General features: G+C 49.5%; 3 protein-coding genes across 11 annotated transcripts; 1 reads left to right on the forward strand and 2 right to left on the reverse strand.

Moving 5' to 3' along the window:
- Positions 1 to 10,827: 10,827 nt before the first annotated feature.
- Positions 10,828 to 37,485, reverse strand: LOC130154296 (aryl hydrocarbon receptor-like). Of its 3 annotated transcripts, none has more exons than XM_056350274.1 (11): positions 37,335 to 37,485; positions 37,043 to 37,230; positions 24,221 to 24,327; positions 19,349 to 19,438; positions 18,286 to 18,391; positions 17,911 to 18,041; positions 16,882 to 17,084; positions 16,660 to 16,769; positions 16,185 to 16,326; positions 13,919 to 15,533; positions 10,828 to 12,448 (listed from the first exon to the last, which is right to left on the reverse strand). In XM_056350274.1, the coding sequence occupies exons 1-11, from the start codon at positions 37,373 to 37,375 to the stop codon at positions 12,293 to 12,295; spliced, it is 2,889 nt and encodes a 962-aa protein (XP_056206249.1). In that variant the 5' UTR covers positions 37,376 to 37,485; the 3' UTR covers positions 10,828 to 12,292. The 3 variants fall into 3 exon arrangements, with proteins under 3 accessions (XP_056206249.1, XP_056206248.1, XP_056206250.1); XM_056350273.1 differs by having other exon boundaries at positions 18,268 to 18,391; XM_056350275.1 differs by lacking the exons at positions 37,043 to 37,230; positions 37,335 to 37,485 and having other exon boundaries at positions 18,268 to 18,387; positions 24,221 to 24,237.
- Positions 37,486 to 39,050: 1,565 nt separating this feature from the next.
- On the reverse strand, positions 39,051 to 77,544 carry LOC130153468 (aryl hydrocarbon receptor-like). Of its 7 annotated transcripts, none has more exons than XR_008823393.1 (10): positions 63,792 to 64,931; positions 50,598 to 50,716; positions 46,726 to 46,815; positions 45,489 to 45,606; positions 44,864 to 45,006; positions 44,534 to 44,724; positions 43,898 to 44,007; positions 43,330 to 43,471; positions 40,603 to 42,889; positions 39,051 to 39,531 (listed from the first exon to the last, which is right to left on the reverse strand). XR_008823393.1 is itself a non-coding variant. In XM_056348309.1 (10 exons), exons 2-10 carry the CDS (start codon positions 63,892 to 63,894, stop codon positions 41,035 to 41,037), a joined length of 2,871 nt encoding a protein of 956 aa, XP_056204284.1. In that variant the 5' UTR covers positions 63,895 to 63,979; positions 76,814 to 77,544; the 3' UTR covers positions 39,051 to 41,034. The 7 variants fall into 7 exon arrangements, 6 of the variants coding, with proteins under 6 accessions (XP_056204284.1, XP_056204282.1, XP_056204283.1 ...); XM_056348309.1 differs by adding an exon at positions 76,814 to 77,544 and having other exon boundaries at positions 39,051 to 42,889; positions 63,792 to 63,979; XM_056348307.1 differs by adding an exon at positions 68,176 to 68,249 and having other exon boundaries at positions 39,051 to 42,889; positions 63,792 to 63,979.
- Positions 76,323 to 119,440, forward strand: NDUFA10 (NADH:ubiquinone oxidoreductase subunit A10). Its single transcript, XM_056348312.1, has 10 exons — positions 76,323 to 76,475; positions 77,554 to 77,722; positions 78,325 to 78,540; positions 79,321 to 79,407; positions 82,676 to 82,797; positions 85,417 to 85,496; positions 89,246 to 89,300; positions 96,273 to 96,358; positions 104,487 to 104,595; positions 118,978 to 119,440. Exons 1-10 carry the CDS (start codon positions 76,395 to 76,397, stop codon positions 119,044 to 119,046), a joined length of 1,074 nt encoding a protein of 357 aa, XP_056204287.1. The 5' UTR covers positions 76,323 to 76,394; the 3' UTR covers positions 119,047 to 119,440.
- The last annotated feature ends 21,025 nt before the right edge of the window (positions 119,441 to 140,465 follow it).

Here is a 140,465-nt window from a genome sequence, read left to right on the forward strand (position 1 = left end):
AGCCTCTCCAGCTGCCAGCTCAAAACCAGTCACTGAGGCTGGAGGTGCTCACTCACTGGGGGTGACGGCAGGAATTTAAGGGACTGAAATTTCAGTGTAGCCAAACCAAATATAGACAAAAGCATAAGATGATGGCTATGTTATCACATCAGCGGAGGGACTTGCACTCTCATGGAGTAGGAATAGCTGTCCTTTCAAGAGAGCCCCGCGGGCTTTCTCAAAATTGTGAGCAGTTTCTTTTTAGAGGCTGGTGCCACAGGAGGAAACTGAGGACCCTTTTTCATGTTGAATGAAGCCTTCAGTTCCCCCCCAGATGGGTCCTTGAAGATACGGAGCAGCAGAACGGCTGTACTTATTACAGAGACTGCACCGAATGACACGGGATGGCAGTATGCTGCATTCATACAGCTCTGGGCTCACCACGGGGCTGATCTTGCATAACGCAATACACCAAGGCTAGGACACAGCAGCTAATAAGGGGCCAGTTTTAGCAACTGCACAAGCACTTGACAAGCAACAGCACCAGGCCTTGCACTATGCTGTTTTTAACCAGACAGCAGAAGAACTCAGCTGTAATTAAGCATGGGAAAAGATACCTTCATCAGTCTATGCCATGCGTATCGCTCTGAGTCTGTCCTGGAAGAATCCTTAGCACCAAAGCAAGTCCTGCCCTTAAGGAGAGGGGAAATAACATCGGGATGGAGAGCAAACCCTGCGTTGCCCAAGCAGATCCCTTGTAGGCTGGGCTCCTCCAGGCAGACTGTCAGCTCAGATCCCAGGAAGCAGATCCTTGGAGTGGCTCATAAGAGCCAAGGCAGCTCTTCTGGCTCACAGACTCAGTGACACAAAGCAGGACTGTTTGAAAGCCCACATTTTTCCTGGTTCATAGAATTGTGGTAATTCTATGGTTCCTAATGACATGACATCCTCAACACACATGAAGCATCTCTCAAGCCAGCATGCATTTCACTTGTGGAAAGCAACAGGCTTAGCAGTGGATACTATATTTCTAGGGACACTTAGTCATATAATCCCTCCATGGGAGACAACACCAGAACATCAAACCAAGTGGAGAACCTAGGTGTGGTGGGTTGACCCCTGCCAGCAGCCAAACACTTACCCAGCCTTTTGCTCACTTCCCTCTTTGCAGGATAGGAGGAAAATAGAAGGAAGGTGAGGAGACTTGTGGGTTGGGTAATAAAAGCTTGGCAGCAAAACCAAAAGCTGTATGCATAAGCAAAGTGATAAGAGCAATTCAATCTGTACTTCCCATTGGCAGGCAGATACCCAGCCACTGCCTAGAAAGAAGGGCCTTAGCATAACAGTTGCTTGGGAAGACAAATACCACAACCACAAATGTCCTCCCTTCCTCCTCCTTTCCCTGAGCTTTTATTGCTGAGCATGACATCATATAGTATGGAATATCCCTTTGGTCATCTTGGGTCATCTGTTCCTGACTGAGCAGTGATGTTCATGTTGCCCATACATGAAGAGCTCCTAGTCCATTCTACATCACACAACATTCACTGGACAGTGAAATGGTTTTCCATCTATTCTGTATTCTGATTAACTTATGAGCACTCAGCTAGATTCATTGTTTCTTGAAATTCAGAAGGATGCTTTTGGTCCTTGAGGTCATACTGATGTTAACTCACGCAGATCCCATTCCTTCCACATAGAAAGCCAGCAGAAAAACATACACACCCAATGAGTTTTAAACAGCTGGACAGAAAGACCATCGTCTTGCTTTTTTTCCTAGCCACTTTCAGCTAAGCTTTGAAAAAAAAAAATCATTTATTTTTCAGATGGAGAATTTCTGATGTTTCCTTTTCCTATTTAAAAAAAATCTGATCTTGGCATCCAGTTTTGTAGTTCTGAGCACTTTGCCTTCTACCTTAGCAAAGGGAAGTCAGTTGCCCTCAAAAAGAAGATAAATTAAAATCCCATGCAGTCAGCCTCTGCTGCCCGCGCCCCCCCCCCCCCCCCCCTTTTTCCTTTCCCATAGATTAATAGAGTTTGGTTTCCCAGTATTTAGGGCATACCATTATCTGCATGTAAGTGAGCTGTTACCACCTGGAAAGCAGGTTGTGGACTGTAGCAGCTGACTCACAGCACAGCAACTGTCAAAACACATCGAGAAATGCCCCCCCAGCCCAAATGATCAGGATAATCAGGAGGAAGAGCAGAGCCAAGGGGATGCTCCAATCCCCCTGGAAGGGTGCCCACTGCTTGGTCACCTCATCACACAACCATGCACCTCTTCCTCAGGGCAGGTGAGTCTCTACATGCATCCAAGCACGCCACAAGCCACAGACTCTTGGGATCCTGAAGCCTGACTCTTCAACCTCATCTCAGCAGAGAGGAGAAGGACACCCTGGAAGCCAGACAGGGTGTAGCCACCTCCTCTCTGTTTTGCCCTTTGCAAATTGACTTGCTCTGTGCCCTCTGCTCTGCTTAATTGATCTGCTGCCCATCTCCAGCAAACAAATTGTTCTCCTGTCTCATTCATAATATGCTTCAAATAAAGTGTGCTTCTGCCTGAGTGAACACCCTTTGGGGGTACTTTAAACTGTCACAGTGCATAAGGCTTTCCATGAAATCTGCATTTTTATAGTGCTGGGTCTCCACAATGGCCCCTGGAGCCACACTTAATGTATTTCAAGAGATGTAGAGAATTATCTTGCTTAAAGAACTTGGTTAGGAAGGCAAAGCTAGCTATAAACCAAATTCTTTCTGTCCTCCCTTTCCCCCCAAATCAAATGAGTTTTGCTTTTTCATCCTGAAAACAAAGAAAACCAAACTCAAAGAAGTGTTTCTTGATCCAGCTCTGAGAACCCACCAAATCAAAGCATGACCTAGTTGAAACAGCAATGATTCAAATCCTTGTGGCATCTGAAGACCAGCAGCTGTTGCAGTTGATTCATCCTGGTCTTGCTGCTTGAGGAACATCACTGAGGAAACTGGTGAGGTTGAATACACCCCAAAGCATGCTTCAAACAAGTAGCCAATGTACCCAGGAGATACAATACGCAACTGAAATCCCATCACAAGCTTGTAATGCACTCCAGACCTAACGATGGTACAGAAATACTGCTGAAGGAGCAGCCATCACTGCTGATGAGCAGGGAGGAGCTCAGATTTGAGCTTCTTTGCACCTTTCTCATACTTCCAGGACACAGACCAAAAACAAGCAGAAGGTGCCCAAATGCCATCCAGTCTGCATTTCTTTAGTGATGCCAGACCCCTCTGAAGAGCTTGTGTGCTAAGGAACTCAATGAAACGCTTAGAGACAAGGGGTCTAGATTTTGCTTGTGTTTGCACAGATTTAGAAAGTGAACCAGCTCCAACACATCTATTATTAGCACAAGAAAGCCCTAAAATGTTGTCTGTTTTGCTGACAATCTTGCTAAGAAGCATCTTGCATGAGAGAGTGCTCCCATGTTGGTGCAGGATAGTTTTGGGGAGTAAGGAACTCCTCAGCATCAGGAGGCATGGATCCAACTGCTCTGTTTTTGTGTTTGAATCTGCATATAATAGAAAAAAAAAAAAAAGACCAAGGTCTCACAGCCTTTTCCCAGGAGCTCTGAGATGGGCAGCAAAGCACAAATGCACACCTAGCAGCATGGAGCAGTGCAAAGGTCTTTCACCTCGATTGATGCTGGCAGCTTCTCACCACGCAGTCTGCCTTGCTCAGAGCCAGCGAAAGCAGATTTGGAGCATGGGCTTGGCAGGATATTACAAAAGCTGGGATCAGGGCTGCTTCCCAGCTGGAGTCTAAAATAACTATGAGATTACCTCCACAGGGGCACAGCCAACACGTATAATGCTTGGCCTGTTCCTCTCTGAGCTTGCCACAGTCTTGCCTGGCTTCCCTTCCACCTTTCTTCAAAGCCTCCTTCACTGCAGGAACTTTATTCCTGCAGAGCAGAAAGAGAGGGCTGAGCTTTTCCTGAGTCTCCTCCTGCTCTCCCTCAGGTGCCATGTCCCATGGGGGGATGCTCCGGAGGGCCCCTCTCCCTGCCAGGCTCTCTGGCTGCCAGAGGCTGCACCATCCAATGTCCCACCAGACTCCCAGGAGTGCTCCTTTCCTGCCTGCACTGGGAAAAAGATTCCTGAGTCAACTGCTACCAGGCATATGAACACCTTGGGAAAACAACTTTGAAATTAACTGCAGGCAAGTACTTGAAGGGCAGGATCAAATCTGTAAATCCCCGGGGTCAAACCCATAAAATCTCCTCCTTCTCCACGTGTGGGAGAGAAGCTTGTTTCTGTACAGGCTGCTATTCAGGGGTAAAGCTGACCCAGCAAAATGCTGCTGATCTCCCTTTGGGGGTAAACTGAACCACATGGGATCACTGTAACTCAGAGTGCACCTCAGAAGAGTCCAGCCCAATGTGTCTGTTATGCTCCACAAATTAGCTCAAATAACTCTACCCACAGGAAGGCAACAAGATCTGAGCAAAAGCAAGGATCTTCCAAAGACACTACACACTGCGACAGCCTCACCAGAAGCAGAGATGACAGGTTTGGTGTCACTTCTGTCCCTAGGGTTGATGTAGAGCTCATTCCACCTCTGAGCTCCTCCACTTTGTGTGCAGATGTCGCATTGTTTGTTTGCTAGATCCTTTAATGCTGGGCTCTGCTTTCTGCAAAGTAATACCAGCTATTGATTTTGCAGAGGGCCAATGTGCAAATGGATTCTCTTCTCCCTCTAGAGCTGCAATTCCCTTTCCCGTGTGTGGCCAGGCCACCATCAGATTGGGCTGGGAATTATAAAACTAATGCTATTTCATACTCAAGCCAAGGGTTTTTCTGGCGTGAACTGTCCTGTGAAAAGGCAGCAAGCACAGAGACACAAACTGTTCTTGGGCAAGTTTGCAAGAGCCGTTTCCTCCCCCGGAGAGCCAAAACCACTAGAGATAGCTGGAACAGCTGGGGCTGGAGCCCAGCATCAATGCAGAGGACTGTGCAAGGTAGACATGACACTTGATCCACCTGTTCAGTTTGGAAATCCTCTCAGATGTGTTTGAGGGTTTAGCAACCACTGCTAACAGCTGGCCAGGAAGAAGGGAATTAATGATTTGGTGGAGGGGGGGGCAGGGACGGGATTCAAAGCAAACATGGGACACCATGACACCAAACAGCCCTGGAACACCTCTCTGCTCAGTGGAAAGACATGTGGGAGACATCAGCAACGTAACAACAGCAGTACATCTGTTAGCAAAAGCAGGAGCTTCTCACAGTTGCAGAACAACAACAGACTGCCCGCATGTCAGGAGAAGGGGTGAGAACAGTAACACACGGTTGTAGCCAACAAACAGTGTTAAAGTAATCAGGCATTGGTGACTCCAACATCAGCAGATGCTAGCTAGAGTTTAGCATAAAGCTAATTCTGTTCATTCCGGAAACAGCAAAGTCTCAGGAGAAGAGATCCAACAGACACAGCCACAGTGATGCTGGGGGGGTGTGTCCAAATGAACAAAGTAATGCAGCCCCCCTCACCTCCCTCAGGAAAAGGGGTGAGTCTGCAGATGCCAAAGCTTACGCTCCTGAGGAACCATCCCATCACAGCTGCACATTAGCCAAGCAAGAGCAATGACAGTGCTCCTCCATGAATCAGTGCTGGAGAAGGATAGGTGCTCCTTCTTGGCCTCCCCAGTCTACTGGTGTTGCACTGGTGAGCAAGACTGGCACAGGAGAGGATGACTTCACCCTGTTGCCATCTTTCATTACAGGTATGTCAGCAGGTCGGGTCCTTGCCTGTCTTGGACACACTGTTGCTGGTCCCCAGGCACCTCTGGTGATTTAAATCGCTCCCATGTAGGTGTTCCTCCTGCCCACCTAAAATTAAAGTCCCTTCAAACTTTGCAGAAGGTAAGAAATATAAAATGAGAGCTAATATGCTCTGGGTCGAAAAGAATGTTTCACTGTAGGTTAAACAGAGTGGTGAGTTTTGACTTCAGCTTTCTAAACCCCATTAAGTAAATTGAAGTAAGTTTCAGCAAGAAATAATTAAACAGAGGAGCTGAAAACATTTCCTTTAGAAAGATTTCATATTAGAGTTAAGATTATTTTTTGTGGCGCACACATATATCAAACATGGAAAGTTTCAGCCCATCCAAATCTAACTTTCCTAGGTCCAGAAAATAATAATAATGATGATGGTAATATAATAATAATACAGCAGCAATGACAACAACAATAACAACAACAACAACAATCCCATTATTCAAAAGTACCTCCTAGCCGTGAGCTGGTCATTCCTTCCAGGATGATGGCTGATGTGCTCCATCATTCTTTGTATCAGCAGTCAGGCTTGGAAAGTCTTTGGACCTACCAAAAGGACACACAAATGTCTGTCTTTGGGCAGATGACTGGTATGCCATCATACAGGAAAATCACGGCCACAGAGGGCTGTGTACACGGCTGGCCACTCAGCTCAGTATTGGGTACAAAGCATTGCACGTTCAGATGTTCTGAAGTGCCCGCATATTAGGAGGGTCTTTTTACTTTGTCTAAGTTGTTTTTTTAATTATTTAAACCAAAGTGAAAGGTGCCTCAGCTGTTCTCCAGGAACACACTAGTTAACTTCACACCCCCCGTCCCAGGTGTCGGCTCTCCTCTCTCCTCCTGGTCCACAGCTCTCCTCTCACCTGCCACAGGAGCTCAGCACACCTCTGGCATCAAGCTGCAGCCAACGAAGAGGACATGGGCCAGGCGTGAATGAACACCACCTCCCTACATCCTCCCTCATCTCTATTTAATGCATGAACCATCAGAAAGCATTCTGCTCTGCTGCCCACGGCTCCAGCCCCTATGTATAATGGATGGTGCACGTACGTGGTGTGGGCAAACACCAGGCTGAGCTTTTATAGAAATATTTACCTTGTTCTCCGCTGCTTTGGGGCCCTGGGAGACATCTGCTCCTGGCCTCTGTGATGCCGTCTGGGGACCAGTGCTTTCAGCTGCATGGATGCAGGCAGCAGCAGACGTTACCTCTCCCAGCTGGCTCAAGCCAGGAGCCTCCTTTTGCTGCAGGCTGTGACTCGCAGACCCCTGCCCTGGCTGGCATTTGCTGCAGCTTGGGAAAACGGTGGGCATGAAGGCGAGGGAGGAAGACGCAGAGGAAAAAAGTAAATCCCCTTTGCTCTCCTCCTCCCTTGTGCACATGCCATTAAAAGTGCTAAATCTGCTCCCTCCCCAGTGATAATCCAGCAGGGCTTGAACAGAGCCCTGACACTCTCACCATTGTTCCCAGGTCAACCACATCCCCTGTTGGGGTGAGAGGATACCAGGGGCTATTCCTTGAGAGGGCAATGGGGCTCACCCAGGCTCAGCCCCTCCTTGCTGCTGACCTCCATCTCCCCCTGCAAGGTGCTGCATCTCATCAGTGCCGGCAAGGCACTCAGACCACAACTGAACCTAAATAAACCTTTGCTTGGGCTGTTCAAACATTAACTTGACTAACAATAAGTTCTCTTGGATCCACATGTAAGTCACGTGGTTTTGGCTGCTCACAACCGCACCAAACAGTCACCAGCAGGCTTGGGCCACGGAGGCAGTAGGGCTAGGAGGGTGTAGGCTGAGCAGAGTGCCAGGTGTAGGGTTTTCACCTCCCTAGTACAGCTGGAGCAAGACCACCCAGAAAAGTCTTACCCTGCTGCCAGGAGGCACCACAGCTCTTCCTGCTCTTTCCTGGGTGGATCCAAGCCCAGAGCTACATAAGCATCCCCAAATCTCTTCATACTCTTTTCTCACACTTTCCTCAGGCTCATCTAGCTCTTCAGGGATGAACACACCCCACGAGACAGAGCTCACTCCAAGTTTGCAAACAAGAGCGTAACAGCCCACCTGCCTGACCCCCCTTTCCTACTGCCACGGCTCAGGGCAGGCTGCAGATGCCGGGATGCCGAACGGTGGCTTCTCCTTTGCTGCAGCTCACGTGGGAGGTTTTGCTCCAGCCAGGCTCCCCGGGCTGGTCCTGTGTGTTGCAAGTCATTGCCATAAAGCCCTGGGGAGGACAAGCAGCAGCTGGTGGGAGGACGGGCATGAATTATGGATGTGCCAGGCTCCTTGGAGAGCAGAGGGCACCTGCTGCAGGGCACCTCCCACTGCAGAGATGATTGCTTTTGCTCCACAGACCTCAGAGAAACACAGCACTGGGCAAATTGACACTGTGGTCAAGGAAATCACAGCACCCTGGTGCCAAAGTTCTCCCTAGCTCACTTTGGCTGCTGGAAAGCCCTTGGGGCTGTGGAGACAAGTGGTAAGGAAGAGGAGAAATCAGTCAGGGTATTTGGCAATGGTATGATTGCCTGTACGTCCAGGACCTGGCTCAAGGAGAAAGTTTGCTAGCAGTCAGGTTGTTCTCAACACTTGGTATTCAATGGACCATTGGAATTCAGTGACCTGCAGCTGCAAGGATGCTTTGGTGCCTGTGCCACAGTGCTGAGAGTGGCCGTCCCTCCATCCCCGCCAGCATGTGTGGTGCTGTCCATAGCCAACTCCCTAGGAAAGAAAAGAGAGAAAAAGCAGAGCAGGGCACAGAAACTGTAAAAGATCTAATTCTCCCAGCCTGTCTCCATCAGATTTAAGAAAAGTTGCAATACTGCCTTGTTATGGAAAAGCAGGTGCCAGGTGGGGGTGGGAATGTTCTGAAATTTAATATTCAGCAAACCAAACCTGTGGTTTTTCTGACTTCCAGATTTTATAAAAAACATCAGAGGGGAAAAGCATCAGCTGGTTTATCTTAAAAGACACTTTATATTATATAGACATTTTATAAATTTATAAATACATACATTTTATATTTTGATAGATCTCTGTATAACTATATATGCAAGGCTGCATGACTACCTCATAGAAAACTTGGCACTTTGACCCCCAACCCGAGCAAAGCTCACATCTCAAACTCCTCTATGAAAGAGAGCTTTCCTGGCCTGGCCCAGAGGAAGCTTCTAGTTCTGCATATTGCAGATACCTTCTTAAATCAGGTCATGCTGGTTGAGCAAAAAGCTTTTACAGAAGTCTGTTGTAACCACACGCTCATCCTTCTCCATCAAATATCTCAGTTAATTTCAAACTTGTTTCTGATTATTTTTTTTTTAACTGGAAAAACAAAACAAAACAACCAAAAAACCCACCCAAATATTATTTTGCATGAAGACCACACTGTACAATAAAAGCAAGCTTTTCACTTTAAAGCAACCAGCTGCCCTTCTGGAGAATTTGCCCTGGTCCATATAAACCCACCTGATCTGACCTGCTGGTCTCTAGTTATCCCACCTGATTCTTTCTAAATACTGGCAGAATATTTGCTTTTCCCCCCATTCCTTTAAAATCAGCAGATACTCAGATCATCAGATCAGAGACTCAGCTGATTCTTTTAATACCCCTGGGTACTAGCTCTCCAAACCTACTGAGATTTAAATATTCAGTATATCAGCTGATTTTAACCTCCTGGCTTCTCACTATCCCACCTATCACCTCTCTCCACGTGCCTGTTGATTCCCAAAGGACAGAAGGGGCACAAGAAGTCTGCTTTCTCTAGAGAGAAGTCACAAGCTGTCCCACTAGCCCTCTGAAATGCCACATCCCCAGGGTGTACAAATCCACAACCCACCTTGACGACCGGGTGGCATCACCCACTGGAGCTGGCCACAGATGCTCCCACAATGAAGGGACGACGCTCATGACCTGGACAGGCAGCAGCTGTGCCCACTGCATGGCCCAGCCCACCAACCTCTCCAGCACTTTGGAAAGTGCTCTCCAGGTACTTGTGGGGCTGCAGGCATGTCCATGGCAGGAGCTGGAAGATGGGTGCTGTGCACTTAACATTCCAAAGGCTATGAGTGTTGCTGCGGTGCAGTGGCTGCAATCCTGGCTGCTCACCATCCCAACGATGCCTTCACCTTCAGCTCTTCTAGGCTACACATCCTGCAAGTGGCAGTCCCCAGGATCAGATGGGACAGCAGCACTGAACCAAAAGCAATTGTACACAGAGGAAATTTTTGTTGCCGAGGGATAAGCATCACCTAGAAGCAGCTCAAATCTCCCTGAGCAGAGGGCTTCCTACAGGCAGGGCTGGCAGGAGCCAGAGACTAGTGCCCAAACCAGACTGCACACCAGACTCGCATGCAAGCTCAGCTGCCCCCTTCTTCAACCTTGCAAACCTCAGCTCTTCACCGAAGGCAGTGGACAAAGGTCCCCAGGCTGGGCTCTCTCCACCACATGACCTGGGCAAACTCTCAGGAAACAGGTAAAGCAGGTACAAGCTAAGAAAGCTCCTTTGTAGGAACCCTTGAGGGGCTCTGCCTTCCTCTGATGGGGGAAACACTCAGAAGAAGGTCTTTAACCACCCTGATTGCACAGCTTGCAACTGCCTCTACCACGCAGGGGTGAGCCCTGCCTCTCTCCCTTGCTGCAGCTCCTGTCCCGGGTCACCAGCAGCAAGACCCGGGCTCCAACACTGCAGCTGGCCAAACCCTGACATGCTTGAGACTGGGAAGAGACACACAACCAGCAAGGGAGATGGCAGGGGCTGAGGTCCAAAACCATTTATTGAGACGAAAAGGATAAAAGTTCACATGAAACCAAAGCCGGAGACGCGGGAGGAGGGATGATGCTTTGTCAGGTTTCTTAAAGGGTCACTGTACTTCCGATCTTTTGAACAGCCAATTTGTCTCATTCCATAGGATGCTACTTTGGGAAGGTAAGAGGGTTTTTTCCTCCACTGGAGTGGCATAAAAATAAATCTGTCAACTCATATTATATACATACATATGGGCTGTACTTATTTTCTGTGGGAAAATATCACTCTATCAGTACTTAAAATTAAGTCTCATTATACTTTTTTTTTTTTTAGCTTACTCAAAACTTTTTTTTTTTTACAGTAAATCTGAAATATTCTCCTTAGGTTAGGCAGCTCCATTACTTATCTGCAATCTTTTTAGGCACAGATGCAAGGTATGGCTTACATGACAATGCCAGCCTGCTCCTGCTGTTTGCGAATGACTCTGCTGCCTGCTCAGGTACTTCGGACCCCATCACCCAGGAGAAAATTTGCTTATCAGCCTACCTGGGCATGTCACATACAGTACAGCAATACCCAGGGTGTTTGCTACAGGAGCTCTAATCTGGATCCTAACAAATGGGAACATCTGGGACACAGGAAAAGCTGGGATGGGGAAGGACCAGTGCAACACAAGAACACAAATCAGGGTTCACTTTCTTTATAAAACAGGCAATATCTGTACAGTTTGGCCACAGGTGTCTGGCTGGAATGGCAGGATATTTAATATCAGAGGTTAAAATCTGCCTTCTCTCTCTCTCTTTTTTTTTTTTTTTTTTTTTTTAACAGACGAGTCTTGCATCTGTGTTGGATCATGCATGTAAATGCAAAGCTTTGGTAAGCTGGAGGACATCAGCCATCAGAAACCTGCCTGTCTTTTGGGGTGAGGGCTGCCTTGCACAGGCACCGCTGGGGACTACCAAACCATGGGAGCCAAGCAACAGCCATAGGAGCAGCCTATGTTTCCAAAAGCCTGGCAAAACGCACCCAAAAATGTACTCAGTTAACAGTGGAACTGCAAAGACTGGTGCGATGGAGAGCTTGCTCACTGGCTTCACAGCAAAGTGTGGGATTTGCCACACAAACATCACACCTTCAATGCAGAAACCTGGCTGGTGATAGAAAGCAAGCCTGTCTTTCCTTTCAGAGCAACAGTTAGTCTCCAAATGTAATTTAAAAGACTGCAGCAACCATAACAGGCCCCAACGTTTCTAAGTTGACTCCCAGTAAGATGTGCAAGCACGATGGGCAGACACTTGCCCCACCAGGGAAACACGAGTAAGGAGGTTGGGTGGGTAGGATGAGAGACAACAAGTGACAAATGTGCTCCAAGATCCTCCAGCTGACCAAGAGCCACACAACTCTTGAACACCATGAGATAAAGATGAGGCTGCGTGAACCGGCTGAACCCCATCACAGCCCAGCTTGCTCCTGTGCCCTAGGGAAATCTGCCTTCCAGCCCTGCTGCCTGTTACTGCACTCCCCAGGCCAGGGACACCTCCACAGAGCTGGCACCGGGAGCCTCAGCAGGGGCAGGATGGTGGGAAGTTGATAAAAATTTTTTTTAAAAAAAAAAGAAGCAAAAAGTCCAGCTGAACCAAAGCGACCAACTTCAATAGCAATGGCAGGACATGTGTGGCGGGGAAGGCTTGTCATCTACAACTTGAAGGCAGCTGCTTCCCCAGGGAATAGTCCTGCTTTGTCCATTCCAGTCTTTCTCTCCTAGAGACAGAAGTCACCGCTGGAGGCATGAGGGTGATCTGGCAGCGCTTCTGCCCGGGGATGTGGCTGGCAGGGGGGAGCCAGGCTCCCCCCCAGCATTGGGTGGTCTCCAGGGTGTCCCATGGGAGAGCTGGGCAAAACACAGCTGCTTTCGGGCTAGGAGAAGAGAGAGAAAACAGCGTGTTGAAGCATTTTGCAGGGTTTTACTAGCACTGGTCAGGCTGATGCCCAGAGGAGGCTGGTCGGAGGGGGAGCAGGTCTGCTCCTGCCATACCACCCCTGGTGGTACAGGGGCTTGGCAGTGACCCCATACAGGTCCCCACACCTTCCCCCAGGTCCTCTCTACAAATGCTGACCCACTGCTTCATTGACAAGAGACTGAAAGCACACAGAAAGCAAGTGCATCCAACCTCCTCAGCTAGCACTGACTTTCACCTACTGACCTGCTAACTGACCTCTGCAGAGCCTGCCCAGGTACCACAGCCCTGCAGCTCACTCATGAAACCTGTCTGTAGATCACCAGCACCTGGACTGCATCTGAAGCAAGCACCTGGGTCTTGCACCCTTGCTACACTCCTGGCAAGCCAAAACCACGCCAGCCACACAAGGCAGCCACCAGGCACTAGGGATGTGTTGGGGCTGTTCGCTGGTCCTACAAGCTCCCAAACCTCTATGCAGGGCCGGAGTCAAGTTCTTAAACAGAGCTAGAAAGTGCCTGGTATTGGAGGAGATGGATAACGGGAGGACTTGAGGTTAATGCAGAGATGCCTGTGAGACAGCAGGGCACCCCTCCAGTAAGAGAAGATGTCTGGCACGAAGCAACAAGCTGCCCTGGGGATAGTAATCACCAGAGCAGGGCTGGGTAAGCAGGGAGGCAAGACAGAACCCAGACATCTCACCCTGCTTGGTGGTGCCATGGGCTGGGGAAGCACCGCTGCAGGGACAGGCTCCTCCAGGACTTAGACCAGCTCTCCATGCTGCCAGCCCCAGCCCAGAAAGCTGATGGTCCTTACAGACATGCACAGCATCTGCATCAGGGAGAAGGGAAAGGGCCAGGCAGCTTTCACTCCCTATGCCCTCCCCAAGCAGCCCCGCTTTGGGCTGTTGGCCCCAATTCCAGGGGAGTCACTTGCGAGGACAGGCCCTGAAGGGCACTGTGACACTCAGATCCAAGGCTGCAGACCTCGCCTTGTGATGCTGGAGGGCTAGCACCAAGCCAGACAGGCTCTCAACAGGGGTTGTGCGCAGGCCAGGGTACACTTCCACAAAGGAAAAACCTTATGGTACAGAAGATCTTCATCTCACATGTGCTTTGTACCACCTATCAAAGCTTACCAGCACATGGCTGGAAAAACTCCCTGTACAGAAACGGCAATTAAACAAACCATATGGAAATCAGACCCAGAGACAGCCACCTTCTAAAGGGAAGAACCCACACTCTGATGTTCTGCTCTTCAACTCTTAGTGCAAAGGAAAGCTCCTAAAGTCTTCCTTTCTGGCCGCACACCAGCTAGACCAAGGCGACTCCTGTCTACCAACCAGACAACGCATGCCTCCCTGTACTGAGACCCGCAGGAAATACCAGCCCAGAAAACACTGAGCACAAGAGTGGAGAAAGGCCCTTACCCTGCGCCTGCTCTCCTGGCACAGTGTGGAGGCGTATGTCCCGTAGGAGCTCACAGGAATCTCCAGAGGGCTGCCGATGCTCCCAAAGCGCCCTGCAGCTGAGCTAGAAAAAGGGTGCTGGGGCATGGAGGGAACAGGGCTCAGATGCTTATCAGGAATAAGCTCGTATGAGGAGGGGGAGAAAAGACTGGAGTATGGAGCTATCTCTTCCTGGGATCCCCCACTGCTGCTGCCCACAGTTTCAGCGCTGCATAATCTGTTCAGGTTTAAGTGTACTGCTGGCGCCCCAGGCCCTGGACCCAAGCAGCCCTGGTGCTGGGAGATCAAGTCTTGGCTGATGCCATAAAAAGCAGGCTGAGCTGGGGACCCCAGGAGCGGGGAAACATAGTCCTGCCATGGGCTGGGGCTGCTGCTGGGAAGGAGGTGTGGAGTGGAGTCAGGGCTGTGACTGCACAACCCATTCATCAGCAAGTGACGGTGTTTCGGCTGGCTGGCCGGTCCCACACGGCCCTGGCTGGGCAGGGAGAAGGACTGGCGAGCATCTTCTTGGGTGGGCGGCATGGCCAGGAAGTCACCCTCCAGCTGCCGAGCACTGGGTGGCTCCTGCAGGCAGGGATCTGTTGAGGGTGAGCTGGGCATCTTGTCCCATGGGGTGCCCCATGTTGGCTGGAGGAAGCGGAGCAGAACCTCCTCCCCAGCTGGCCTCCACTGCACGCCGTCACCCAGCTCTTCCCCCTCAGCCAGCTCCGGCAGCAGCGGGGGCGGCTGGCCCGGCACCATGTGGAGGGGCTGTTCCCACAGCGGGGCGGGGGGCTGGCTCGGGGCAATGTTGGGCTGCACCACATGCTGGGGCAGGTACCGCGTGTCCTCATTCTCTGTGTGGGCCTGGTATGTAGCAGTGCCTCCACCTGGGCTTGGGGATGTGCCTGGCAGGGGGCAGACCTGTTGCCCTTCCTCGTGCTTGTTCACCAGAGTTGCGTGGATGTAGGAGAGAATCTCGTTGCTGGCCAGGCAGTCGTTCAGGGACCGGGTGCGGTCAGGGTCCATATTGACCATCACCATTTTCTCGTCCAGCAGCAGGAGCTCCAGGTCCTCAGCATTCAACCCCAGGCCCTCCAGTGCACTGAAGAGCTCATTGTTGGAACAGCTCTCGTCACTCTTAATTGAGAGTGAGTCCAGAGTGGCCAAGAGTGGGTCCTCCTGCTGCACATCCACCAGCTCCTCTTTGAGGCTGTCCCCCCTTGAAGAAACCGGAGCAGCGCCTGTACTCCAGGTATCTCTTCCTGCATCCAGCAAGGACACATCCTCTAGGTGGTCCACAAAACTGCTGCTGAAGGAGTGGTTAGATGTGGGAGCTGGATGGGAGGCGTACACTGCCTTGTCCTGTTGCATCATGGCACCCAGCAGAGAACTGGGGTCAACACCATTCTTGTGGGAGCGCCCTCCATGGGTTTGGGTGGTCTTCTTGGACTTGCTGGTTTTCCCTTTGCTCTGCAAAGGGTCGTGGAAGCCCGGGAGAGGGTAAGCGCTTTGGTATAAGAGCGCCTCTCCTGTAGCAAAGGTAAAGGGAAGATGCATGGACCGTTTCCGAAGGTGCTCTCCTCCTTCTTCATCTCTGCAGGGCGGGAAGAGGAGACTGTGGGTTGCACGTGCACAAACACACCCTGCAAAGTGCTTCTGCAATGGATAACTATGATTCCTTCAAGCCAAAGCCCTTTTGCTCTGACCAGCACACATGTGCTGAGCAGAACCACACACACATGCATTTATGTACAGCTACACACACTCATACATATTTTTATATACACACACACATAAACCCACATATCTTTAGCATAACCAAGATGATACATAAAACACAAAAGGTAACAGAGCTCTGCCAGGCCCAAGTCACACCTTTTCCCTTCTCATCTATGCTGCAGTCACCCCTTAGGACAGGGATGTCAGGCTGCTGCTATACAGCAGCCACATTTGAGGTCCTTGCTATTCCTGCACCCACATGTCCGTACAGCTGCTGGAGAGCCACCACCAGTCTCCCCAGGGCAAGCCTGGACCGGCACCCAGTACACCAGGGCAGGGGTGTGAGGTTGCCTTGCAGAGGGGGATATGACTGAACAGCATCAAAGCACAGTATCCTACAGCTGCTCCTTTAAAAGGCACAAGAAACAATGACAAATCAAACATCTTGCCCTGCTTGGGGCATCCCAGAGCCCACACTGATGGAAAAAGTCACATCCCAGCCTGGGCTGACCCAGACGGCACTTACACAAGGGGTCTCTGCGTGACAATGATGTACTCAGGCTTGCCGTTCTTGTAGACGAGCCGCGCGTTGGCCTGCACCCATTTCCAGCGATTCTCCTTCGTCAGCAGGCGGAAGACCGTCAGGCCACTCTCACCCGTCTTCATCACTGTCAGGAGGAAGCACGCATGCTGAGGGCTGTCAGCACGTCACCAGAGACAGAGCTGCCTCCAGTGACACTGCCATTTCCATCTGGGATCATAAGCAGGTGGGGGTCATAGCAGCAGCATGGCTGGCACATGCAGGGGACACCATCCCAGCTAAATGCCCCTCACTACGCTCCACCCTAAGCTCCCCACAGTGGCAAAAGCATCACAGTAAAGCATAAAGCAAAGCATCCTATGGGAAGAGAGCTGCTGGGTTCAACGTGGCAGCCAACAGAGCTGCTCATAGTCCCAGCCCACTCATCAGCCTCAGAGGCGGGCACAGAAGGGACTCTTACTTCTGACGTGGTTCTCAGCACAGTACAGCATGTCAGCAGCATGGACAAACTGGTAGCCGGTGCCACACATCCGCAGCTCCGCCTCAGTGTAGCCCAAAACGATCTTCCCCCTGTGAGAGACCGAGAATGCACCCAGCCCAGAGGCAGAGCTGGGGTGGGACATCACCCAGGCAGGGTATGGAATGGCACACTGGAAGCCCCCAAATCAGTTCTGCTGCTTACTTGGCATCACACGCCAAGGGGGTGAAGTCCAGCTTGTGCTTCGTCCTGAAGATCATGTTCTTGGTTCGGATCTGCAGGATGGATGGGGGCTGCAAGGGTGTGGAGATAGCGAAGAGAGCAAGCTGGGGTGGCAGTATGGACCCGTCTTCAGACTTTTTGTTCTGCCCATGAAGGAACTTCAGCCTGCCTTGAAGGTTTAAAGCCTGGGAAGAGAAGTCACACAGTGTCACACAGAAAATTGGATGGAGAGAGAAGAGAGGGAGGAGAGCTGCATGGAAAGCAAGCCGTCTTGCTGCAGAGTTGATGCAAACAATCCTTGTGACTAGTCTCTTGCAACTCCAGTGCTCCCCACTAAAATACGAGGATCAAAGGGATCCCACGCTGAGCTCCCCACAGCAGCAGCCCACTGCTTTCTTCCCCTGCAGCTGCTCACTGCTGGCCTGGGGCTTGAACACACGGCAGTTGCAGGACAGAGCACACGCTGCAGTTGCATCAGGGCATCATGCAATGCACCAGCTGCTTTGCATTATAACTAGGCTATTTCACAGCCCCATCAGGAATCATAGATTGCTTGTAAACAGGGGACAATCAGGACTCTTTGTATTGAGTTTCCAGACTAAAGCAGTATGAGAAGGAGAAACAGGGCTGCTGAACCCATGGTTATGAAGGCAAGAACCCCATCAACTTGCAGCAGAGAGGAGGAGGAATGAACACCACCCACGTGGTCTCAAGACATGCCCTTAACAAAAACCTAGCAAAACGTGTAGAGGAAAAGCACTTTTTGTTCAAGATTCAGCATCTCTGTGAGGAGAGGAACAAAACCCACATGGAGAGGCTGTAGGTACAGACAAAACCTACGAAAACCAGCAGAAATACCTCCTTGTTGAGACAGACAGGTGCTGTATATGGCAGAAAGGAGTGCTGCGTCTTTCAAAGCCAACTTGTATGCTTCAGTAGTGGCACGAACCCCCTGGGGCAAGCCTGCACCCCCCTCCTGCTATGGAGGTCACAGCATGGGTCTGTACTCACCAGGAAGCCGGAGGAATTATCCAGGAGGCAGCGAAAGCGGCACACGAAGCTCCTTTCCAGAAAGGAGGAGTTTTCTGGGGGCAGTTGATCTGGTTTGTAGGCGACAGCAGAAGAGCCGAGACTCTTCCCCCCTGGGAGAGAGAGGGACTGAGAAAGGAGCAACAACGATCCCCCCCAGCGAGGGCTGGAGGGCCCCAGCATCAGGCACTGCAATAGTTTGCACAGCACAGCAACAGAAACTTGGGGAAAGCCATAATGTTTGGATGAAGCCGTGGCAGGGAGCTGGCCTCCCCAGTCTATGTGGGGAGCTACACATCTTGTGCCAACCAGGATGCCTGGCTCCCAGCCTCTGTTTACCTTCTGGAGAAGGCTCACCCTCGGGTGCGTGGGATGGGTTGAGGGCCCAGTGGAGGTTGCGTCTGAATTCCTGCTGGTCCTCGGTGTGGATCAGCTCGAAGACGCTCTGGTGCATGACATCTGTCTAGAGGAAAAAAGCAGCGTGTGAGCTCTGCAGCCTGTCCCCAGGCACTAGTTTTCACATCCCACTTGGAAACAGTCTGTCACAGCCCCAGTTGGCCATATCTTATCCAGTTTCCCTGGTTGCTCAACTAGGTCCCTGGCTGAATGAGGTTGGACATCTTCCACCAGAGCTAATGCTGGTGTGAACAGACAACATATCTGGCTCTAAGGACGCCTTGCCCACGTTGAGGCAGACCTCCTCCCCATCCTAAAGAGCCACTAGCATCTGCAATACAGCTCCCCTCTGATACACTCATCTCTGTAATGTGGTGTCCTTCAAAATCCTAGTGCTGACTTACAGGATGAGATGAAAGCATAGGTTTGGGAATAAACCAGCAGCAAAGCCACCCCATCCCACCACTGTTTTCGAGAGAGCAAGGCATCTGCTCCGGGACTTGCTCGCTCTGCCCAGGTGGACAATTCTTATCTACCCCAGATGTTGGGGAAAGCCAGATGTGTGGGAGCAACACCAAACCACAGTAATTAAGTAGGTAAGTCCCACTTCCCCGTAAATCTGACCTAGTGCCTTCCAGCTTACCCGGGTGCCCAGATAACCACAAAGCATTGGAGCCATATGGGATTTACCAGGGGTCAGCCAGAGGCAAACTGGGTAGGGAACCCCAGACATCTCCCCATGGCATCTCCCTCCCACAGCGGGGCCATGAACCTCATAGCCCATCAGGGTGGCTGGTGGAAAGCATCTGTGGGCTACCAAAGTTGCTTTGATGCCTCCCAGTGACCACAACTGGCAACACGGGGTCCAGATTTACAAGATGAAGGAAAAGCCCCATGCAGCCACCCAAGACCCTGTGATCCCTGCAGAGCTTCCTCCCTGCAAGGAACTTGGGGCTATTCTCCACCACCAAGGAAGAACCCACTCTGCATACCCACCGCGGCAAGTCAGAGGTGTCCCACCAACCTGATGAAATCCCAGATAGTCCTGTATTGTATGCGAGGAGTAAAATATCAGTCCTTCTGATGTAACCACCAGCACGAAGCCGTTGAGCGCCTAGGAGAGGGAGGAGATCAGCAGGTACACCCCATGCTCTCATCACCCTTTTCTGGCAGGATGGTGAGCCTCATTCTGCTCAAACACTGGTCACCCAAGTCCTGTCCGGTCCCAGCTAGCAGGCAACTGAGCCACTGCTCCACCAAGAGAAAGGTGTAAGGCAGGAGACAAAGCACGGGAAGCCCTGGAAGGAAAGGACACCCTTCCCAATGGCATCTCGCTGTTGTAACCATGGGTACTGCCCTGGCTCTCACGAAATCCTCCAATGCACTGGTCAAGCAGCTTCTTTTCATACTCTTCCTGCAGGGTGGGAACAGCACCAGGTACCTCCCTCCTTGCAATTGCCTCTACACACGTACCCTGCCACGATGCCAGAGCACGTGTGCCTAAAACACAGGTCTCTGCAGCCCTGACACGTCTGCTTTACCGAGCAGAGGTCAAGGCCTGCAGCTCATTCGCAGGTTTTCCTCTGCTCTGCCTTGCTTGAATAAACTCCACCAACTGAAGGCTGGCTGGACAAAACCGGGGATCAACACCGGCAGAGCTGTTCTCACCGTGAAAACAGATGGTACCTTCTGCTGGGTTTCTCTGAGGTCACGTAGCTCTTCTGTACAGCTGCCCAAGCGTATCCTAATCCAAACTGATGGAAAACTTTGCTTCCATCCCGGAAGTGTTCACTCAGACTCAGATTTGGACATTTATACTCATCCTATGCGAAGAGCAAATACAAATCTCAGAACTGCTTGCAGAACGAAACCGGACACCATCAGGCACTGGTCCATTCTGGTATTCTGGCGGAAACAAGCTTTTCTGACAACCTTGAATCAAAACAGCGTTTCATGTCGGCTGCATTTAATGTTGAACCGCATCTACCTGGGTGGCTCTGCTCACGTGGTTCCCGTCCTCCCCACCACCCAGGAGGGTCTGGGCAGCTGCACGTGGCTTAGGACAGCGTGAGGCTGGAAATGCAGCAGGGGGATGTTCAGTGAAGAGCAAACCCACCGCAGATGGCTGCGTGCTGCCAGCGTTGGCTGCGCATTCCCTGCTGCTGCTTGGCCCATGCGGATGGGGATACTCCTGCTGGTTTGGGAGAAACCCACCCAGCTCCTGCCTTCATTTGCATCCCTCCTGTCCCTGCCAGGTGCCAGGGGAGAGACCTGGAGAAAGACCGTGGCATGCCTACCTGGGCTGTCTATGGACAAGGAACAAGGCAAGAAAGGTGTTATCTCCATTGCTCTCTCCCTCCTCCAGCATCCATCAATCACCCTGCGGTTGAGGTGGCCAACCCAATGCTGCAAAGAGCCTTAACCAGTGAAAATGGGAAAGGTGAAAACTAAAGAATAAGAGTATGGGTTTTGAAACCATAGCAAAACCATCTGATTTCTGAAAAGCCATTTTCTTCCAAAACAGGAGGGAGGACAGGCTGAGTCTGATCCCTGGACTTTGGGGAAAACCACAGAATCACTGGTCGACCTCAGAGCACCTTCTCCTTCCGGCAAATAAATTATTCACCCCAAACTCACAACCAGCAACAACCTGCTGCAAGGCACTCATCCACCCTGTACAGCACTGTCCTTCCAAAGCACCACACAGCAGCAAAAGGACCACGCATCCGTGGTCATGGCGAAAAGGGATGTCTGCAGCCACCTGTGCCTGGGATGCATGTGTTAGCCACAAGATGCTCCCAGCCATGCTCCTCTTCCTCTGGAGCTCTCTCTCTGCGTGGTGTGCAGATTTACACAACGGCAACAGTCTGTCCTGGAGCACACGCTCATTCGTGCATGCCCTCCACCCAAACAGGCTGAATGCTGTGCTCTGTTCTCACAAAAGAAATACTCAAGCTGCTTCACCCATGCAGGTTTGAAGCGCTAAACCTGCCCCACAGAAAACAGCAAATGCAGCCATCAATCTGAAATTTCTGATGCATTTTTAATGTTACACAACTTACATATTTTACAGTTCACTGGCCCTTCCATCCTCTCCTCGAGCTCCAGGACTGCAAAGTCAATATCCAAGGGAGCATTGCATTTCCTGGCAGAAACGGACTGAGCTGCTCAGAGCCTTCGTCTTCCTCAAGAAGGGCTCATCCCTCAAATTTGGGAAGTAATTTGGGTGTTTTCTCTGAGCGAGCAGCCCCAGGGCTAGCAGGGAAGGACACGGTAGAAGGGACCAGGGTGCTGGCTGACAGTGTCCTTTGCACCTGGAGATCCATGCAGTTTAGAAGGTGCAGAGGAGCTTCCCTACCAGTTTGGGAGTGTAGCTGCTGTCCCAGGAGCCCTGGCTTTTCATCCCTGTTTTCTGGCACCAGGCAGGAGCTGATATGCAGAACATTGCTACCACAGGCACCAGCAGGATCCAGGGGAGTAGCCCTAAGTGCTGCAGGCACACAGGCACCGCACCAACCTTTGCCAACCATGGGGAGCAAGCCTTTCTGGCACAGAGCCCCATGCTTTGAAGACCTTGTCATCACCTTGCCAGGGCTGGGAGCAGGTCCATGGGAGTCTCCCCCTGACCCTGAGTGGAAGGCATCACTCTGTGACTCACTTTTCCCCAGCTCTGAAATGAGCCCGATAGACTTCCAGTAAGCACCTTCAAGCCCATGATGCTGCCTAAGAGCAATGGCCATGAAAACCCAAGGAAATCACCAGTTTAGCTTCCCAGAAGCTGCACAGCTTTCACTGTCATGACAGCACTACCCGGACACCCCTCCCTAAGGGCAAGAGGTCCCCATGGGGACACTCCTGCCAGCCTGAAGCAGGAGCCCTCTAGAAGGCAGGGATCTTCCTGCAGCACAGACCCCAGAAGCCCCATGGCTGTCCAGAGCCAAAAATGTCTTGTACCACTGACTTGGCTGCAGGCAGGGAAGCCACAGTAGCCAGCCCTGGCCTGTTTCCCCCACTTTGTAATGTATAGACATCAGGATTAATTAGGGTCTAGCGTGTAGTCTCAGCCAAGTCCAGCTATTGTTGCTGCCAACTCCTGTTTCATTGTCCAGGTCGGTGTTTCTCCCCCCTCGCCTTCCCTTTATTCTGGGCACAAACGCTCTCTCTATTTACTGGGATTGACCTCAGTGTGTGGGAATCTGCTGCAGAGGTTAATTAGTGCTGCGAAATGCACTTTAACCCTTGAGCAGCTTCAGAGGCATTACTCTGCTGCAGCAGGAGTAAGCAACATCTTGCAGCACTCTCTTCTTCCCTCAGGGCACTGACCAGCAGGCAGATTCAATACCCTGCAGCCAGCAGTGTGTACCTGCATCACCGTGCACCTGGGCAGAGATGCTCCACTCAGTTCTCAACCTTGCTAAGGTCTTAGTACTGTTAGAGGGATTTTCATGCTCAAACTCAGTTTAAGTTACCTTCCTCTTGCTGAGATTGCTCCTGGAGAGAGCCTTGGTCAAAAGGCCAGACCAAAAAAAGTAAAGCTGGGAAATTAGGGGAGGGGAAGGGAAGAATCTGGGTGGACCAAGAGTTGAGACAAAGGAAGTTTGGATGTCAAAGGTGACACACCGGGTGGCAGTAGTTGTATAAACATGTAGGAGCGTTTCCTTGGGGCGCAGAGGCAGGTCCTGACTCCCTGCCACATCCAGCAGCATGCATACAGACCCCCGGGAGAGCCAAACCTAAACCCAGAGCATTTAACACCCAGCTCAGTACCTCTAAAAGGATGACATCAAACTGGGAGGAATTAATGAGTAGGACATCAACCCCCAGCATTCTCTGCCAAGCACCGTTTTGTTATATCCACAGCAGAAAACCCTCAGGTTTTTGGTTATTAACCAGCCTAGCTTTAGCATTTCTCTCACTAGACACAGATCCTGGCTCCCCAGCTCTCAAGCAGGACAGTAATTACACTTACTGTTGAGTGAACTTTCAGGAGTTGGGGCTGGCCAGCGTGCTTGGCCCGCTCTGGACAACAGCTAGGCAGGGGACAGTGCTGCAGCCTGTGCTTTGGTGCCAGGCGGGAAGGGGAGACCTGCGTCCTTGCAGGACCTTGCGCTGCTGGAGTCTGACCTCTTCCTATTCACTGTGCACAGGCTGTAGACAGAAGGTCATCTCCTGGCGTCTCTGAATAAACCATGGAAGCAGCAGGCTCAGCCCAGCCACGCTGCAGCATCGCCAGCGTCGCCTCCAGCATCACCAAAGGAGCCAAATATATGCCTCTCGTAGAGCTCCTGGGGTACAGCCACATACCCTGTGTATATGGGCTGAGCATATGGCCCATCAGCACCTGTCTAGGTGCTCAGTGTCATGCATCACTGCCTGAAAATCAGGGAAGACTTCCATGACATTTTCTTCCCTATTTTCACCAGCATTTGAGAAACACCCCTAAGTCGGCACCAGTGTGCTCATATCAAAAACCAAACTTAAAACATCTTGCTCTGCTTGGCTTCCGTGTTACACCTATGGCCCATTTACATGAGAGGGCAGAGAAGCAGAAGAGCTGAAACTCTGTGCTCAGAAATTCAGCGCTGCTTCCACCCAGATGGAGGGTTTATTACACACAGCCAATTTACAGATGGCAATTTTCTCCAGAAAGGACGGGAAAATGAGGGGGGAAGCAACACAGTTTCTGCCCCAGGGACCTAAAGAGGTCTTAAACCTCTGCTCAGTCAGAAGCACTATGAGCTACGCCACGTGAAATCACTGCTGCACCAAAACACCCTGAAATCAACAACAGAACAGCCTGCTCTTTGGGTAAAATTCAAAGGAGCTGGAAAGGGGAAAAGAGGAAAATCACTCGAAGGCATCTGCCAGGGAGAGGAGTCCAACGAGGAGCACTAACCTGCAGGAGCAGCTCACCCTCCGGTACTGCTGCTGAGCCCGGACCTGCTCCGTTGCCGCAGTCTCCGTCCCTCTCCGCTTCTTTGGCACCATGATTCTTTAGAGCAACTGCACAAAGCAAAGGGAAGGGACTTCAGTGCTGCAGTAACACACGCAAGACACCACCATGAACTTCCAAAACATGGACCTGGCTGCAATGCTGGACAATGCTGTGCCAGGGGAAGCTGTGATGTAGTTGGCCCTTTGCTTCACCCCTCAAAAGAGATGATTTTAATAGAACTTTTCCCCATCTTCCAATACCCTCAACTTCCCCCCTCCCCTTCCCCGCCACTCTTAGACCTTTAACAACCTACCAGTAAAGACCTTAAAGCCACAGGTCATGAAATCAGATAGGCATCAGCAGAATACCTATGAGGTCCTGTGTTTACTAGCAGTTACTTGCAATCACCAGCCCAAAAGGACATGTTCAGTGAGCTCACCAGCTAGCAGTCTCCCTTATCATTTAGCAGTAGCAACCATGGAGGTCCCCAATCCCAGCCTGGACACAGAGTCAATGCCTCACACCACTCCTTGCAAACAGCAAGAGCCAGCCCTTGGTGCCAAACCACGCACACCCCGCTGGCTCTCGGGGCATGGCAGCAGCTCTGGTCTTGCTGGGGGAGTCACTGCACCCAGCATGTCTTTGTGGTGCTGTACTAGAACTGATCAGCTCATGCACGCCCTGACTGCAAAGGACAGCAGACCAACAGCAGCAGAAGTCTTTCCTACATAAAAAGTGTTGCAGCAAACCTCACCCTTCCAGGACAAGGAACATGCTGTTTTGAAGGGTACAGTCCAGATAGCCCAGTCAATGATGTCACATTACAGTTCAGCAGCATGGCGAGTTTATTGAATCAAATTAAGGCAAGCCACAGCTCACAGTAGGAGAAAAACAACATGGAAAAACACACACGTGGATACAAACGTAGACACCCGAGATCACTGGCAATGTGATAGTGATCAATGCACAATAAACACGGATGAGGAAATCCATCACTCAGTCCAACTAAAAAGATGCATCTGTAAATTTTGTACTGTAGTCACCCAGAGAACAAATCCGAGGGATATTTCAGCGTGGATAATATTTAAAGAGTAAGATAACAACAAGCCCGTGCATGGCAGGCCTGTCCAGGAGACAATGGAGATTGCAGCAAAGCCAGGAAGCTTCTTGCAAGCACCATTGGGACAGAAGACAGCATCTGGCCACTGATAAACTGGCTGCTCCTACCAGTACCTGGGAGGAAAGGTGTGAAGCACCAGCAGGTGCTACCACTGCAGCCTGCCTGGTGCGCTCCCTTGCTCCTGCTCAGGGAGAGCAAAAGCTCTTTGGAATTTGCCTTTCCCAGCTCCTGTGCTACACATGCCAAGGGGCTGCCATGCTCAGACGCAACAGGAGCATCAAGTGGACCCTGGAAGTAATTTAACACCCCATGAAGCTGTCAGCGGGAGCAAAGCCGCAAGCTGAGACAGAGCAGCAAGTCAGAAGGCACAACACACCAGCCACCAGCACGTAAACAAAACCAGGCTCATAATGCTCATCTCACCCTGTGCTTTGCCAAAGCAGCTGCCGAAGCTCAACACCTCCATCTGCGTGGAGCAGATCCTGAAGGAACGAAGCACCTGCGTGCAGAAGCTCATGGGCAAGCAGCTTCCCAGCCGCTGCAAAAGGCAGATGCTCCAGACGCATCTCTGAGCCTTCCAGGACCACGAGGTCTGAAGCTGAACCCAGCAGAACCTGTGTTTGCAGGGCACCCACGAGCGGAGGGACTGGTTCGGTCTCCAAAGCGGAGTCCCCCCATCTGTCAGCATTTGTCTGCTGGGAAGCCAAGCACATAACAAAGGCACACCACCCTCTCTTCTACCACCACGGCTCACCTTCCGTCCCAAAGTCATCCGTGCCCTCAGCAGGCATTTGCCAAGCACTGGCTCACAGGTGGGTAGGAGCAAGGAGGAATGCTGCAGTCTGCAGAGCCTCACTGGTACACATGCGAGGCTTTTTGGGGTAAATGTTCTACACCAGACACAGGACCATCCCAAAGATTGACTCTGCTCCATAACCAAATGCAAAGCACGTCCTGGTTCTACTACTGATTTTAATTAAAAGAAGAAAAAAAAAAAAAAATTGTATGGCAGTGAAACCTCTGCTTCTGGTAGGTCTGGGAAATTCCCCTTGGGCTCGGCCTGCACAGATTATTTCAGGAGCTATTTGAACGCTGAGGGGCTGGCATCCCAGGACTGAAGTTACAGCAGGTGTTTGTACAACAGCATGTCAGTCCAGAGCTTGCTGGGGCAGACATGCACGCACTGCCACGTCCCGGCTGCTCCCCCACCCTGCACACCATCCCGCTGCAAACGCTGCTGCCCAGGGACTGCCTGTGGTCCCTTGCCCGGGTCAGAGACCACCAAACCTGCCCAAAGTCCTGGGTATGGGCGGGCTACCGGGTACAGCAGCATGCAAGCACGGTGGCCGCAACACCCAGGCAGGGTCCTGTGGTGTGGAGGAAGCAGGTTTCTGGCAGCGCCTTTCCAGCCACTCACTTTTCTGATCCCTGGGAGCAAAATGTAGGAGCTATGAATTATTAAAGGTCTTCAGTCCTCCTCTGCTAGCTCCCAGACTGCTGTGCTGGAGGTGCAAGATAAAAATAAACCTGGATGATAGCAGAGCAGCGAAAGGGTGCTGCCCTCTGTTCAGAGGTCTGGTTTAATGGTTTGATGTTTCACTGCAAAAGGAAAGCAACCACTGCCTAAAGCCAGGCTTTGCTATCACCATCTGTGCTGCCCCTAAGCTGTGGGGCTGGAGGAAACACATTAAAAATCGGAGGATGGCCCACTGTCCTCCGTGCAGGTGCCTGCCACTAAATCCAGCTTGCTCCTGGAAACAGGATCAAGCCACTGGGGCCAAGGGGTTGCTTTCATATAAATCGGAATCTCCATGGGGATTTTCCAGTGACCTTCACCAAACAGCATGTTTTCCATCCGAGCCACCCAAGGAACCCCAAAGACGACATGCTCTTGGCTGGGGACATCTCAGGCTGGCCTCCTGCCTGGTGTCCCCCGGCTTTGTCTCTCCATAAATAGCCCTGCGCAGCCCCTCGGGTCAGCAATTCAGCAGAACTGTCGCAGCGCATCAGGCTGACGGAGCGGAGACGAGCCGGAGAGCCACCGCGGCATCCTCCCCGCCTGGCCGGCTACCCCGGGGAAGGGCAAGGCAGCAATGGGGCAAGCTCAGCACCAGGGAAAGGTGGCCTTCCCGACAGAGCGCATGTCTTCATGTCGGTGAGGAGACAAGGTGCTGTCTTTGCCCTCACTGCATTACTGGGAACAGGTATTTGCAGGGGGGGGAAGAAAAGGCAAAAAAAGGGAAAAAAAAGAAAAGAAGAAAAAAAAAAAAAAGAGAGGGAAGTAGCTTCTCCTGGGCTCCCTCTCTCATGCCACCAGCATCACCTTTGCCGCTGGCAGCGGTAGGAGGAGGAAGGTGAGGACAGAGAAGTCAGTCACCTGAAAGCAGCAAGGCTTGCACATTTTTCTTGCTATTTCTTCAAAGAAAAAAAAAAAAAAAAAAAAAAGGAAAAAGAAAAAAAAAGGAAAAAAAAAGGAAAAAAGGGAAAAAAAAAGAAAAAAGGAAAAAAAAAAGAAAAAAAGGAAAAAAAAGAAAAAAGAAAAAAAGAAAAAAGAAAAAAGAAAAAAAAGGAAAAAAAGAAAAAAAGAAAAAAAGAAAAAAAAGAAAAAATAGAAAAAAAAAGAAAAAAAAAAGAAAAAAAAACTTCTGCCAGGACCTGCAGGCTATTTTGCCACAAAAAGCTTTTTAGCTGAGAGCAAGAAAATCTCTCCCCGCCTGGCCCCATCTCCGAGACAAGCCCCCTGCCCACCTCTGCCTCCCCACAGGGGGATGTTTTCTGCATGGTGGTGGTCCTCACGCACAGGTGCCCACATTGCTCACCCAGTCTCTGCTGCCTGGCCCTGTGCTGTCACCCCCCAGGAGCAGCAGGGCTGAGGGGGGCCAAGGGAGTGGATTTCCTCCCTCCATCTCCAGGAGGGTGCTTCCCCCGGCACCCAGCCTGGGAAGCTGTTTCACGTGATGCTGAAGGGACACCTCGCCGCCTACCAGGTTTGCCAGTGAACTCCTGAACCTGCCAGGGCTTTGCAGACCTGAGAAATATCGGCACCAACAAGCGGGTATTAACATTTTTGTGAGGATATCTCCCAGCCCCCTTCCCTCCACACGGCAAGACCTCCACGTGGGAGCAGAGTTTTGCATTGGCTGCTGACTGTGAAGGAGGAAAACGAGACGACTCTGTCCCAAACCCACTCCAGGCATTGATGCAGGGAAGGCAGCAGAAGGAAACCCAACGGCTTCATGGCTCTTCAAGAGCAGTGAGGGGTCGTGTCTCCCCACCACTGCTGGCATCATTTAAAGGCGGTGAGAAAACACTAGACCCAGCTGCAAGTAATGGCAGAGACATCTGCATGGCAGTTATTAGTCTGAGCAGGACCTGCCAGGGGAGAGGGGAGTTTCGGTAATGGTGCTCCCTGCAAGCATTCTGCCATAGAGCTCAACACCCTAGCACACATCAGTCATTCTCTGGGGGAAGGAGAGACTGATTGATTTATTTATTAATTAGATTGCCTACTATCCACCTCTCTCTGCCATTTGTGCCAATTCCCTGAAAAGCAGGTCCCCCACTCACATGGGAATAAAAACCTTACTACGAGATACCTCCAGATCTTCCTTTCCCACCCACCTCTTCAACTCCAAGACACAGGCAGATGGACCTGCAGCTCTGCTGTTCTGTACACACCCTCTTACGTTAAATAACTCCTCAAAATTGTTTTCCTGCACTTTACTGCAAAGAAGAAATACAATACTGGAAATCTAAAAAACACCCTCTGGGTTTCTTCTGAATAAACTAGAAGTTTTTTCATGTTTAATATAAACTTTTAATTTAGAAGAGTCACACAGAAATGTGGTTTTGCCCGCTCTCAGAATAATACTTTCCTTTAAAAATAAAAAAGGGTGGGGGTGTCCCCGTAACATAAGAAATGTTTTGCTGATGAGCTCACATGGGTCCCAGGTTCCCTACCATCCATCTCCCTCCTCCCTCGGCTGGGCAAGGTCTCTCTGCTAACAAGGGCTTGCATTGCCTGCCGCCCTCCCTGGAGGCACTGCCCTGGCGATCCTCCAAGACCTGCCACATCCACCCCTGAGAGCAAGTGTATCCAACCTAAAAACGCCAAGGGAGAGCCCAGCCCTACGCTTCCAGCACGACACATGAATTCTGCAGTGCTCCGGTGAAATCAGCACAGGAGCTTTCATTTCCACCAGTGGGAAGCCCCCAAGTGACACAGCTGTGTCTCAGCAGGAGCATGCAACGCAGAGAACAGCAGCATGATACTAAGGGAGCAAAATTTGACCAAATGCCACCTTGATTGCCACGCTCAAACTGGTGGAAAGTTAAACTGCTGTTGTGAAGGCAGGTGAAGTACTGCAGCCTCCTCTTTGGCATCTCCGATGGCACCTTACGCTGTCAGCTTGCCAAATCTGATCACTGCTCCGTCATTTAATCCACATGTTTTACAGCAAGCTTACACATTTCCAACTGTTTTGAGAAGCAAAGAACAGAAACATGCACTCAGTAAAATGTATCCCATTCTGTTTTGTTTTTTTGGATCTTTGGAGGTTTTCTTTTTTGTTACTGTTGAGCATGAACTGAGCTCTTACCAGTCAATTCAAAATTATTCCACTTCCACATAAAAGGAAAACTTAGTGGATATAGCCAGCAGCTCCTCCGATGAGGAGTGTCTGAAATGCGTTAGAAGGAAAGAGCATAATGGAAATGGTGAGAGAAGCAGGCAGAGATTTGCTGAAACTAAGCAGCAGAGCCATCTCCTCCCCAGCTTGATGAACCATCAGTTCAGATCTCACCGCTGAGCTGTACAAAGCCCATTTTCTAGGAACTAGCAAATACTTCTTGAGTTTCTCTTTGCTTATTCATAATGGATATTATGGTCTTACTTACCATTTCATAATACCTGGCCCAGCTCCCCGTTGACACAAATTTCATTAAATAGATGAATTATTTATCCCTTGCCTGAATGGTGTGGATATACCACCTTCCGTCAACATGTGTGGTGAATAATGGATGTCCTGTTAAAAGATCTAATTGCACTTTTAAAAGCAAGGAGGCTTTGACGATGTATAGCTTTCTGTCGTGTCACCAAAGGCACTTGTCTCAAAGGGAGAAGCATTTGCAGAGGTTTAAACCAGGATAAAGATGACAAGGACCTGCCAGGCTTTCCCTCCTTCCTGCAGCATCAATAGCAGTGTGAACTCTCCCGCTCCCACCACTCATTCCCCAGGAGCTTTAGGTGTGCATTTCCCACCTTGGAACCTTAATCTGGAGTTTCTTGCCAGCTCTGCTCCCACACCTGCGTTTCTAGGAGCCTTGAGAGACCTGAGCTGCTGGTGGGCAGCAGAGCTGGCAGCCATCAAGAGCCCAGTGCAAACCCCAGGAACCTCTGACAGCTTCCTACCAGCTACTCTCGTGAGAGCCATGGAGAAGTATTTGGCAGGGAAAGCACACAGTGGGAAAACTGCCTACCTAAGGGAAGTCACAAGACTTTTCCAGCTTAAATTGCTCCTCCAAGGCCAGCTCATTACCTAGGCAATTAAGAGAACAGGACTAGGCTTTATTTTCTTAAACCGTGCCTTAGGCTTTATTGCTACAGCTATCTGCAGTACGTGGCCAACAGCTCATAACGTGGGAGAGCAGACCAAGTGAACAAACGAGCAACATTACTCATCTCTAAACACATCCAGAAATGCACGTCCCAATCTCAAGACCTCACCTCTAAGCAGAAGTTTCAGGGGCACTATTATATGGTCTATAATAACTATGTAATTTAAAGCACTTTTCCAGTCTGACCCAACTGCCAGGGAGCAGCTCGGGCACTTTTTGGGCCATCACAGCTCTAGCAGTAACTGTCTGGATTTGTACCATAGTTTAAAGGGTTAAGCTCAGCCCTGAGGCTGCACCTCGATCCTACAGGTGGCCAGCTAAGATTTTAAGAGGACTCCAGGAAAACCCCCAAACCCTCAACACCCGCAGGAGTGTTATTTTTTAAAAAACACATGAGAGAGGCAAACTGCTTCAGTTTTGGATCCACGACACTGACCTTCCTTCCATATAAAACATACCATGCATAGCTCAAAATCACATACAGCCCAAAACGAAAGCTGTGCCTCCTCTCTGATCCGCGATGACAGACTGTGCAGCTGATAATCCATCTTGAGCCAAAAATTTCTAACGCCACAGTACATGCCAAGGTATTTTCCTCCTCTCCTCCCAGCCAGCGATGCATCCAGAGTTGCCCAGAGGATGTGCCTGGCTGCTGGCAAGCCCAGCTCTGTGGGTAGGATGCTGCGTACAGGCAGGGGTGCATCTGCATCCCTGAGGAGCCCCATTTCAAAGCAGAGACAGCCCCTGACCGGCTTACAGCAAGGCTCAGCAGGGGGGCTCAAATGCATCTCTTGGCATCACGGACTGAGCTTCTCTTACCCCTGCTCCTACAGTTTACAAACCTTAGACGTAATTCAGAGCCTCGGGAGAAATCCTGTGAAACAAAGGCTGCAGGTCAATTGCTGAATGTCGGTGCCAGAGTGACCACCCGAAGCCAAATGGCCGTGTGCCAGGCAGCGTGCTGCCTCCTCCCCAGGTGCAGTTTGGGGAACGGCTGGAAAAGCCATGCTGCGTTGTAGCCCTCCAAAACAGCACAAGCCCATGAAAGCCCAGCTGAGGTCATTTCAGGTGACTGCAGAATCCTGGCAAAGCCCCAGTGTGCTGGCACTTGGGAACAGAGCCATGGGGACACAGGTCTGTGAGAGGCACAGGACCCCCTGGGGACACCGAGCTGGCCTGCAAGGGCAAGTGAGTGCTCATCGGGGGCTAGCTTTCACACTGCAGAAGCGCCAGGCTGCCTGTAGGATGAGAAGCAAAGCTTGGACAACCTTCCCAGCACACTGCAGGAACAAATTGTGAGAGATACTTCTCGAGACTGAGCCCTTACCCATTCTGAGGCCTGCCAATTGTCTTCCCACCAGGTGCTTAAGTGGACCAAGCAACACAGATGTTATCCAACAGCCACATGACAAGGTATCTTTGAGGCATCTTCCTTTTTTTCAAACAAATCATCAAGCAGGGTGAGACCCAGCGACAAACCTTCCCCTGGAGCATCTTCCCTTCTCTCCCCCTTTCCAGAAGGTGAGGGAGGCAGAAGAAATGGGGACCCCCACATAAGCCAGCAGTGTTTGCCAGGCCCTAGTATCAAGGGGAGGAACAGGGAGGGATTACAGGGGAGCAGCCTGCCAGGCACCGCCGGGCTAAGCCGCTGGCGCTCATCTGGTATGACGTGCTGTGCAGACCCCGGCACGGTGGCACCGGCTGCCCAACAGCAGGACACGGGGGCTAGGGGTGAGGGAGGGCAGCATGGCAGGAGCAAGGCGGCTTGGCTTTGCTGCACTGCTCCAAGGACAGTCCTCAGCACCAGAGGGGAGAGAGGAGAGGGCTCCTGGGCTCGGGGGGAGATGCAGACCAGCATGCCTGGCTCCTCAGCTCTGGGCAGTGGCAGCCCTGCAGCACACTCCCACCCCTCCCGAGCCATACACGATGAAAAAGCCTCCTGCAGGACAGGGAGGAAGGTTAAGGCGGTGAATGAAAATTAAAAATATTTGTCTCACCAAGGAGGAATAAAAAATTACAGCACCTGGGGGGGACTGTTGTGAAGGAAAAGAGACCTGGATAGGAAAGGAGAAGGTAGAAGCCCGTCAGCCACTGATGTTGGGATAGGACCCTCGATTTGGGAGCCAGCTTCAGCTCCTTTTGGTCCTCCTGGTCCAGGCTAACGGTGCTGGGTTCAGGTCAGTGCCACCTCACCCAGCAGGATGGGATGTGGGATGGGCAGGGCTGGGCTGGACCATCAGCCTGGTGAGTCCGCCAGGGAGGCGGGACTTCTCTCCCAACGTCTCCAGCTCTTCCGTGGCCCGGCTCCCCCACCTCCGTTCACCTCTGTCATGGTGAGCAGCGTTCCCATGGGCAGCATTTGTATGCACTTTGGGCTGCAAAGCCAGGCAATGGGGTAAAAGAAATGCACCTGCACGTCTTGCAGAGGACAGCAGTGCTGCTCCATCACAAGAGAAGCCCTTCCACCATGCCACAGATCAGCCCTGGCATGGTGGGGTGTGCTTGCCAACCATCCTCTTCAGCCCTGTGCCATGCCACAGGAAGATCTACTGTCCTGGGGCAGACACTCTGCAATCCCAAGACATTTTGCTTCTCTGTATCCTAGGGGCCAGAGGGTCCTTCAGATGGTCAAAATCAGAAAGAACCTCCCGTCTGACATCAGGACGCCTGTCCACATGACTTATCCCAAGACTTGTCTAAACTGTGTTTTATCAAGTATTACCACACAAGACAAAAAGCAGTGCCTCCTTCCAGGAGGAGACCATTGCAAAGAGCCAACATGGCCAAGAGCCCTCCTTCTCCAGAGATGCTGAACACACATGGCAAGCACCTGGCACTGAACTGCATCCCAATTGGTTAAATGGAAAAGATTTGCCAGACCGCAAAAAAGGAACGGATTTAGTAAACAAACACACGGATGCTCTGGTCCTTGGGACTTTCAAAGACCTGTGGAAGATCAGCACCTGGCATCAGGGGCTTCACCTCAGAGACACCCAACCCAGCACTTGGCATGACAGCCTGAGGAAATGTTTGTTTAGGCAAATAACCCTGCTTAACAAAGACAATGTTTGATGATCTCTAAACAACTCCAAAGATTAAATGACAAAACATTGAGCAGCCTTAAATCCTCTGTTTTCCATCACCTAGTTGCAGGCCTTTAGTCGTGCTCCCAGACAGGCAGAAAGGGAACAGGGGCAGTCATATGAAGTGTAAAAATCCCCATGTGCCAAGGAAAAACATGTCTCTCAAAAATCAAAGACCTCTTGGCAATATGTCCCCAAACTGATGTTCAAAACACCGCTGTTCAGACAAAAGCCCACGCAGATGCTTCTCGCACACAGTATCTTGACCATCTCTGACAGCTAAACATCAGGTTTGCTTCCAGTGCACAGTCAATCCACCCCGACCTGTGCAGATCATTTACATTACAGTGCAATCTAAATGCAGGTACATGTTTCAAGAGAGCTGTGAAGCCTGCTCTGCGTTTTGAGGAACGTATCATATGGTCAGAAGGTGATCAGGAGCCTGAAACAAAACGACAGAAGCTCCCAGAGTTTCTACCAGCGACCAAGATCTAGAAACCATTCGCTTTTTGATCACTTAAGCCCATACAAACTTCCCCATACAACGATGCATAAATCAAGATGCCAAAACGACATTAAAAAATAATTAGTTTTCAAATAGCCAGGAGGAGACATTTCTGGCACCCAACAAATTATTTAAGATGGGCTGGAGAAAAGGCAGCTGGCATAAACCTGCTGGGTGAATTGCTGTCAGCGATCATCGGCACCACCCGAGACCTGCTCCAGGATGACATGCTGCAAGGATGTTTCTCCTCACAAGGCATGGCAGCACACCCCAGTTTCTGCCCTTGCTTTTCCTTGATCTTCTTTCAGGGAGCCCTCAAGCAGGGATGCACTCGAGCAACGGAGGTGCCAGTTCCTCCTTCCTCCTGCGCCAATACAAGGGTTTGCACCGCCTGTTTCTGAGCTGCCTCCAGACAGCTCTGGGACAGGCTGAATGCTCTCAATAAACACAAAAAGACCCCATACCACTCGTGTTTTATGATACAATCTCACCTGAGACTTGTCAGCATTCAGCAGCTAAAACTATCTCCTCAGGATCCCATTTCACATTTCCAAGGATGCTGAGCCAGAGTGGGAGCACAGGAGCTCACCCGGCTCGGCAGTGAGCAGGCAGGCAGAGCCCAGCCACTCCAGCCATGTCCTAACTTTATTCCCTGACAGACCTAGGGGAAAAACCCTTAAACATGCAGGTGACCAAAAAGAAAGAAAAAACAAAAAGGAGAAGAAGGAATAAGCAGAGTATTTTGAACAGGAGCCTTCCTTAAGGTGAACTTCATCTCAGCTCCAGCACAACTTGTCAGAGAGCAAAATCACTCTGGCATTTGCATCAAAAGGAATCAAGTCACTTAAAAAAAATCCGATTTCGTAGATGGGGTGGGATTGCCCAGAGCTCCTTTTAAGGATGTTTTTTTAAAAAAATAGCTCTGCCATCACTATTTGCATCTAAAAGGATGGGAAAGCCCATTTTATTACAGTGACCTGCCTTGAATCGGGCAGAGGCAGGTACCATCCCACGGCTTCAGACACACCAATGCACTCCACGGTTGGAAGCCGGCACCACGAAATCAGATTAGATGGAATGACAGAAAAGGCAAAATGAGAAAGAATCTCAAAATGAGGAATTTTGCAGTTTCTCACAATGCAAAACCGAAGTAACCCACCATGTGGGGATGCAGGAATGGCACACCCCAGGACACACAGCTCTAGCAGGGTGCTTGTGGAGCAGTGGGACTGTGTCCTCTGGGCTCATCCCACGCTCAGCTTTTCCCGGCTGAGCGGGCACAGCATCCCAGCACAATCACCCTGAAAAGGGCGACAAGCCCCAGAGCAACTTCTGCTGTGACGCTTTGCAACAAGACCAGCCGTTTCAAACCTGCTGATTTAAGGAATCACTACCACTCCTCGTTTTGTAAATTCGTTGACTGGTGAACTTTAAGTTATTAATATTTCAGGGGAAGAGCAAGGCCTGCACTGCGCCATGGACTCCCACCCCATGAACAAGTGTGCTCTCATGGGGTAGGGAGCCTTCAGAAACACCAGCACCACGCTGGTCCTCCTCTGCTTCAGAGCACTGTCACAGACGATGGGTTTGGGGCAACGCGTTCATCATTGCAAAGGCTGATGCAGTAGAGCTCCTTTCCAGGGCAAAACCAGCGTGGAAAACACAACCGATACAGTCAAACAAACAAATTGACCTGACGCTGCAAGGCAAACAACTCCTCTCTGAGGCCATTCATTTTTCATTTCACCCCCTCGCCAATCCTACAAGCAGGGTTTAAAAAGAGAATGGAAAAGGGGAAAAAAAATCCCAAACAAAACAAACCACGTTCAGTACATTCAATGATTTGCAATTAAAAAGAGAAATTATGGTGTTTCTGAAGTCATATGCAGCATTCCCAAGCCACTGCTATTTCATTAGGCAAATCCAGGGCTGCACAAATACCCTCCTGTGGGCTCCTATTAATTACAATCATAGCCCAATGGAACACAGTCGTGCCTTTAACACGACCTGATTTAAACGGTTGCCAAATAAACTGTAACCACATCACAGGTAATTACTATTCATTTTCAGCACACTAAAAGTATTTCACTGGTCTATTATAACGGGGGAAAAAAAAAAGTCACTGGCACGGTGAAACTTTCCAACTGGGCTGCACAACACACCGCTGCCCTCCCAGCTGCGCCCGCCGGAGCCTTTGCCCAGCACCACGCAGAAATCCAGCCGAAACCTCAATTCTCTACTTGGGCAGAACCCCCAAACAAAACCAACTTCATCTCTCCAGATCCCTCGAATTCCGAGCAAAGTGCGAGCTCTGCTTTCGCCCAGGCGCGATGCATCCTGAAGCCTTGAGGCTTATTGCAAAGCAAGAAAATCTGGGGTTAGAAAAAGGGGGAAAAGCAGTTCTCGGGAGGGAAGGGGAGGGATGCCGAGGGGGGGATGCTCCCGGCGCGGTGCCTTACCGCTGAAGAAGCTCTTGGCTCGGAGGTAGCCGGCGCTGAGGCGCAGGACCGACAGCTTGTCCAGCCCGGCCACCACCTCCTCGGGGAAGGGCAGCAGCCCCGCCAGCCGCTCCAGCTCCCGGTTCAGCCGCTCCCGGTGCCGCTTGGACGGGTTGGAGGTGCCGCCTTCGGCCGGCCCCGGCCGCACCCTGCCGGGCAGAGCCGCGTTACCGGGCGCCGGTCCCGGTCACATCCGTGTCCGCCCCCCCCCCGTCCCCCCTCCCCGGGACCCTTCCCCTCGCCGCCCACTCACGCCCGGGGCACCGGCTTCCTCCGTTTGCGACCCGCGTACATGGCCGGGGCCGGCAGCGCGTCCCCCGGCAGCCGCCGCCGCCGCAGAGCCCCGAGCGGGCTGCGGCCACCGCCGCCCGGCCCGCAGCCGCCCGCGGGGAGAGGGAGCGGGGCCGCCCCGCCCCCGCCCCCGCCCCGGGAGAGGAGGGGCTGGGGGTGGGGGGGAATGGGGATGTGGGGGCTTGAGGGCATTAGGAGGTGATGGGTGGGCGGGTGTGAGTGAGTCGCGGGCTGGGGGGGGGATGTGGGAGATGATGGGTGGTTGGAACTAAGGGGGAGACGTGGGTGTGACGGCTGGTGGATGGAGGGTAAGGAGGGATGGTGGGTGGGTGGGGGTAGGTGGGGATGTGAGGTGCTGAAGGGCATTGGGAGGTGAGGGGGATGTGGGGGGTGGCGGGTGGCTGGAGCTAAGGAGGAGAACATGGGGGCGATGGGGGGTAAGGAGAGATGATGGGTGGATGGGTGGGTGGGTGGGTGGGGGTAAGTGGGAATGTGGGGGGCTGAAGCGGATTGGGAGGTGAGGGGGGTGATAGGTGGTTGGAGCTAAAGAGGGATGTGGGGGTGATGGCTGGTGGATGGGAGTGAGGGGGGATGTGGGGAGAAGGACGGGTGGGTGGGGGTAAAGGGGAACATGGGAGATGATATGGGGCCGACAGGGACTGGGAGGTGAGGGGGGATGTGGGGGGCTGAGGGGAATTAGGGTGTGAGGGGAAATGTGGGGGGCTGAGAGGAGGATATGGGGGCAACAACAGCTGGATGGGAGTGAAGGGAAGAAGGGGGTATGGGGATGATGGGAGGGAGGTGGGGATGGGGGCAATGACAGGCAGGTAAGCAGGGATGTGAGGGGCTGAAAAGGAACTGGGAGGTGAAGGGGACATGGCAATGACAAGGCAGATGGAGGATGAGGGGAGGAAGCAGAGCTGTGATCCCCACCACCCACCTGGGCGAGCGGTGGGAGCACTTGTGTCACTGCATCACCCTGGCATGCTGGGATGACTGTCAGGGTGACTGGGTGCACATCAGTGTGCATGTCCCTGCGCATGAGAGCGCCTGTGCACATGCGTGCGTGGCAGTGACACCCAGGAAGCTGTGCGTGTGTGTTGGCATCACAGGTGACCATGCCTCTGAGCCCCACCGCTGCACAGGGCAGTTGGGGGAGCAACAGGGGGACACTGTCACACCTCTGCTGCTGTGCACACCCACAGTGGCTGGGGACAGTGAGAACGTGTGTCACACACCTGCCCTGGGCTGGGCACACATGGCTGCACTCTAACCTGGAGGCAGGGTGTGCGTGCATGCACCAGGCATGGTCACCCTGTCTCTGTCCTTCCAAAAATGCTCCACCAAGTCACAAGCAGCAACAGGGCCAGAGCACGAACACCCAGGGCAGCAGCCTGTGGTTTCTTTGCCTGTAATATTGGAAGGCACCCACATGGCTGCATTGCCCCCCAAAATTACCCTGTACAAGGCAAAGCACAGCCCTTCCCCCATCTGCGCTCCCAGCCCCATGCCTCCCCGGGTGCAGGAGGGGGGCATGAGCCAGGACTGTCCTCCTTCAGCCAGCGCTCAAAGCAATTGGACTCTGGGTTAAGCCAAAAGCAGGCTTTTTCAAATACTTGCTCAGTCAAGAGGGAAATGAAGAGACACTGTTTCAGGTCAAAACAAATCATCAGCGCTATACAAAGCAAATCGCCCTTTAATACGTAACCAAATACAGGGGGTGAGTTTCAGGACATCTTTTTCTCCTCAGCATCATCTGTCTGCCAACAGCAATACAAAGAAATCATAAAGCGTAAAATGAGACACTGCCACGAAAATAGATGTTATATGCACACACACAACGTAGGAGGAGGTAAGACACAAGTAACGCAGCACCAGGGGTCTCTCTTGGCCCCAACCAGCAGAGCCCGGCAGGGTGCCCCCTCCCCAAGGCACACCTCTTGCAGGACCCTGGCCTGGGGCCATGCACTATTTCCCATCATCTTACACGTGCCAGGACAGCAAAGGCTGGTGAGTGGAGTCCATCCTGCTGCTTTTTGGGTCCATTGATGTGTAAGGCTCCCTATCATCACGAGTCAGCTCCTTGCCCCACCCTCGGTGCTCCTCCAAGGCCACTTCAGAGATGTCTGGCACATCTCCAGCATCGCTTGGCTCCCAGCCTGCAGCCAGGACACTTCCTGAGCCCCATCTTGCCCTGTCAGCAGCCCCGGGAGCCCCAGCACAGTGAGACAAAGCAGGGCACAAAGCAAGAGACCTAGGGAGATCAGGCCACCCCACGCCAGTACATGTGCAAGCCTGCTGCTGGGCTAGCCCTGCACTGATTACCTGATTTCACTTGCTCGGCAAACTAAACGCTTAATGGTGTGAGAGGCAGATGTGATGCTCAGGGTGGCAGGTGCGAGGGGGGAAGATGTGGAGGCCCCCAGTTACTCTGACCAAGCTGGCTTGCTGTGTCTGACCTTGAATCACACCACACACCTACCACATACCTCCCATCAGGTTTCCCCTGATGGATCTGGGAGAATTTGCCCCATGGCAGGGGGGAAAAAAAAAAAAGAAAAAAAAAAAGAAGTCACATCTTAGGTTAAAAAAGTACAAAAGAAAGAGAATTCAATGAAGTGGTTATGCTGGTCTCCAGGACAAAGGTTTGAAAGGCACAAAGTTGGTCCAAAGTGGAGAGGTAGAAGACGGTCACTGCATCCCTTTCTGCCGTTCTCACTGCTTTGGCAAAACCACACCACCCTGAGCAACTGCAGGAGTAAACCCCATCACCCCTCTGCCTGACGGCACAGCGGAGAAGGCAACGACAAGCCAGTCACAAATGCAAGGGGCGTTTGGTTGGAGCTTCCCCACCCTGCTGCCCAGAAAGGTCACAACAGCTTGATACCTGCTTCTCCCAAATTCTCCAGGAAAGCTGCTGAAGAGCCCAAAACCCTGACCTGCCTCTGCTCTCACCAACTCCACCTCCCACAGAGACCCTTCAGATGCTGCTGAGCTTCTCCAAGTGCTTGGTAGCATCCCCTTTCCTAAAGGAACTACATCACCATGAGCTTGGGAGGAGGAGGGGAGATGGAGAGCTCAGGAGGGAGGGAGCAAGGAGCAAAGCAGAGGGACTCAGGCAGGCTGAGATGATGCAGGGGACTGAACAGCAATGTGACAAGGGTGGTCCACTCATACAGGTGATGAGGAGACCATGCTGCATTGAGAAACAGCAATTCAGTGCTACACACCTGTAAGGCAGCAGGTCCATCTGCAAGAGGCTGCAATGAGTGCGCAGGCCAGCAAGCAGGGTCCTTCCTCGGACCCCGAGTCTGAGAAACCTCCCCACTGGCATGGCTGCGTCTCCCTGAAAGTATCATAGGAAAAAAAAAACCAAAACCAAAAGACAAAAAAAACAATAAATTACTTCATCCTAGACTGCCTGAAAGCTCTGCTAGGGCACCTCGTTTCAGGCACTGGAAGAAAAAATCCTGAACAACCAAGAAGCATGGAGCACCACTCACAGATGTGCACGGCCAGAAGAGCTCGTAATTGCAGGTGGGTTTTCAAAACGTGGCTCCTAGTTCACAGTAAGGCTTCAAACCAGGCTGCCCACGAACGATGCTGTGCCTGCATTCCCCTGGCACCACCCCTCCCTCCATCCATGCGAGCTGGTGCACCCCTCAGGTCCTGCAGCCCTCACACCTCACCTTGGGCTGGACCTCGCAGGCGCAGCGCGGCTGCCCGCCGGCAAAGGATGCTGATGGGAAGCCAGGGCCCCGCTCAGAGGAGGGCAGTGCTTCTGCACCCACCTTTGCAGGGAGAGCTGCTGGGCACCTCAAAACTGAGCCTGGTGAGGAACATGATGCTCCACGGTGGCTCTCACTGAGGCAAGGCAAAGCACCCAGCTGCTGGGGAAGGGATATTTTAGCAGCATCCCTAAGAAAGCTGCTCTCAAAAAGGCTACTTCTATACTGGCACTCAGGCAGCACAATGTGGTCCAGCTGGTGGGTGCTGGGACCCGTGTTGGACCCCAGCAGGAGCCCGCTGTGTTGCACTGAACCTGCCCTGCTGCATCTCTGAGGAGCTGCCCCAGCCTGCAGCAGCCACGGCTGGCGCTGCGTGAGCCACTTGTCCTCTCGGAGCGCTGCCTGCTCCCCTGCCCAGGAAATGCTGGGCTCTAGGTGGGGTATGAGCGGCTGTTTGGGGATGCCACCATCCCCTGACAGCTGGCTGACTCCTAAGGGTGCTGATGCTCGTGCAGGGAGAACAGCCTCCTCATCACAGAGGTCCCCAGCCCCAGAGAACAAGGATTCATGCAAGCCCTGTGCAGGGCAAGGAGCAGGCTGGGAGGGCAGTAACCACAGCCCAGCCCCCAGGGAGCTCTCGGGGCTGCCAGCCAGCAGAGTTTGTGAACCCATGTGCGTTCCTGACACTTCCAGCTGCTTCGGAGCTACGGCCATCCAGGCCTCTGGTGGGCAACATCCAGGAGAAGCACTCTGGCCCAAAGCATTGGCTGGGTTTGCCTGGACCAGGACACTGTGCCACTGAGTCACCAGCGTGTTTGAGTGCAACGGAGGTGGGCAGCTTGAGCCCACCAGCTTGCACCCGGGCTGGCTCTGATCATTAGGAATAGTGTTATCTACAGGAGCAGAGGTAGCAACCTCTGCCTGAAGCACTTGTCCCGGGTTTGCCAGCTGAAGTGCTACAGAGGACTTGCTGCTGGAGACCAGGACATCCAGAACAGTTCCCCCCATCAGCCTGGCTGAGTGAAACGGGACCTGCTGTTCTGGCTGAGCAGTGCTGACCTCAGATGTAATGGAGACTAGAGAGACCACAGCATCTTGGCCTTGTGCACCAGGTGCCTGGGGCTGTGGTGGGCCTTGAAAAGCTGAATTCATTGCCCGGCAGTGCTGGAAATGAGCCGCAGCACTGTTTTCCTCATCGCAGAGTGATGCACTGCAGTGCGGGAAGTCCATGCTCTTCCCAGCATCCTCACTGAGGAGCATCTGCTCCTCATAGGGCACCACCTTGGTGGCCAGCCTCTCGCCACCCTCCTGAGCTGGCGGCTCCTCTGCACCCAAGCTGAGCAGAGCCTCCTCCCAGCGCTGCAGTTCTGCATTGTCCACGTTGAGGCTCTGGAGGGTCTGGCAGATGTTTCCATTCACCTTGCTCTTCTCAAAGAGTGTTTCTATAACAACCAGGAGGGAGTCGCTGTGCTCTCTGGCATCACCAGCTTCCTCATTCTGGCTCAGTCCAGTGGGCTCAGCAATGACATCTGGCAAGGAGAACTGAGGCACATCAGTGTGGGAGATGTATATGGATGCATCTTGCTTCATCATGGCCCCAAGAAGAGAGCTGGGGTCTACCGAGCGCTGCTTTGAGTGCGAGTTTGCTTGTGTCTGCAACTCCTCCTTAGCCTGGAAGGAGTCCAGGAATTCGGGAAGGTCATTCCCGTACAAGACTGCTTCCCCCGTGGCAAAGCTAAAAGGCAGCTGCAGGTTTCTCTTCCGCAGATGTTCCTCCCCTTCTTCATTCCTTCAGGGCAGAGGGGAAAAAAAGATGGAAACAGCATGAGCACCTCCTCTGAGCCAGGCAAAAATCACCCTGCCAACCGTGAGACAGGAGCTCACAGCCTGCCCTGGCTTTTCTAAAGAAAAGGGTGCTGGGCTGAGCTGGCTATGATGATGCTGGTGGAGGACCAGGGCTCTGGGGAGCCCACGGGGAGGTGTGCGTGGCTGAGGGAAGGGCTGTGTGTCCAGGGCTCACCCCAGGCAGGGTGAGTGTGTCTGCAACCCCCTTGTCAGAGCTGTTTCACTCATGCCCACCTGCTACAGGAGGGCACGTGCTGCAAAGTGCCAACCATGCAACCCAGCCACCCTTTCCTCCACCCTCACTGCTTCCACGTGCCTCGGGCAGCACCACGGCCACCCACACCAAGAGCAGGCGAAGGCAGCTGGGGATCTGGTGATACTCACGACAGGGCTCGCTGCCGGGCAATGATGCAGTCGGGTTTGCCTGCTTTGTACACCAGCCGGGCATTGGCCTGCACCCACACCCAGCCACCTTTCTTGGTCAGCAGCCGGAAAACCGTCAGCCCGCTCTCCCCTGTCTTCATCACTGGGGCAGGGAGAGAAGAGAGGCGGCACAGACACGGTTACTCCGCGGGCGCAGACAAATGGCACGTGCAAGAGGCCACAAGGTTGAGCATCACCTTGCACCCGTGCGACGGGGGAGGAAGATGCAGGACGCAGCCAGCACATGATGCCACGTGCTGTGCTGTCCCTCTGCCAGCTCCCTGAGCAGGTATGACACCCAGGAGGGGAGAGCCTTTATCACAGCCGCCTCAGACCGGGGACAGCCCACCCGCTGAGGAGCAATGGTACTGGCACAGCCAGAACTGCACTGGTACCAGGGAGCCGCTGAGGAGCAATGGTACTGGCACAGCCAGAACTGCACTGGTACCAGGGAGCCGCAAGGGCTCCCACAAACGCACCCACCCCGACGGCCCCTCCAGACAGCGCCGCTGCTCCCCCCAGCACTCACTTCTCACGTGGTTCTCCGCACAGTGCATCATGTCAGCCACGTGCACAAACTGGTACCCGGACCCCCTCCTGCACAGCTCCGTTTCCGTGTACCCCAGGACAACCTTCCCCCTGCAAACAGTGCAGAAACACAATGACACCAGGAGTGGATCCCCCACTTGCATCCCACCAGCCAGACGTGATCCCCTGCCCAGAGCGCAGGCAGCTAGCCAAAGCCTCCCGCTTTGGGGGGGGTGCAGCTCTCCATCCTGGGCTGAGCCACATCCCCTCTTCCACAAAACCACCCATGCTGGGTGTTTGCTAAGCTAAACCACAACAACCAAGAAGCACTGGTGCCCAGTTAATCTGCTCCCCATGTTGATGGAGGGCGGCAGCAGATGGAGTAGAGGTATTTAAAGGATGCGTAGATGTGGCACTTAGGGACCTGGTTTAGTGGTGGGCTTGGCAGTGCTGGGTTAACAGCTGGACTCAATGATCTTAAAAGGTCTCTCTCAACATAAAGGATTTTATGATTCCATGGCAAAAGCATCAGACACCTTGCTGTGGGAGCTGGGTCAGAAGTGCCCTGTTCCTACAGGCTCTGGTTTTCTGCCCAGCGCCAGGGATTTTGCCACGAGGAAGGTGAGAGATGTCCTACCGGGAATCACAGGCCACGGGAGTGAAGTCCAGCTTGTGCTTTGTCTGGAAGATCAGCATCTTGGTCCGAAGCTCCAGGATGGAGAGCGGCTGGAGGAGAGTCGCGACGGCGAAGAGAGCAAGCGGTGACTTGTCCAATGCTGACTTCTGCTGCCCCAGAAGGAATTTCAAGCGCCCGCGGAAATTCAAGGCCTTAGAGGGGATTAGAAAACGTGGCTGTGAAACAAACAGGGTGATGGGGACTGGCTGTGCTCCCACCCCCGTGGGACACGAGCGGTCCCTCGGGAACACACTAGGGGCAGAGGGGTGTCCGGGTGCTGGGCTGCGTTACCAGAAATCCCGAGGAGTTATCCAGCAAGCAGCGGAAGCGGCAGGTGAAGCTCCTCTCCACAAAGGAGGGCTTCTCAGGATTGAGGTGCTGGGGGCTGGACACAGCGCTGCATCCAGCCAGCAGCGGCTGCTCGCTGGGAGAGGCTGGGAAAGCAAAGGGAAAAGGAAGCTTTCCAAGCTGTGCACCTCAAGCTCATGGCCACCTGCTCCTGGTGAAGACTGCTGCTCAAGTGAACCCATGATCTTCACAAGAGGGGTAAGACCTTGCCATGGGAAATTACCAGTTCACAACAGTTTCTGGTCCCTTGCCTCTCAGAGAGGAGCAAGGCAAGCCGCCCTCACTGAAATAGATGGATTTCAAATGCTGAAAAGCTGAGAGGTTTGAGGGAAGCATCCCTGCCCCTCCAGCACAACAAAAACCAGCACGTCACCACTGTTGGCTGCTTTTGGTGGCAGGTGGCCATGTCAAGCCCCGCGGTAAGCTGTGAGTTCCAGAGGGAGGCTACGGGATGCTCCTTAGCACAGGGCTGTGCTTGGTGGCTATAAATGCCACCAGGAGGGTTTTCCAGCAGAGGGTGGCCATGCAGATGTGGCTGGCTGGTCCCCAGGGACCGCCCCACACTCACCATCATCATCAGCAGGCTGGGTGCTGCCAGGCACCGGGGCTCTGTGCAGCTGGTGGCGGAAGGCAGCTCTGTCGTCCGCGTGGATCAGCTCATACACGCTCTGGTAGATGAGATCCGACTGGAATGACACAAGGGGAAAAAAGCATCGACTTCTGCCCAGCCTGGCAAAGATGTCTGGAGGAGGACAGGGCAGTAGGCTTTCCTTTTATTTCCTAATTATTTTTTTCCAGACTTATATGGGGTTTCTTGCTATTTGAAAAAAGGGTTTTATAATTTTTTTTATTCCAAACCAGTGGGAATCTGTATCCCAGTGCAAACCATCCTCCTTTGGTGGACCACCAGGAAAGACAGACGTGCTGATGCTGGGAAGGTTGCCCTCACAGCAGAAACACCAGCAATTCCTCACACCTCCTGCTCCCAACACAGCCCCCTTCTTCTAGGGCCATGCCTTGGACCAGCCTTTCCCATCACGGTCCTGCATGCTGTGGTGGTCAGCACAGTCCTGCTAAGCTCACAGGTAGCTCAAGCCACCAACTGCCATGTCCCGGCCCTCAGAAACACACCATAGCAGAGCCTCCTGCTTAACCAGACATACCAGTACCTTGAGAAGACCGGTCCCTGACTGACAGCTGTTTTGACTTGGGGCATCAGCCCACGAGGATCCCAGTGAGCTGGGAAAGGGTACAAACAGAGGACAAAGAAAAAACCACATCAGTGTCTGCAGGTGCAGGAGGAACCCATGCAGTGAAATGGGTTTAGCAGTCTCACAGCCCTCCTGTTGACTCAGCCCTTTGGCCAAAGGAGCTGAACATCAGGGGAATCAGAGCTAACAGGGTGGATATGGGGAGAGACCTCCTTTTCCTTGGCATTCCATGTAACCCATGGCACTTCAGGGCACTGACACTTCTCACCGGCAAGATACCCTCAGCCCTCCGTAAGTGGGAGCATATGGGCCCAGCAGCACGAGACAAGAAAAATCTCACACCCCTCTTCCACACAAAGACAAGAAGATACAGAGCCTGCCATTGCTCAGCTTGCATCTGTTCCCACTAAAGTCACAAGCATGTTTGTTGGCTTCCACAGCCCCCAAAGAACATGACTCATTTGAAAACATACATCAAAAATGACCCGAGGGAGCCGTGCAGGGAGAAGAAAGCCCCTGGCATGGCTCTCAGCGCCTCCTTCCCAGACCTGGAGTGCATCCATCTGTTTACAGCCAGGAAAAAACAGTACCCACCTGATGAAAGCCCAGGTAGTCCTGCACAGTAGGGGAGATGTAGAAGATGTAGCCATCTCCTGTCACGGCGATGACAAATCCATTGAGTGCCTGAAAGCAGAAGTTAAGCCCGGAGTTACTCTCCCTAGCTTCAATCAGCTGAAAGATGAACGTCTTCAGGTGTTTCTTCAGCATTTGGGGACAAAAAGGGACCTTCTTCATCAACAAGAAACCCACAAAAAGGAAAGCACCTTGTGACCATACAAGACTTTTAATTCTGGTTAGCTGGAGTTTGGTTTTTTGGTTGGTTTTTTTTTTTTTTGTGGGTTTGGTTTTTCTTTTTCTTTTGTGTGTTTTTTTTTTTTTTCTTCAGTGTTAGCATGAGCAATGATCCAAGCTGGACTGACACCTTTTTCTAGAGCCATCACTGAAGCCCTCTCACTGCAGGCCAGCTCCTGCACCAGGAGGTACCAGCTAAGCTGAGGTTTCATGGAGGACCTAGAGTTAGTTACCTCCTCTCCGGCTGTACCAGCTGGGTATAGCTATACTCTTCTAGCATCCTGATTTTCTTTAACAAATCTGCCTATAACTTCAATAATAAGTGGCAACTGGTTGTGCAGAGGGAAGGACGACTGCCCTGAGCCATGCAGGACCCTGGTGACTCCAGGAGGAGCCTAGCATCGGTTCAAGCGCAATGGAGCCTCCAGAGATAGTAACCAAACTGCAGCCAGTCACTGACCTGACCTATTTATCCACTCATTCATTTTAAGGATGACCTCCAAAAACACTTCAGGCCTTGCTCCTCACCCTGAATTTTACAGTTAAGAGGTTATACCAGCTTTTTCTGCATTTCTGTATGTCTTCTCACAGTTTCTCCAATCACCCCCCAAAACCTGCCTTTTAACCCTTAGCACCCGAGGACATTGCTGTCCCTCAGACTCCTGCTCTCAGCTCCAAGGGTACATGAACAGCTCATCACCGAGTACACGAAGCAAGACCAAAGCCAGTCACTGTTATCATTCAAAGGTGGTAACCGAGCTCAAAAAACACACCTACCTTGAAAGCAAAAGAGGTGGGAAAATCTGGAAACTCAGATCTCAGATTTGTGAAATCCCCGATGTCACATCTGTGACGCCTTGATGTGGCACAGCCTGGTCCGTACAAGCGTGCAGACTGTTCGACACCTCTTTGAGGGGCAACAGCTTCCTGTTCTCATCAGTATTCCATCACACAGGACCACAACCTCTTCTGATTTTGTTCTTGTTCCTGACAAACAACTCAAGAGGTCCCATTGCTCGAGATGTTTGTCAGGAGCAAACCCCATTGCCCCTCACATATGTCCTGGCATTGAACTCCCACTACGAGGCACCATACTGGGAAAATTACTCTCTTCTTGCCGATATTCTAGATGGCTTTAAACACAACCCCCCTAAATCTCTATAAAAAAAAAACCCCACACCTTTGTGCTCATACCCTCTGCCAGCTTCATTTCTCACCTTGCACTCTGTGATTACATATGGATGGCCTGCAGCTAAATCCATACCCAACTGGTAGCTCCTTGCTTGAAAAAGACCAAGCCCACACCAAATTAAGAGAAACTATTGCAAAACTATAGGAGATCATGGCTGGGATGGAGGGAGGGGAGCTCACACATCTAGTGAATACCCAGAAAAAGAGGCAAGAGGAAGATCCAGAGATACCTGGTGGTTTCTGGCTGTTTTCCTCCAAAAGGAAAGCACTGCACTAGATAGTCATTCATACCCCCTGCTCTTGTCTGCAATACATTTGATTAGCGAATAGAAGGAGAGAAATTAGGAAAAGAAAACCCTAAGTGGAACTCTGTTTAATCAGGATGCAGGTAGAAGTCTCAGCAGATCCCATAAGCATCAGGCCAGGACCTGCCACAACTATGGACTGTGCCCTCGCTGCCCAACTCTGCCACGCTGAGCTGCCCCCGGGGGGGGGACCACGGGGATGTGTCGCTTGCTTCAGACCAAGCTGGAGAGGAGGGTCCAGCTGCCCATGCTGCTCCTTCGGCTCTGCTCACCCTGTGTCCCCACGCAAAGAGGAGGCAGGAGCAATCTGCTGACACAGCTCATGCATTTGCCCATTTACAGCGACGCTGGGGCTCGCGTGGGCTGGCTGTTCTCAGTAACTTGGATCATTTGAAAGGTTGCTGGGTTGAGCGTGTTGCCTGATACTATACAGATCCAGCTTGCATCGGGACTGGTCCCTTTGTGTGCTGCAGCCCCCTGAGGGGCCCTGAGTCAGAGTTTTCTGCAAATTACAGTATCTGATTAAAATGCTATTTGGGGAAAAAATAAACCAAACCCACCCCCAAAACATCAGGCAGCTCAGCTGAGGGATTTCTGTCACATTAACACCTCATAAGCTCTCCAGATGCTTTCAATCACCCAAGGCTGCCAATGCTCTGGTGGCTCAAAAAATTGCCATCATAGGTCCAGCTCAAGCCCCCAGAGAGCACTCGGGAGCAGCTCCGTCGTGGGACTGGGACAACCACAGGCTCCCTCCTGGCCATTGTGTTATTCCAGCTGTTCCTCTGTGACTATCTCACTCGCAGACAGCTGCGATGGCTCCTGGGAGCGAAGCCCACATGGAAGACTTCATGTGGTCCAAGCTTCATCGCCAAAAGTCACACTGGGCTCCCAGGAGTCACCACCTCAACAAAATCCCCCAGGGGCTCTGCTCACACCTGCCCGTCTGTAACAGTGGACGTTCATGTAAGGCTGTGCAGGACAAGGCTGAAGGCACCAAAGTCAGACTTTAAGGAAAGCCAAGCATCTGTTAACTAGCGTTTGGAGAGGTGGAAGAAGGGAGAAGAGGACTGAAGGCCCAGAAAGCACAGACACATGTGATGTCAGGAACACAGCCATGAAACAACTGAGGGTCTTGCATGGACTTGCCCTGCAGCCCCAAGGAGCAGCATGTTTTAAGTTGACATGCCTAGATGTTTACTCAGCGACCAGCCTTTCCATGTGACCTTTCTATCCCATTTCTTTCCAGCTTATATTTATAAATTACAGCCCAAACAGCAGCATTCGGACCAGCTGATTCACCAGCTCCTTGCTCTCCGGAGTTCATTGGCAGCGATTCCATTAGACACACACTGGCCTTTCTACAAAGCAAAGCTCCCACCGCCCACTGACTTTGTCCACCACTGTCTTCCAAGATCCGTCTTCCCTTCTTTTCCTCCCCACAACCTAAAAACTGAACCTGGACTTTTTCCATCCCAGGCAGGTTGTGAACTCATCCTAGGGAGCTCATGCAACACCCCAGGCAGGGCAAACAGCTCCTGCTGGGTGTTTTCTCCTGCAGCTTTTGCCATGCCCCTCTCGGCACTTAGTAGAGCACAAGGAACCCTCCACGTTGGAGACAAATCAGGGAAGAACCCCTACACTGCTGTACGATACCCCTGCACCTCCTGGTTGGGACGGGTGAGCCTGTGCACGCTGGATGCCAGCTCTGGGCTCAGTGACAGCTAATGCCAGCAGCCACAGGCAGCACCCGATGGCTTTGCGGGGACACAACCCCCATCCCTGAGCCCTGCTCTGCTCACAGATGCAGTTTATGGCTCAGCCCCTGCAAAGGCCCCTCAGTGTAACCAAAGGGGCATCAAACTGCGGTGCGGGGTGGGCGGGAACAGGGACCTGTCCCAGTCAGGCAGCGTCACTGGTCCTTGTCCCATAGTGCTCAGTGCCTGCCAGAAATCACAGCAAAGCAGCTCCCGGCAAGGCAGGGTCTCCTCTTGCTCCACAGATGGGACCACGTGCTCCACAGCCGCTGCATGGCTCAGCAGAGGGGACCAGCCACCGGGCCCGGCAGATGGCAGGAGTTAAGGCAAGACCCCGAATGACCGAGGTACGGCAAGATACCTGGAGCAGCAGTTCCCCCTCAGGAAACAGCTCCCTGTCGACCTGCGGGTCAGTCCAACTGTTCCCTCCTGGGCCCCTGGGCTGATCCAGCATGCGGTCACCAGTGTTTGTAGCTGTGGCTGTGAGTGAGAGGGCAAGAAATCAGAGTGGAATGGGCAAGCTGGGAGCCTCTCCCTCCTCCTCCTTCCCACCCCAGGGCTGCTCACGCACAGCTGCACCATGCTACCCAACACACACGGAGCCAGGTCAGAGCAAGATGAGACCAGCAGGAACTTTGTAGAGCCATGCCCAGCTTGCCCAATGCTTCCTCCAAGAGATGATTACCCCTGCCTGGTCCCACTTCTGGAAGACCTTGCTTCTGCCAAGGTCTGCGACAGAGATGCAAAGGATAGAGGGGAGTGCTTCTGGGCTGCCCAGGCTAGGAAACACTACACAACACAGCAAGAAGCCTTCAGGTTAGAGCCTGGTAGAGCTGAAGTTGGCTTCAAGCCACCCCAGTGCACCATCATATGCTTTCCTGCCCTTCACGGCTGAGTGGCAAACTCTCCCAAACCATCTGAGATGCCAAAGCCCCAATATTTCCCCCCCCCACCCACCCCTTTCCACCTTTGGCTGCTTGGAAGCAGAACAGGGGGTTGGTGGCCATGGCTCTACCAGTAGGACACCTGAGCAACTCTCAGCTCTCAGGACTTGCTGCCATGACCCCCCAGGCCAATTCACCTGCTGCCTCACGCTTCCTCACTAGATGCCTTCAAAGCAACACCCATGGGTGCAGCCAATGTGAAGCCTCCTGCCCTGGCTGCAGGACCTCGAGCATCACGGGACACACAGAAAACCAGTTGTTCAGGGAACAGGAACGAGGACAGTGGCTCCCAGGGACTTTCCCAGCATGGTACTTCATCTGCTGGGGAATTATCATTGCAAAACTCAATACAAACTGAGCTTTCAACAAAAGAACAATTTTCAGGGCGTGTTTTTGTGCCAACTCGACCAAAAAACCACAGGACAACCTCAAAGCGCCCCCCACACAGGAACCACCATGCCCCTGCCACCACCAGCAGCTCCTGCAGTGCCCTGGGGTCAGGCAGAGCTTGCACTCCCTGCATCCAGCCACCTCCCAGCAAAGCATCGCTGCCTGCCCCACCTGAGCCCGGGGTTTCTGATGGTGCTGCATGACCTTGGCAAAGGGAATAGGTCTTCTGAATTTGGGGGAGAGGTAGGAAATGAGGAAAAACCCCAAACCATCCCAACTCTGACCACACATTTAATCTTCACCATGACTGAACCTCTCACCTCATCACTGAAAGGTTTTAAAGGTTTGGGTTTTTTTGTTTTTTTTTTCTTCTCCCAGTAGCACCAAGTTCAAAGCCAAAACCATTCCAAACCTAAAAAAAGTTTAATCTGAAACTGCCAATATGAGACCTTTTGCTTTTCATCATACCATCAATATGCAAAAGCATTTTCCCTGACAGATCTGCGTTTTTGTATTAAACAGTTTGAGATCAAAACATCACTCTGATCTATCTACCTGTGGAGCCTGAGTGACAACAAGCTCCCGCTTAGGCAGGCTTCCAGCAGCCAGGCCCACCCTTAACGATAATTAGCGACAGGTCTTGTATAAAGGTGCCACAAAGGAGCCACACGCTCGCAGTCACACAGGTTTAAGCAGAAGGGGAGAGGACGCTGCGAGCTCATGAAGCAGCATTAGCCTCAGTCTCTATTATCGCTGATAGAAGTGGGCGCCTTCAGCCTCCCCCAGGCCTTGAGTGCTCCTTGGTGATGCTCGGGCAGCAGTCGCATCTTCTGCCCTTTCCATCCTGCACCCTCGCTTGCTGGAGGAAAGCCCAGCTGGTGGGCAAGCTGCCAGGGGACATGCCTCATTGCCCCTCACATAAGCTCACATTCCTGTTTCTGCATGGGGCAACCCTCTGCATAGACACTTCCCAAACCAGCAAGAGGAGGATCAGCCAGACCAGGGGATGCGAGGCCCCTAGGAAAGGTGAGGTTCGATGCCAGGAAAGCGGTCACCGTGCTCAGTTTACTCATCAGTCAAGGAAAGGCACGTCCCCAGGAGTTTCAAAAGGCAGGTTTGAAGCAGTCACCGAGCAAAAAGCCTCCTCACACGACTGCCAAGCAAGCCCCAAAGGAAAACATCCAAAGCCCATCTGGACCATTTGATGCTCCGTGGGTATGGCTTCAATTTGCACATGATGGAGCAGAATAGTTTCAAAATGAAACATCAATTCTTTTTTTAAATTTGAATTCTTTTGAAGGGCTGACTCTTCTCTGAAGCATTGAAATAAGGCAAGCTGGCAGAGAAATTCAAAAAGGAACCAAGTTCTTCCAAAACAGAGCTCCAAAAGAGCAGAATGCGTTTTGAGGGGATGCACATCCCAAGAGCACATGGTCTCCAGCTCTCTCCCAATATCCACCAGCAGCATTTGCAGGGAGAGCTGCAACGATTTGCATTCTGGAAGCCCACAGCAGCACTCCACAACATGAAACACTTATTTGCTCATTTTGTGTTTTCCAGCAGAACTGTTTCTTCCAATTCCCTCATCAAGCTTAGCAAGGGGCTTTTAATCTCCCATCAGAGATGCTCACTACCCCTCCTTTCAAACACAGAGTGGTCCATTTCTGCACAGCTGAGCTAGACAAACCTGCAGAACCACTCTCTCATGGGACACACTCTTCCGAGCCGGCTTGGGGAGAAGGCCTGGAGTACTCAGAGGGTAGGAACCCAAAGAAATGGTGTCTGCCAACTGCTTTGCCACCAAGTATCGCTGCACTGGGGTTGCAAGGTCCTAACTGCGGGGTTTGTGGATTGTAACTGGTGCTCCTCAGTATGGGTGGTGCAGAACAGCTGGTGTTTACATCCAGCCCAGTCCTCACCATCCACAGCCAGAGGCCAAGGAGATGCTGAGGCCAGCGCTTGAGGCAAAATACACGGCTCTCCCACCAAAATCCAGGAATGTGTCACATGAGCTCCCCTTACTTCCATCATCAATTCAACATCTGTGGCCTGGTCCTGTTTTTGCAGAGGGCTTCTCTGCTTTGAGACAGCCACCCTGCTGGGGATGGACAGTGGTGGAGTGAGCATCCAGCAGACAGGCAGGGCTGAGGCTGCTCTCAAAAGCCACAGCCACTCCTCAGTGGTCTGGATGATCCAAAGACCTCCTGTACCCATTTTCAGGTGGTGACCCTCTTCATGTTCAAAAATGTCATGACTGGGTGTCCTCCCTCCTCAACCAACAAGCGGGGAGCAAAGTGTCCCCTGTGGCTCTCCCCCTCCAAACAGGTCTCTGAACTCATCCTTGGTCAATCTGCCAAGAACCACAGGGGTCGGGAGCAATCCCAAGAGATGCCTGAGCACATCCAGATAGAGAAATCCAGGCCCACGTAACCACCATGGGGTACAGAGGCTATTCCCAGACACTTTTTGACTTGGAAAGGAAAAAAGAGAATAATTTTAATCAAAGTGCAGAAAAAACCCACCCCATCTGCAAAATGGGTAACCTCATGGGAGGGAGGATCACTCCTGAAACATCCCCCATGTGCTTGAGACAAGTTACTAGTCTCTGGGGCATTTTACCAGCACATAAATCCGTGCTTGCCAGAAACAACTTGTAGGATGATCACCCTATGACAGGCAATGCTGGCTCCATCTCCCAGTGACACAGGGTGATGGCTTGTAGCCTCCTTCCCCTCCCACAGCTCCCCAGCACAGCTGGGTGAAGGCAATGCAGAGAGCATCTCTGGGGTGTGCTGCAACTCCAGAGCAGAGCTTGTGGCAAGGACAAGCTGGAGCCAGAGCTACCAGGAGCAGGGAAGACTGAGAGCCAGGGCTCTCCACCTCAGCGGAGCAGGCTATGTGATGGGGAGATGCCACCCCCTGGAATCCCACCGAGCACCCTGGATCCCTCAGCACGAAGAAGTCACATCTCCAAGGGGCTGATGGCTAAGATGCACTGAAAACGATTGGTGGCAGGAAGAAGAGGAGATCCCAATCCACTGCAAGGCAGGAAAAAGCAGGTGGCAAGCCATATTAAAAGCTGGCTAATTCACCCCGTGCTTAACATACTCATTGTAATGGACTGTTACATGCTGAGACTCCTTTCCACATGAAGCAGCTGAGACCACAACATTAATGGGATTAAAAGAAACAGGTCCAACATGCGTATGAGCTACAATATACCCACAGTAAAAGAAACGGATACAAGGATGATGCATGTTTGCTGTTTGTGCCCAGCTTTTTCAGTCTCCTGCTGTGCATCTTTGGGAATTAATGCAAGACTGAAAAGACCACAACAAAAGTGATCTGTGGTTACCAGACAAATTCTAGGCATTTGCTGCAGCAATTTGGTGATCGTTTATATTTTCAAAGTGCTTTTGGTGTGTAATGTTTAAGAGAGGAGGGGGAAATTCAGCTCTGTCCTGAAGCCCTACACCAACCAGAGCACTGGAGGAGGCTTCCTGCTGCTGGTGTGATCCCCAAAGACTGGAAGGCTTTCATTCAAAAGGAAGCCAGGGGAGATGTCAGCCACAATCAGTAACATTTTCAGTATTAATGAATCAGGACATTCCTGTACATCCCCAAGAGCAACCCCTTTGGGTTGGCTTTCTTGCCTCTGCAAGGTTTCTTAACCCCTGCAATTTGGAGGAAAGACCTCAAGCATGAGAAAGAAAGAGGAACAAAGCAATCTAACCTCCTTACTTTTTGCTCATCACATTCATGAAGAAAAACACAGCAATGCACCCATGGAGGCCAATACATCCCTTGCCTCTGGCATAGTTTTGTCACTAAGAAAAAGTTACTCGTTAAAAATCCTGGAGTCAGCTACTGCTCTCATGGACTGAGCTACGCCGGTGGAGATGACAGACTTCACCCATGGCAAGCATTTCTAACAGAAGCCAGAGATGCCTGGCATCAAGTAACCAGGAGCCTCCAGTTATTCCAGCAACAAGCCATGCACAACATTTTTCCTCCTGGACCCGATCCCAAACCCCATCAAATTAGCACCAACCTTTGCCTCAGCTGTTTAACAAAGGCATCATGCCAAGCAGAGCAGGCTCATGCCATCCAAGCAAAACAGGCAAATGCCAAAACCACGGATTATAAACCTATTAGAAGAAGTCACCCCGCATTTTTCCAAGGAGCACAGAAATGCTCAGGGGAGGGCTGGCAGCCTCGAAGCCCACGCCAACCTCTCCAACCTGCTCCTGCTGCTGCAAACGCTTCCTCACGGTCCTGCAGGATCTTGCCCCGGGAGGGATTTAAGCTTGACTCCTTTCACTGCATCAGTTACCTTGGGTCCAGACCCCTGCAGCTCTGGCCCATCGTAACAGCAAACAACGAGATGAATAAAAAAAAAGCTAATTTAATGCCGACTGCAGTGAGGTTACCCAGAGAAACCTGGTGCCAGTTGGCCCACAGCGGAGCACTGCAGGGTTGCACAGCAGCAGAGGTGGGAAGGAGCCTGGCCAGATCTACTACAACAACCCTCTGCTCCAGCAGGGTCAGCCGGAGCAGGCTTCCCAGGACCACGAGCAGTCCCTGGCACAGACAGCAGATGGAGATCTTGGATCTAACCTTCCTAACTGCACCAGTGCAGGGATGGTCAATGTCTGAGACTGCTGGTGGGAAGCACAGACCTTGGAGGATTCACCCTGCTCTCCTCCATGGGCAGGTGACTGGAGACCCACCAGGATTTCAGCTCCTGTGGTGGCAGGACCATGCCACCCAGCACATCCACATGGGATCCATCTCTGCTCTGGCACCTGCTGGTGTTCAAATGCCAGCCTGCAAACGGCAGGTCTAGGCCTCACTGTGGAGCTAAGGGGATGCCATCGTGGCTGAAAGGTGGCAGCCAGGATCACTGGGACCTGGCACAGATGAGCTGTAGTCTAGCATGGACCAAGCAGAGGATCCCTTCATGGCTGTCTGGAGAGCCTTAGGTGCCCAGGGGAAAGGCTGCATCTTGCAAGACCTTCCTTAGGTTCATCCTAAATACGTTGCAGCCAAGACATGGGTGCAGTCCAAAAATACATCCACACGTGTAAATGCCAGTGGCAACACTCCCTGCTCTTCATAGCCTGCGACCTGCCACCTCTGGTGCACCAGCATGAAGAACAGCCCCTGAAGCTGGTCCCACCTGGACCACTTTTCTCCACCAAGCCAAAACACCCGATAACCTCGTAGGCAACACCTCCAGGCCTCCAGCTGTGCTCGCAAGGTGCGGAGTGAAGCCTGCGAGGGAGACGGGCTTGCCACGTGTCGGTTGGGTCACAGCTCCCGCAGGATGCTCTCCCTTATGCCTGGGCAGCAGCCCAGATGGGGTGTTTGGTGGAGGTCTGGCAGGAGATGAAACGGAACAAGGAGACATGTGTGGACCACACTTTCTCAAACACACGCACGCACACGTGGAAAATGGTGTCTCCTGCCCCAGGCTGAGCCTGGGCTGAGCGTGGGCCAGTGGGCTACAGGGAAGTACGCCACTATTTGCCATTTGTTCTGCACTGTTAGTCATCTCAAGCTTTGCCAACCTCCAGAGCATGGTCTTGTACCAGGAGAGAGTTTTCCACTGGTTCTCTCTATCGTGGACCTCACCACCTGGGTGATCTTAATCTGGGAAGGGGGCATGGCAGCACGTACCCTAAAAACATCCTTCTCCACCTTGCAGAGCATTTTAAGCCCGAATTTCGTGCTGCTCTCCCCCTGGGCAGAGCCACATGTGCAAACCCCAGCATCTGCTGCTTTTGTTACACAAACCCTAGGAAACGAACCCCAGCACAGATCTCCAGCTAGCTGGAGGTTTTCCAAGCACTCAGCACTAAATAAATCCATTCAAGCTTTCATGAGATCTCACTGTTTGCAGCAAGCGGAGCTCCTGTCACACCACACAGAGCCCAGAGCATCATGGCAGCCAGCAGCATTGCTAACATCGACACAAACTTTCCTCCTTTGGGCAGTTATTGTCAAGGAGACTGGGATCAGCAAAATCACTTCAGATTTATCTGGGAGACCATCAGATATATGTCCAAGTGGCAACCACTGCAAATTGGTTTGCAGACAGAAGCTCAGTGCAGGTCTGGTGGTGAGGTTCAGCCATTTTTTTATGCAAGTGACAAAACCTTTAAGTGCCCTTAAGGCAGGTTTTGATAGCACCAGAGTTGCCATTGCCATCTACCAGCACTTAAAGGCTGGATCTGATGAGCAAAGCTTGGAAGAGACCAAGCCCTGAACTTCCAGCTTGCCATGTTTTACCCATTTAACCTTGGGCAAGATTGAAACTTTGCTGATGCTCAAAGCAGGCTCTGACCCTGGGAGCATGGAGGTGCTTGATCTAGTTGAGGAGAAGAGCAAACACAGGTCCCCATCTGAGGTATAGCCAACTGCAGAGGGCAAGCTGTTCCCCTAGGTGGGCATCAGCCACAAGCAGGTGACAAAAGCATGTTGCAAAGCCAAGGAAGGGGGAAATCCAGACTTCTGGGTCTATTCCTCCTCCTGACTACGGGGAAGAATCAAACCCAGGGGACATAGCCACCACCACCCTGCTGGCACTTGGCACACATCATCCGAAGACCACCATGGCTTCAGACACACATCTGCCACACGCCAAGCCTGAGAGTGCTGCCTTCAGCTTCACCAGCGGTGCTTTGTGCTACTCCCAGGAGAGCAGGGAGACCAAGCCTGCCAACTTGTGTACTGTAGAAGAGCTTGGCTAAAATATAATGAGATTTTAGCAACCCATCTCAAAGTCCAGTCCCGCCTGAGCCCAGGGGAAGGAGCTGTTCAGGAGCTGACATTCATGGCCAGCCCAGATGATTTCCCTGAACACCCAACTTCAAACTTGCATGCCAAATTTCCATTTGTTGTAATTTTTTTTTTTTTAATTTGCACAGGGAAGACTGTGATACAAGGCAGGAGAGAGCTGTGCAACATCTGCAGCACTTGCACCAGGGGCAGGCAAGTTACAGCAGATGTGCATATGCCCCAAACAAGCCTGTGGATGCATGGAGCTTCAAGAGCTTTCCTCTCAATACCTGAAGCTCGTAATTTCCAGCAAATTACAAGTTTTTCCTCATTTCTCATTAAAGCACAGACAGAAGAGAGAAAACACTTAAAAGCAAAGCAGATTTAAAGATGATCCAGTGAATCATTACCCTGCAATAGCATCTCCTGGTTTCCAAACAGCCCTATGCTCCAGAACCAAGTTCAAATCCCAAAAGCTCTTTCAACTTGCAAAAATTAGATCCTTGTGACCTTCCAGCTGTGATCCTGCTGCCTGCTTATCCAACTGCAGACCCCAAGCATAAATCATGATAACCATGATCCTCCCCAGGTGGGAGAGGGGAGGATGCAGAAGCTCCCGTGTACCTGCTGCTGACCTTGACCCTTACTTTGGTCATCATCCTTGCTGTGCCCACCGACCAGGTCTTCCTCACACCCCAAGGAAGGTGATGGTGAGCGAAAAAGCAGCAACACAGGGATATCCAGGAGGAGATATTTGAGTTTCATATCAGGCAAGCACAAGAAAGCCTGAGCTTGGGAACCAATTCCCTGGAGAGTTTGGCCATCAATTTATTTTCTGCTTTGAGTTTGTTGATGAGGCTGGGCAAACAGCAGCAGGAAGGGGTACCCTGGCCAGTGCACACCCTGCTCAGCACCAGCCCACTGAGCAGGGCAGCCAGCCAGCCCAAAGCCTGGCCAGCTCAAATGCCACTGAAGTTTCCCTGATAACTCCAGCAGGTGTTCCACACCCTTCAGGACAGCGTAGTTCTCTCCATCTGGAGAAGGAAGTGTGTGGATCCTTCCACCACCCCGAGAAGCAGCCAGCCAAATACCCGTCACCTCTACACCGTCTTCCTGAGATGGTTTCCAAACCAGCAAAAGCCGTATGAGGGGCACCAGGATAAAATAGCAGCCGATGCAGGCAGGCCAGGGAGGACCAGAGGATTGTTCAGAAGCAGCAGCATCCATCTCATCTCTTACCAGTCTTTCCCCAAACATTTGAAAACAAAATAAGAAAAGCTAAGAAACTCGCCATCAGCAACAAAAAGCCAAACCCAGTTTGGTTTGTCTGTACCCCCAGGAGCACGAGCACGCATCAGGCAGTACGGGAGACTTAGAGCAGGGAGGGAGAGCTAGCAGAAGGACACCAAATGGTGGGCAGCAGCTAATTCCTCCTGCCTTTCTCAATAACCGCTCTATCTCCTGCCCCAAAGACTTGAATACCTGCTCCAAAGACACAAAGCTAAGAGGAGGCAGAGCCTCAGATGGGCTTGTGGCACACGCTGCATTCCTTGCAAAAACCATTCTAGCAGTACATGGGATTTTTACTTTTAACCTGTGACACAGCCTGAGCAGGCATATGTCCAGGGTCACCCGCCGGCATCCACCTCCCTGCCAGACTGGTTATAACCACAGACTTCGGCTCCACATAGACTTTGTTAACTCTGCCTAGGAGAAAGGGCAAGTGCCTCGACCCAATAGAAATGCTTGAAGAAACAAACCCTCTATCAAAACAGCACTCGTTAAAGCTGCCTGGACACAGGCAACGGGCTTGGGCTGCTGATGGAGAGAGGTCAAGCAAGCAGAGGACAGGGATGCTCACGAGGTGATGCCATGCTCTCCTGCTGCAGGAGAGGAGCCTGCACAAAGCAAAAAGCAGGCAACAGCAAAACGGAGTGTGAAAGCGTGGCACCAGGGCTTTCACCATCTCCCCCCAGAACGCCTGATGTGATACACCATGAGCAGGCTGCCGGGTCTTGCGGATGACATGGGTCTTCATCAGGCAAGGCTCAAACCAAAGTCGACCTTGATGAATCAGTGGGAAGATCTGAAGTCAAACAAGATGAACTTCAGGGCAGACACGAGCAAAGCAAGGGGAGGGAGCTGGAAATCACAGGCACAGTGGCCAAATGGGAGTAATTGGCCTGGCAGAGCAGGTCTCCAAGGAGGGGCAAGGCTGCCACCGAACGTGAGCCCATTCAGTGATGACTGCTCTTCCAAAGCAGCTCTCACGCTGGGAAGCACATGCTGAGCACATGCAGCGGGAACCGCTCCTGCTTGGAAGCGGGGCACCCAGCTGGAGAGCTTGGCATAGGGGTCTCCTCCTGGGGACCAGTATCCCCAGCTGGAGAGGGCCCTGGGAGAGCTCCAAGGGACTGGGCATGGGGCAAAAGCTAAAGGAGCCAAGTTTATTCAGTCAGGGGGTGTTGGGCGGAGAAGACACAATAGGAGCCTCTAGGTATAGAAAGATGCTGATGGCTTCCTGCCCTCCACATGCTCTGCCTTCACCAGTCCACCACCCATTCCATCAAGCCCAAGACACTGGAGGTGAAACACGTCCTTGTCCGTACATCTTGACCCCTGCCATGCCATGCCATGCACAAACACCAGTCCATGCCTCCCCCAGATGCAAGAGTCACCCCAGCCCTCGAGCACTGCTCCACAGCATTTTAGCAACTGCTTTTGTAAGTAGGTTATGAAAGCAAACCCTGGCAGCCTTTCAGGCTTTATTTGCACTGCAGCCTGCAGTTCAAGTCCTGCTGGCAGGCAGGGGAGCGTGGTGACTGACAGGCATGCAGTGACCACCCTCCCAGCCAGGCTCTGCAGCCCCATTCTCCCTCTCAGCCCAGGCACGTGCTGGGTGCCACAGAGTCTGGCCATATCAGTAAGGATGTCCGATTGCTGCCTTGTTTTGAGTATCAATGGAGAAAGCAATGCAGGTTAATGCTATATCAGCACCGCCTTGGACAGAAGAACCTGTCATATTCCCAAAACATCCCATCTTGCTAGCACTGCCTTCTTTCTCAGCTACCCATCCTACATCTCAGACAGGCAGGGAGTGAATCCCGTTTCCCAGGTTTGACCCCCAGAAAGCAGGCGATGGAGGAAGAGACACTCAGCAAGGCCTGCTCTCAGTCCAACCTCGCCTTTGAGGAGCACAACACCATCCAGAGCGCATCCAATGCTGTGCATGCAGCAATCACCTCTCTTGTGCAAAGGCAGCCAGCACAAGACATTTTCCCCTCCACGGCAAGGTGCCTTTTCATGCTTCCATCATGTCCTTTGGGGTCCTGCTCCAAGGAAGGACCTCCTGGGTCACAATCCTTCTGTCCCAGCCAGAGTCAGCCAGTACCAGAGCAGGCTCAGCACAGCTTTCAGCAGCTGGCACCTCCAAAGATGTGCCAGAGGTGCTCAGAGAACAGCTACCACCACGAGAGAGGCCAGCCCAGCCCCTGGGGTCAAACAGTCAGCATCTCCAGGGCAAGGATGAGGGTTTACCACACTCACAGCCACAATGGATGGTCTGCCAACCACCAAGTCCTTTGCAGAGGCAACACACTGTTGTGATGCTGCAACATTGCCCCAGGGATGGGAGTTGGAGCGGGAGGGAGCTGCTCTGGTTCCCACCTGAGAAATCAGCTCTGCCAGAGAGAGCTCACCATTGCAACCCCATGTGCGAGCTACAGCTTCAGGAGTAGGAGCTGAACCATCTGCAGCTCCTGGGCCTGGGAGAAGCTCCTCAGTGGGGTACAGCACGAGCACATCAGCACAAAACTTCCCTGGGCTATGGCTCAGGTGAGAGGGTGGCAAGCAGGTCTGTGCACCCGAGATAGCTCGGCTGGCCTCTTTTTTGCAGTATCTTTCTTGCTCAAAGATGGCACTGTATCAGGTGATGTGTAATGTGTACAAGGCCCCCTGCTCCTCAAACCCAAGGTCTGTAGAATAACACTGGAGCCCCAGCACAAGTGTTTTCACCAGCAGTATCTATCTCAGATACATCAACAACTGCTGAAAAAGCAGAGGGCAATCACTGCTTTGACCTGTGAGCAGTAGGTAGGAGCCACATGCACGTGATCGAAAAACACCCCCAAAAGCCCCTGGAGCCAAGAGCAGAAGCAAAGTAGCACCGATGCCCAGCCACAATCACTTGCCCACTGTGGTTGCTGCCCTGTCCCCGGGTCTCTGCAGCAGCAGGGCTGCAGAGAGGGAAACGCGAGGAGATCTGTTTTCCAGGCGTATCTGCGCAACCTTCCATCCTGCAAAAATGAACTGGGGTCCCTGGGTATAAGGCATCACACTCAATCTCATAGAAATGCTAATTAGGAGAAGTATAATAGACCCACCACAGCTGAGCGCAGCAGTGCCAGGGTGACAAGCGCAGCGGTAAACCACCACCATGTGAGATGCCCCCCTCCAAGGAAGGGGAGAAAAAATGAGCTAACAAGGTGCCAAACCCAACAAGGGCCTTAGAAACAGCCTTGTTTAACCTGCCAGCCTCAATGAGCAGAGCAGCCCTGTAGAACACCTCCTACCCTCACCTGCCCATCAGGGACAGCAGCCCACAGATTCAATTTAATTTAGTTATAAACCACAGTTCCAGTTAGATGAGGGAAATGCTGCTGTTCAGCAAGACACACTGTGTTACCTACTGCTCCCTTCTTCACCAGAGCCTGGTGGGAGTAGGATGCAGGTGGGGTTTTGGACATCAAGGAGGGTTAGTATGGCGGCTAACGAGAAGCAGACAGAAAAACTTTGCAGGAGGCCTCAGCTGCTGGGCAGGCACCCAAGCTGCTCCCCTCCACCCACGGTGCCATTTCTCTGCCAGACACCCCCTCCGAAAGTGATGGGGCCAGGGTCTTCTGCCCTCAACACCCCCACAAACTCTCACTTGCCTGCCTGCTCTTCAGCCCTGCCCCTCAGTTTCCACAGCTGATCTAGGTGGTCTCACTTGCCCAAGGATGTTGCTTTTCTGAGACACCAAACACCCGTAACTGACTGAAGAGGATGAGACTCAGGCATGCAGCATCCAAACCTGAAGGTGATTCCTTCCAGAGGGGACACAGATAAAGCCTGTTTCATGGCAGCAAAAGATGACCTGAGGGGTAGATGTCCCATGAGCATAGCACCTCTCAGCAACCATTGTCAACTCCTCCACATTTCTGGAGATGTGGCACTTTCCTCCCCACTTGTTCCAGGGCATTTTCAATCCAGTACCTCAGCTAGAGGTGCAACACTGATGCATTAACATACAAAGGCCTGGTACCACAACTCATCATCATCATCCTACCTTCAGGAGACACAATTTTCCATCCCAAAGCAAGGATAGCTTGGGATGGGATGTGAGCTGAGCAGTGGCGATTGACCCCAGGGGCTTTTTTACCCCTCGCAACACGGACACTCACCCATCAAGTAGCTCTTCACCTTCAGGTATCCGACAGTCAACCGTAAGATGGAGAGTTTATCAAGCCTGGTGCGCACATCTTCAGGGAAGGGCAGCAAACCCATCAGCTTGTTCAGCTCCTGGTTGAGCCGGTCTCGATGCCGCTTGGAGGGGTTGGACTTCACACCCTCAGGGGGTGGTGGTTTGGGGCTGGAAGAGGCAAAAGAGAGTTTAACCAAACAGGGCCTGTCTGACAGGTTCTTTCCAAATCCAGCATTGACTTCCGTGCAGCCACAACCGTAAAACATCAGGTGGCCAAGGTAAGGCCGTGGGGCAGCAAGAGCAAGCTCCAGCAAGCCCACAAAGCAATGGCAGGAGGAGACATGGCCATCCCAGCTGGCCACCTTGTGCAGCCCCAGGCATGATGTTCTCCAGCTGGAGTGTGGGGTGATCCTCAGAGGGGCACCTTAATGTGCAGCCTGGCTGAGACAGCTCAGCTGGATACTGCAGCCTTGCTCCCTTTCTTGCTCCTGCTGCTGAGCCCTGGCAGGGAAAGGGACACTGAGGGCAGAGACCTACACACCATCGGAGCATCTCTTGGAGGTCTGGTTAGACTTTTCCACCCACACTCTGCTCTCTCCGCCCTTTCTCCTCTTCTCCCTCATCCCATACCTTTCCCACGCAGTGGGTCTCTCCCTGGCCGCGCTCCACGTGCTCACACCAGGTCCTCACCACAGAAAGCACTTACCTTGAATTGCTCAGGAGATTCACATCAGCTGTTCCACCTGCCCAGGACTGAGCAGCTCTCAGCCAGGTCTTGGCAATGAGCACATTAAATAGCAAGAATGGAAAGCAGGAAGGTGCAAAAAGAGATTTTTTATTTTTATTTGAATTTATTTCAATTAGCTTCTTTTAAGTTTCCTCTGACTGCTCAGAGCTTGGATCCGTTGCCTTAATTATGAATATTACCAAGAGGAGCACATGTGAAAGTTAGTGACAGGACAAAGATACTGCATTGGGTGGTTTCAGGCACCGCACTTACAAAACAGCATTTTTTTAAAAAAAAAAAAATAGTAGATTTTTAGAAATTTTTTTTCTTTCAATATGCTGATTTCTCATCCTTTCAGGTAGGCATTTCCAACCTAATTTCCAACTTGGCACCAACCCTCAGTCTGCAGGAGCAGGGTCCACAAGAGCAGCTCTTGTCTGTCTGAAGCTGACAACGGGGACCCGTCTCTATCAGCTGCAGTTATTTCACATGCTACAGCGGTAAGAGGTTAGTTAACAACTTTAATGAGTCCTGGATGTCACATTGTCTCCTGTGGTTTTTAATGCCAATTTGAATTTTCTAAATTGAAGAAAAACCCTTTGGACCTGCCCCCCCTCCCCCCCATTTGGTTCGACTGCATCCCCTAACATGCAGCTCATGCTGTTTTGACGTAATTTGTCTAACCACAAACTCCCTTTCTGCAGGCATCCTTGCTTCACAGAGTAGCTTTGGATAACAGGATCTGCCAGTATTTAGCAGCAATTTAAGCTTTCCCCTCTACTATCGCTCTCAAATCTTGTCTGGCAGGGCTGCTCGCATGTGTGACACGAGAGGAAATGAGCATTAAATGAAAGGCAGTGAGGTGCCTGTGGAATGTTCATTGCACAGAGCTACAAAGGGGTCTTCCAAGCATGAATGGAAAATTGTAGTATTTTTCCAGAAAAACTCAGTCGTGCTGTTTTGTAACATCAGCGTCAGAAGGGATATACCCTGCTTCTCAAAGAGGATGGGCACAACTCATCACCAAACCTGCCCATACAAGCTGGGCAAAACACACTGGCACCAGTGTTTTTATGTACTCAGTGTGGCTTCAACACTTTCGAAAACACAGTCACTCATCAGGAAGGAAAAAATTAAATAGTTTTACTTTGATATGACTCTGTCTCTGATTAAAAAAAAAAAAAAAAAGAAAAAAAAAAAGAAAGAGAGGCAAAGAAAGTTATTCTGAGTTTACTCAGACATCCTTTAAAGAAAAGTCCTCTGCCCACTCACTATCCAAATCTAGTCCACAAACAGCCAGTAAGAAGTAAAAATGAGACTGGACATGAGCAAGGAGTGCTGCTCTGTATGGCAGTGGGTAAAACACAGAGGTCTAATGGGGTCCCTTGGAAATTTTGACCAAGCACTGAAAATGCTCTGGCTGAGACACCTGAGGTGACACAGCCAGCAGCAAAGTGCCACGTGGTTAAAGGAGGACACCGCAACATCTCTGTTCCTGCGTGTCCCTGCAGCACATAGGGTGTTTCAGGGCCACCCTTGGAGAGGGGTGATGATGAAGAAGAAAGATGAAGAGGAAAATGGCTCTGGCGATGCCGGGTGGCTCTGTTGACAGGCTGTTCCCATAGGCACACTGCTGTACCCTGTGCCCAGGCACTCCTGGGGCTGGAGGCTTCACAGTTCTTCATCCTCATGGATGCCACAGCAAAACAGCTTCCAGGTGCTCATAGCTAACAAATCTGTTCACACTCTGCCACGCAGTTATGAAGTTCCCAGGAGCTCCATGCAAGCCAGCAGGCAGGGCCAGGAGAACTGCCAGCACCCATCATGCACACTTGAGGTATTGACTTGAGCACAACCACATTATTAGCCACCAGAGAATCTGCACAGGTGAGCCCTGCAGGAAATGTTTCCCACTGCTCACAGAAACAGCGAAGCTTGGTCTAGTTGTTTAAAGCCTGTTTAAATTCCCTGCCTTTGGGACTGCCTCCATCCTCACTATCCAGCTGCCCCCTCTTCACAGGGCAACGCACTGTGCACCGTGCAAGGCTGTCCCAGGAGTGCTGCTCCCCCAGCACAATGCACCGAGCCCTGCCATTCAACAAAGCAGCTGAACACCTACACAAGAAGCAAGGAAAAGGCATTTGAAAGAGGTCTGAGCCCCCATTCTGTTTGCAGGAGCCCTAACGCAGCACATTATGAACTGGGTACGGTGCAAAGCTCCGCACGGCCGTGCCATGGAGTCCACCGTGAAGCTGCTGAGAAAAACTGCTGAGAAAAGCTGCTGACCCTGCTTAGACGGGCCAGCGCGGAGCTGCAGGGAAAGCTCAGCTCCCAGCGGGGCAAAGGCTGTGCCGCTGCTGCAGTGTTATTTTTCCCCAGCTGCCCTTTGAACGGGGCACCCAGCAGGAAGTTTATCACTTTTGCAAGCTGGCAAGTGCCAAGTGATACTATTAACAAACAGCTGAAGTTGCCTGAGCTAATATACTGTCTCCAAATTTTTATTAATTTTTTTAATAAGTAAAAAGCTCTGGACAAACTGTAAAGGGGCCAGAGAGCTCCCTAACCTCACCCTTCCCTCCCAGCCTGGCTGGCTGCACATCCCGCTGCCCTCTGCCCTGCTCCCCTTGGCCTCTCCCAGCAAGACCCTGCCACAAGAAGTGCTCCGTCACAGAGGAAATCATCTCTTCTGATTCCCAAGGCTGGCCCTGCGGTGCCAGGGACTGAGGTCCCTCCTGCTCCAAAAAGACATCTTCTCCCACACCCTGAACCACACAAATCCAGCCCAAACTCTCAGTCTGGCCACACCAGCCTCACCACGGGGCTGGAACCACTACTTCGAGGTGAGCAGGAGAAAGGTTTGAAGCACAACAACCACCCTTTGCGTTTTCACACTTTTTTAAGGCTCCCTAATAACCACTTAAGAGAGGCTCTGGCTCACCTTCTTACCATAGATTTATAACACTGATGCTCCTTCCTTCACCCCAGGCTTGGGCTCAGCTCATCTGCCTCCCAGAGCTATACACCCCCTTATCTCCCGTACACCTGGGAACCTGAGGTAAACAGGCTGATGCAGCTCCAGAGCCAGTATGGGGGAGGCATGAGGGTCCCACAGCCAGGCAACTCCAGCAACACATCGGGGGTGGGGTGGGGGGGGGCGTTATGCAGCAGCTATCGAACGGCATGCTAATTAATTATTGAGGAACAGCAATCTTTTGGTAAATAGTAGTTGCTGTGCATTTGATTTACGCTGGCCCTGCAACTCAAACCGGAGGAGAGCTGAGCATCAAAATGGGCATCTCAAACTCCCCGGCGAGCCCACCCCCCCAGCAACACGGGGGATGCAGGATAAATTCCATCGGGATTTTTATTTTTTCACCAGCATGCCAGAGCCTACAAAGCATTAGCTCCAATTAACCCTAATTAAAACAGAGCAGCCCAAGCACGCTGTCCCCCCATCCCTTTCGCTTCTCCAGCTGCTCCCATCCCCACCACCACTTTGCCTCTCACAAACCAGTTTCCACCCCCCGGCCTGCCCCAGCTCCCTCCGCCCTCCCAGCGCCTGCCAAACTGCCGCCCCCGGGTGGTACCAGGGGAAAGACCCTCCCCGGAGCACGCCCCCCCCCCCCCCCGCACCCACCTCTTCGGCACCGGCTTCTTCCTCTTCCTCCCCGCGTACATGCCGCCGGCAGCGCCGAGCGCGGGGCGGGGGGCGCGGGGCGGGGCCGGGGCCCGGGGGGCGGGGCCGGAGCCCGGGGGGCGGGGCCGGGGCCCGCGCCCGGGGGCGGGGTTGAAGGAGGGTCCCGGCGGGGCGGCCCCAGCCCCTTCCCCGCCCCGGGGACCTCGGCCCGGCCCCCACCGCCTGGGGGGGCGGCTGCGAGCAGCTGGGGTGGCGGGTCACCGTGCCCGGGAGTGCCGTGCACAGGGGACAGCTGCCACCGTGCCCGGGGGGGGTGTCACTGTTCCCGGGGAGCCGCTAAATCCTGGGAAACACGGTGCCCATGGGCCACCAGCCACAAGGGGCCACCAAATACACCATGGCCAGAGGGTCACCATCCTCAAGGGGCCACCAAATGCTGGGGAACACGGTGCCCATGGGCCTCCATCCCTAAGGGGCCACCAAATCCTGGGAAACACGGTGCCCATGGGCCACCAGCCACAAGGAGCCACCACATACTGGGAAACACTGTGCCTATGGGCCACCAGCCACAAGGGGCCACCCAAATACTGGGAAATGTTGTGCCCACAGGCCACTGTGCCCGGGGAGCCACCAAACCCTAGGAACACCATGCCCACCAGCAGGTTACCATCTCCGGGGAACCACCATGTTCTGGGAAACAACATGCCCATGGGCCACCCAGCTCATGTTGCTACTGTGCCCATGGGCCACTCTTTCTGGAGTCACCGTGCCCATGTAGCCACTGTGCCCTGGTGGCACGGTGACCCTGGCTGGACACTAGGTACCCACCAGAGCTGCTCCGTCAGTGCCCTCCTCGGCTGGGCAGGGGAGAGAAAATACAACAAAAGGCTCGTGGGTTGGGGTAAGGACGGGGACATCGCTCAGCAGTTACCGACATGGGCAAAGCAGACTCGACTTGGGGAAATTAGTTTAGTCAATTATAAATTAAATCAAACTAGGATAATGAGAAATAAAACCAAATCTTAAAACACCTTCCCTTCACCCCTCTCTTCTTCCCAGGCTCAATTTCACTCCCAGTTTCTCTCCTCCCTCCCCACAGTGGCACAGGGGGATGGGGAATGGGGCCGTGGCTGGTCCCTCACGCACAATCTCTGCCGCGGCTCCTCACACTGTGCCCCTGCCCCAGCCTGGGTCCCCCCGCAGGCGCAGCCCCCCAGGCCCAAGGGGGTCCCCAGCCCTGCCCCAGCCCGGGTTCCTCTGCCCATGGGCCACCAGCCCTGCCTGGAGCTGCCCCAGCATGGGCTGCCCGTGGGTCACAGCCCCCTGTGGGCACCCCCTGCCCCGGGGGGTCCCTGCTGGGCTGCGGGTGAGGGTTTGCTCCCCTGGGGGCTCCATGGGCTGGGGCCACCATGGCACCCCTGGCACCATGGGCTGCCGGGGAGCCTCTGCCCTGGCACCGGGACACCCCACCCCCACCCCCCTCCCGCCTCCTGTCCTGCCCTGGGGGGCTGCAGGGCTGCTGCTCTCACATATTCTCACTCCTCCCTCCAACTGCTGTTGCTGTTGTGCAGTAGCTTTTCCCCCTTCTTAAACATGTCATCCCAGAGGCGCTGCCACTACCACTGGTGAACTTGGTCTTGGCCAGCGTTGAGTCCATCTTGGAGCCAGTGGCATTGGTTCTGTTGGACATGGGGGAAGCTTCTGGTAGCTTCTCACGGAAGCCAGCCCTTTAGCCCCTGACCAAAACCTTGCCACACAAATTAAATACAGCCCAAAAGTCACTGTGTGCACAGCTCACTGTGCCTATGGGCTACTGTGCCTGTCAGCCAGCATGCACAGGGGGACACCAGATCCTGGAAGCCACCATGCTTATGGGCCACTTCTTTTTTCTGCAAAAGGTGACCACTTCAGAGCAGTTTCCATGCTCCTCTCCTGCTGCAGGATGATGTTCATCCACAGGCTCCATGTTGCTGGTCTCCATGCACTGTGTTCCGTGTCTGTGTGGTCCCTCCTGTGGCATACCCACCAGCCCCAGTCCCTTCCAGGGCAGCCAGGCTGGTGTAACACAGGAGATGTAGTCCTGCCCCACAGCCAGAGAGGCAATGCAGAACTGGAGTCACCTGAATTACTGCTCTTTTTCAACATTGAGGTTTTTTGTTGTGCAGTCACCAGTGAAAAACAAAGAACTGAGCAGAGAGATGCAATAAAATCCCTTATTGTCTGGCTCCGTGGAATAAACCTTTCTATTTTCCTAACCCTGCAGGTACCCTTAGTGCTATGACTCCAGGGCTTTGCAAGATAAGCCTCCCCACCTCCCAGAGCCTGATCTCACTTGTCCCTCTCCAGGAACAGCCAGCCTGTTGCCTCTCACTTTGCATTTCCTTGAGTTAACACTGCCCAAAGCTTCTGCTCTTCCACCCCAAAGCCACCTTCAACTGCTGTTGTGAAAACAGGAGTGACAGACAGAGACATAACACCTGACCATGCTTTGGTTTTTACCATAAATCTCTTGTCTTTAAAATCAAACCTGTTCATGTCCCAGTGGGAGGAAAGCATGGTGGACAACACTGTGTTTTCACAGCTGCATTGGTGGTACCGGCAGCTACGTGCCACGGCACAGAGTGGTGGCACGTTGGGAGGTGAGTCTGGCTGGTATCCAGCAGCAGCCACAGCAAGACTAAGAATGGGACAAGCAAATTTGATATTCCCCTGAGGAATTTCCTGGCCTCCAACTATTTTTAGCCTAGGTGCTTTCCTTAGCCAGATATGGCTTCTACCCAGTAATGCTCTTCCAGGCTCCCCTTGAATCTGCGTGACCGTTTAGCACCGTTTGGCAATGAGTTGCGCAGTCCGACTCGCACTGCACGAATGCCCACCTTCCCTGACCTGGTTTGAAAGCCTGGCTTCCGCCACTCACGTGGTCACTTGGGTCTTTGGTTTTCCTTGTTTGCCCTCCTCTGAGCTTTTTCTCATTCCACCGTGTCCCTTCTGAGGTGAGAAGGACAGCAAAAAACCTGTGGATTCGTACTGGTGCCAAATGATGTCCTTTGTTTTCCTTGCTCCACCTTTCCTCACGACTTTCCCTTTTTGATCCTTGCTGAGTTGACATTTTCAGGGATGAGACACCTCTCCTGAGCGGCGAGGCGAGGCTCAGAGCCCCATGTGTTATGTGTAGGCGTGAGCCTGCCTGTTCCCACCTGCATCACTTGTGCTGTTACCTGCACTGAATGGGACCTGCTATTTTACTGCTCCATCCTGTAACACCCCTTTGACATCCTCCCTAGGACGAGTAAACATCACCAAATGCAGCCTCCTCACCATTCACACCCCATTTAGGACACTGGTGTCAAACAGCAGAGTTTCCAGCATGGATCAGGCAGAGCTTGACCTCCTGGAGCTGTGGGAATATCTCTCTTATTCCCACGTGGGTACAGAGGAACACGGAGAGATGGTCCCTGGGGTGTCAGCTCGTCCCCTGCTCTGGTCACCCCTTCAGCATCCTGACAGCCCTACAGCCTCCACTGCCGAGTTTTTCCAACCCTCTCACTGGAAAGACTTGCCTGACGTGCCAGCACATTGCAGACAGAGCTGTAAAGGATAGAAAGCCAGACCCACACACATCGTATGTGGTTTGGTTTTTTTAAGCTGTTTGCAAATTCCAGGGATAAATTTTTGAAATGACACTCGATCACTTCTTGCCAAAGGGCAAAGCAGAAGCAGCTAATGATATAAAAAATGTCCCAGGTCAGCAAAGCTGATGTCAGTTTGATGGGAAATGTGTTAATACATTTGTTTATAACCTTCCTAGACCATACATAGATGCACAGTAATTTAGCCATGCTTTTAATAAGGCAGGCAAAGATGCAGCCCAGCCCTGGAAATTGCACTCCAGTGTCTCCATCAAGTGGAGAAGGGAAGCTGGGGGAGGAAGGTGTCCCAGCTGCCAGCACCACGGGCTGCCCAGTTCTTGGGTGTCTCGGGGGCAGGCAGGGCTGTGGGAAGGCAGTTTCCAGAGGACATCCCTGGGTCCAGATTTCAGCCACTGTGAAACTCAGCTGCGCAGCTCTACCAAAGCAAAAGGCAGAAATAAGTGTCTGTGGGTTTATAACTGTTTGCCTGTATCCATCTCTCCTGCAGACTTGAGGTTGGGAATAGGTGACAGGTGGAGGGAGAAAATCTGGCTGTTGTGCTTTATGAGAAAAGTGCCTAAACCTAATCATGGCAGAGCAGGGGCAAGCCTTCACCCAGTAAAAGCTGGTAGAGCTGCCTTGTCTTTGATGATATTCATCATCTCCAGCACGGTGACTTCTCACAGTCCCTTGTACAATAGTTAGGAAGGTCAAAAGTCTGTTACTGGCTTTCACCAGGGCACTGATCTTTGGCCATCCAGTGCAAGAGTATCCCTGGAGGTAAATCTGACCATAATGGCCTGAGCTCAAGGACAAGAAATGGCAGCAAGGAAACCCTCTTGCCCAGTTTGGAAGCCATGGAGATGCTCAAGCTGGAAAGGAAGAAAATAATTCATCTCTAGTATCAAAGCAGGTCCAGTGTGTAATTGAGGATTTGTTGTGCTTGAGACTCAGTGCTCCGCAGAGTGATGGCATCCCCTCCCATCCCAAATCCCAGCCAAGGAGCAATGGAAGCAGGGCTGTCCTGGGGGCTGGATAAGCCATAGGTGTCCTCTCTGATGAAGCACCCAGGGGAAGTGGCGGTGCCATGGGCAGCCTCTGGTGACAGCCCTAGGCACAGCTCAGCCTGGAAGAGCCCAGGAGCAGCAGGAGATGGAGGGTGAACATGAGAGGAGGCTGCAGCATAGCTCCAAGGTCCAGCGGGGAGACAGGACCAGGGACAAGGCTACCTGCAGCATAGATCCAAGGGCTGCCCACGCACAGGGCCATTAGAGAGGGACACACATAGACACAGGCAAAGGTACAGCCTAAGCACAAGTCTAGGTGCTTGAGGCTGAGATTAACAAAGCCTACAGAGCCGTGAGCAGAGCGTGAGGTTGGCTGGTGCTTGCGGAGACCTGGCAGGTCATCCACCAACATCCCTCATGCAGGTAGATGTCCCTTATGAAGTGCTATGCCTGTGGTGGGTCACCATGGGGCTTTGTCAGGGTGACACCAATCTGGGGCAGGGACAAGGCATGGGGGCTCGGAGCTGAGACAGAGATGGGGATTTATAAAAAGCCCCCAGAGGCTGAGTGGGGAGGGGGTGGGGGTCAGTGCTGAGGACCCCCAGGTTTGGGAGTAATTATGGAGCCCAAGGTCATAGGCAGGCAGGATTTGGGGGAGTGAAGGGGGAAAAGATCCAGGGGAGCCATGGGGGCAAGACCCTGCAGCACTTGAGGGCCAAGGCTTGTAGTAGAGGCAATGAGATGATGAACTGGGAGCCAAGGGGGACCTTGGCACAGGCAGGGCCCATGCTGATGTGATGCAGCCCCACAGCTTCCGCTGGATAGGGCTCAGGACAGGGCTGGAAGTGTGGCCATCTCGCTGGCAGTACCGGCAAGGAGCTGCCCTGCCTCCCCCACAAGCTACGCCAGTCCCTAAGGAGACAGCAGGCTGGGAATTATGTGATGGTTGAAAGCAGGAGATAAAGAGATGAAGAAATGTGATTATGGAGGAAGAAGTCAGGCAGAGACTGATCACAGGTTAGGGAGCAGTGCCAGCCCCTGCCATGTCAGCAGAGCATTGCAGGGACTAACCCTGCAGGTGACAGTGATGGTTTTCTGCCCCCCTGGCTCTCCGAGCTGGCCCAGAGTGGCAGCAGACCTGCTCTGCAAGGCAGCAAAGGCAGCACTAAGCCTGCACTTGCTCCCTTTTCTGGAAGAGTTTCTTTTCCAGCAAATTAAAGAAATCTCAGCCCAGGGAGCGTGGTCTTAGGTACCAGGGAGATACTTGGCAAGGGGCACAGCTGTCCCTTCCTGCTCTGACGTCTCCTTGATCTGGCTCCTTCCCCCACCACTTGTTTCATCGAGGCATTTCCAAGCTCGGTCAAAAGCTGAGTGTTAGAGAGCCAGAAACTCTGGTTGATTCAGAGATTTCTCTGCAGTTTTCTGCTCCTTGACCAACACAGGAGGTCAGGCTGGCCAGGCAGATGGATATTTTCAGATGCAAAGCAAATCTGCTCTGCAAGCTTCCCAAAGCAGAACAGTTTCTCCAGCTTTCCTGTTGGCAAACATGGAGCAGCAAAACAAGAAGTAAGGGGAAGCAAAACTGCCACTGGTCACTGCAGCAGTATGGAGACAGGAGCGGCTTCTACAGAGAAGATGCTTTGGATGTGATACCCCCAGATGTGAACAGCATCTTGGCAGCCTTTCCAAAGTCTCCAGCAAGCCCTGGGAGGTATGGGGACCTGTCGGTGCTCCTAACACAGCTCCACGGGACAAGTCATGGTGGCGGGCAGGGGGAAAGCAGCTTTCCTTCAGCATTACCCAGCCCCATCTTGTGGCAAAGATCAGCAAAACCTCCAAGAGCAGCGGTGAAGTCCGCCACCACCACGTCTGCCTGCTGGGTGGGCATTAGGGTGCTTTCCAGGTGTCTTCTCCTGCCCTAAGGTTAAAGCATCCCTTCTCCTGCAGCACCCCCAGGCCCAGCTGCAGGCAGCAGTGGTAGGGTTGGCCCGAGCTGCAGCTGGCCAGCTCCAATGCTTGCATGAGGAGCTTGTCCTTGGCTGCTGCCACCCGAGCACTGAGCCTGCTGCGGGATTTGCCCAAACAGGCTGGGTACATCTTGACTGCAGAAGCACACGCTGGTGAGTTGTCCCCCATGTCCTCTCTGTGCCACCTCATTGTAGCCTCCATTCCCAGTCCATCTTTCATTTCTGGAGGCCATCAATGTTATTGACTCCCATCCCTCCTGAAGGAGGCCCATGCAGCTCTGCCACAAGCAGAGAGCAACAGTGAGAAGCACCAGGCAGATGCTCTTCGCTCTGCAGAGAGTTATGAGGGTTCTCTCTCCATGGTGGCCAAGCAACCTCAGGCTGGCAGCTGGTGGCATCAGAGAGTGACAAATGCACATGGAGGCTGATGGACCTTCACCATCCTCTTCTTTGAGAACAGCGAGAATCCAGAGAGGGAGGGGATGACTCTAAGGCGCTGGTATGGAGGGTGTCACGCTGTCCCCTGCTAGCAATGGCTAGCAAACACAGCCCAAATCAAAGGCCCAAAGCAGAGGGTAGGAAGCATTTTAGATGGGGAAGTGGGAACTGTCCCAGGTCACCAGCTCCCAAAGAGCTGGAGAAGGAGGTAGGTCTTGGTTTCCACCTCTTTGGCTGTGTAAATCCGGAATGCTGTGGGTAGCCAGCCACCGGGGCCTTCATTCTAACGGCTGGGTCCCCACCAGTCTGGAACGGGGAGCAGTTTTTAGGGTTAGGGGTTTTTAGGGTTAGGGGTTTAGGTCCCGCCATGAGTCTTGCAGCCCCCTGCCGGGTAGGAGGTGAGGCTGCCTTGGGTGCCCCGGCGGGGGTGAGGAGGCAGGGGGGCGCCCGGGCTGCACCCTTCGCGTCCGACTGTGTGAGCCCACACGGCGGCTGATGGGAAGCGACACGACGGACAGTGTGCCTGTCATGGCAGAAAAGCCAGGAATAAGCAACTCGCATCCCCAGAGCTCGAGCCCTGGCAGTCCCACTGCCCCTGACCCACGGACCCAGCGGGCAGGGGGAGCGTGGGGGGCTGTGGCACGAGGCCGCCTGCCCATTTGGGCCGAGGGGTCAACGCCCGCGGAGCCACCAAGGACACCATGCAGCCGTGTCATTGTCCCACCACCGGTTCTCCTCCCAGAGCCGTGGGACTTCCCGAGGGAACAACGTTTGCCAGGGAAGCGACACTGGAGGCGTGAGGGAGCTCTGCTTTGCCGGGCACAGCGCGGGAGAGGCGGGCAGCTCCCTGCCCCTCGCCCCCTGCCCGCTCTGCCTGTACCGGGACCCCCCAGGGCCAACCCGGCGCCCCCGGGCCCTGCCTCCCGCCGGCGGGCCACAGCGCGGCTGCCCGCCCGCCCCGGCTGCGCTCCCAGGGGCTGGGCAGCACCGGAGCGGACGGGGGTGTCACCGCGGGTGGCGCTGCCACCGGCCCCCGCGGCCAGCGGCGGGAACAGCCGCGGCGGGCACCGCGTGACCCCGGGAGGGGGCGTGGCGCCGCGGGGCTATCCGTGACGTCATCACCCCGCGCCCGCAACTTATCGTCGCGGCGGGGCCGGCGCTGTCACCTCAGCGCCGCCATGTCCTTGTGGGTGGCCAAGCTGGGCCCGGCCGCTGCCGCCGCCGCTCGGGGCCGCCTGGGGAGCTCCGTTGTACCGGCGGTGAGGGGGGCCGGGGAAGGGGGAGGGCCCTGTGCCCAGCCGCGTTCCCTCGGCTGCGGCGGCCGCCCCTCGGCGCGGCCGGGCGGGCTCACCTTGGGGTGCCGGGGCCGCTGCGGCCTGTGCTGCTGGCGCCCTCTCCCCGCCCTTCAGCAGCGGGGCTGGGCTCCCGGGCCGGCCTCTGCTCGCTCCCACCGGCGTTCCTGCGCTCCTGGGAGCGCTGGGGGCCGCCCTAGGGCGGGGGGATGCTGGGCTGCCCCTTAGGAGGGGATATTCCCGGTGGGCCAGTGCAGGGGCGATGGAGAGGAGGTGAGATTTAAGGTAAAGGCATGAGTAAATACCTGAGACCAGAGCGTGGTGACCCAGTGACCTTCACCTTGGGAATGTGGTCTTTGGTGGTGCAGGCGGAAGAATTTTAAACAAAAATAAAATCTCATATGTGTAATGCCACTACGTTGCTCAGAAGAAGACTTATTCGATTTTTGCCAAGGTTTCTGGGCAGCTTTGCTGAGCAGGGCTCAGTAAGGTGCTGCTTTCAGCTTTATGGGTGGTTATTTCTTTCCACCTTTGCCCAGATACTGTCTCATGCAGAAATGAAGCTGGAACTCGCCTGAGAGTCTGGGAGGAAGTTCTGAGGGTCTGGGGGAGGGTTTAATGTTAATATCTACCCAACAACAAGCAAACAAACAAAAGTACAAGCAAAAGTTTACTGTTTGATCTCCCTTGGGAATGCAGGGCACGTCATGTCTCTGGCCTTCAGTAAATCTGAGAAGTTTCTGTCGTGTAGGTTCAGAGTGGAGTTCTGGCAGAGCAGTCCCACTTCAAGTTTTAAAGGCACTGAAAGTTGTTTTATGGTTTCTGCCTTCTCAGCCTTGCTTTTTCATGAAGAGCTTCTCAGCCTAAATATTGCTTCAGTTGTGAAGCTGAAATGGCAGCACTATACTGTATGAAAATTCCTTGCATTAGATGTGCGAGTATGTATCTTCATGCATGTGCAGAAGGTCTGAAAAAGCTGCATGTTGAGCATGCCCAGTTCAGCTAAGAAAACTGAAAATTTAATTTTGGTGTGTTTTTTTTTCAGGCAAGAATTCATATCAGCCCCAAGTGGAATTTGGAGTATGGTTGGCTGGCTTATATGTTGGGAGACAGAGCTATGAGAAAGTTCACTGAATACAGCAAAGTCTTTACAGTGGAGGGAAACTTATCTTCTGGGAAGGGCAAGCTTGCAAAACTAGTAGCAGAAAAACTAGGTATCTCTTATTTTACCTATTTCTGTAATAGTTAATAGAATTTGTCATTACGGTTGTCATTCTTGTGCAAAGAAAGTTAGTTCACCAATAAACTCTTGAATTATTACTTAGGCAGTGCCACAGTTGATGTGGAAAGCTTATTGGTAAGGGGAGAGTAAAATGTTGGTGAGGCTTGAGATGAGGATGGGATATTTGTCAGATCCGTGGGATGCTTGTGTAGGTATGATTTGTTTTGAAAAAAATTCAGTTCTAATGAAGTCATTTTGCTCACTGGGCTCCTACCTCTGATAGAGTCACTGAGCACCTCGAGAGGTAGGATTTTCTGCATGGGTGTACACCAGAGCATCAAGGGGATTAGAGGATTGGTGGCAAAAAGATTCTGCGTAGAATGATAGCTCAGCTCGCACTGGGGAGGTGGAAGGTGGCAATACTTCAAATTTGGGTTTGTCTGCCCTCTGTGATGTGATTGACCAAAGGTTTTTGTGCTGTTTTCAAGAGTTGTTCAATGTAAAGCTATATATTTGAGCTGCATAGATGTTTACTGTAAAGGAACAAAACTTATATATTGATTGGTGCTCTGTTGTGGGTTTCTTTTTTGTCAGGGATGAAATACTTCCCAGAAGCAGATATCCATTACCTAAACAGAATCACGGCAGACGGAACACTGCTGCATGAGAAATTTAATGGTTTCTGTAACCTAGAGAGGTTTTACAATGATCCGAAATGCCCTGATGGACACTCTTATCGACTGCAAGCTTGGCTGTTTGGTAATCGTGTTTTACAGTATGCTGATGCATTGGAGCATCTGCTGAGCACAGGTTAGATTTCACAGTGAATAAATTTCATTTCTGAATTAACATCTGAGTGTAAGTTGCAAGTAAGCTGTGTAAGTGCTTTGCTAATACCTGCATTTTAAAATGGAAGGCTCTTGAATGGTTAAGCTTTTTATATTTTTTTCCCCCTTAGTGAGTACATGTGAGCAGCCATTTGGAAAAATACTTTGCATGTTTTCTGTTGGAACAGTATCTTATATCCTTTCAAGCAAAGGAAATATGTACACATTACCAAGTTCATTAGTTTTCATTTGGCAAGCCCTGATTATTCTCAAAAAGGCATTTTAAACATACCAAGATAGCTTTGTGTTGTATGGCCTTTTTAAAACTCTTCCTAGACTTAGTTCCTAATGGTGTCTTTTGTTCAGTCTTTATTTCATTAAATACTGTTGTGTGGTGGTGGTGTTACAATTTGAGTGTCTTCTGTTGAGAGAAGATTTCCTATACCAACACTGATTTACCTGTTGCTTATGCTTTAGTAAGTGTTTCCCAAAAAAGATGAAAATATGTGGATACCAGAAAGTTTGACACATTTAAGTACTCTAGTAATAGGTACAGTAGGAGAATATGTGGGTGAGACAGGCATGTTCAGCATACGTATCCAGTATGTTTTAGTGAGCCAAAAGCTTGCTCTTTGATTTTATTTAAATTTTCTAGAAAAGCATTCAGAAAATTGACTGTAAGAGAAGTATTGTCTATAATTTTAAATGTTTCTGCCAGCAGTCTCTTTGAGCCTTGCTGACTGGAACCTCCTTTCAATTGCAGGACAAGGTGTAGTGATGGAGCGCTCTCCCTACAGCGACTTTGTGTTTCTGGATGCAATGTTTAAACAAGGCTATATCCACAAGCGATGTAAGTTACTTGCATGCCAAAGGAAGTTGTTTTGCTGTAATCTGTCAGAAGTGTGGTAGTTTAGGTTTTAAAAAAGAAACAAAAAAGCCTGCTTGGAAGATGGTGTCCTTTAAATACTCAGAGTTGTTTGTAAGGTGCTTAGCACCTTGCTGTTCTGTGCATCAAGGACCAACCTCCAGCCATGAGACTTCCAGGTTTTCTTTGAGGCTTTGGTTCTGCTGATATGTTAAAGAACATGTATTCTGTGTATTGCTCGTGTCCTGTCAGCCAGAGACTCCTGTAGTTCCCTGAACGTGTGGTGAGGATGCTGATGAAGACTAGAGGTCCTTTGGGGAGACCATGATCTTGGAGTATTAGGTGGGAGGTAAATAATGGGCCAGCAGGGTTTGTCCTACTTGCCTTAAAGAGCCAGGCCTGCTCCGAATGTCAGAGAAGACAAATGTTGCCCTTGTCTTCAAGAAGGGCAAGGAGGAGGATCCAGGGAGTTACAGGCCAGTCAGCCTCAGCTTGATCTGATGGAGCAAATCCTCCTGGAAGCAATGTCCAAACATATGAAGATGTTTAGGTGATGGATAATAGTCGTCATAGTTTTATGAAAAGGAAATCACACTTAAACAGCTGCTAGTCAGCTCCTCATAGCAGGCTAGCTCAGTGGATGAGCAGAGAGCAGTGGCTATTGTTTATATTAAGCAAGGCTTTCAGTGCTGTCTCTCATAACCTCATCACTGAAAAACTGATGGTTTAGTTATGCAGGCAGTGAATTGAAAAGTGGCTGAACTGCTGGGCTCAAAGGATTGTGATCAACAGTGCAAAGTCCAGCTGGAGGCCAATAACTAGTGTATCCCAGGGGACGAGGATGTTGCTCTCATCAAAACTGGAGTACTGTGCCCAGTTCTGGGCTACCAGTTAAAAAAAAAAAAGATGTGAACTTACTGGAGGGAGTCTAGCAAAAGCCCTGAAGGTCATTAAGAAAGTAGAGCATCCAATGCATGAGGAGAGATTGAGAGAACTGGGGCTTTTTGGCCTGGAGAAGAGAAGGCAAGGCTCAGGGGGGTGTATAAATCCCTGATGGTGTTTATGTCTAAAAATACTTGACGGGGGAAAAGTACTGTGTGGATCCAGTCTCTCCTCAGTGGCACTTCGTGAGAGGACAAAAGGCAAAGGGCCTTGAAATACAAGAGGTTCAATTTATAAGAAAAAAAAACATTTTCTACTGTGAAGGTAGTGAAAACTTAGAGCAGATTGCCTGGGGAGGCTGTGGGATCTCTATCCTGGAGATACTCAGAACACTCGGACACAGTCCTGAGCCACTTGCTCTAGTTCACCCCATTCTGAGCAGACTGGCTGAGCAACATGATCTGTGGATGTTCCTTCCAACCTGGGTGTGATTCTGTGGTTTGGGGTTATGGGTGGTGAGCTCCTGAGCAGTGCAGTGTTACTGTGCTGGTGCCTTGTGGACAGATGCATAGAGTCTCCATCCCTTGGCTAGGAATGGAGCAGTTGTGAGACACATAGGAGACCAGCCACAGCCAAATGTGCAAACTTAGCGCTGAGTTTGAAAGTATGTAGAAAATAACCGTAAAGCCCAGTCATCAGCTGACCCTTTAGTAAATTGCTGTTGAAATTCTTGTTTCTGCCTGTTCTTAGCAAATCTGGCATTTTGACTACTCATCAGGTGAAGATAATTGTTCCCCTGACTGCCTCGTGCTGCTTCAGTCCTGTTTGATTTGGCTTAGATTTAGGAGGTGTATATTTGTTTTTTAACACCTGCTGTAAGTTGCAACTTGTTGCTGAATGTGTTTGAGAGCTGGTTGTAATGAACTGTCTTACTGCTCTGTGATGGTGAGGCAAACAAAGCCCAGCGACCCACAATTTCTATTTAATATAAAATGCTAGTAATAAGTAATGGATTGCTGGAATCCTTACACAGCATACATCTTGATTAGAGGTACTGCTGACTTACTGTGGTGCCAAGCACAGTGGGCTTTAAATTTTTCACAAGCTGTTTGAATTTGAAAGCCTGGCACTACATTTCTAGCTAAGCCAATGAGCCTTATTGAGGAAAGCTTGCACTAGATTTAGGTTTAATGGAGCCTGTGCTATTCGTGCCATTTTAATTTGAATTGATGCTTCCCCTGAACCTGTGTGGCTTCCTAATCACCAACTATTACCCACAAAATGCTTTAGGTTATTGATGTGGTAGAACCACAGACCTGACCAGCTCCTCTCAGATACATTTTTCTGCATGGGAAGGTGAGGTCCTCCAAAGGGCAGCCTGGTGGTTGTGTTTTTGGAGAGAAGATCTGCTGTTGCTCACGTGGAGCACAGAGCTACTGAGTAACAGTAGTGCACAGCATGCCTCCAGTACAGGTGAAGAGGGACGTTGCTGGATTGGTGATGCCTTAAAATATTTGGTTTTCCTCAACATGATTTCTTGTAGGCATTGGAGGGCAAGGCAGATGCCTGCCTCATCCTTGGGTTTCCCCCCTTGTAGAAAATAGAGTACAAGTTCTTGCAAAGTCTTCTTGAAACATGTGACCTTCTGCTGAAGCGGTATCATGAAACAGCTCTTCTGCGGGTGGTGAGGCTTATTTAATGTGGCATTTTAGAGCCACCGAGGGCGCATGCGTTTTCAGTTCTCTTCCAGTAATCAGTAATGACCTCTGGGACTTTAGTTGTGTTTGTTCACCTTTGCCACACTGTCATCTTTGTAGGAGGTTGGGGCCATTTATTTTGTGGATGAGGCTGTGGCAGAAGGCAGCCCCAGCCGGTGGTCACCTCAGGTGACCTGAGTGCTGCAGTCTCTCCTTGATGTTTTGAGGGGCTGTCTCTAAATAGATGGTGGGCAAAACCTAAGTTTCTCTAAACTTGTTAGAAATAAACCCCCTCTTTGATAATAGCTGCTGTTAGATTCTTGTGACAGTGCATGCAGCTTCTTAGTTTAATTGTGTTTTACTTTCTGTTTCTGGAAGAGTGTTTATTCTAAAAACTTCCTGAATCCTATTTGAAGAAAACCCTACCCTAAACTTGTTGTATCAGCCAGGAAGAGGAGATACAAATACAAAGGTGGAGGATGTGGTTTAATTGCAAATAGAATGTGTTTAGCAAGTGCAGGAAAAACCACTCAGGAAATGATTGAGGGTTCATTACGAGACAGATTATAATCACACTGTTCCTATTGCACTTGTCCTCGTTTGTGAAGTGTGTATGTGTTCAGCTGGGCTGCCTTTAGCTCTCCAGTGTATTTGGTTCATTTTTTTTTGTACAGGTCTCGATCACTACAAGGAGATCAAAGAGAACAGCATTTGTGAATTCCTGCCACCTCACTTGGTCATTTATATAGATGTACCTGTCCCAGAGGTGCAGAAGAGGATTCAAGATAAAGGCGAGGTAATTTTATGTCTTGCTGCTGTTGCTGACTGTTAATGTCTGTTGTAATCAAACCTTTATGCATGAGTCCTGTGGGCTTTGGTGCAGAATTCTGCTTCTGAAAAGGTTCTTATCCTCTTAGGTGTAAGAACTGTGTGTTGGTGGTGACTGTGTGGGTATTCTGGTATGTTTTCTCTAAAAAATGCAAAAATCAACTTTTTGACTTGCAGCAGTATGCTGCCATTTCTGTACTGAGAAATTGTATAAAATTCACCAGCTCTTAAAAACCAGCCTCTGTAGCTGCCACATCAGGAGTCATATCCAGGTAATGTGCTTCTTGCAATACACTCTAAGATTATCTGTACTTTTGAGTATCGGAAGACCCAGCTGTGGTCCCTGTCTCCAGCTTCCCCAGCCGACTGCTTTTTCAGACCCACACAGTGTCAACACAGGTCACTTGTGATCAGCAAGTTCAGTTAACTTTCTGAAATTAAGAAAATTACTGTTTGGTGCTTTTGTATTAACACAGTGAAACCACCAGTTTTAAACTGAACACTAATTTTGTATAGGTATTCCATGAAATACAAAATTCAGGGTGTTTTCTGGCTATTCTGATGTAAAGTTGATGAGAAGTCCAGTTGCTTCTTGTCACTAGTGCAACTTCAGTCTAGTCTGAGGTCATGGTATGTGACTCTTACCTATTACTGATCTTTGACAGTTGTGGAACATTCTCACTTTTGCTCTCGGAACCCTTTGAGGGTGGCATAGTTTCTCTCCAAGATAATCTGTTCTTGAAGCCGTGGTATTGGATGGAGACTACTGGTAAAAAGAAAAGAAAATAAACTTAGTTCTGTAGCATTGTCTTCAAATTACCTCTCTTTATATCAGCATATTAGGTGGCTGGCTTGTTGAAATAGTCTTGGATCGGAAAAGCTGTAGGGTGCTTTTCGATAATGACTAATCTAAAGAAGGTTTTTGGTCTGGGTCTTTGCATCCCCCTTCTGTGATACTTGGACATGTGCTTGTAAGTAGTCTCAGATGTGTTATGACGATTAAATAATGTTTACCTTGTACCTTGTTCAAAGGCTATGGAAAATTTCGTCGAGTGAAGTATTTAACTGTGGAAAGCCTGATAGATTAATAAAGAAAAGCTTTCTTGTAGGAAAATTGTCGGGTCTCTTAAATGCTGGTGATGCCCGTTTCTCTCGAAGTGTGTGTGTGAGTGTGCTAGGGTGACCTAGTAGCATTTCGTTTTGTGGTTTCCTGCTCATTTAAGAGGGAGCCTGATGATTGCCAAAGGGAAGCGGCTTCAAAGCCGTAAATGGAAGGCTGCCCTTGCCGCTTTGTGATCTGCATGGCCTGAGTTGCTTAGTCTGCTGGTTGAATGGCTCTGCCCTTCTGCCCTCCAGCAGTTTAGGCCATGACTGAATGTGCCTCTGCACTTTAATGAACAAGATACTCTTGTACTGGAAAACCATAGCGTTTTTCTTTTGGCAACTTCAGTGACAGAATTAGAAACTTTTTAATGTATCGTGGGAATTTGAGTTCTTTTTCTTTTGTAAGCATAAAAGTTGGTGGCATTTTTGAGACCTTTAGGCAGAAATTGCTGGTGTAACTTGTAACTTTCTGACTCAGTGGCACTACTGAACATTGTAGTGCTTGTTTTGGGGATGGTATTTTGGGGAATTCTGCCGCCTTGGCAGATGGAATGTTTGATGTTCAGCATGCTGTTGTTGCAGGGCACTGGAAAAAGAAAAGCCCTCCAGTAGGCCCAACAAGCAGAGACACAGATCCTTCCAACATAATGGGCAACTTGAATGAGCATTTCAAGCAGGAAATGTATTTTAATTTTAGGATTGAACTGAAGGAGCAATGGTAGATTAGAGAAACTCCTGGCATTTTGCAAATGTGGCATTGAAGTACACTGTGTGGAAGATGAACTGTTTTAACAGTAGGTATGATATCCATTGAAACTTTAAAGAAAGATTTTGGACTGGATGGTTGCCCATGCACTTGACTTAGACAGCAAATGAGTGCATGTTGGCCCTCGCATTGAAAAGGCAGTCTCAGACAATCTTCCATTTTCTGGATGTTTATATAAAACTTCCTTGAATGGGCAGGTAGCTGAGATTGATTGGTCCTTGGAAAGCTGATCTTTTTGAGGCTGTTGATGTATGGTTCTCTTAGTTTATGTGAGCCTCAGGGCAAATGAGGTGATTCCTGTAACAAACTGAAATAAATTGGAAGAAACTTTTTCGCTTTTAGATTCTTCTGTTAAACCTGACTCCCTTTCTTTCTAGATTCACAAGCTTATCAAAAGAATCTTACTGACATGGCTAATTATTAACACCATGGGCATAATAGTACAAGGCAAAGCAATGATTAACACAGACTGACTTGTTCCTTGGGGTACTCTAGATATATTTACTGCTGTGTAAAAAGTTCTAAACACTCCAAGTGTGTCTTAGTTCTTTGAATTTTCATTGATGTGTACATGGTTCATTCAGATGTTTCATTGTTAATACAAGAGTGAACTCTTGGCAGATATTGTGGCAGTGCCTTCTGTTTAGGCTGGAATCTGTACTGGTGGGAAAAGAAAGAAAAGTAATTTCACATCATTGTTTTCTGTTTGTGTTTTAGCCATATGAGAAAAAGGTGTCTCCTTTGTATCTCCAGGGCATTGAGGATGCTTACAAGAAAACCTTCTTACCAGAGATCAGGTTAGCAAACCAAAATGTTTCATCTAAGTCTGAATAAAAATGTGTGCAAATCATAAAATCTCTGACAATCAAATAAAATCCTGTTGTGAGAAATCGTCCTTGTGCTACGTGGTATGGTATTATGTCCTAATGACTGGGTATTGCATTCATGGCATAACAACTGTGCGTAATTGTGTTGCAGTGCTGGAAGAACAAAAATGAAGCCTTTTTGGGTGTGAGCTTTGTAAAGCTGTTTTTTGACTCTGAATAGATTCAGAGTGTGGGAAGTGTTGTACAATAGTAAATTAATTTGATTTCATTGACCTACCTTATATGTTGCAAAACTAATGAGCCCTGATGTGCAGTGTATTTTTTTTTTTTTTTTTTCATCCCGCTGTCCTGGGCATTGTGACTTTGCTGTCATGGAGTCAGGTACAAGGAAGTATAAATGTTTCCATAGTTAAGAGCTCTTCAGGGGCAAACCCAGGAGTCTGGTCAGTTCGCATCGTGGAAACAAGTTCTGTCTCCCTTTCTGATGCTATTTTGTATGTGGTTGTCATAAACACCTTTGCTTCTCTTTGTGGTGGCTGGCAACAGTGGTTAGTGTGCTTTCTTGGAGCTATAGCTATAGATGTGGTTTTGTGTTTGCATGATCTGAAGAGAGTGTGATGCAGTATAAGGCTTTCTCAGGCCTTTTTGGAGAGTTTGGAATTTTTCTCTCCTAAAATTTCCTTTCAGTTGTCACAGCTTTGGCTAGCTTCTTGTCAGTGGTATGGTGGGAGAGGTGAAAGGCTTTCAGGTAAGGGACCGTTCCCTTTTGTAGTTGTTTCTCTACCTCATGAGGCATATACCTGATGCTCTTACACATTTAAAAAGGATTTGATGGGTTTGTTGGTGCTGGTAAATAAAGACTGCACTGCTACTTGCTCTCAGAGTTTAAAGGTACTTGTCTCTGGGTTCTCCTGGCTGTCTCTGTCTGGGAAGCAAGGATGTGTGCACTGTAAACTTGAGATGAGACTGTTATAGTTTGCCAGCTATCCAAATTCTTATAGAAGAGCTCTATCCAAAATCAATTTGTCTGAAAAATCTAAAAGTACATGAATGTAAAGTAGTCTTGGTCCCTCAAACAGCTTTCTGGAAGGGAAACTCTTAAAGGTCACAGAGCCAGACCTACCTTACATCAAAACAATCAGTAATTGTGCAAGGTTCAGTGTATGCATGGAGCTGATTGAGTTGCATTTAAATCACAGTAGGCCTTCAGGTGTATTGCAGCCTGCTTGTTTCACCTTGCTTTCTTGCTCCGTCTCCCAGGGTAAATCAGTGTAATTGCGCTGTCAGCAATTGAACTGGATAACTTCGTATTGAGCTTGTCATTCATACAGGGCAGAAGTTGTTGGTGCGGTGTATGGTCAGCTGCTTCCCAGTGCATCCCCCACAGCTCTTGGAAGGGAATGAAGGGGGCTAAGGATGGAGAGGGAGGGTGGGAGGCCTTGGGACTGTCATCTCCCTGAGGGCAGAACTGTTTTGAATTCACTGGCGAGAAGAAAAATGCTGCTTGTTCTTTGGATCAAATTGAGCTCCAGAAATATACCGTAGCGTTTAGTGAGGCTAAATCCTAGACCTGGTCCTGCTGTGATTTCAACTCTTTCCCCTTTGTCTGTACATGGTCAGTACGCTTACCAAGCAAACACCCTCTGGTTGTCATCCTCATCAGCAGATGGGCTTACAATAGCTTGTCAGGTCAATCTTTGTGCTTGGGTCTGAAGAAGGATGTCTCTTTCCCCTTGATGTGGGGGAGTTCTGAATGTGTGAAACTTTAGCTTTGTGCATCTCTGGACCTCACTGATGGCTTGTATATTGGATAAATGTACAGAAGCTTCACCTGCTGGCTTGCGGGGTGATGCAGTGAAGAATATTTATGCCTGGTTCCTAGTCTGTAGGCAGACTTAAGTATTTGATTCCCTAACTCTTGGGGATGACCAAAATCTGGGTCAAAGAGGCTAGAAAGAGTTATTACAGACTGTTGAACAAACTCCTTCATGCTTTCCATGTTCAAGCCTATGTTTGCTTGTTCAAGCTTGTGTTTGCTTGTTCTCTTGCTTTTCTTGAAATGCAGCAGGAAAACAGACTAGTTTGTCACTTAACAAAATTCCTGTTACCTTGTTCCATTTATTTGGAGCAGCTTGATGCTGCTTGAAATGGTGCGTTTTATAATGGATATCTGGCTGTCTTAAAATTGGTGCTTCCTTTCTAGTCCAGCGTGTTTATGAATGTCTTTCAATGTTTCTTTGGGTAGTGATTTGTGAGCTTGGTGCTGTAGCAAGTAGTACCTCATGATTTTGAACAAAGAGCTCTTGTTTTTAGATTTTTCTTTTCCTGGTCCAAAGCCCTAAGATTGCTAATGTTCTCTTTCGTATCCAATACTGCTTCCACTGAGCAGCTGTCTTCTCTTAATGAAAGCCCTAATAATCTGCAGAGTATCAAGTGATTTGATCTGCATTGTTAATGCAATTGCCAGTATAAGACACTGGTGAAGTCTGACCTTGCCCTTCGATTACTGACAGTTGATATTGAAGATGTGGGTTATGCGTGCTACGCTGTCAAGCAGCTCCCTTTTAAAAAGAGGTCATTTATTTTCTCTCTGTGACTGAAGAGTTGTGGGAGGCATTCTGCTTTGTTCTCAAGTTGAGAACAAACTCTTAAGTAATTCCCCTCTCAGGAGCAACAGTTGAATGGCTGACTAGGAGCCTAGGGGTCTGTAGGAATAAAGGCATTTTATAAATGAATTTTTATACTAGAGTTGTTTTCACTGACCAGTGTTAATGCAGACCGGGAACTAGTTCGGACTGCTGCAGTTAAGTTGTTTTGATAACGTGACCACTTAAAGTAACTTAGATTGCCAGCCTTAATCCTGATTAAACTTGGAAGTGGTTGTGCTAAGCAAAAAGTCTGCAGATTCTTCTCCATGCCCTTCTGCTTTGCTGTGTTTGTTATATGTTTGTTTGCTATACTGTGCACATTGGGCATCCATTTTATTTTCTCTTTAAGTTTTTGTTCACTGAAGGAAAGGCCTTCCAGGGTGGCTGGAGCAGGTTTGGCAATGACTGTTACTCAGGGCAGCTGTGCATATGTAGTAATGAAACGTGTTCATATGGGAACTCCTATTGTGGCCCTGCTGTGCAAGTGACTTTTTCTGAGAAGGTTGATGTTTGAATAAGAAAACAATCTTGTAACCGGGAAGCTATCACCTGTCTTAAATGTTTTTATACTTACAGAGTCTGCTGCCTGCCTTTGTATTGGTTCAGTTAGCTCAGTCTTACTAAATAATGATGAATGAAGGTATTCTTTTCTTTGAAATTAGCCACAGGTGTTAATGTACTTCTGAAAAGCAAGGTCTAATGAAGTTTCTGGTTGGGCTGGTTGAGAATTTCACTTGGCTTCAAATAGATTGGGCAGTTGTAATTGGGGCATGTATCTGTACTAGTGAAATGGAAAAAATTCATAGGTGGAATTTTTCTTTTGTTTCTTTTGAACTGAAACTATGTAGATAACACAGGCCCTTTGCCCTTTAAAAACAGTTTTCCACCAAGAAAGAAGCAACTTACAGGTCTAAGAGGAATTCTGTTGCAAGAACTCCATAAGCATTCTAAAAAATTGTGATTATTCTGGTTGTTTTTGCCTTTTAACTTCATTTCTGCTTCGTTTCAGAATAGGGGAAAAGATGGGTAGAGCAGTTGTCAGGGAAATTAAATTTTTTTTCCTCTTTGCAGTGAGACCACTGAAGTCCTGCAGTACACAGCAACTGAGGCAGAGGATGTGGAGAAGGTAAGAGTTTGTTGCATATATTGATTGTTTTTCTTTTAAACTTACAAGAGTGAAATGTAAAGAGAACATGTTGTCCTAGATAACAAACTTGTTAACTATTTAATGCATTTAGTGTTTGTTGCTATAACAAAGATCTGGGCTGGGTCTGTACTAGAATATTTTGATGAGTACATGTCATTTTGTCAGGAAAGGGGAAATCTCACCTGCCATCCTTTCTGCCAAGATACCTGGCTGGCTGAGTAAGCAAAACCTCCTGTAAGCCACATGATTATCACTACCATTTTTTAGTATCTTTTGTCTGCTGTAACTTATGCTGGGTGTTTCCAGATTTGGTTTGTTTTTTCCAAGAAAATTCTGTGAGGGAGGTGAAAACAGAGTAGCCTGAGTTCTTGCTGGGCTGTGCAGTGTTTGGCTGTTCAGTCAGCATCCCTCTTTGAAGTGGCTGGTGGGATGTGCTAGGCTCTTCATAGCTCAGTTTGGTTAATATCATCAGTTCCCAAAAGGTGAGTCACCCCCAGCATTCAGCTGAGGCTTTGTCTACCAGTATAAGGTCTGTCTCTGTTGGCTTTGTCATTGCAGCTTCCTGTGATCCAGGCTGGTATATAGGTTCCTATGTGATAAAATAGCTGTTTTCTAAAAGTGCATCGTTATTTGGTTGTAATGAAGAGCTGAATAAACAGAGCTGTTATAAGCTTTGTAACCCGGGGTTATTCCTTTGTATGAGCTAACATGTGCTATCTAAACTGCATTTTTTTTTTTTTCCCCCCAAATGTTTTTGCCAGACATGTTAGTCCTGGACCAAGCCAGATAAATTGCCCTCTCATTGCTAGAAATAAGCCATCTCTTATGTGATAAGATTAACCTGAGATCACTGCTTCTTCCCACTCAACTGTGTCATTTCTTGGAGTAGGTATAATATATTTGCCTTATTTCAACAAACGTTCTTGCTCATGGAGGGTCACTAGTGGCATAACAAGCCTTTTGCTTTCCCATTGTTAACTTTTCTCTGTAGCTGCTGTCCCTTGCTGGAAAGAGCAGTGAGGTTTTGGTAATCCTGGACAGGTTTGTAGTGGGTGCATTTCAGTTCGAGGGATGAAGGTTATGCGGCAAGGCCCTCAAAACTCACTCAAATTCTAAAATAGCAGTAAGGATCTCAGCTGCGCACATTAACTGAAAAATAATTTTTCAGATAGGTCTTGCTGATTTTTAATATTTTCATTCTCTGTGTTTCTTGTTTGAAAGCTCTGATAACCTTTCCAGAGTCCACTTAATGCTCTCCTTTCCTCTGTTAGAGACGAAAAGAAATATGAGACTGGTTATATTGTGTTCTGCTTTAGGAAGTAGATCCAGAGCTTTATACAGCAGTATGCAATTAATTCCTGATTCAGCTGGGAAGAGAGAAGTGGCAGGGTGATTACTTTGAGATGGAAAACTTACTAGTTCGGTGAAGGGGAGAAGTTTGGGGAAGCATAATGGGGTTTCCCAAATCAGATGTGAAAGGAAAGCAACATTCATTTTGGTATATCAGCACTCGTCCACCCACCTGCACTACATATGACACTCAGCAGGTAGCAGGCCATCTTACTGGAGGGGTTTGCATGGAGTTCTGTGTGGGCGCTTCCATCTTGCTATGGGACATGCCCTAGAGCCTTTCCTAGCTCAGCTTCCAAGTCAGTGCTTCACTAAAGATCCTTAAGCCCAACCTTGGCATTGATAGCAAGGGAGGTTTCTGACTGCTGACTGCCTTTGTGAAGCTCTCAAAAAAACCCCAAACAAAACACATTCGAACGTTTTGAAGTGTTGCACAAGGCAGCCTGTCACTGCTGTGCCCACTTGCTGATGGACTGGGTTTGACAGGGATCAAGTTAATTTTCTTTGCAAGAGTGTATATGGTGCTGTGCCTTGGATCTGACCAGCACAGTGTTGATAACGCACCAGTATTTTAGCTATTGCTGAGCAACGCTTGCGCAGCGTCAAGGCTGTCTCTGTTTCTCATTCTTCCCCTGGCAGTTAGGCTGGGGGTGTGCAGAGGTTTGGGAGGGGATGCAGCTGGGGTGCCTGACCTGGACTGACCAAAGGGATATTCCACATCCTGTAATGCTGAGAGCAGTCCTGGGAGCAAGGGGCTGGAAAATCTCCTGGATCTTTCAGCTTGGGTCCTGCTGTAGGAGTTGGCGATGAATCTGTTTCGGTTGAAGTCTGCAGTAAACTTTCTTCTTTTAAGACTGACTTTTTTCAGAGGAACGAAGTGTAGATTTTAGTTAGCCTTGTACATTAAAATATCCTGCAACTAATATCCTCGTGTTCCCATGCAAAATCTTTGTGAAGCAGAAGACATTGATAAGGACTTTCCCGGTCCTAAAATTGGACACGTTAGCTGCATTGCTGTGTGTTTCTAGGCCTTTTAGTTCCCTTCGTGAGAATATGGTTGTGCACCACACTTTGGATCCTGCCTTGTTGTAGCTGGATTTCTGGATGCTCATGCACTTGATAATAGAAGTTATCGTTATTAACCAGTAGATTCGTGAGGCAGTTTGAATTTATACCCACTAAAAGGGCTAGTGCCTTTGGTGTGACTGCAGATAAATAGAAGTTCTTTGTGAAATCACACTTCAAGGAGGCAAGTGCTTGCATTTGGAGTACTGCAAAATTTCTAAGATCTCTGGAAATAAGGTGGGTTTGGAAGCTTCAAAAAAACCCCACCAAACCAAAGGCCTTTCCCTTTGTTCTGGGATCCACTGTATTTATGCAGATAGCTACCTGCAACTTTTGCCAGCTGATGATTCTGACATGAATCTTTCTGTATCATTTTCAGGAAGGGGAAAAAATGCCTTGAGGAGGGTAAATTTTCACCTTTTTGCCTTAGTCCTGAAATGACCAAATAGCTCTTGAATCTTTTGAGGTTTCAGTCTTGCAAGTAACCCTGTGAAAGACTGAGAGTGCAGCCTCGTTGTTCTCATGCATAAGAAGCTATAGTATTATTTTAGTGCTAGCAGGGTAGGGGTGCCCTTGCTTCTGTAGTAGCTAAGGCATGTAGCAGCTGGAATACACTCCTTGTTGAAGTTCATACACTTGCAGCCACCATGAAGATTCAGCTTTACAGTGGAAAGTGTCCTTGGTGGCAAGAAAGATCAGCATCCAGGAATAATATTCTCTGTTGTGTTTGCAGGTGTTTTTTTGAGCGACAAAAATAATGAAATGAGAAGAAGCTGAATTGAACAAAATATCGAGGTCAGGGTGTGAATGTTAATATTGAGTAATTCTAGTATTTTTTCCAGATAACATAAAGGATAAGATTTGAGAACTGTGGTGTTTCAGGAAGGGTAGCCACAGATGTTCGGTAGAAGAAGTAAGAGGAAGTTGGGATGAGGTTGGTGTTTGTTTTTTCTCCCCTTCCTTCTCTCTGAGTGTGTCTTGAAGTGGTCAGAATAAAGCAGTTTGCTGCTTCTTTTCTTTTTTTTTTTTTTTTTCTGTGTGTGTGTAGTAAAACCAATTGCTAGGGATTTAATTTTAATCCTTTAAATCAGGATTTAAAGTCAGCTAAAGCTCTTACTGCTCAAGTAGAGAGTCTACCAAGCTCAGCAATCTTGTGTCATTACTCTACATAGGGTCATCAGTATGCGCTGATGTAGTTCTTAATTTGGTTGGACAAATCTGGACTAGAGGAAGGATTATTATTTTGAAGTCAAAGTACAAGATGGTATCATTTTCATTGTTAGATGTTAGCTATAGCAATTGGTACTCTTTCCACTCCAGAAAATAAAGTTGTTTTTTCCCACTTCTGTTCAGATTCAGTTTATCTTTGGAATGAAATTGTTGAAATTTGGAAATAAAGGTTGGCAGGAGGGATTTGGCTCTGTCTTGTAGGATGTTTTGTTTACACAGCTGTATCCTGTTGATAGCAATGTTTAACTGTTAGCTAGCTTCAATCTACAGACTATTTGCTGTGTGATTTGGGAGCTTAATTTTTTTATGACCTTATAGTTTAATGGCTTTTGATTTGCTCATAGCAGACGTATACAACTTAGAAGTTACTTTCGTTTCTGAAGTGTGTTTTAAATAGATCAGTTGGGGGTTTATATTGTAATTAACGTTGGTTGTAGTGGCTGAAACGAACTTCATTAGGGTTTTTCAGACTGCTTTTGCATGAGGATAAAACTGGAGGTAAAAACTTAGCTGGATACTTGTTTAAATTTTTTAGAAGCCCTGGGTATTAAAGAGGTGAATGTAGAAAAGAACTGAAACTGAACTGAAATTGTTTCTATTCCTCTTGTGTTTGTGGCTGGTGTTTTGTATTTATGTATCAGTTTTACTCAGCGTCACCAGCTTGCCTGAGCTGGAGAATGTGGTGAAGATAGGGGGCTGCTGACAGAGCAGCTCTGTGCTCTGTCCTTCGCCAGTACAAAAGTGAAGTGCTCCAGAGGCAGCCTGCAGGAATTTTTCAGTTGTAGGTGCTTTATGTCAGCTGAACTCCTTCCTACAAGTTGTGTTCTGAACTCTGTAGGGTTGTAGCCTGCATTGCTGCTTCTATCTCTTGCCTAAAGAAACAACCTGTGAGGGAGGAGTGTGGGGAGAAGTCATCTGAGAGCGGCCTATTGAGATTTGGTGGTGGTGTCCCCCGTAAACAAGAACAGTGTCACCTTCTGCCTGCCACCCCCCAGCTCTTGCAGTAACAGCACTGACTGGATCGCTGTGAAACGAGCTTAGAGTTTGTAAGATGCTCGTATTGGCTTAGTTGCAAAGATTATGGAGAGGGGTCTCATTATTGAAACCGTTTTTTCTAAATCCTAGTGTGCTCTGCAGTATATTAAGACCTGATCTCTCCTGTACGTTATTACAAGTTGTGCTGTGATCGGGTTTAAATCATTCATTTGCTGCTAATTCCCAGGGGGTACCAGGGCATTCCTTATAAATTAAGCTGTTCTAGTCTGGTCAGGCGGCTGATACTATTGTTAATGGGCTGCTGGGAGAAATATATTCTGATGTGATAATAAAGAGTGTGCAAAACTAATTTGGATACAGATTACTTTTTCCCCACAACATACTCTGAGCTCTATTCTTAACAACTCTATTATTAGTCCTGTCATCAGCCATAGTGGTGAATTTCCAAAGCTTTGCTGTGGAGTAGAGAAGTAATTGCTTTTGCATAGCTAATGGGAAGTATGGTGGAGGTTCAGCTTTTAAATTAAATAATTAAAATAAATAATGAATATTTGAACTAGCTTACCATATACCTTTCTTTCTCTTTACATCATTGAATGCTTATCTAGGGAAGTTATGTTACAACAGTCTGGTAGGAAGAAGGGGTTTCTAAATACAATTTTGAAAACTCTTTTAAAAAAAATGTTATGGCGTAATTTTCTGTAGTGTTTTTTGAAGATTGAAATATTTTCCATCAACAGGTGGATTTGTCATTGGCTTTTTTCATTGTGAGAAGTAGGTTTCATATGATCTCAGCTACAGTATCTGACTTATCAACTTTGCCTCTTTGTAGGACATTGGAAATGGTTAAAGAAATCTAAACTTGCTTGAAGCTTTAAATATGCTTTGGCAATGTCATATCAACGATATTTTTTAAGTCTATCAGCAAAATTAGTTTTAAAGAAATACAAATGCCTTAAGGAAAAGTGATTACACAGTCATAGTCTCTAAGCCATTATTTCTTAACATAAAAACATAATACTGGTAATAGAGTAGACCTTTATAGTTGAAACTACTTTGTAATAGCACTTTGTTACTGCCTCTTAAGTGGTAATAGGTGGGATTTAGCATTTCCTGTGACTGCAGGGAATAATTATAGTGGATTTATTGTATGGTAAAGAATAGGTGCATTTTTCATTTGTTATTTGATCACTCATTTTATTACTGGCATCTGCTTACTTGTCAATGGATCAACAACGTGTCATCAGGATTTTGGTCCTGACCTCATAGCTTTATCCTTTCCTTCTGGAAAAGACCTCTGAAAAGTAGTGTTTAGAGCTGTAACAGTGAGCTCCTTCCCAAGTTGTTTCAAGCTACTACCTACACCTTGTCATGCACCTTAAGTGCATCTTTCTGACACTAGTTCGGGTTTCCTTCAGATCCAGTCAGTCGTGTGTGATAACCTCAGGCTTGCGTTAAGCAATTACCCAGTGGAGCAGCAAAGATCTGTTTTCTGGTGGAGTAAGGCTTTAAATGAAGCGCAACTATGGAATTGATAAGTCTGGGGATGCTGAAGGAATGATTTGCTGAGCTGGTGTTACTTGATGAATGGTTCTGGGTGCTGAGCTGTGAGTTTTACCTTTCTTTTCTGCTTGGGGTGCATGCATGCGTGGGTAGGTCCTGATGACCGATGAAATTGTGAGGCTTTGGACTTCCGTCAGTATGGCTACTTCAAGTGTGTTGGAGTTTTCCAGCCTGAAACATACCTCTGTTTCTGTGAAGTGAACCACACACAGCAACACTGAGAGGGAGCTGCCACAATTGCTCCTCAGCCTGTCTCAGTTAGTATGCCACTGAGCCGTGATGGTGTTTGTTTGCAATGAAAGGGGGTTAAATTTAGACTTACTTCCATTTCCTCCTCATTCTGCCTTAGAGGTGGGGTTGTACCTTCCTTGTTTCCTTTCAGCCCCAATGGCAGGTTGAGGAAGAATGTCTTGGATCAGGTAAGAATTTGGAAATAAGGCACCTGAGCCGATTTATTCCCTGCCGTCCTCTGCTCACCGAGGCTGAAAGCACCAGGAACTTCAGAGCTGCCCCCACATGTCTGCCCAGTGCTTATGGCAGGGCCATGATCTGCAGAAATATGACTGGGAGATACGTGAGCTCTAAACATTTGGGTTCTTAATGCAGCTTTAGCAGTGAAGGCTTTCTGCTGGGTGACTTGTTTAATAATATATTTTGATTATTTAATTCATTTGGGGGGTATGTGCATTGATTTTGGATCTTTTGATCAGACCACCAATTAGTGTGATTTTTATCTTCCAATTCCAGGTAATCGAAGACATTGAGTACCTGAAGTTTGACAAGGGGCCATGGCTGGAGCAGGATGATGTCTCTTTCCATCATTTGAGGCTTTAGTAAGTGTGATGTCTTCCAGTAACTGAACATTACTTAGCATAAGGTCTCAGGGAAAATGGTTAAGGCCTTCAGTTTTTAAGGGTATATTTATATTTGCACTCTGTCTTGTTTGTTCTTTGTCAGAAGTCGGTGATAGCAGGCTTTTGTAATACTGGTGCTTGGCACCGTAATATGGTGTGGCATATTGCTGCTGCTGTTAATTGATTAGACAAGAGACTCCAGACGAATAGATCCCATTCCATTAATAAAGCAGAAGAACTCTCCAGGCATTTCCTAAGTGCTGTGACCTGTGGCCCCTAGGAAGGTCTTTTTTGTGAGTGCTTCTGTTTCTGGGTGATCACAGAAAAGCATTTCATTTTAAAACAGAGCATTTATGGAGTTGGTGTGGTGGTTTCTCTGCTGCCGTGGGCAGCATAACATCCTTCAACAAAGCCTTGTTGACAGAGCAACCTTGTAGCAAGTTTTATATGTGGTACTGTTTAGATTGGCTGTGTTGAGAGTGTTTTTTCTAAAACTAAACTAATTTCTTATGCTTTCTGCTTTTAAGTATCTTTCCAGCAGTCAGGTAGCTGGCTGAACAGAATATAGAGGGGAATTTTTGCCCCATTCCCCTGACTCCCAGTAAATAATGCTAAATAGATGCTTTAATCCTAACTCACAGCATGAAGTATTGTATTTCTGTTGTTCATTCTCCATAATAACAATGGGGGTTGTAAAGTACAAAAGTTTAAGGGTGGCTTTTTGGTGGTGGTTTTTTTTTTTGGGGGGTGGGTGGGGTGTTTTTGCTTGGTTGTTGGGTTTTTTTTTGTTTTTTGTTAAGGTCCTTGTCTATGTAGTTGAATGTGAAGAGAAACTCAGTGGAAAGTGCCTTGCTGGAATAGAATCAAATTTGGTTTATAATAATTCTTTAGAAGTACTCCATGGTTATCTGTCCTCCAATTCAGCTGTGGAATGCTACTGGTGGGGCTGCATATGTCCCCAGAGTAATGCTGAAATAAGAGGTGGCCCTCCAAACTCCAAAATCTGTTGAAGCAAACCACTGATGTCTAAAGAAGTGAGATCAGACCTAAACTTTTATCCGTGTGTTACAGACGAAGCATCAGGAGTGCTAGTCTGAAGCCAAGCTGATGAACAAAATACCCTCTGGGTAACCCTGTGTAGTGAATATATCTACATTTGTAAGGCTTTTAATAGAGGGAACCTTGCACTGAAGTGAGACAGGCTTCCCGTTTTGCCAGACTTCATCTTTAGACTGCATGGGCAGGTAGCAAGTGCAGTATAGTTACTACAGTTTAGAAATAAAATTGAAAAATTGCTCTTTTCATATTAATTTCTGGTTATCCCTCAGGTTAAGAGAAACATAGGGACTTTTAAATTTAATATCTATCTCTGAATTTCTGAGATTGTGATGCGCATTGGAGTAGTAAGTTAAACTGTTTTGCAGGCTTCTGATATTCTTTGCTGCCTTTTCTGTGCTGTTACTTCAAATGCCTCCTAAAATTAGAGATAATGTTCCTTTTCTATGGCCCATCTATCAAGGGGTGAAGGTAGATCTCAGAAGAGCAGTGTTGGGTGGTGTCCAAGAGAAACAAGTCATGATTCAGAGCCCTTTAATTATCTAAGAAGAGGTTTCTTCATGTAGTAATTGAAGGATAGCATTTGGTGACTTAGACCCTGCAAAACTATCAGAATCAGATTTCCTTTGAAAGAGAAAATAGTTGTTTGTTTTCCTATAGCTTTGCACTAGTACGGGTATTAAAGGATTATTAATGGCAGAGTGTAGGAAGGAGGTAAAGGAAAGCATACAGTTAGAGCGGTGTATTAAGGTATTGTATGAAAATTCTACTTTGCAGCTGTAGAAGGGAATAAATTGCATTGTTAAGGACTGAATTCTTCATTGAACCCTAGGGGAGGGTGAATCTCCTGTGCAAGGCTCTTGTCATTATAGATAATAGGAAATTATTTCTTCTGTTGGCAGCATGTGGCTGTTGTAAGATCTTACAAAGCAAGAAACCGCTAATTTAAATGTTCTTATGCTATGAGTTTTCCTGGTTCCCTTTTCCTTCAGAAGCACATTGTCAAGATAGCATTTGTATTCAGACACCTGATGAATGTGCTTTGTGTTTGCTATGAATCTTGTTGAGATGCTGGGATATTAGGGCATTGATCAAATGTGTAGCAACAGATCCTGTGCCAATTTTGTGCTTGTGCCTTGCTCAGCTGAATGAGAAAATAGCGCACAACATATCGGGCAGTCTGGGAAGAGCACCTTTGTAATTTTTTTATAAAATTGTGTCAATTTGGACATCATCTTTTCTCACGTTAAGTCCAGAAGTGCAGGACCAACATGAGTCTTGTGTCACAGCTTGCACAAAGGTCACTCATGAAAACGTCAGGCCTAGTGCCAGAAGACAAACGTGTAAGGACCGAAGAAACACTGCAGGGAGCCTGCTGCGTGCAGTGTTGGAATTGCATCCGGCAGCATCAAATGCCAAACTCGGGTGCTAGTTCATGAACTTTGAAGCTGATGCTTTCCTCACTTTTCCAGTGCCCAAGTAGAAAAGAGCTTGTGCTACCCAGCCTTCCGCAGATTTGCAGGTTTCCCATGCCTACATTATATTTTTTACTTTCAAAAAGATTAATTTTTAGCACTTTCCTGCTGGGCTGCCTGTTCCATATGCTGGCACATGCTGCCCTCTCGTGGGTATTTCTGGAAAGCTGCAGCAGGTATTTGGTTTTCCATCTGCAATTGCTTCCTCCCCTGATCTCCCAGCATTTTGCACAGCCCACTCATTCTGACTTGGGCTATTTCAGATCTGATGCTGTCAGAGGGGCAGCACGCTCTGACCGGCTGCCGCAGCGGGAGGCAGGATGCTGTGATCGTAATCCCGCTCCGGTGCCGGCTGGTCTGTCGGCAGCTTTACCTCTTCCACCTTCGGCTTGTACTGGTGCGTCTGGAGGAAGTGGATCAATGGGCAGGGCTGAGGATAACTTTTTTTTCATTACACGTGTATAGGGTCTAATGCGCACAAACCCCAGCAGGGCCTCTGACTACTTTGGTCATGCAAATAAGTAAGCTAATCAACCCAGTGAGCCACACCCATGTAAAATCAGTTGCATAATGATACCTTTTATCTCCCTGCCTTGGCCTTGAGTACTCTTTCCCTTGCCCTAATAGAGTAGTGTGGTTGTGGGGCTGAGGTGTGTCTTGGTAAAAGGTTAGAAAGGTATACATTTCTGTATGTAAGGTGGAGGGATCTCGCAGAGGATGCCTTTCACAACTTTCCTTCCTTTCCAAGTGTGGAATCCAACACAAACCATTCTGCTGGCTTTTTGAAATGTCTCAAGGAGTTCCTCTGTTGCCACTGTATTGTCTCAAGCACGTTTTAATCTGTGCCCTTCCCAGTGAAATTGTGTGTCTGTCTACACACTTTGGAATGAAGAACTGTAGTTTGTGTAACATTGCCTGTGTTACTTTACCAGCTGGTGGGGGGAGCTTACTGCATTTGACTTGTTTCATCAGACAAGTCCACAGTTAAACCTGTTATATTTCCACAGTTCCTTCAGAATTTGCTAGAGCAGAACATATTTTGTATGGACAAACTTCTGCTTTTTTCAGCCACCACTAATTTCATTTAAAAAAAGATAGGTATTGGCATTTGCTTTATCTTGATGAAAAGGGGATCTGTTTCCATTTGGAAACAATCTAGCCATGAAATAGTTTGCTACTCATCTATTTGATGTTATTCATTAATAACTATTAGTGTGCCACAAACACTGTGTAGTGTAAATCCTTCGGTATTGTATTTGGTGGGACATCAGACGTGCATTTTGAGATTGTTACTGAAGGACCTTGTATGTGCAGTAACTAGTCATTTTCTAAGTTCTCTTAACGTTTTTTTAGTTTCTTGGACCTGTTGCTAACCCCAGAGCTTGGCTCCTATTTCCTTTCTGTACATTTTGTTTTGGTTAAATGAAATGTTGCAACAAGGAGGCATGGGGGTGAATGAGGGAGGGTGGCCCTTTAGCTCTGTTTCGCTGTGTAATTGAGCTTAGCGAAGGGAGGAAGGATCCACGTCTGAATGTCTGTCTTGTCTGATTTCATATAGCAGGACTGGGCGTGCTTGCAAAAGGTGTTTTTGGTGGACTTGTTTTTGAAACTTTTTGTCATGGAGGCTCCAAAAATCTCATAAACCATTCATTATAAAACTTCTGGCACTATTAAAACCTGCTTCCTTTAGCACCTTACTTCTCTCTTGCTTCAGTTGAAACAGTTCTTTGTAACTTTCTTTTTACAGTGTCTTTTTATAGATTTGAAGAGCTGTGTTACACCTCACCTTCTCTTGCAGATGTGCTTTTCTTGGAAAGCTTTTTTTTCTTTTTTGCTGTTCATGAAGAGTGTTTGTTGTTCACCAAGGGAGTGGCCATGGTTCTCCTTGGGCATGGCATACTCGTTCTGCCTAACTAGACGGTGGAGCCTGAGCTGCTTTGGCAGGAGGAGGTCTGTATATCATTGCCCTGCCTTTACAAAGTCCTGGAGAGAATGGGCAAGGGCAAAATGACAAGCAAGGAGAGACATGGGGGGGACATAGTCTGTGGCTGTCATAAATACTTGCTGAATGAGCACAGGAGCGGAGGAGGTCAGTATGGTGAGAGCTGGATGCAGGAACCATCTCTCTTATCTAGCTCTGTGTGCCTGTGGCTTGAGTCAGGAGCGTTTCTCCTTTTCTCTGCTCTCACAAGTAGGGGCAAAGTTGTGAGCTATCACATGCTCGCTGGCTCACTTGCATGTGTTGTACCCTACCCATGGAAGGCAGGGAAGCTGACTGCAGCAGGGGTTGAGGAGCCCTGGCCGAGGTAATATGGGTGTGAATGGCAGAGGAATTGAATGTACCTACTGGCTCGCCTTCAAACCTGAAACACAGTAACTGGTTGGCAAGAAGCTGGTTTCCAGGTGTGCGAGAAAAATGTTCTGTTCTTCAGTGGGATCCACCTGCTATTTCTCAAGTTACTTTCATGAATAAACACAGAATTTAACTTGATATGCTTTTGTGTTGCTGGCTCTAAGCCTGTTTAGACCAGTGACTGCTTTCAGGTAGGAAGTGTGGTTTTCTCATGCTGCGTATTGTCACTTCAAGTTTTTGTGACTACGCCAACATCAGTTGCTGAGAAATCATGGCTCAGGCTGTGCAAACTGAGTTTTTTGTTTTGTTGACTAGTTGGGTTTTTTTTCCAAACTGTCTCACTTCCTTTACCTTACCTTGTACTTTTAGCAAATACGTTCATGAGACTTTCTAGTGTTCGTTGTGGTAGGCAGTCTTGGGACTTTGTTTTATACATAGGTGGGACAAAAAGCGCAGTTACTTGTGTGTCATCAGTTTTCTGCGGGTGCCCTGAAAAATTTCTGTATCCTTGCTGTAAGCTGCCTGTAAGGGAAACAGGACTTCCTCCTCTGGAAAACAGGCAGGAATGTGTTAGTCCTGATTCCTCAGTACGTGCTCGTGCATGTTGTGCTGGACATAGTGTGTGAAGTAGGTGTGTAGTAGATGCTTTTGGAAAAGAGATGAGCTGCTCATTGGTGTAGTATACTTACAAGTATGATTCCTGTGTAGCAATGGGAAACACCTTAGTTCATAGAATTATGGACAGTTGCAACAATGGTGAGCTAAAATCTGATATTCCTACAGTATTAGGACCATGTGGTCACTTCCATGCTCTCAGTTAAGTTTGAAATGTGACATAAACTTATGGGTAGGTAAAGCATGCTCTGCAAAGCTATGCTACTGTGTGATGAGAGCTGCTTCAAGAAAATATGGTTAAGAGCCAGAAAGTAATAAATAGTGATAATTTTGTGCTGGGGAGAGAGAAAGCTAAGGAAACATAAAAGCTGCCTTTAAATGCTTCCTGCTGAGCAGTGAATTAGTTCTGGCAAGCGAGTGTGGTTTTGTGGTTAGACATTGTTGTGGCAGGTGTCTTTGGGTGGTGCTTTTAGTTAGTATTCAAAGTTATTTCTTAAGGTCGGAGCAGAGCTGAACCTGGAGAAGCCATCTTTTGGTAGCATTAGGCTTGCATTTTTTTTGTTGTACAGTGGGTTCTTTGGAGGCAGTGGTTGTGAGAGCAAAGAATTTTTAAGAACAGTAGGTTTTCCATCTTAGTCATTAAAATAAATTGTGCCTCAACACAATTTATTATATATAACTAAAAGAAATTGTCCTCTACAATTGCTACTTGGCTGATATTCATGAAGGAATGGATTAACTGTAGACTGGTTGACTACTAGACTCTGTTATACTTCATATATGCGTGGACAAATTTTATCTGCTTTCTCCTACAGACTTGGAAGGTCCAGAACATCTGCTGCTACTTGGCAGAGAGCAGACTCCCCATTTCTGTGGGAAGAAGGGACGGAGATGTGTTTATCCACTGATAGATGAGTGGATCTTTCACAGCCTGTGCTGTTAAGTCTGAGCTCAGCGAAGTCTTTAAACATTGCCTGCACGTGGTCCTGTTCAGATCAAAACTCTTAGCGTGCTGTCCTGACCGCTGCTTGTCTCTGCTCTCTGCACAATGGAAATAGAGATTAAAGCTCGTAACATCGGTACTAGTGTGGTTACAGGCTGGACGGCATTTAAGTGATGAGGAGCCCATACCTGAAGGGCTGCTTTCTGCTGGGGTCTGTTTGTTTTAGTTCAAGGTTAATTAGCAGCAGAAACCTGAGAGAGGAGACTTTGGAGGTGCAAGGGTGTGCTTCCTGAAGTATGCTGGGATTCAGAAATAAAACTGGTTGCATTGTCAGATCAGTTTTGGGCGAGCTCTTCCATCTCAGCTTGGTTATTCCAAGCTATCCTGGAGTGGGAAGGCTGGGAGTGGCCGACAGGAGGGCCGGTGCTAACATGTCATGAAGAGAGCTTTTGCTGTGTTGGTGAGGAGGCAAAAGAGGGCTCATTTTCCTGGCTTCCAGCATGTGCAATAAACATTTAATGTACGTGTAGATAGATAATATAGTAGTTTATAGGAAGCATCTTTGGTGTTCATTCTGGTCTTGTGAAAGGACATCTATCCATGCCTCCTCCCATCTCAGCTTCTTCTAGATTATTGTATTTCCTTACTAATTTGTCGGTAGTAGGTTAATTTACAGTGTGCGTGTCAGGATACGTTAGCATACTAGTTTACTTGTTGAAGCTGTCCAGTGCTGTGAGGTAAGGTCCCAAGGTTTGTGATTTAGGGGGGAAAAAAATGGCTTAAAAATTAAGAACTTTGCTCAGGGATATCCTTTATGTGTATGTAAATATTTGTAAAGAGATGTAGTTCACTGGGAACAACACAATTTGAAGAGTTCCAAGTGTTCAGTTTAGAATTTGGTCACTGCTGACTGCAAATTGATGTATTTTTCCCCAAATATGTATAGGTGGCACTGTGGGTCTATGTATAATACCAGTATGCAGAAGGTGGCTTTCTAGCAGTTTCTCAGACGTTTCACATTTGGGGTGTTTGAAAGTGCTGGCATTGTGCAGCATGGACTTTTGGTGGATCCTGATATGTGTTGTTGCAGCTGCTGCAGCAGGCTTCCCCCGGTTACTCCCAGGCAGGATGCTAGAGGCACTGCCTGCTCCCAAACCCCTGTGATTACCTTGGTGTCGGTCCATTTAGGATGGGAGTTTGGGGAAGAGCACCACCTCACTTTAATCCTTTTGAGGGTTCATTTGTGAAAATTAATTGAGCAGTAGACAATTAAATGAAGTTGATACAGCAAGATAGTGTGTGGGATTCAATAAAACCACTGGTTTTACCTTGATAATACAGGAAAGCAAAAACCTAGAGGTGCCTTTTGGAGAAGGCTCCCAGAAATTACAGAGCATCTCCAGGGATGAAAAACCTGGGGAGAGGAATAGAGAAGCAGGGAGAAGTTGGAGCAGGAGCAAACTGGAGGCAAGGGTGCGAGGAGTGAGGGAAAGGACCAAGTATTCATTGCAACCAGAAAATAGCCTAAACCTGTGGAAGTATTATTTAACAGAAAAGTAGTTCTTTAATATTTGGCCAATCTCAGAATTGATGCTGTTGCCATTGGCGCAGGATGCAGACTAACTGCTCCTTTTTCTTTCTTTTTCTTTCTTTCTTTCCCCTCAGTGTTCAGGACAAAAGCGGAGTGCTGGATCCTGTAGCCATCCCTCGCTTCATTCCAGAAGTCACAATTGGAGGCAGCGAATATGATAAAATCTATTATGAGTATCGATCGGTAAGTAATACTGGAAGGGGAGCAGTGATATGATAGCCGGGCAACCACCCTGCCAAGGTGTAAGCACGTTCATAACTGTCCTGTGCACAGCCTGGGTGTCAACCTCATGTACAGGGATACACACTTCTAAGAATAAGTTCTGGATTTTGCGCAGATCCCCACCTGTTTTTTTGAAGTCTAGCTTCCCCACAAGAGGAATCATGAAGCAAATGGTTTGTTTCGTAAGCTGATTTTCTTTTTTGATCTTTAGATGAGGACTAAAGGATAAGTGGTTTTCATTTGTTTTTGTTTCTCCTGCCCCGATTAGTCTCTGACCTCTGAAATCTACAATCATCCTTTGAGTCAAACAAGAAAATTGGAAACCCGTGGTGACTTCTGTAAAGGAGACCGCTTATAAAATGCTGAGGGAGGGGGTGTTTTTTTCTAGAGTAGGCTGAGGAGATACGAATGTTACATTGCTTCTCAAAACTGTTGTTGCTTTAAATAGTGTGTTTCTGTACGTAGGCACACATCCAAAGCCTGTTGTGGCCCAGCGCTCTCTTACACCTCATGCAGGCTCCCACACAATGTTTTAATTAGCTGCTTGCCTTTCTGGTTCTGGAGACAACGGCTTCCAATTGACTTAGCACTTTGCCCTATTGCGTATTGTTATTTAGCTGGCATGGGGTCCTCTCACACCATGTGGTGTTTTTCTAGGGCCCAGGTACTGGAAATTCTTATTAGAGAAATTCTGGAACTGATGACAACTAATATTGATTGGATGAACTGAAGTTGCAGGTGATGATACATTTTCAGGTTGGGTTGAAATCTTCTCTGCCGCTGCGTTTGTGGCTTTTTTTTCCCCAAGCAATTACTGAAGACGAAGGAAGATCTATATAAATTGTTGTGAATCATGATTTGCATAGTCAAAACACTATCATTTTTCTGTTCCTGTTAGTATACAGTCTCTTACTGAAATTAAAATGTAAGATACAGGTTGCGGACTTGTTTGGAAACTGAACTACCAATGTTTTCTTCTGGAATAGTCAGTTCAGATGTCCCTGTGGATATTCAACATAATTTATTCCTCCTCAGCTAAGTAGTGGGGAGGCTCCTGGGTTCATGCTATTCTGCCTCATTTGAGATAGTCTTTCCAGCTTGTAAAAAGGTGCTAAAGATTAAAGCAGTAGAAAGCATGTCTGTACTCCTTGAGGTTGTCTAATGGGTTTGAAAGCTCCCTGGTCCACCTGAGAAGTTGCTGTCAGAATTTTGTGCTTCTTGCTATCACATTTTTATGTCCAACACTTCAAGCTCAGACTAAGGATTTTTGGAGTCCTTCACTCCAAGAGATGTCTGTGCATGTGCAGCACATATTTCAGAAGGATCTGCTGCATGACTTGTCGCCAGCATGCAACATCCATCTGTACTGACAGTGCCTTTCTTCCCGAAGATGATAGGGTTTTTTTGGCTGAAGTGTCACTTTGCAGTGGAGCTGGGAATTACTGAGGCTGCCTGACACACAGCTAGATGTGACCTCGGTGCTGCGTGCTGAGAACCAGGGGTAATACTTCTGAAAGCTTTTTCTCTCTAGCTGTACAACAGCACATTCCTCTTTGTGCTGGCAAGAAACTGTGAATGCCCTGGCTCATCAAATAGCTGGCTTACAGGGAAAAATTGTGACTTGCCTTGCAGATGTAGTGAAGGAATGCTCAGGAGCAGGAATATGAATACCTGGGAAGGAAAGCTGTGCTCTTGGATTGCTCTGCTCGATGCTAGTCATTTGACAGCAGAAGCTGAGCACTGTCAGTGCAAAAAAATATTGCCAAAATACAATCTCCCTTCTGCAGGCGTGCTTTTAGGCCCTGAATTGGGAAAGTACTGTGGAAAGTGATAACGTCCTTTGGAATAAGGAGGAGCTGTACATTTCATGAAGCAGTCTGTTAAATTTAGGCAATACTAACTACTCTTTTTTTTTTTTATCTTTTTTTTTTCTTCTCTTCTGAAAGCTTAAACACTTGTAATCCTTCAGGGATGGGGTGGGGGGTGGTCTATAGGGATGGTGTACAATGCAAAATGTTGAGTTTTCCCCCTTCTTGTAAGCTGCTGCAAGGGGAAGCACAAAGCCAACCCCACCCACTGTTTTATGTTCTAAGAATTGAATTCTTTGAAACTTTGGAGATCTGTGTTTTTCCTTCCAACTTTGTTTAGCAAATGAAGGTGTGGATTTCTTTGAATATAAGCCTTGTCTTGCAGAGGTAATGCAGCATGACACCAGCCAGTGCAGGCAGAAAAAGCAGATGAACTTGTAGACATACAAATCTTGGCTATGAGGTTGCTGGGTCTAATGAGAGGGAGTCGTCAGCCCTTGCCTTGCCCATGTCTATGCAGGGATGGTTACAGCTGTGCTACCACTTTTGCATTTGAAGACAGATAAAGATTTTAGGCTCACATGACTTGTAAGTAAAGACTTAATTATGGTATAATTACAGAACTTTAACTTTTCCTTGTGGGAAATACACGCTTTTAAAGTTAGTGTAATGATGTTTACCACATAAATACAATGATTTGCGTAGGGGATTTTCTTCCTCAGCAATCCTATAACAAGTCATAAATCCTTGATCATACCAATAGGCAGCTAACTGCTGTGCTTTTCAGAGTTGCATGCACACAATTCATGCTGCTTAATAATGGTGGGTTTTGGGGATTCGCAAATTCCAGGCAGAAGCTGGTTTTTGTTCAAAATATTCATTAGTCAGAAGCAACTGAGGAGGAGGAAACTCTTTGGAGTCCAAGACTTTAGTATGTGTGCCTTTCTGCAAAATAATGAGGTAGCTGCATACAGCTCTGAATACTAGAAACTTGCTTTTTTATGTACATCCTCTAAATTTGTTCTGTAAGCATACTGCTTACATGTGAGGAGGTGGCTTTCTGCAGCCTTCTCTTACCATAAAGTCATCTGGCAAGGTTCAGCTGTTCTGTTCAGGCATTCATAAACTTCTAAAGATCTTTTCTGGCAAGGGAAAAGTAACCTTTTAGTCAGGTTCTGTAGATCACAGAGATAAGCATGTTCATTCTTAAGTGAGGCAACATTATTTTAGGAACTGTCAGACTAGTAAAGACTTGACTACTCTTTTTTTCTTCCTTTTTTTTTTTTTTAACAACTGCTGTATCTCTCTGCTTTCTTCCAACTGCGCACAATCCCCATGGGTAATGCTCCAAACTCCATGTGCGCCCTGTGAAGCTGGAGCACTTAGGCAGATGTGTTTGCAGAGAAGACGAAAACAAATGGTTCTGTTTAATGGAATCAGTGTACTTAAATAATGTACTTATGTACTTCACACTCCCGAATGCTGTTGGCAAGTCCTGCTGAATCTCCTAGGGGTGGTGAGAAAAGGCTTCTTTTATGTGCATGCTCTTTTCTGTATACATAAAAGTGCAGCTGTCTAAGATTCATATTCAAGTCATCACCTACGTCTTTACCTCTGAAAACAACACTGGAGAACTTTAAAATGGTCTTTGCCACCTCTCCCTTCACTGCAGAACATAAGGAAATGATCAGCATTTCATTTCCACTAACTTTGTGCTTAAAAGTACAAAAAAATTAGTGGGCTTGCTTATCACAAGGTGTACTAGAGCCTGGAGTCCAGTGCTTACTGGTGTTCACTTGGGCTCTGGAGTGGAGAATTCCTTTGCTAGAACAGGTGAAAGCAAAATGGCTAGAAACTACTTTCCTTTCTCATGTCATCAACCCTAGCAGGAAACTTTTATGCAAGCCCACTGACCCTGGTTCATGTAACCCAGCTCCTGTGTTTGCCCAGTGGCTGGCTACAATGTCTTTAAAAACAAGTCTAAGAAACAATGAAGGAAAAAAGGACTATTTTTACTAGTACGTGGCTAAAAACTGTGGCTTGCATCTTGCACCCTAGGATTTGTTTGGTTTTTTTTTTTCCCCCCCCATCCTTTTCCCAGGGGTGGGCAGGTTGTGAGTCTGCAGTGGGAGGAGTATTCTATCCTCCTTAGAGTTTGCTGTAGTTCTTTAAATATGTGCTGGTATGTGTATTAAAGACAATGACCAAATGCTTGGGCACACAGGTTCTTCTTCAGAGGAGACAGGCCTATGCACTTAGAAGTTCCTTTTGTACTAAGGCAAATCTCATATCAAAATGTTGTATCTTTTGTTAGCCTAACTTACACAGTTAGGGAAAAAGAAGTCGGGATGCGTACCTTACCCTTGAAGCAGACAATTGTGATGAATTCTTTGAAGAATTTATTCCACAGTCTTGAACTATTTTCAAAGACTCTTCCTATCCCAATAATGACTTCTCGCTCTAGTGAGTGCATGTGCTTGTGTGTAGGGCTTTCTTAGATCAGTTTTAGTTGTCATCTTTCAGTCTGAAACGTCCTTTTACTCTTGCATTGAAATGGTGAGCCACATGCTTCCCTTCCTTTCTTTACCCTTTTATTGCTTTTCCCCACCATGCACTGGCTATTTGCTGATCCTGGCACACTTCAGCTTCCTTCATCGTCTCCTTTTGTTGATGATTCTCATTATCTTTCTTCAGACTATCTAATTGTGCAGTGTCACTTTCTGTGATAAGATAAAACTTTGCACATGTGCCATATTCACCACCTGAGGAAAGCAGAGGCATATTTGGCAGTAGTAATGATTCTGCTGTGTCCATCCTTGTCAGTGTGGCTCCATGTTTATCAAGGACAAAATGAGCAGCTCGTGTTTCTGCCGAACATTTAACTCGTCGAGTAAGTGAATAAATATGACGCTGAAAGGGTAAGAGAAGGCTCTCACTGTGTTTTCCTGCCCTTTTCCTGTGGTGGAAGCCTGCTTTTGGAATATGGGGATGCTGACCCTGAGGCAAGGAAAGCTTGAGCTAGCCAAAGGCTTAGTAGCTATTGCTACGGGGTGCGATCTGGCTCCCATAACTGTCTCTGGCAAGGCCCTTCAGCGTCGTAAGTGAGCAGGGATGTATAGCTAGTCTTATGCTAGATTGCCAAACTGCATGGGTTGCTGAGGTTAGGTGAATACCGGAGCTGTGGAAAGGAAGTAGCAGCAGCGTGTGGCTGGGTAAGGCATGGCTGCCTTCCCACAGCAGCTGCATCAGCTCAGCTGCATCTTTGTATCCTGCTCCCCAGCCTCCTCCGTTCAACCCCAGGACCTGGGAGTGTGTGGCTGGCAGTCCCCTGCAGTCTTGCATAGCACGGAGTGGAGAAGAGGCAACACTTCCCCAGGCTTTTTTATTACCCTCTTATTCATAAGGATGCAACCTTAGGAAGGGAAATCCTCAAGTGTGCTGTGCCTCCAGTTATATAGGTAGTTGCAGGGAAATGGCTGTAATGCAGTGAGCTTTTGAGCCATGGGAAGGTGAGCAACATTAGTCGACTCTCGGCCTTACAACGCAAAAATGAGAGTATCGTAAGTGCATGTGTTTATGATGTGAAGATCATAACTAGCCCAAAAGGAAGAACATGAAAGGGAAGACTTTTTGCAGGTATGATGTGGCCCAAGTTGGATGTGAACTGCAGCCCTGACGCTTCTTGGCAGCTGGGATTGCAAGGGGCTGAAGATGGCTGCTGGAAAATGGGAGTTTTTGCATCTCCTCTGAGAGTGCAGAGCACTCCTGGCTCTACACACAGATCATAGAATCATAGAATGGTTTGGTTTGGAAGAGACCTTAAAGACCATCTAGATCCACCTCCCCTGCCATGGGCAGGGACACCTTCCCCTAGAGCAGGTTGCTCCCAGCCCCATCCAACCTGACCTTGAACGCCTCCAGAGGTGGGGCACCTACCACCTCTCTGGGCAACCTGTTCCAGTGCCTCACCACCCTCATAGGGAAGCATTTCTTCTTTACATCTAATGTAAATTTACCTCCTTTCAGTTTAAAGCCATTCCCCCTTATACTATATGCCCTTGTAGTAAGTCCCTCTCCAGCTCTGGAAGGCTGCTGTAAGGTCTCCACAGAGCCTTCTCCCATTTAAAATCTCTTAAAAATGTCCCACTTAAAATTCCCTGACCTACAAAAGAAATACTTGAGCTTTCAGGAGCCCAGAGTCTGGATCAAAACCAGAGACAGATTGTGCCAAAATGATGCGCTCAGGCTTGATGTGATACTGTGTGGCAGGGTCCTCAACATCTTGGCCTTTGGCTGCAGATTTTCAGTTACAAGAGCAACTACAGGCTTCTAAAAAACCCCCAAAACCTGGAAAAAAACCTCCTACACCCCGCCCCCCCCCCCCCCCCCAACCAACCCCAAACCCTTTGTACTTGTATGGACAGAGGATGTTACCCATGCGTACATATGAAGTACAACTGCTGCAATAAACCTTATCTAAGCCATGAATTGTCTTCCACAGTACTCTTGCCTTTGCAGAGACAGGGAGGTTAGGATATCTTTGTTCTCCCTGTGTTTGTGATTGTTACCATAGCGGCTGTCTTTGATACAATCTTCTGTTTTCTCTCTCCTGCCACTTTTTCTTCGCTTGATGAAGTTTTCATTTTTTTAGGATCAAGGTCTTCCTTCCTAATTCTTATTTTAGTGGAGGTGTTTGACAGCTGTAATGCCCAGCCCTGTCTACTCTTGAATACAGGAAGGAATGGAAACAGACACACAATAAATTAGGCTTAATTTAAAGTTGTTTTCTATTTTATCTCTGCAGAAATATTTTAAGCTCTTTTTAAAATAGCAGGATGTTGCCTGGCTAAATATTGCTAAGACCAGAGGATCCTAAAACCTACAAATGATGAAGTTGTTCCTGAAGGGTACCTAGAAAGGGATGAGCATAGGCATGTAATCTTCTCTTCCTACCTTCCCACTCCTCTTCCACACTCACCAATCCACAGAGAGACTGTGAAAGCAGCCCTTTTTCTTCTTTAGAAACTCATAGCTTCTATACCCTACTCCCCTTGACAAATATTGTGGGAAGGGATATTCGTCCCAGATACGGAGGGGAAGGTACATGAGAAACCTTGGGACTATTTCAAATCTTGGTCTTGGTAGTTGTGTCTGTTTTGTTTTAGATCATAGACCTTGCCATCCCAGACACTGGGTACCTATGTAAATCAAAAAGACAGTAAAATCTCGCTGGCATTATAATAATCCATTTCAAACTTGATGTTCTGCCACTGAGCCCTATGAAAGAAAACACTTTATATGGCAGCACATCCTTTCTCAAATGCCTCTTGATACTGTACCCATGTAGGAATGTGATCCCCAGGGTAAACCTCTATTAAGTAAAAAAAAAAAACAAACCCAAACCAACCAAGGAAAATAGTTTGGAAGAAAGATCTTTTGTTAGTGATTAAACAAAGTGGAGAAAAGTTGCAGGTGGACTACTCCCACTCCACTATTCTGCATCTTCTAGGAAACTTTAATTAAAAAAACAAACAAAAACAACATCCAACATTCGGAGGACAGTTTCATTGTGATGCCTTGATATTAAAAATCATGTTTTACATCCGGATACATCAGGAAAAGGTTTTATTAAATCCATAAGGAAGAATGCTTGTATTTATTTCTCACTCTCCCTGCTTTCCTACAGCTTGTTAGGGGGGACATCTCCATGGGTCTTAAACTGTGAAATAGTGTTGGTTTGAGGTGTTTAACTGTGCTGGTGTGGTGGTACAGGTTTGAGTTGGGCTTGTGTTGGTGTACGATCTTCCTTGTTTCCTGAAGTATTTTTATGCTGCGAAGTGCTTTTGGTCTTTTTTAATATAGAACTGGCATTACTAAGACCTGCTGCTACCTTGAGTAGTATAACATAAGAAAAGCTGTTGTAAGAGGCTTTTTTTTACATGTTACCTGTCCAGTTAGAAAAGCCAGCCTACTGTTAGTGTAACGCTTTATCTGGCTTAGCTGTAGCTACTTGGCTTTTTCCTGTAGTAGGTTTGCACTGTATAGTGGATAACTGGTATTTGTAATGTATTTGCTGAGGAAAACCAAAGTAGGTACTATTCTGCCACTGTAGCAGTAGGGCAAGTAGGCACTGTGGGGAAAAAAGCTGCAATAAAATACTTAGCTGTACCCTATTGCTTGCTTATTCTTGGCTGTCCTGCAAAAGCAAGGCTAGAGATATGTGTTAGACTGTTTATGGTGTTTGTAGTTGTTCAAATTGTAAGTCACAAATTCATTTCTACAAATCAGATTCCTACTTAAGCTCACTTAAGTTGTTTGAAATAAAAAACACTGAGCTTTAAAGAAATGTGCTGTGTCCTCTATATGGACGCTTCTCTTTCCAAAAGTTTTCTATTGTTTGTCTTTGAATGAATGAATGAAGGTTAGGACAATGTTCATTGAACGTTTTCTGCAAATTGGAATTGTTTTAACCTCAATTCAGTAAAGTGCTTGAGTACTCTTGTTACTTGGACTATAATGAATGTTAACATCATTAAGACTTTTGAGTAAAGAATGGCGGGACTCAAGCTGTACACAAACATTTATCTATGTCAGTCCTTTGGAAACCAAACCATACATACCCTGAATGTGTGTTTGTGGGGTATTACAAACACCCACACCCCACTTTTTTATAGATTGCCCTAAAATATAGGAACCAAACCCTTCCAGAGCACAGCCAATGCACGAAGTTACATATTCCTAGATCTTGATTTTAGCTGTGTGCCAACAACAAACACTGGTAATAAACTTCTGGAAGTCAGGATTTCTACTGGAAGAAGCAGTAGTCTTTGCTAACAGCAGTGATGGAAGGTGCTATTATTATGCTTGTTATAAACAGCCACTGAACGAAAAGGTTTGGATATTGATGAATGAGCCCATGCATGCAGAGTAATGACTCTGTTTTTAAGTGCTCTTTGATCAGCGCTGCTCAAAACATGCTATTTATAGATCTGTTTTGCTGTGAAGCCCAGCCATTAGTAGAAGGCAGAGCAGGAATAGAAGGAAAACGCGGTAATTCTTTTTGCTTCTATAATGTTGGAAGGCAGGCTCTAAACTGATGGTTGTAGACCTTTTCAGATTGTTAAAACTTTTCAGAGCTCTACCTGTACATGTCTGGTTTGAAATGGTTTTGAGGAGCTATGAAATGCAGCTGCAGCATATAGCAAACAGCTGGCTGAAGCTGTTTGTTGCTACTCTGCAGCCTATACCACTTTATAGGGCTTTTCATCATGTTTATAGTTTTGACAGACACTTCTGTGGCAGAGTTCTTAATTTAACTGATGAGATGATCTTGTTTTCATCTTTTTACTAATGTTCTTTTAAAGTTGAGCAGTTTCATTCCTTTGAGCTGGCTCTACCTTTGGGTACAGCTCACTTCATTAGTTTCATGCTCGGTGTGGTGGATTTTTATCTCATACTTCTCGAGGTAATCCTTGCTGCCAACTTTTAAGTTCTGCACAGTGTAATGCAGCAGACCCAAGACCTGATTCTCCATGTCATCCATTTCCATGGAGTGGAAAAATCTGTAACTTGGCAGTGACCTTGCAGGAGCTCGTGCTTACCTCCTGCCACAGGGATGTGTGTGAGCTGTTGGGTTTGTTTAGTGGTGCCTCTGGCCCAGTGTCCTCATTAAGTGCTTCTTCTCTTGTAAGCTCTTGAGGGCAGAGACTGAATTCTTGTGTTGCAAAATGTGTGTCTAGATGGCTGCTGTGATAAGAGCATAGCTGTTCTTACTTTTTCTGGGAAAGATGGTTCAGCTTTGGTGTGATAGCCAACTGCTTTCCCTGCCACTTGGTGCTGGACAAGCCTGTTGGCGGCTCCGCAGGTCTCCTTGGGCTGATGTCAGTGAAGGACCTAAGAGGGTTTGAAGGAATTTATTTGACTCTGTATGCTGCTACTTTTACTTGCCTGTGGAAATGTGTTGTTAATAGTTAATCATGCATAATGGGATGCACTATGATTGTTTTTAGTGTGATCATTGTCATACCTTTCTTTTGGTCTTAAGTGTGATTTGAAGGTAACATGCGGACTGTTCCTGTGAATGTGCCAGCCACTTGCAAATGATGTGGCCTTGCTGATTTCCATTATAGTTCGGACTGGGAGACTTGTAATGCACAAGTCTCATGGAAAGTGCAAGTCTCTTCCAAGTACTTGCCTGGTTTCCCATCGAGCCCTCTAAACTTTGTCAGCAGGAGCACTGAGCAAGAAGTCCTTCAAGCCATTGCCTTCATTTGATGGCACCTGTATCCTGTCCTGGAAGAGACAGTGAATATTCAGGCCCCCTCTGTGTTCTCTCGGCTACTGGCAAGTTCTGCAGAGCTTTGTCCTATCTCCTTCCCATCATCTCTTCTCTAGGCTGGGCAGGCTGCCTCTTCTGGCTGCAAAACCAACAGCCCCAGAGCTGGCCGCTTGTTCCCATCCCTGCCCTTGTGCTGCCTAAGCAGGTGTGGGCAGAACAGGCTGGGAGCTTCGGCTGGGTGCAGTTTGGAGCACCAGCTTAACCATTTGTTGTCACCAAAAGCAGCACACCCTACCACTTGCCCTGTGTCCCCAGATCTTCCCTGGTGCTCCCACCAGTCTTCCTTGCAGTGGTCTGGTATGTATTTGGCTGACTGAGCTTGCAGAGTCACCAAAAACTAACCCAGCCAGGAGGAGTGAATAGCAGCTTCTCACTGGGCAAGGGGGTTGATGGAGCTTGTGGAATGATCCAGCAAAGCTGCAGAGCTGGCTTCGACTGTGCAGCAGAGAGATGAGAGGATGGGTGCTGCAGGACCTCTTCTTGCTGGCATCATGCTTTTCAGTCCACTCAGCCACACCGTGCAGCATCGCTGTAACACTTTTCATTTGGCTGTTTTAATCCGGGCTTATCATGACATTGAGCAAATGCTTGTTCTGGCAGGAGGTAGGCATGCGAAGAGCTGGAGGGGAGGCAGAAGAGCACAAGAACAGGGGTGACTTCTGTTCAGTATTTTTCCAAATGCTCAATAAGTGGTAAAAGATCACCAGCTTCTTCCCCTCTGGGACAGACCTGCCTTGTTCCCAGTTGTGCAGCTTTTTTACTATGGTCACAGCTGTAAAACGTGAGCTTTGAAGAGCGTGTTCCTAGGAAGCTGTCTATGTTACTTGTACCTGGCACAGATAGTGCACAGAAAATAAATTCACATAATTCTGCTCACTAGGTAATATGGGATTTGTCTACTGTGCCTTCCTCTTCCCATTTTTTGGTGGTGTGTTTTTTTGGTTTTTTTTTTTTTGCTATTTTGAAAGCTTGGCTGTAACATATCCCAAAACTCAACTGCCTTTGCCAAGGCCCACTGTGAACGATGGAGTATGGATGAATACTTATTATAAAATTTGCTTTGATGTATTGCATGTCTTTAACCAAAGGCACATGGGGAATTTGTTTTGGACAATGAATTTGAATTCTGTTGGGATTGATATTGTATCTTTTAAAGAGGGCAGATGTACCCAGAAACAAAACTGTAAACTCCTGTATTTTCCCAGAGAGCTCCTGTTGCTTTAATAATCCTAGTTATCTGGGAATCTCTTGAAGTATCAAAGGGCCAATTATGTGCTGCCTGGAGAGGTTGAGGGAGAGCTGTTTTTGTGCTAGAATTAATAGATACAGGCTGGTCACAGCAGGTCTGATGTCCTCCCTAGCTTACCACTGTAAATTTGTGGGGCAGAGATAGTAATCATTTATTTTCATCTCTCATCTCCTCTTTGCTCAGCAGGAGTAACTCTTAACAGGACTGCATGCTTTCTTCTGATATTTAGACAAGACATTAAAGACAACTTTAAATGAAAAACTGATCACAAATGGCTTGTAATGGCTTGTGACAAGGCAGGGTGGGTAATGTTACATGAAAGAGGTAGAAGTCTTCTGTTAGCTTGCTGTTTTAGGGAAAGATGTGTCTTGTTTTCCAACCTTCAAATAAACCCCCCAAACACACACTTCCCCTCCTTCAAAACAACAGGCTTCATCCTGGATTAAATAGCTGGGTTTGTGGCCTGAGTATATATACCATCAAGAATGGGTCTTGCTTCTCCCTGCAGAGGCAGCTATCTCAAACAGGATACTCTTAGAGCTTTTCGAAAGGAAAAATCATCAGGATAAGTGCAGTGCTTAAGGATGTGGTTTAGTGGTGGACTTGGCAGTCCTGGGTTAATGGTTGGACTTGATGATCTCAAATGTCTTTTCCAACCTAAAAGATTCTAGGATTCTGAGTCAGGGGTCCTGTGTGAAACCAGTGTTTGCGTGGAGATGAGCAGATGATCTGTGCTTAATTATTTGTAAAGGCTGCCAGGGGACAGCTTATTTTTAAAGGAAGAGTTTTATTATAGCATCTTTGCTTGCTTCAGACTTTCTCACAAAACTAATTTGCTTTTTTGTAGTGGTTTGCTTCTGGGTTCTAGTATCTCAAAGATGGATACTGTGTTCTCTCTTTCATTCCTGGATGGAGGAAAGGGAGGTTCTAGAGATAGGTCTTAGCTCCAAAAGTAGTCTAACCATCTCTGACATTTCAGATCATGGTCAGGACTTTCCAAAGGGGACTGCTTTAACACCTGAGGCACAGAGGTTGAAGTGTATCTGCATCTTTTTCCTCCTTAGGATCCCTCAGTTCAAGAGGAATTACCAAAGTAGATACTTTATGCACTGATCCCGTTGCTGGCAGGCTTTGTTCCCGTGGCTTAGTTATCTAGTGGGTACAGAACCTGGTTTATGTTTATTCAGGCTGAAACGGCGCTAAAAATTTATGTTGCTTTTGCAAAGCAAGTTGTTGGGAGATGATTTTGATGACAGCGTTTTTGGCACGCTTGTGTTGAGTCTTCTGTCACATAAATGTGCTTTTGCTGACCCGATGCAGCCTCCCTTGCCTGAAGGAGCACTTTCCTTGCCTGCAGGGAGAGCACGTACGCTCTGTGAGGGGAGTTTGCTATTTTAACCATGCTGGCAGACTTTCTCTTCTAGTCCTCTGTGCTGTCTTTGTAATCCCTTAAAATGGCTGCTACTTAAACAGTCTCTTTTCCCAAATCTCTAAAGCTGAAGGTGGAACAGCTTGGCTGCTGAATTTTTTGTCTGTAACGCTACCTGAGGTCATTTGCAATGTGGCTGCAGCCAGCAGCAGGCTGAGCGGGCCAGGCTTGGCTTTCCGTCCCCCAGTGCCCTCTTCCTCCTGAACTCTTGTGGAAGGCTTTGGTTGCTGTGGGTCGTCTGTTCAGCTGGCTAGATGGACTGCCGCAAAAGGGGTTGTGTGCTTCAGGTCCCATGTCCTTTCACAGACTTGGAGGTAACAGATCGTTGTCTCCAGGCCAGGACACAATTCCTTGAACTCCCAAATGTCAAGGCTCTGTTTAGGCTACTGCTATTCACTTGCATTTGCTCTCATCTCAAGTGATCGTTGGCTTTCCCTCCCTGGTGAGGGTGCAGACCCCTCCAGCTTTCCTTGTACATCCGATGTGCCCTACTCCCAGTGCTCCAGTCCATCTAGCCTGTCCCTCTGCAATGCATTTCTTGGTTCACTAGGCTTGACCTGCTCCTCGTGTGATCCTCTTGGGCTGGTTGTACAGGTTACAAGCTCTTGAGATGCTGCCAGAAGGAAAAGCTTCCTGCTGCAGTCCCCAGCCCTCTGCTGTCTCGTGAACAGTGAGTTGCAGCAGACTGTACGGAGAGGTGACGTTGCGTGGCAGCACCGTGGCTCCTCGAGCCCTGGTTTGGGAACCATGGTACAGAAAGGTCAGTCAGGCTCACCTGTGTGTCTGAGCTGCCAAAGCGGGGGCTGTGCCAGCCACGTTAAGGGCCTGTGGAGAAGAGTTGCAGCCTGAAAAGGTAAGCGAGGTTCAGAGGCAGCAAGTGAAGGCTGTTGCTTAGGTCCCAGGGTACTGGTGAAATTTGGATGGGGGGGGTCAAGAAACTTCATTTTTTCTAGTGAGTAGTGGTTTCTGGCTTTGCTTATGAAGACAGGCAGATACTGCTTTTGCTTTAATGAAGTTAAGTTCAGCTCTTGAAGGCTAAATATGCAATTTCATTTGAATGGTTTAATTTAATATAGTAATTAACTCAGTATTTCATGCATGAAATATTTCGTGTATTTAATAATGTGTGCCTATTTTGGCATGAGATTCTACTGACTGATTCAATTCTACTACATGCTACAGTGAGAGAGGTCTTCCTACTAAAACTGGGAACAAGGGTGTGTAGGGAAGAAGTTAGATGAATCCAGGTGTAATATGCTGTTGTGCTGTAGAGTTTATTGACTAGTTTTTATATATTTTATGGCGTAGTGGTTTTTTGTGGGTCCCCCCCCCCTTCAGCTGCACAGGTCAACTTTTTCCAAAGGGACTGATTTTTCTTTAAGTTCTAATTACTGTGTTCTAAAAGCGCATTTCATGTTGCACTTCTGCAGATGCCACGAGGCACTTTACAAAGAATCTAAAAATTTCTGTGAAGATTGGAAAGAGAAATGTTTCTGACTGAACTTTCTGCTTTCTCTAGCTTCCTGGTCGCAAATTTAGGCAAGGCTACAATGCTGATGTTGGTGACAAGTGGATCTGGCTGAAATGAAAATCTGCTCCCTTTGGAGCCCTAACCGCGATGGACCACAGAACCTGGGTGAAGAAGAAGCAGAGTTCAGCGTGCCTGCTCCGCATCAGTTGTGTGGCACGAAGAAAATGCTGGTTAAATCATCTTCCAGCTACAGCGTAAGAGAATAGACTCCTAGAAGAGAAATCGCTTTTTTCTGGTTTGTTCTTCCCCGATGAATTCAGGGTGCTTTGTCTTTGGATGACAGATAATCAACGTGTGATAGCAAAGCGATCTGGTATTACAGGGGCAGACTGAAGATCAATGCTGAACTTTCTCTTCTTCAAGACTGTGGCATGTTATTATACAGGATTATTGTTGTTTTGCTGAATCAAGAGAAATTAAACCTGTATCCTCCTGGCTCTCACAAAGTTAATTTCTTGCTCTGTCATGCATGGTGTTTTATTAGTTTCATTAGAAGAGCGCACATGCTAAAAACAGTGCTTGCCTCGTGTTCTGAAAGCCTCTTACTGGACATCAGCATCAAAGTAGGCAAGCATAAAAAAGGTCCTTGAGAGGAGGAGATAAGTGTTGATCTCAAACAGCAAAATATCTGTGCTTGAAAATATAAAAGAAATTATTCAAAATAATTGCCAGCAGTTGTACTCAAAGCTTCTTCCTTTGAATGGGCGCTGTAGATCAGAATGTTTGTTGTGTATAAAAGGCAAATGTAATTATTATTTTTGCAAGTCTCTGAAAGTCCAAGTTGGAGGTTTTTTAAAGAAATTATTCATTTGGTATTAGTTAGTCACAGAAATGAGGCACCTTGGCATTGGTTCAAGCAATGCTGTCCAGATTTAGTCTGCAGTAATTCTGCATTTCCAGCAAGGGGCTAACTACTTCAATCACTGAGTAAAAGTGCTGCCAGGCATTCCAGTATTCAGGGCAATGCCTTTGAATTAAGCAGCCAAGTCTTGCCCATGCCCCTTCCTGTATCAAAACTAGTATGAAAAGACTCCTTTAACAGCAGCCTTGGGGGCCCGGTTAGATACTGAAATAAATGAGCAATGGGATAGAAATGTAGCTCTTCTCGTTGGTCCCTTAGCTCTTTGTTACCATGTTTTATGGCTTTATAGAGTCTTTCCTCTGGTCACAAAAAGACTGGCTCTGCTTTGGTGCCGCTGTGCCACCCTGCGCTCATGCGGCTGGTGGCTTCACGATGATGAGCAAGTGCCGGGGTGCGAGGCACTGTGCCTTGGACTTGGGTGAAAATGCAGCTGAACTGGTGTAGTCAGTCCTGTGAGGCTGTGCGTTTATTTAACTGCTGCAAGATCTTTATGTGTTTTCGCCTTCCGGAGGCTGATTATCAGGGCACTGACCTATGCGTGTTGCAGCTCAGCAGCGTGCTTCCTCATCCCATAGCTCCCCCAGGAAGATGGATCTTAGTGTTCTTGTGCTGGAGGGTCTGCCAGCCCAAGCCACCCTTGTCTTCTCTGCAGTGAGATCCTAAGCGATTACTGCTAGCTGTTCTTTACCTGGCCAGAGTATCATCTCACAGCAGTGAGTAATGAGCGTGGAGATGAAAAGAACATCTGCTGTGGCTTTAGGTTCCCTTTGGAGTAGTCCAGATCTGTCCTTACAGGTGTCCTCCATCTCGGTGTTGCTGTGTGCTCCAGGTGCTTAAATTCAGTTGGCAATGTGCGTACAGCTTGATGTTGGATCTCCTAGAAAGGCATTTTGTGCTGTGTGTAGTGCTGGGGAAGCTGCTGTGTTCAGCTTTGCCAATTGTGGGGCGCAGTGGGGTGCAGAGCATTTTTTAAGAGCTTTCCCTACCTGCTCCAGCAGCACACTGAGAGCTGAGCTGAGCTTTGGATGTAAAGGACTTAAATTCCAGTCAGGAAAAGCAGTGTTGGCTTGTATGGCAAGCAGCGTGGTATGACAAAATGCATGTTGAATGTACTTTTTTTTTTTTTAATCCATGTTTTAACTCTGCTTTAAAAGTAAAGCTGTTTATAAACTAAATCTGTGAAGGAAGTAAGTTTCTCTCCTCTTGCTGTAGGAAAGAGTGTTAGCTGTGTTTTTCTCTTCCCTCCTTCCCACTCCAATACCTCAAAAAAACATCTCTTCGCAAACCAGCTGTAAAGATTTTGGCTTTTGAAGACTATGTTGTGCCAGTTGGATGAATCTATCTACAGTTCTTTACTAGATTGGAAAAGATAAAATGGCTCAGGTCCTCTCCACACTTCTGCGTAGGTGTGCGTGTGATGTCATCTGCAGTCTGTCCTCTTACCCTGAGTTCCCATTGCCTGTGTTAATCCATGGGGAAGTTTGCCTTTTGCCCGTCATGTCCCATGCGTGATTCTGCCTGTTTCACAAAGGCAGAGTCCCTGGGAATGGTGGTCTTCCAGTTAGTGCCATTGGCCGCGTTTTATGGGCAGAACCGCTGGCTTTCCCGATGGCTGCAGTTGGTCTGTCCCGTAGTCCAGCGACTAACTGCCCCTTGGGCTCCCTTTTTGGTTGTACGGGAGGGGGTGAAGGGGGAGAGGAGGTGGGTGGGAATGGGTCCTGCCACCAAAACAAAGGCTTGACATGCTGCAGCTTCAGATGACGTTGCAAAGATTGCCTCTTAGCCTCAGGAACTGTGATTTCATGCCAACACCTGTCCCACTCGAAGAACTTGGCTTACCGCATTTCAGATTTGGTCTCTTAACCACCCCCCTCTGGCCTTTGCTGCGGTTGAGTAGTGCATGTTTGTTCTTTCCCAATATCTCCATTAATAGCTTCCTTGTCAGCTGGGGGACAGCTGAAACCATCCAGGGTGTGACAAGGTCAGCCCCTCTGCTGAACAAACCTGCGTGTGTCTGAGCCTCCTCGTGCTTTGCGCTTCAGCTTGAGGTATTGACTCCTCACCTGCCCCTACCTACCCCCTTGTGCTCTTCAGCAGTGGCGCTTGGCCCGGCGCTACAATTGAGAGATCCGGTGAGTTTCTTCTTGCCTTTCCTCCAAGGTGTAAGTTTTATGTCTTAATAGCAGCGAGGTTTGGATATTAACCATGCTGCTTCAGTTCTGTGAAAGGAAAGAGCCTCTGCTGCCGCAGTGAAAGAGAGGATGCGCGTTGCTGTGCCCCCACCACAGGCAAAGATTGAAATGTGTCCCTTCTGTGGAAGAGCTTGCTGAGCAAGTGCAATTTAGGTGCACAACAAATTCCAGCTGGCTTCGAATGCTGTTTACAAAAAGACTGGGTAAAATGAGTCATTTGTGCAAAAGTTAATGGAAGCACACAGAGCAGAGGGGAGGTGGGATGGCGCACCGTAACCCGACAGGCCGCTCTCCAGACTTGCTCAGGGTTAGTGTAAGCTGAGCATTTGTGGACAACCTCCAAAAGCCATTTGCATTCAAGGAGGTCCAAAGATCAACGAAAAGGATTGACTCTCCTCCTTGTGTTCGTGCCTTTTGTTGACTTGTATGTGATGCTGGGCAAGCTTCTCAGAGGCGTGCGGCCCTGGGAGCTCCCATCCATGTTGGTCGAAACGGAGCCCACCTGACAGCGTTGCTTCCCATGGCTCTGCTTAGCTCTTATGTGAAATGAGCATTTGGTAAAACGCAGATTGAAAGATGGGATAGGCATTCCAAGTGGCGTTCTCTGCTTTCCTCGCAGCTGAAGGGAGGTAGGGTCTAGGTTTCTCTGGCAGAAGGGTGCAGCTCTGCACAAGTCCCAGCCCGTCTTTCTGCCGCGCTGGTAGAAGGTGCCATGTGTCAGTCTTGCTGCAGCGATGAGCAAAGCCTTGGCCACCCAGGAGGCTGCTTTGCTCCAGTTCTGATGTTGTGGGTTGGGGATAGTCTATCACACTGCAGAATGGAGCTCGTGCTGGAGAGCTTTCCTGAGGAAGGGAGATTATTTCCCCTTGCAGTTGCTCTGTAAGAAGCTCTTGATTTGCGCTGACCCTTTTAACCCTGATAAGAGGGCAGCATTCTTTAGATAGCTGCCGCTCAGATAGTGTCATCCGTGAGCATCGCGGGTGGCAGGATGGCATGAAACTTGCAGGTTCTGCTCCGGTTCCCAGCTTTTAAGTCTTTATTTGCCAAATACATATTCACAGCGAGATCAAAACAAGCGTGCTGCCTGTTGGCGCGGTGTTAATTCTTCTGCAGGTGGTGGAGCCCAGCCTAGCTACTTCTATCTGATGGGACTGCTCCTGATTATTTGATTCCTGCTGGTGTTCTCCACCATCCCAAACAAAAACTGCAGGTACAAATGATACCTAAACTTTACATGCCTGAGAAATGTGCCTCGAGAAGTCTCAATTAGCTTAGTGGGTACTGAGTGCCTTCAAAGATAGTTGGGCATTGAAATCTGTGGCAGCCACTGCAGTTCCCTCTGGGAGAGGCAGACACCACACCTCATTCCTCCACCTGCTTGTGGATCAGCAGTTCAGGGAGCTGGCCTGGAGACACAATCCCAGACAGTGATGCTGCCTGGGGGGCTAAAGGCTGCATTTGCTGGTTGGTGTGCAGGCTGCTGCACCTAGGAGAGCATTCCCAGCCCTCGGCGGTGTCTCCGCACAAGTGTAAGGCAGAGAAGCGGGAGTGTGTGGCCGGGGAAGGATTACTGGTAGAGCCGGCTGGATGCGGGGTCGCAGGCACGCCAAACGGGAGCGTGCTTCTCCCAGCTGTGGGCTAAAAGTTGTGGCAGAGCAAGGCCTTTGGTTTCTCTGGGTTTCTTATCTCGCCGCTGCAGGCGCCTTCCTCTCAGCGTTCATGTGGCTTTGGTAGAAAGTGAGGAACCAGCTCCTGGGGCAGACGGGCTTGTACTGCGTTGTGGGGCTGGGGTAGCACAGCAATGCCACTCTGCGCTTCAAGAAGTGGGATGGAAGCATGATTTATCAGTCCACTGGTGTACAGCTTTGCTCTTCTCTGGTTCCTCTTCTTGCTTACAAGAAGGCTGATCCAAACAGATTGCTACTTTGTGTGGAAGCTTATTTCCTTTTTGGGAATCGAATTCTTACATGTAAAACTCTCAAGAGTTTCTGTTGTATAAATGAAGATGATGCATGAAAGAAAGAATGCACAAAACAGTGCTGTGATAAAGTAGGCGTGAGCTGTCCAGCCCTGGAGTGACCAGTGTCAGCCCCCAGACTGTGCGTGTTTGCTGGTGCCTGCCATCATCCCTGGGTGTTCGGGGAGAGGAGGTTGATTATTGTTGTCCTGTGAGAGAGGTGAGGGTGTTCAGAAGTTGGTGGGAGCCGCCGCTGAGCAGGGCGGGATTTGCCATTACGACAGAGAATCCCATTTGCTGCTTTTGGGTTCTGGCTTCTGCCTGCTTACAGGAGAGACCCAAGGCTGAGGGAGGAAGAAAGAAGGAACTTGACAAAATCCTTTGCTTTTCTCTTTGTTGGATGCAGGTAAAACTCAGTCTCCTGTTGTCCTCGGTGACTGGCTGAAGTGATCCTGGAAGTCAGGCTGGTGTGGGCAGGGGTAGCACCTTCAGTGAGAACGGGAAACCGAAGCCACCACGGGCTCTGAGAAGTCTCATAAATCCCTGCTGACTTCTCCCTAGGGTGCTGCTTCTGTGCACGGGTGAGAAAGAGATACTGCAGCGTGACAGCAGAAAGGGGGTGAGGGACTAAACTGGAGTGAGGTGTCAATGCTGAAGCTCCAGTTGCTGCTTCCTGATTCCAGTCTGAGTTGTGCTCAATTGTAAACTGGTGAGACAGACTCACCACCAATCCCCAGGCAGGGCTGGGGAGATGAGCATGTCCTTCTGGCAGGGCATTCGGCTGAGGGGTTGCTTTCCAGTGACTTTGTCCAGTATATTAATTCAAAAGACAGGATCCTTACTGCTTCCAGCAGTTCCCCATGAAGGATTGTGAAAGGTCGTTGCTGTGTTGGGACAGACTGGTGCCATGCTGCTCTCCAGGTGGTGGAAAGCAACGGGGTTGGAAGACTGTGTGCTCAGGTTTGTGGATATAGCTTCCTTACACGCGCCAGCATGTCTGACAGCTCTCTGACCTGCATGTACCACTATGCACCTCTGAGAAGAGTAGCTCCTAAATCCTGTCAGCAGCTTCAGACCCTGCTGTGGTAGTTCCACGGATGGCTCCAGATTTTCCCTGTGCAAAGTAAGGCCAGGTTGGTGGGTCGTGAGGCTGCTGCCACGTTCTGGTTCCCCTTGGGCTGGTGAGAACAGGTGAAGCACAGCCCTGGTGTTTCCAGTTGCAGGTCTCTAGTGGGAGGCGAAGGGGGTCGGCAGTGGTTTGCGGGCGGGGGTGGCAGGCTCTGCACCCCTGGGCTCCTTCTGATGAGGTGTTTGCACAGTAAGGCTGTTGAAGGAGAATGCTGTGGGCTCTTCCCAGGAAACGTTTTGGTGGCTCTTTGCTTTGAGTCACTGCTGGCTTACTGCATCTCCCAATGAGGAGCTCCGTGGGAGGGCTGCTTCCCAGCCTCCTGCAGGGCTGGTTTTCTTGGGCCGGGGGAGATGGCAGCAGGTGAAGCGAGTTGCTTGGAGCCACACAGCAAATCTGGGATTGTGGCAGCTGCTGTGCATCGGTCCCTGCCTAACTTGTCCTGCGCTTTCCTGGCACAGCCGCCCCCCCTTTCTCCTCGCCATGCTGATTGCCACCCAACGGATTCAACATCCATTGCTGGAGTCCCTGTGGGTCTGGTTTTCCCCTTGGTGTCTGTTTGCATGCAGCCTTTTGGCAAGGAGGCATGTTTAACTGGACAACTTATCCACTTCCTTGAAGAGCTTAATATTAAACATGCTCTGCTGGCCGGAGCTTTTATGAGCCGTGGAGGCAGTGAAGGGAAAATGACTTCGATACCCAATAAAGCTTTTGCCTGTGTGCTCAGATCGGGGTTGTGATACCGCTGGGTCACACAAGCGGTTGCCTCACACTGGTGTTCCCTGGCACAGCGCTGAGTACACAAACCCGCTCGCAGCCTCCACGTCCTCTTTGATTTGTGCCCCCCTGCAGTGTTTTATATCACGGTGCCGGGGTCGTCCTGACCAGAAGATCTCTGCAGGTGCAGGGGAGCTGGGTAAGCATCTCCACCTCTTGCAGAGCCTCCAGGATACTGGTGTTGCTGGTTTCCAGTAAGTTGCACAGGGCTTTCCCAGCACATCCCATTAGGTGGCAATGCAGCCTGTTCCTCTGTGCGGCACTGGAGGATGATGGCAGCGAGCATGGGGGTTCAGCCTGCCTGGGGGGAGTTGGCTGCAGACACTGCAGTGGGGTAGGCTGGGGTGGCCAAGGCTCTGAGCACATAGGAAGGACGATTAATTCTGTGCTTTTAACTCTGCTTCAGCTGCTGACACTGAGAATAACCCGGGGATTTGCCATCCTCCTGGCTTTGAGGTGCCCTGTATCATGTGGTGACTGTGGGGATGCTTGGCCCAGCTCTATCCCTTGCGTGGGCTACACAGATTCTCTTTGCAAGTGCTTTGGCCTCTGTGTCCACAAGCCTGGTGTTCCCTGTTGCCTTATTTCATGTCACCTCCAAGCAGGGCAACAGGTGAAAGTGCCCGAGTGGCGTCAGGGCAAGAGGGGCACTGAGCATCTTCCCTGGGGTGACCGGCGAGCGGGGCAGCTCTTGTTCATCTGGTTGCCAGCTGTGCACTTGCCTGCTTGACAGACTCTGCCCCAGCTCGAGCTTCAGACAGGAGAAGGCTTCTGCTCTCCATCCTCCTCGGCAGACTTTCCTGTGCCTGCAGAGGATGGAGACACCTGCAATGCCCTTGGCCAAAGTGCTCAAGCTCTTGCTCAAAAAACAGGTGAGTAAAGAGCTCATCTGGCCAAGTGCTGACGGGCATGCCGGACTGCGGCCAGGGGACTTCCCAGGACGGCTGCTGGGCCAGACGGCAGCATTACTCACAGCCTGGGTAGAGCATGGCCTGTGTGAGTGCCCCGTGCATTGGTGGCAAGGAGATACCTGAATTTCAAATGGGAATTGAGATCAAAGCATGGGGCTAGAGGCGGCATGGGTCCCCCCAGGGGAAGCATGGGGGACTGGAAGGCACTACGCGGGTTGCAGATGCACCGAACGGCCCGGCCACCACTCAGCTCGGAGGCTGTGCATCATGGGTGCCCCACAAGCAGCCCCATGCTCTGTCACCCCTCCTCCAGGGCTCTGGTGCATCCCATGACCTGCCTCTCCCTTGTTTAACCAGGATGTTATCTGGAGATCACCAGATTGGCACTTGGGTCCAGATCTCAGAGAGCAGCATTTCATGTCAGCCTGGCCGAGGAGAGTTAAGTGTGATATTTCAATGCTGTGTAATTAACTTCAGCTGCTTTCGAGCTGAAACAAATTACCCTCAAAGACCATTTTTGTACCGGGGAGAACTTTGAACTGCTTTACCAGCCCTTTTGTTGTCTGGGAGGGGAGCAGCCCAGCCGGAGCAGGGAGGCTGCGCCTTCTGTCTGTGGCTGCAGCTCTGTGTGTGGTTTTAGATGTGATAGTGTGGCCCAAACCAGCCCCCTTCCCAATGACGGCGGGTGTGCCAGCCTCCAGTGTAAACAAAGACAGAGGTTTTTAGCTGTGACTGTAATTAACCCCTAAAAGGGAGAGCCCGAGGCATGGGAAACTACCGCTGCATCCCAGGAGAGCCTTCAGCTCCACCCTCGATGTCTTCTCCCAGATATATCCTGACGCGCCCCAGAGATGCTGGGCTTGCAGGTGGGAAGGACTGGCTCCCAGAGCTGCTGTGGCTGGAGGGATGCATGCCCCATGCTGCCTATCGCAGCCCTTCAGACCGCCCTGCAGGCTTTGAGTGTGCGCTGCCGTCCCCAGGTCTTCCCAAGCTGCTGTGTGCAGGGCCGTGAAACTTTGCCCAGCTTGTTGGGAGAGAAAATTCAGCTAAGCTGTCTTGTAATCGTGCAGGTTAGAAGGCAGCTGGCTGGTTCAGCGAAGATCAGGTGATCAGATTGTTTGGGGGAGCCACGGATGCCCTTTAGAGATGGGGATAATGAATGGCTCAAAATACAGCAGGACCCCTCCCACTGCAGCTCTCTAAATACCTTGCAGAAAACACTTAGCGCTTGTTTGCATTTACTTTGCATTTGCGTCTTTTTATCTCTCATGGGCAGGGACAGCCCAGGGGAATGTGGCACAGCCTCCTGTGACAGCACCTGACAGCTCACAGCTGAGCTGCTGCCGCGTTTCCAGGCAGAGGGCCTGCCTGGGCTGATGGTGCCAAGTCCTGCATGGAGGAGCCCTCCTTGTCCTGGAGAAGCTGCTCTGGAAGAGCAGGACTCCAGCAGCTTGCCTGGGATGCCTCAGCCAGGGGTGGCTTAATTGTCTTTGATAAATTCATGAGATCATAAAAACAAATGAAGATGGGAAGCGTTCATGTTAAGCCTTCATTGCCAGTGGGATGCAAGGCAGACACGTTTAGAACTGGCCTGAGCAGATTAAGCTCAGAGGAGCTGCAGCAGCAGGGAGGGCCCCTGCCTTGGCTAAAAAACACATGCACTGAAAAGACGTGGCGAGCGAGCCTCCCAGCTCTGCAGCTTTATCTGGGGGTGCCTTGTACCCCTCTGAGCCTGCCATGGGAGCTGAGGGCAGGGGAGCTGTGGTGCAGGTCCCACGTGCTTGCCATGTGGCATTGATGCCGTCCCTCCAGCAGCCTCGTGGTTTGGTCCCTTGCCCGTCCCTGGGGGAGCCAAGTCACCCTTGTCTCTGATCAGAGGTTTGCAGTATGCTCCCGTGTCCTCGGGGCTAGGCTGGCTGTCCTCTTGGGTCCCCTCGGGAGAGGAGGAGGTAAGAATTATGGCTGGTCTGGCCCTCTCTGCTCATCCTTATGCCCACCAAGGAGGTGGTCAGAGGAGTTTTAAAAGCTGCTCTGTTACTTTAGATAAAGATGGGGGGGGATGCAAGTCCTTGATTTGGATACATGAAAGCGTGAGAGGCAGACCTTCTGCACCCAGGGAGAAATCCACCAGCCCAGATCCAAGTGTGCACCCTGGTCTTGCCTCCTTTTTCTCATGCAGCAGCAAGTGCTTGCTGTGCCGGGGGTGCTGGGGTGGGTCAGTCCCAGCGCGGGTCCCCAGCAGCCCTGTTTACACCAGTGGGTACCAGCTGCAGTGGAGTTTTGATGCCAGGATGTGGCGTAGGAGGGGGTCCCCCAAGGAGCTTGGTCTATGGCAAGAGTCATCTGCTCTGCCTGACTTAAAAATAGGGGGAAGTTTTCACCTCCTTTGGTTTCAGCGATGCCCTTGGAGCAGTGCTGGAGCCCAGCCTCGTGCCTCGTGCGTGAGGGGCTGCAGAAGGAGGTGTGAAGCAATGAGTGACATGTGGCCAAGCTGTCAAGCACCTGAGTACCCCTTGGTTATCCAAAAACATCCACTGGGGTGAAAGTGTGGTGCAGATGCATCCCACTGGGACAAGGCAACAGGGAGGGCAATGCCTCGCTGGCTGGAGAGGCCAGGTGAGCCAGCAGTAGCTTTGCCAAGACATTTGCTGTTGTGAACCGGGCACTGCCACGGTGAAGCTGCCCTTCCCAGGGAAGGCATTTGGTTTGCAGCCTGCTGGGGCGGCTGCAGAGCCAGCCTTATAACCTTCAGATAGGCCAAGTGTAGTAAGTTAATGATTAGATTTATCATAAACCAATCTAATGAGAAGCAGTGTAGCCAAGCACTTTCCATTCAGTGACGCACATCCAAATCTTAATAGAAGCTGACAGCCTGACCCTGTTACCGTGCTCTGGCCAAATAAAATCATCCTGATAGTTCCCTGGAGAAAGCAGCCATTGCTTTAATATGTCTTCTCAAAACATTTATCTGACCAGTTTTAAAAAAACAAAACAAAACACAACCCAACAACAAAACTTAAAACAGAAAAAAAACCCCCAACCTTGCAGTGATTCAGAGCGGGTTTACGTGACCTCCCCTCGCACTTGCTTCCCCAGCTCTTCTGCGCTGCAGGGGATCCGAGGTGGTACAGCCGGGGACCACAGTGCAGGATGGCTGGACCCGGCGAGGAAAGCTCCAGCAGCATCCCCAGTCTTCTCCAGGCTGTGCTCTCGGGTACCCAGAGTCTGTGGCACTGGCACCCGGGGCAAGTGTTAACGTACTGTAAGTACTAATAGGAAATCTTCAAAAACTGAAGGTATTGGGGGGCTTTTAGTGGCATACTAGTTTTTTGCAGGTACCATTTTACTGTGCTAGCTCTTCCAGGGCTAAGCCTCTGCTCTAAACCTTTCCCTGCATTCTCCCTCTGCAGTTTAAAAGGGAAACAACACGTGCTTTATTACAACTTCCCACTGCAAGTCTCTGTCCCTCTCACCAACTGTACTTTTATTAAAAAATTCAGGTATGTTTTAGGATCTCGGAAATTGTTGCACCTCAAGCAAAAGATCGAACCCTTGATATAAAATGGGACTGGGAAGGAGGGTTGGTCTTTCCAAGCCCAAGTTTTATCCTGATTGACTCTGTGTATCTCTATCTTCACGTTTTCACACCTCCTCCAGTGCTGTTTTTGATATATCAGCTACGCTACTGCTGTAGACCCATTTATTCCATCAACTGCAGTAAAGGGAAGGACCGAACACGGCCGTGACCTTGAGCCACACCTGATGGTGCCATCCAGAGAAGCTGGGACATGGGCTGAAGCTGTAAGTGCCCTTACGCCCAGTTTGATCACTGGCTGCAGCTCCTTGCAGGACAGGTGCAGAGGTGAGGAACCAAGATTTTCCCAGCAGTATGTGGGGATTTCAGGAAAATCATCCAAGAGTGGCTAGAAGGAGCAAGTCCCAATACCCATTTTTGTGGTGGGAGTGCTGGTCGCTGCTGTCGCTAGCAAAATATTTTTTTTTTTTTTCTGACTCAGCCAAGGTGCATCAGCTGATAGCAGGAACCACAGGGAAAGCTGCAAGAAGTCCTGCACCCCGCATCCAGGCTGTCCCTGGAACCTGTTCCCAGAAAAGGTGGTCTCTCCTTGGGAAGTCTTCTCCAGCTGGTGCTTCATAGGCAAAACAGCCCGAGTGATTTTTGGTGCTTGCGTGTGGTTCACTCAGTGGGCTTTTCACATTTGTATGTAGTTTATTTTTTTGGTATGAATAATAGAAATACCCAGGGCCAGCTCAGCAGTTGTTTGATCCCACAAGTCCCTGCCCTTGGCTACGTCATATGACATTGAGTTCCCCAAGGCGAATTGTGTGAAAAGATGCATTTTTTCATCACTTCTGAATTTACTGTCTCTTCATTTCTGCTGAATGCCCTGTTGTTTGCAGAGCGTGAATACAAGCTCTGTCCCTGGGACCGGGATGGCCCCAACTGCTGGGCACCAGAGGACTTCAAGATGCATTTTCCTGAATGCGCTGATTTTCAGAAGAGCTCTCCAAGGCAGGGCAATTACTCTGGCTTTGTGTGACAACCTTGATCCAGGAGATGGCCCAAGAGGAAGATGGAGACAGAGGCACAGAGAAGACCCACTTGGAGGGGGGAGGGAAGCCAGCTAGCTCCAGCAGGAAGAGCTCTGAGCCCCTCTTTGTGTTGCTGGGCTGGTGTGGCAGTGACCCCGTCCTTCCCCTGCCCTTGTGTGAGTGCAAGTGCTGCAAAAGCGCCTGGGAACGAGTAGCAAGCAGGGGCTGGGGATGATGGGTCCTCAGCCCTTTTCTCCTCTGCATCCCAGGCTGCTCTCTGCCCTTTGTTTTTCACTGTGCTGTATCTGTTCATCCAGTTGGAAGCAGAGCCCTGCAGCGCGGATGCTCCCTGGGGCACACAGCCTGCTCCACACGCGTCCTGGCCGCATTCTTTGATCAGCTCATGCTTTGGTACATCCCTGGGGACCACAGCGTTCCCTCAGCGACTCCCTGCTGTGGAGATGGCTGCCCCGGCTGAGATGCTCTATTTTGCTCAAGTGCGGTTCTTGCCGCTGCTTGCTTCCTATAGCTTAAACCATGCCGTGATCCTGACTGTCTCTGGGTGCTTAGCAAAGGCTGTGCCAATTGCCTGGGAAGCTAAGCTTCCCCCGGCTCAGCAGCCCCCTGTGTTCCTGTCTGGAGGATACCTGCACAGCTTGGGATGTGGTGGGGAGGCAACGGCTGCTCAGTGGAGGGTTTCCAGGAGGAAACCCCTTCCAGAGCCATTGCTGACTCACCTGAGCAGAAAGGGAAACCTGCTTTCTGGTAAACCAGAAGCAAAGGGCGATTAATTGGAGGAGCAACATATGGCTGATGAATTTTCCATTCCTTGGGCTTTAGCGGGTGCCTGAGCGTCAGAAGTGCTCCAGCCCAGCCGAGAGGAACAAGTTAGGGCAAGGAGGCTGGGGGGCAAGCCAGGGCTCTGAGATGAGGACCCTCTTGCCCATCCAGGACCTGGTAGTGCCACCCAGGAGCAGCAATGCTCCCACCAACTCAGCCGGGACTTGCTTCACAAGGACAGCATCCTTCATGGTAGCCTGTGGCCTTGCCTATGTCACCACCCAGATGTGGGGACTGAAGAGTGTCCCCTACGTGTCACTAGAGGTCACTGCTGGACTGGCTGGGCTGTGGAGCCTGCTTCTCACCTGGAGCTACAGCCAAGCTGAGGAGCAAAGGCAGAGTCCCGAGGAGCTGGGACCATGCAGCACAGCTGGGCTGCAGCTTTTGCAGGAGCAGATGCTGGCAGAGAGATTGAGCTTGAGAGAGGTCCTCTGCACTGGAGATGCTGAGCAGGGAGGTGATGCTGCTGGACACCTTTGTTGCCTTTGGATGGTGTTCCAGCTCTGCTCTCGTCTCGGTGGAGCTCCAGGACCCAGACCTGTCGAAACTCACGGCTCTGAACAGAAAGAACAGAGGGCAGGGAGCAGGCATTGCACTGCACTGAGCCTCTGTCAGCATCGGAGGCAAGCGGCCTGGGTAGCTGTCACATGGCTGATCTCCCCTCCTTGCTGAAGGAGCTGGGGAAAGTGCCAAATGTCCTCCTAAAGGTGGGGGTTGGGGAGAAGGCAGGCTCTAGTTCATCTTTCTGAGTAAATCCTGGCAAGCAGGGTTGTGCTCCAGGTACTGGGAGCCTGCGTGGGTCTCGGTTTGCTCAAGAAGGTGGGTTTTGTGTTTATGTAGTTATGTGCTTCTGGGTTGGGTGAGCTTTTGGTTGTGGGTTTTGTTTTTTTTTTTTTTGGTTTTGTTTCTGGGGTTGTTTTCCTTAGAAGCATCCAGGTAAGGCTCTTCAATACTTTTGATCTTTGAGGATTTGTTTTGTTTGCTTGATTTTTTTCTTTTTCATCTTACAGCTCCCTACCGCTTTTTAAATCACAGTAGGGGAATGACATCTTCCTTGTCACAGCTGTAGAGGAAGCTGAAAGCAACCTGTTCCTCCATAGTTCAGGTCATAGGGATCCTGCCAAAACAGCTCTAATCAATGCCCTTCAGACACCAGATCTCTGTTGTAGTCGACTTCAGCACCTCCCCAACCCTCCCAAACCAGCCCCCTATTCTCATGCTGGATGGAGGACAGCAGCCACCCACTGGAGAGTATCCCAGTGACAAATGGGCAGGCCTGAAACAAAAGAAACACGTGAGGAGGACCTCACCGTGGGTAGGAGCCACCTCATGTACCAGGAGGAGAGCGGATGGAGTGGTCCTCTTTCCTCCCTGTGCCCCATCCCTGCGTGCAGCTTGCTGTGAGCAAGTTGTCTGAAGGAACAGAAATTGCTGCCAGATTTGGAGGTGTTTCTCACTTCTGTGAAAACAAACAGGGCTGATTTGTTTCTTAATTGCTTGTCCACAGGAGCTGCAAAGCTTTGTGTGGGGTGGGAGCTGGGAGTTTTGCTCTGTTTGATTGTATGCTCTTTTGCCCCAGCTTCAAAGATCTCTTTGGTTTTCCATTCCCTTTTATGTCCTATCTCTTGAAGTTGCACTCCTGCATGAAGGCACAAACCCAGGACAGCTGAAGGCTTCCAAATGCAATTATTTTGCAGAGCATTTCAATAAATTAGCAGCTCATTTCTTTGCCAGACAGCACTTACTTTTCAATTGGCCCATGTCTGTGCAGCCTGCAGTGTGTGCTGGACCTTTAGCCTTCGGGATGTCAGCTTGGGAGGACAGAGCCTGGCATGCTTAGCTGTGATTCGGACCTGGATGGGATGCTGCGCAGGTTTTTGCCCAGTAAAACAATGATCTGCAATTTCATCTCAGTTGGAGATTTCAACAGTTTGGATTTCGCAATGTAAAGACAAGCAGTTCCTTCCAGTGAGTTGCCCTGTGAAATGGGAATGCAAAGTACCAGCACCCAGAGCTGCTGCTGGAGAAGAAAGGTTGGCAGAAGCATCTGCAGATATTTTTTTTTCTAATAGCCTTTAATTTATTGAGCTGCTTTGGAGTCAGACTCACTTGCTGTGCTCAATATTTATTAGCACTTCACCTGCCCTGAACTGGGAGCTGCAAGCACTTTGAGAAATGATTGCCTTTCCTGGAACGATGTCCCAACATCAGCTAATCAGTAGCCTCAGCATGATTGCCAAAGTACCACTCTTGTAATCAAGGATGGCAAAGAGAAAAAACCCCAAGCACCAGCAGCACAGGGCTTGCTCTGAGGCAGGATGGTGACCCAAGCACCAATCTCCCCATCTCCATGGGGTTCAGTGTTTGATAAGGGATTGCTCCAGTTATCTGAGCTCTCCATTTAATTCAGGGCGCTCTCATTGCAATTGCATGCAGTGCTGCTCTACCTCCCCTGCTTTATTTGTACCGAGCGGCAGCATTGCCTGTTGGCCTGGATCAGAGACCTGGCAGAGGAGTCAGGCCGTGCTTCGTGCAACTGAATATCTGCTTGCAGCTGGCCATTACATGCAGAAAAGGTGACTCCCTGTCTTTGGTAACGGAAAAAGTGCCATTAAGCAGGAGACCTGCTTGCTGTAGGATGCCACAGGTGCCAAATAGCTACACAACTTCAAAAAGTGAGTTGATGTATGTTAGGAAAATTCCACAGGGGCTGTGAGAAACCAGAGTGCAGGCTCCGGTGTGAGAAGTTCCTGGCCTCCTGAATTGCCAGTGCTTGGAGCACAGGCTGGGCTCAGCCACACAGTGGGTCGCAGAAGAGGAATGCATTAGCATTTTGGAGGTTTTCTACCTTATGCTGCCAGTGAGCAGGTCTGGGCTTTCTGCAGGAGGGTTTGCTGCAGCTGAAGCATCACTGTGGTGCCCGGGTGTTCACCGAGCTTGTTTGTGTATGTAAGTGCTTTCAGGCTGCTCCAGCCTCTTCTGCTCGCTCACCCTGTCCTATCACACCTTCAGGCTAAAAGGACTGAGTTGCACGAGGATCAGGTAGCAATGTCTTCATAGGAAAGAGCCTGGAAACCCCAGCTAAAGATGACCTGCTATCACTGCATGGACAGCAACCCCCGGGCTGGGATCAAGGGGATTTGGGACACTTCACCAGGTGCCTCGTGGGTGTGGTTGCGGCTTTCCCTGCAATGCCTCGCGTCTTCCAGCAGTGTCCAATAAAGATTTGGCTCTTTCCTTAACTAAGGGAGTCAACCATGTCTCTCCTCTTACCCCTGCTGTCTGCTTTTCAGAAAACTGGCTGGAATCGGGAGCTGCACCCTGCTGCTGAACTTGCTGGAGATGAATCACTAGGGGTGTCATGGGGAGCTGCAAAGCAGGTGAGCAGTGTGGCTGCGTACTGTGCTTTCTCTGAAATGCTCAGACTAGAGCAGCAAAGGTAGGTAAAGAGCCCCGGTATTTTTGTGTGAAAGTCCCAGGACACAGTAGAGGCTGTGTCTCTGTCTCCCAGAGCAGCACCTTCTCTTTTGCGCAGTTCCAGGCCATGCTCTGTTAGCATCCCACCTCTATGGCTCTTAATTTTCTGGCCTCATTTTCTCTTGGTGCCTGGCAATGAGAGCCGGGTGCCAGGCTTTCCTTGGCCTTCCTTGATGGTCCCAGCTGTCCTGTCCTTGCAGGGAGTCTCTCCTCTTCCCCTCTCTACAAGCAATAACTGATCAACAGTCCCCAGGACGGTGTTTGAGCAGAATCCTCCATGCTGAGGTTTACTGCAGTAGCTGTTCCTGTGCACCTTGTCCATCCTCTGAAGGTGGTGAGGTGGGTGCTGCTGCCTGCCTGCACCCAGTGCCAGCAGCCCTTTGCCTCCACTGGTCCCAGCTGCCCTCAGCCCTGCTTTCCTCCCTGGGTGTGAGCAGCCTCTGGTAGTGGGGCTTCTGGCACTGCCTGGCTGTCCTGGGCAGCAGACGTTGTTCCTCTGCATCTAAAGCCATAGGTTAATCTCTTTCAGCAAGGATGAAAAATAATTTAGCAGCTCATCAGCTAGCTAACAGCTTGGGACGCAGACAATGTGAGACCACTCCTAATTAGCTGCTTTCCCATCTTCGTTTGGAGATGGGTAAGGGGGAAATGTGACATTCCCTGAAAATGCCTGTCTGTGGTAGGGAGAGGTGGCATTTTTGCAAAGGCTGTTTGGGGATGCGTCTGTATTTAATGTCTAGATGTTGCTATGGAGAAGCTGGATGGAGGCCACCAGGAAATAGCACCTGGGTGAAAAGGGACTGTGGCCCCAAGGAGATGTTCCTGCGAGCCCAGGAGGCTTGCGCTGGACACTGGGGTGGGATGGACCCCCAGGGTTGGGCCCTCCATGCAAGTGCGATGCAGGCTGCTGTCATCTGCCCTGCTGCCCCTCCAGAGAGAAGGGTCGCAGATGGGGGGACTGAACAGAGAGGATGGGCAGGCAGAGGGGCTGCCAGAGGGCCTGAGCACAGCAGCAGCACCCATAGCGAGACCAACACTGACGAGGAGCTGTACCCATGGCTGTCCCCTCTGCTCGGTGAGCTTTTCTTTTTAAAGAAAAAAAAAAATATCTCTCTGTCACTTAACAAAATGTTTCAGGCCTTTTGGGTTTTTCCCTGTGATTAAGTCTAATGAGAAGAGACAGTGGAGGATTTGTTAGTATCTGCTTGCTGATTTCAGCTTTACGTCTGTTGTGACAGAAGATCTAATGCTGTTACTCCTGAGCAAGGACTTCAAGCAATGTGACCGAAGCCCGAACAGCAGAGCAGCATCCTAACCCTTTCCCTGCTGCCTCACGAGGTAGGCTGCACCGGCATGACTAGCAAAGTACGGAGGGGGGGGCGGGAAATAAAGCAGCAGCAGCAGAAATCGGGCTGGAGGAAAATATTATCTGAACCTTGACAGCATTGCCATGGTAACGGGGGACCTGCCAGCAAATGCTGCAGGCCGGCACTGCGGGCAGCGTGGCACTGCGGGCGGTGTGGCACGCTGTTATCTGGGCTGCAGAGGGCTGGTGGGATGGAGAGGCTGTGATTTCTCCTGGGGAAGCTGGCAGGAGCCTTGGGAAGATGCTCTGAGAGGTGATGGCAGGGTAAGAAGCAGCTCTGGGAAATGACGGTCCCTTGAGCAGAGTCTGGCCTCCTCTGCCTCCCCTCCTGTCCAGCTTCACATCCACGCTGCCGCGCTTGCAAGGAGCCAAAGCCTCGGCCGCAGCCACAGTGCCACTTCCAGACCAGCCTCTCAGCGCGACCGCCTTTCTACCCAGCTGCTGCTTGACCGCAAAGGCTGCAATTAGTGAGGTTAGTCATGCTGGTGGGAAGCAGTGATTCCCCTTTGTGCAAAAACATTAAGGCTTGGGCTATGTTTTAATTCCCCTAAGGAGTGAAACCCAGACCTTTGCACATTGCTTATCCAAACCAAAAAAATCCACTGGCCCGCAGCACCCACAGCATTCACCCTGGCCAGAGGCGTTTGCATCCCTGGCCAAAGCGACTTCTGATCATCCTGGTCCCCTTCCCCAGCCGCCTGCCCGGAGGCTTTGCTTTAAGGCAGAGATGGGCAGAGGGGGCCCTGTCCCAGGGGGGCCACACGGTGCCCTGCTGATGGTTATGGCCAGGCTTCAGCTCTGAACGCAGCTTCAGGCGCCTTCAGCTTGCGCCAGCACCCTGTTGTCTTCCTGGGGGCTAACTGCTCTGTGGTGTAAGAGGAGGACAGCATGAATTGGGTCCCTTGGGGCAGCACCGTCAGGATGGGAGCATGTTTGGCTGGAGGTGTCTCTAGCAACGGGGCTGGTGCAGGCAGCAGTGTTGGCTAGGAACAGCCTCACTGCACCCGGCAGGCTGGGGAGCAAGGCTGCAAGCAGCAGCTGATCTAATGATGCTGTGCTGTAATTACCAGCAGCGCGTTTGCCCCCAGCCCTGTCATGCTGTAGAGGGAGAAAGCGCCCTTCCAGCCGCTGCCTTCGGTCTCTCGCATGCCTGTGTGGTGGGGGTGCTCTCTTTACAGCCATGTGAGAGGCAACGTAGGAAAGACTAAGTAAAAATAACTCAGGGTAAAAATAGTCCCACGTGTGCTTGCTTTCTATGGGAAATGAGGGGAATTTTGATATTAAGCAAAAAATGAGAGCAAAATTTACCTTCCCGGCTTGCCTTCTGGAAACGGCGGTCCGTCTCTGGGCAGCGGAGATGCACTTTGGTCCAGTACAGCCCCTGGAAGATGGGCAGAAGTGGACAATGTCAGCTGAAGTGAGTGACTGTCATTGCATGTGGGGAGCTGCCCCAGCTGCATCCATGTGCTCCGGGCAACACATCTGGGCTGATGTTTGCAGCATGGAGCTGGGCTGTGCAGACAGCTCTGCCACTGCGGAGCGTCTGTCTGCCTGGCAGAGGGAGCAGTCCCCAGCTGGAGCTGGGGCTGGCAGGTCCTGATAGCGGCTGCACCACCAGGTCAGGGGCAAAGGGAGAAGCTCCAGTGAGAGCTGTGCCAGGGAGCCCCCTGCAGTGCTCCTGGTCCCTGGTGCACCTGAGGCCATCCCCACCACCGTGACCACCATGAAAGACAGCTCATGGGCCCAGTCTTGGGTGCGGTTTACTCAGGCTCTGCTGTAGTTCCAGGCAGCTGCAGGGTGAGCTTTGAAATCCAGCAGATGCTGCTTTGTCCTGCATATAGATAGCTACTGCTTGCCCAAGTAGGGCAAGATGGAAAAAACTGCTATTAAGCTAAAAATCTGGGGTGGTTTCTTGGGAGTTTCACATAGGAAGGTGCCCAGTCTGGATTAAAGACGTCACGGGGTAAGGACTCCACCTCAACCCGTGCTAATTCAGAAAATATATAAATGCACCTCTCCCCTCTGTGTTGCTTCTCCCCTCTTCTGCAATTTCTCTTAGCTGCTGTGGCCTTCCTCACTGCTCAGCTAAGCTGTCTTGTGCTTAAGCAATGCTTCTGGGCTGACCTAACTTTTTTGTACGCAAAAGGAAACATAAGGTTTCATCCTTAATTGCACCAATGGGAAAAGAAAACGTTAATGCTCTTATAATGGCAACATAACCCCACCTAGATTTGTACACGGCCCCGGTGCATTGGGAGGTCCGGGCGTCAGAGGCTGGGCTGTGTGAGCCTTCGCCCAGGCTTTAGGAGCTGACAGCTGGGGCTGCAACCACTGCACGAGGCTCATCTCTGCCTACTGACACCAGTGAGACATAAAAAAAAAAAATCAGGCAGAATTCCTGTCTGAGATCCACGCAGGCTAGTTGTGCCAGGACTGCTAGTTTGCGTTTTGCTTTTCCATGTGTCGTTTCCTAGGTATTTTCATTACGCAGCAATCCTCATAGGCCCAGATGGGCTGGGCAGTGAGTTGTGAGGATACCCTGAGTGTCCTCCGTCACGGGCTTTCCCACTATGAGCTGTGGAGGGGCTCCTCGCACCCTAAGTGTGATGCAGATGCCCCCAACTTCTTCATAGGTACTTGGGTCCTATCTCAAGCCCATTTGGTGGACATTAATCAGTTGCATTGAAGCTAGGAGAGCAGCATTGGCCTCAACATGCCGTGCAGTGTAAGATAGCAATGCGTTAAAAGTATAGAAAGCAAAGACTCGGTGGGGAAACAGTGGTTCAACCTGGGGACTGCACCCTTAGGTGGTGAGGTAGAGCCCCAGGCACTGGGATGGGGAAATGCCATGGAAATAGGGGATTGCTGGGAGAGAGTGGATTTGGCTAATTAAGCACAGTGAGAACAGAGCCAAACCCAGAAGTGCAGCGGCTGTGCCTTGTCCTACACTGTGACCGTGGAAGGAGCCTCACATATGGCTTTGGCTGATTCTGGAGAATCATTCTGCTGATTACTGTACCCACAGCTCTTGGGCAGATCTCTGTCTCGTGCCAAGAATGGCAGCAGCCCCTTGGGACCAGCACCCCCCACAGAAAAGGTAAAAAATGAGTAAGACTTTGCTAGAAGAAAACCCCCAAGTGCCCAGAAACCCCCTTCTCCTTCCTGCAAAACACTGGAGCATAGAGCTAAGGCCAGGTGTCACAGTGAGCTGAGGCTTTAAAGACTCTCTTGACATGCTGATTCCTGCAGTGCCAGCTGTCTGGTTTTAGGGCAGAGTAACCCCATGGCAACGTTTTGGTGTGGTGGGCTCAGAAATCAATTCCAGCCAGCAATGGGGAGTGCCAGCCATCCATGGTGAGCCCTTCAAGGGCAGATGTGAGCAAGGGTGGTGCTCCCGTTCATCAGAAGTGGGACGGA

The sequence above is a fragment of the Falco biarmicus genome, chromosome 8 (assembly GCF_023638135.1).
Source record: "Falco biarmicus isolate bFalBia1 chromosome 8, bFalBia1.pri, whole genome shotgun sequence".
In the NCBI taxonomy this organism is placed as follows: domain Eukaryota; kingdom Metazoa; phylum Chordata; class Aves; order Falconiformes; family Falconidae; genus Falco; species Falco biarmicus.

What these genes read in the sequence shown, in the direction of transcription:
- LOC130154296 (XM_056350273.1), bottom strand. Translation starts at nt 37,375, where the DNA reads ATGTACGCGGGTCGCAAACGGAGGAAGCCGGTGCCCCGGGC. An exon ending in AGCCAAGAGCTTCTTCAGCG is followed by an intron (nt 24,328 to 37,042) that starts GTAAGGCACCGC and finishes TGCTTTGTGCAG; the next exon opens with TTGCTCTAAAGAATCATGGT. An exon ending in GGGTGAGCCTTCTCCAGAAG is followed by an intron (nt 18,042 to 18,267) that starts GTAAACAGAGGC and finishes TCTCTCTCCCAG; the next exon opens with GGGGGAAGAGTCTCGGCTCT.
- LOC130153468 (XM_056348306.1), bottom strand. Translation starts at nt 64,077, where the DNA reads ATGTTTTACGGTTGTGGCTGCACGGAAGTCAATGCTGGATTTGGAAAG. An exon ending in CCAGCCTGCTGATGATGATG is followed by an intron (nt 45,007 to 45,488) that starts GTGAGTGTGGGG and finishes TTGCTTTCCCAG; the next exon opens with CCTCTCCCAGCGAGCAGCCG. An exon ending in TGCGGAGAACCACGTGAGAA is followed by an intron (nt 43,472 to 43,897) that starts GTGAGTGCTGGG and finishes TCCCTGCCCCAG; the next exon opens with TGATGAAGACAGGGGAGAGC.
- NDUFA10 (XM_056348312.1), top strand. Translation starts at nt 76,395, where the DNA reads ATGTCCTTGTGGGTGGCCAAGCTGGGCCCGGCCGCTGCCGCCGCCGCT. An exon ending in GGAGCATCTGCTGAGCACAG is followed by an intron (nt 78,541 to 79,320) that starts GTTAGATTTCAC and finishes TTTCAATTGCAG; the next exon opens with GACAAGGTGTAGTGATGGAG. An exon ending in AGGCTATATCCACAAGCGAT is followed by an intron (nt 79,408 to 82,675) that starts GTAAGTTACTTG and finishes TTTTTTGTACAG; the next exon opens with GTCTCGATCACTACAAGGAG.